Genomic DNA, 144179 nt, shown 5'->3' with positions numbered 1-144179 from the left:
AGAATCAGAGTTTTCTGTATTTTCTGCACTTTTAGCTGTATCTGCTACATTGTCTCCCAATGTTCTGACATCTTCTTCGACATCCTTCTTTCTAGCTGGAGTTAGATCATCAACAACCACATTGATGGATTCCATCACAGTTCTGGTTCTGGAATTGAATACTCTATATGCTCTGCTGTTTGTAGAGTATCCCAGGAATATTCCTGCATCACTCTTGGGATCCATCTTTCTCCTTTGCTCTCTATCTGCCAAAATGTAACATGGACTTCCAAAGATGTGGAAGTGCTTGACAGTTGGCTTCCTCCCTTTCCAGATTTCATACAGTGTGGTTGGAGTCCCTCTTCTCAGTGTGACTCTGTTGTGGATGTAGCATGCTGTGTTCATGGCTTCAGCCCAGAGATTATGGGGAAGTTCTTTGGCATGAAGCATGACCCTAGCAGCCTCTTGCAAAGTCCTGTTTTTCCTCTCAACTATGCCATTCTGTTGTGGTGTAATGGCTGCAGAGAACTCATGAGTGATGCCTTCAGATGTGCAGAATTCAGTAAACCTGCTGTTTTCAAACTCTCTGCCATGGTCACTCCTGATTCTCTTGATGACACAGTCTTTTTCTCTTTGAAGTCTTAGACTCACCTCCTTGAATACTTCAAAGGTGTCTGATTTCTCTCTGATAAAGTTGACCCAGGTAAATCTGGAGAAATCATCCACAACAACATAGGCATACCTCTTTCCTCCAAGGCTTTCAACTTGCATAGGCCCCATCAAGTCCATGTGAAGTAGTTCCAGCACCCTGGAAGTGGTCTGATGTTGAAGCTTCTGGTGGGACATCTTGACTTGCTTTCCAATCTGACATTCACCACAAATTCTGCCTTCTTCTATTTTCAGATTGGGAATGCCTCTAACAGCACCTTTGTCAATGATTTTCTTCATGCCTCTTAAGTGCAGATGTCCAAATCTTTGATGCCATATTCTGACTTCATCTTCTTTGGAGGATAGACATGTGGAGGAGTAACTGGTTTCTTGAGGTGTCCATAGGTAGCAGTTGTCCTTTGATCTGCTGCCCTTCATTAGAACTTCACTCTTCTCATTTGTCACCAAGCATTCTGACTTTGTGAAGTTTACATTGAATCCTTCATCACACAGCTGACTGATGCTGATCAAGTTTGCAGTCAGTCCCTTCACCAGCAGTACTTTGTCCAGACTAGGAAGTCCATCATGGACTAGCTTTCCCATTCCAGTGATCTTTCCTTTAGAGCCATCTCCAAATGTCACATAGCTAGTGGAGCAAGGTTCAATGTTCACCAGGAATTCTTTGACTCCTGTCATGTGTCTGGAACAGCCACTATCTAGGTACCAATCTTCCTTAGCTGATGCTCTAAGTGAAGTATGAACAACAAGACTAACAGTCTTGTGTTTTGGAACCCACATCATCTTCCTTCTGCTGTTGCTACTTTGAGTTCCATGATGTGGATGGCCATGTAGATGATAGCAAAAGGGCTTTATGTGACCATACTTGCCACAGTAGTGACACCTCCACTTCTTTCTTTTGCTCTTTTTCTGCTGCGTTCCAAGATGTCGAGACTGATGTTGTGACATCGTGGCTCCAGTGCTGTTTTTGGCAGGAACAAATCCTGTCATGGTTATTCTGCCAGCAGATTTATGATTAAACCCAAGTCCTCTCTGGTTTCCAACATTCTTCCCAAGCTGTAGCACCTCATCAAGCATATCTGAGCCTTTATTCAGCATCTTTATTGATTTGGTCATGTTTTCCAGTTTAGAGTTCAGAAAACCGACTTCTCCTTTAAGCTCAGAGATCTCCTCTTCATGCGCCTCCTTCTCAGCCTCCAGATCTGCAATGACCTTCTTCAGTTGTGCTTCTTGCTGAAGGATCTTCTCACTTTTGATGCATAGTTTTCTATAGGATATAGCAAGCTCATCAAAAGTGATTTCACTATCTGTATCACTTGAATCTTCATCAGATTCAAATATCCCAGTGAGTGCATTTACATCTCTGTCAGAATCACTTTCTTGTTCACTCTCTGTATCATCAGACCGACATACAGAAAGTCCTTTCCTCTGCTTCTTGAGATGAGTGGGACATTCAGCTATGATGTGTCCATAGCCTTCACACCCATGGCATTGAATTCCTTTGCTGTGACTGGGCTTTTCATCTGACCTTTTCTAGTATTTACTACCTTTCCTGATGTCGAAAGGGATGTTCTGGACATGTGGTTTCTGCCTCCTGTCCATTCTGTTCAGCACTTTGTTGAACTGCTTTCCAAGGAGCACAACTGCGTTAGTCAGACCTTCATCAGTATCCAGATCATACTCATCTTCTTCTCCTTCATCATTGGACATGAAAGCCAGATTCTTGCTCTTCTTTTCAGCCCTATCCGAGAGTCCTAGCTCAAAGGTTTGAAGGGAACCAATGAGTTCATCTACTCTCATGTTGCAAATGTCTTGGGCCTCCTCTATTGCAGTGACTTTCATGTCAAATCTCTTAGGCAAGGATCTGAGGATCTTTCTCACCAGCTTTTCATCTGTCATCCTCTCTCCCAAGGCAGTGCAAGCATTGGCAATTTCAAGAATGTTCATGTGGAAGTCATGAATACATTCTTCCTCCTTCATCTTCAGATTTTCGAATTTTGTGGCCAATAGTTGCAATCTGGACATCTTCACTTTGGAGGTTCCTTCATGAGTGGTTTTCAGGATCTCCCATGCATCCTTGGCCACTGTGCATGTGTTGATCAGTCTGAAGATATTCTTGTCAACTCCATTGAATAGAGCATTCAAAGCTTTGGAGTTTCCAAGTGCCAATTCGTCTTCTTCTTTAGTCCAGTCTTCTTCTGGCTTCAATTCCTCAGTGGGCTTTCCTTCTGTGTCCAGCATCTTGGGATGTTCCCAGCCTTTGATGACAGCTTTCCAGGTTCTGCTATCCAGTGATTTGAGGAAGGCCACCATCCTTGCTTTCCAGTATTCATAGTTGGTTCCATCCAGAATAGGTGGTCTGTTCACTGGTCCTCCTTCTTTCTCCATGTTCATCAGAATTTATCTCCCTAGATCTCACTCAGTGATTTCGAGTGCCTGCTCTGATACCAATTGAAATTCTGATACTGGGGACAGATGTCGTACAGGATGTCACGACATCACGCTTCAGAACATGCAGATTGTCTTTGACTATATGAACAGGTTAAACAAGTAAATAACACAAGAGAATTGTTAACCCAGTTCGGTGCAACCTCACCTACATCTGGGGGCTACCAAGCCAGGGAGGAAATCCACTAAAATAGTGTTAGTTCAAGGTCTAACAGCCACTGTTTACAACCTTCTCACCTAACCACTACCCGTGCGATCTCTACCTAAGAGCCACTCTTAGATATGAGAAACCCCGCTCACTCCCTCTCAAACACTCTCCCGTGTTTACAATTAAATCAAAGACACACCAGAGATCAACTCTGAACAAAAGAGATCAACTCTACACACTAGAGATCAACTCTACACACTAGAGATCAACTCTACACACTCAGGTCCAACACTTGATGTTAGAGTAACATCAAGGTGGCTCACAAAACACTCAAGTCCCAAAACTCACAAAATAACTCTTCAATCCCGGACTTGGTACAGAACTCGTGCAGCCTTCGTGTTTATATAGCAGTGAGCGTGTCTGGGCTGCAACTTCTTGTGCTGGATGAGATCTATCATTATCCTGAAAAAATCTGCAGTTAAAGAACTAAAAGATAACGTTTGATCTTTTAGTTTGAATCTTTAATCTTTAATCTTTAATCCCTGAACGAACTCTTCTAGTTTGTAATTCAAACTTTAATTATCTTTTAATTCGTTCCTAAAGATAGATCGTCTAATCTCTTGCTAACTGCACAATAATCTGTTAAAGATATAACAGATTTATATATCCAGTATTTTCGGGCAGGATGTCCTGGACATTGTATCCGACATCGTGACTCCTGCAGCTTCAATGCTTTTAGCAATTCCAGTATTTTCGAGCAGGATGTCCTGGACATTGTATCCGACATCGTGAATCCTGCAGCTTCAATTCTTCATTTGACATTTCATCTTGCCTTGTGCATTGTGCAGCCCGATCTTATCGTTGACATAACGTTGGACATCATGTGCAGCAATTCCAGCTTTCCTTCATTGTCTAAGTGCTTATGTTTTAACAAAATCTTAGCCAATCTTTTAAAACTCAGTAGAGCTAAGCACTAACACTTTTTAATACTTATCTTGATTGAGTCTTTTCTTCATTCTTGAATCTTGAGTCTTGAATCTTGATCTTGATTCTTGAGATCTTGAATCTTGAATCTTGATTGTAGACTTTCTTCTTGAGTCTTGAATTCTTCTTGATTCTTGAACTCTTGACTTGTTCTTGATTTACTTGAGTTGCTCTTTGATCTTTTGAGCTTTTTGTTCATCACCTTTGTCATCATCTTTTGTTGTCATCATTGTTATCATCAAAACACCTTTGAATCATTGTTGATTCATCATGAAGCTTTGCTTCCACAAAGGAGACAATTTCCCGGGCTCCCGTACTCATAAATTGCATCTGTGTCATATGCATTTCTTCATGCATTCATCCATTCCACCCATGATAGATGTTGGAGTTTTGATTCGCACCGATTTTTATTTCACTTTAGTAAACATGGGGACAAATCAAACTGGCAAAAGGTTTTATCAAGTCAAGATTAAGGGCCTAGATATCACCAGCATTAAGGAGTTGGGGCGGTTGATGGGACCTCTCCAAATGCAAGCTTTCCGCAAGGCGTACGAAAAGATCCTAGATTTGACCATAGCAGAGATATCCATAGAAGCCATTGCATCACTCACCCAATACTATGGCCAGCCCTTGAGATGCTTCACATTTGGGGACTTCCAATTAGTACCGACCATTGAAGAATTTGAGGAGATTCTAGGATGTCCTCTTGGGGGAAGGAAACCGTATCTTTTCTTTGGGTTTCTTCCCTCCTTGAGCAAAATTGCGATTGTGGTCAGGGATTCGGCGAGAGGATTGGACCGCGTAAAGCAAACTCAAAAAGGCATAGTGGGCCTACCACGGAAGTACTTAGAAGGCAAGGCGAGGGATATGGCGAATCAAGAGGAGTGGGTCCCGTTTATGGATGTATTAGCATTGTTAATCTTTGGGGTTGTCCTCTTTCCAAATGTAGATGGTTTGGTGAACCTAGCTGCAATCGATGCTTTCCTTGCATATCACCATAGCAAAGAGAGCCCGGTGGTAGTTGTCTTGGCAGACTTATTTGACACATTTAACCGAAGGTGCGAAAAGAGTAGCACACGGATCATCTGTTGTTTACCCGCTCTTTGTGTATGGTTGGTTTCGCACTTATTCCAACAAGACATAAGGCATCCATGTCCGCTCCGAAGCCATCGCTTGTGTGTCAAAAAAAGAAGAGTAGATTGGGACCAACACTTGGCTGGGATAGGAGGCAGAACAGTCAATTAGTTTCCACGATGGAAAGAAGGAAAGGAGGGAGTTCTCTTCTCATGAGGGGGCTACCCAAACATCCCGCTGATAGGAACGAGGGGTTGCATTAACTACAATCCCACACTTGCTATAAGATAGTTAGGGTACCCCATGAGGAGAGCACCGACGGAAGAAAGCCTGTCTCCTTTCCTTGTGAGAGATTTTGGTGCGCAAAGTTTCAAGGTTATACAAAGAGTCCATAAGGCGTGGGAAAGCTCGTTAAGGAAAGATAAAGAACTTAGGGGCATTCGTAATGGCATCATTGGTGGTTATCATGAATGGCTGAAAGTTCGTACACGAGGCTTAGATTGGCTCGCCAAGTTAAAGATTGTCAACGAAAAGAACTTCGAAGCTCATGAAGAGGATGAAGAAGTCCAAGCTCTGAAAGCCGAACTAGGAAAAGCGAGACTTGCCAAAGAAAAGTTCAAGTTGGTCGCTACAGACGTCCAGAAAGAGTGTGCCGGGTTACAAGAAGAAAATGCAGCTACCGCAAAAGCCCTTGAACAAGAAACCAAGAGGGCTCGCAAGGAAGAACATGGCCGTGACAAATTCCGTGGAGCGTTGTGGGGCAGTAACAGTGAGCTCAAGCTTCGAAGGGAAGAGAGAGACCGATCACGAGCACATAGCATGGTTTTAAAAGAAGAGTTAGCCGTTTGCTCAAGGTCCAAAAGAAACTTGTCTCAGCGTTTATGCGAGACAGAGACCAAGTTAGCTATCATCACCAAGTACCAAGAAGAACTAAGTCTAGCCACGGCCCACGAGCATAGGGTGGCGGACGAGTATGCCCAAGTGTACGCGGAAAAGGAGGCTAGAGGAAGGGTGATCGACTCGTTACACCAAGAGGCAACCATGTGGATGGACTGATTTGCCCTTACCTTGAACAAGAGTCAAGAACTTCCCCGATTGCTAGCCAAGGCCAAAGCAATGGCGGACACCTACTCCGCCCCCGAGGAGATCCACGGACTTCTCGACTATTGTCAGCATATGATAGATTTAATGGCCCATATAATTAGGAACCGCTAGGGAACTTGTATTGTCACTGAGATCTTGACTAGTTATAAACTTTTTGAATAAAATGATTTCATCCCATGTTTTTACTCCAAAAGTCATTGCGAATCAAATCACTCCTGCATTTTATCTCTAAACATGCATTCATTGTTTGGCCTACTCCTCACGTTTGGTTTTTTTAGGGAAAAACACCATAACTAAATGCGTCCCAAGGCATCCCTATTGCACCATATCCAAATCTAGAACGATGGGTGATCAAGAGGAGACACAGGAATAGATGAAAGCTGACATTTCGGCTCTGAAAGAACAAATGGCTTCCATGATGGAGGCCATGTTAGGAATGAGGCAACTCACGGAGAAAAATGTGGCCATCGCTGCCGCTGTTAGTTTGGCTGCCGAAGCAGACCCAACTCTCCTAGCTACCGCGTACCATCCTCCCCCAAATGTGGTAGGACGAGGAAGGAGCACACTGGGGCACAACAACAACCCCCATTTGGGATACAACCGGGCGGCTTACCCTTATGGATTGCCACCTAATTACACGCCGCCAATCATGCAAGATGATGCGGGTCATGTCTCTTCCCCCATCCTTGAAGGGGAGCCTCCTCGACAGCCCGACGAGGTCCACGAAGATCATCAAGAGTATGCCCAAGGGGATGTCGAGTTCTACCCCCCGATCCCCATCGAGGGGCCGACACCCAACACTTTGCCTCAGCCCAACCTCACAGCACAACCAATAATCTTGTCCACAGAAGGACCACCCCCGACGACCGAAGAAAGAAGGAAACTCGATCTCCTCGAGGAGAGATTGAGGGCTATTGAAGGCTTTGGAGACTATCCATTCGTGGACATGACTGATCTTTGCTTGGTACCAGATGTTGTTATCCCCCCCAAAATTCAAAATACCAGACTTCGACAAGTATAAAGGGACGACTTGTCCCAAGAACCATCTCAAGATGTATTGTCGCAAGATGGGTGTGCACTCTAGGGATGAGAAGCTATTAATACACTTTTTCCAAGATAGCTTGGCCGGGGCCGTGGTTGTTTGGTACACTAATCTGGAAGCTTCCCGCATCCGTACTTGGAAGGACCTGATTACTGCTTTCCTAAGGCAATATCAATATAATTCCGATATGGCTCCCGATCGCACTCAGCTACAAAATATGTTCAAGAAGGAAGGTGAGACCTTTAAAGAATACGCATAGCGGTGGAGAGACCTGGCAGCACAAGTGGCCCCTCCCATGGTCGAAAGGGAGATGATCACCATGATGGTAGACACCTTGCCAGTGTTTTACTATGAGAAGTTGGTAGGCTACATGTCGTCTAGCTTCGCGGACCTAGTATTCGCCAGGGAAAAAATCGAAGTAGGGTTGAAAAGAGGGAAGTTCGATTACGTTTCCTCCACAAGTGCCAATGCTAAAAGAATCGGAGCAACTAGGGCAAAAAGGAAGGAGGGAGATGCCCACGCCGTCACTTCGTCGCCCGCATGGGTCAAACCCCCGCAGACATCTCATGGTACACATCAGTACGCGCAACATCATCTGAGCTTCTCAGCTCACGCCGGGAACTCCTCTAATCAGCACCCGTGCAGCTTAAGGCACTCATCCAGAGGGAGGCCCCCCAAGTTCCAACTCCAACCACGACTCGCCCGGCCGGCAATTCCAATGCAATGAGGAACTTTCCCCCGAGGCCAATTCAAGAATTCACCCCACTCCCAATGACGTATGAAGACCTCTTGCCATCCCTCATCGCCAACCAACTGGCCGTAATAACTCCCGGGAAGATCTTCTAACCTCCTTTCCCAAAGTGGTATGATCCTAACGCAACTTGCAAGTACCATGGGAATACCCCGGGGCATTCCATCGAAAAATGCTTGGCCCTTAAATACAAGGTCCAACATTTGATAGATGTTGGATGGCTGACATTTGAAGAGGATCGGCCCAACGTGAAAACCAACCCGCTCGCCAATCATGGAGGGGGAGCGGTTAATGCCATTGAGTCAGATAGGCCGCGCAGGTCTAAACCTTTAAAGGACGTGGCAACCCCAAGGATGTTTATCTTTGAGGCCCTACAAAAGGGAGGTGTGATCCCCCACGGTGGGCATAAAGAGGATTCTTGTTTGTTGCATCCTGGCGAGCTACATAGCATGGAAACATGTTTGGCAGTAGAGGAATTGTTGCAGCGAATGATAGATCAAGGCCGACTAGAAGTCGGTGATGAGGGGAGGGAAGAGCAGTATATATGTTTGCAGTCCGTGGATGAGAAAAGTTTTGGAAGGCCTAAGCCTTTGGTGATATATTTCACCCAGGGCGCAGCTTCGCAAAAGCCCCGACACCCCTTGGCAGCTAAACCTATCCCTTTCCCATGCCAAAACAGCCACGCAGTCCCATGGAGGTACACGCCTCCGAACGAAAAAGAAGAAGAAGCCACCGACATCAGTTCGTTGTCGGCCAAAGTAACCAATATCACAGGGCTGAGCGGTGTGACCCGCAGCGGTCGCGTGTTTGCATCCCCCGACCTACCAATTCAGCCCACGAACATCAAGGGGAAGGCCAAGGTAGTGGAAGAACAAGATGATAAAATGCCCCTCACTCCGAATGAGGATACCCCGGTAAAAGGTCTTTCGGAGAAAAGTGATGGTTATGGCAAGAAGGAGGTGTCGCTAGAGGAAGCCAGCGAGTTTCTCCGCATAATTCAGCAGAGCGAGTTCAAGGTTATTGAGCAGCTCAACAAAACCCCGGCCAGGGTCTCACTGTTGGAATTACTCATGAGCTCAGAGCCTTATCGGGCTTTGCTAGTAAAGGTTTTGAACGAAGCCCATGTGGCCCAAGATATCTCTGTAGAAGGCTTTGGAGGGCTCATCAATAATATCACCGCCAACAACTATCTCGCCTTTGCCGAAGAAGAAATCCATGCCGAGGGAAGAGGGCATAACAAGGCTTTGCATGTATCAGTCAAGTGTATGGACCATGTTGTAGCCAAGGTGCTCATCGATAATGGTTTCAGTTTTAACGTGATGCCCAAAAGCACTTTGGAGAAATTACCATTTAATGCTTCCCATCTAAAGCCAAGTTCCATGGTAGTTCGTGCCTTCGACGACACCTGCCGAGAGGTAAGGGGAGAGATCGACCTCCCGATATAGATAGGCCCTCACACCTGTCAGGTTACCTTTCAAATAATGGATATTAACCCTCCTTATAGCTGCCTGTTGGGACGCCCGTGAATCCATTCGGTGGGAGTCATTCCCTCTACGCTCCACCAGAAATTGAAGTTCGTAGTGGAAGGGCATTTGGTTATCGTATCGGGCAAGGAAGACATCTTGGTGAGTTGGCCATCCTCTATGCCATATGTGGAGGCCGTGGAGGAGTCATTAGAAACCGCTTTCCAGTCTTTCGAGGTGGTAAGCGTTTCCTCCATGGATTCTTTCTCTGGGTAACCTTGCCTGTCAGATACGACAGTAATGGTGGCCCGGGTAATGTTGGGGAATGGTTATGAGCCCGGAATGGGTTTAGGCAAGGACAGCGGCGGCATAACTTGCCTGATAAGCGCCAAAGGAAATCGTGGGAAGTTTGGGTTAGGCTACAAACCCACACAGGCAGATATAAGGAAAAGCATTGCGGGAAGGAAAAGCGGAAGTCAAGGCTCGCGATTAAGACAAGAAGATGAAGGAAGCCCGCCCTGCCATATAAGTAGGAGCTTTATGAGCGCGGGTCTAGGGGACGAAGGCCAAGTCGTTGCAATATGTGAAGATGATGCTCCGAGTGGGTCGGATTTGGTACGACCATGCCCTCCTGATTTCCGACTAGGAAATTGGCGAGTGGAGGAGCGCCCCGACATTTACGCGACAAGCATAATGTAAACCTTTTTTTATGGCTTTAAAAGCTCTACAGTTGGGCCTAGGCTTTAGAGTTTCCTTTTGTTAAGGCTTTTTGTTTTTTGTTCCTGAATCTATAATATAAAGATCTTTCTTCATCTGTTCCTGCGTCTCTACCCATTTTCATCCATTTGCATGTTTACTTCTTTATGTTTAAAACACCAGATTCGATGACGAGTCCCTCGAAGGTACTAATACCTGGGACCTGCCCATCGACTTCGAGCAAGAAACGAATCAAACAGAAGATGAAGAGAACGAGGATGTGGGACTTCCCCCGGAGTTGGAAAGGATAGTCGCCCATGAGGACCAAGAAATGAGGCCTTACCAAGAAGAGACAGAGCTAGTAGACTTGGGAACTGGCAATGGAAAAAGGGAAGTAAAGATAGGCACAGGTATGACCGTGCCCATTCGTGAAGAATTAATAGCCCTGCTAAGAGACTACCAAGACATTTTTGCTTGGTCGTATCAAGATATGCCCGGTTTGAGTTCTGACATTGTACAGCACCGATTACCCCTAAATCCCGAGTGTCCCCCGGTAAAACAGAAACTGAGAAGGATGAAGCCCGAGACATCCTTGAAAGCATTCCAAGGAATTACGCCTCCAGGTGCAGCAAATGAAGGCTTCACGAACTTCCACCAATCCTCGGCTTCTCCTTGGAGCATGAACGTCGCATAGGGGACCTTATGCTCCTCGAAGCAACCCATCGCCTCGAAAATCTTCTCCGTCTCAGCTAACCACAACCTGGCACCTTCCGGATCATAGTCCCCACTGAACTTTGGCAGGTGGTTCTTACAGAAAGCCATGAGTCCCCGATACTCCGCTGGCTCCACATCACGTTCCTGCACTAGAGTTTCCAGCACAGCTGTGATGCGGTCGAGGACATCACGGTTCTGATCCCTACCACGTCTTGCCATACCTATCCTATAGGGAAACCATTAGTATCCAAGAAATCCTACTAAGAGAGTGTACCACACAGGCTATGACAGTTACAACAACATCCCTCTCCCTATACATACATATACACACAACAATCCTACTGAATTAATTGCAAATTCCTGTTTAAGACAAGAAAGTAGAAATACACACAATGTGTGACTTAACGTCACTCCCCGAAACCTACTCCCAAGTTTCAGAGATGCACAACATTCACACAGCAAGACCATAAACAGGTTCACTAGAATCCAACTTTTGCTCTGATACCACCAATTGTGGCGTCCCCAAAATAATGACTGGCTTAATAGTAATGATTTAAATAACAAAAACCATGGGAAAATTTTTTTTCTTTTTCTTTTTCTTTTCCATTTCTTTCTCTATTTCACAGTAATTAAGTTCAGAAGGAAAATCATCACCATGGAGTGCTGAATGCCCAGTTCACAACTCTATTCGGAGTCATTTCTTTCTGATCACGCATAACATCTAAAATATGTTGTTCTTTCAAAAATAAAAGTATACCAGCCATTACTTTAGGTCGTCACGTGTAAAATAATAAAATAAAATATAGTCGGTAAACTCTTTTGAAAATAAAGTTTGTTAACACATTCTTTCCAAATGACAAGATTAGACATAACTACATTCATAATTTAAAGCTGTCCAAAATATGGGAGTTTTGCAAAATACATAGTGTCATCCAGAGCAAAGGTATCCACTGTAGCGGCTTCAGCCGCATGTATACAATCATCAAATTCCTATACAATAGGTCTACCCATACAAAAACAAAAGAGTAAACCTAACAGTCAGTACTAGATACACCTACCCTCAAAAGTATATAAACCTAGTCTAATGAGCTGTCTACTATGATGAAGAGCCTCCACTAGTCGCCATCTCTCCAGGGCCGCTCTCCTCCGTAGAGTCTTCCTCAGATGCCGACATGGCGTCCTCGGGAGAATCCACCTCAGGGAGTGGGTCCTCATCACCCTCTAGAAAGTCAAGAGCATCCACAGCAGGCTTAGGAGGTAGCTCCTCTGGGTCTTCCTCAGGGTCTTCCTCAGATGACGTCACCTCGATCACTTGGACTGGCTCCACTAGACGATATGGTGTAGGCGTGGGTAATATCCACTCCACCGTGCGCTGAAGCGTGCGCGCGGGTTCCTCTGGATGCACCAATGAAGTAGTCGTAAATCGAATCGTGCCCCAAAATCGGCACCTCGCATTGCCTCCGAGGGTCTCCCAAGCTCCCTCTAGGCACTCCATCTCCACTCGATCATGGATTAGTTGCGCTGCCATCGCGATCTACAAGAAATAAAAGAAAGGGGTAGACTCTTTCACGAGAGATTTAACTACGATAGAACCACAATACGTCTCCTAACCACTACATGCAATTAAAAGGGGTATCTCAAGGCTTTTCATCTCTGGTAATCGATTACACCTCATTGGTAATCGATTACCAGAAGCCAAACTTGAATTACGCAGCCTCAAGGCATGAAAACCTGTAAAATGCACTGTGTAATCGATTACACATAACTGGTAATCGATTACTAGTGGCCTGATCCTCTGTGTAATCGATTACACAGCAGTGGTAATCGATTACCAGAGGTCCCTTCAACATTCCAGTCCCATTTCTAAGCCTGGTAATCGATTACACCCCTTTGGTAATCGATTACCAGAAGCCCTCTTAATTTCCTGACCTCGTTTTTAAGCCTGGTAATCGATTACACTCCCTTGGGAATCGATTACCAGAGGCCATCTTGGCTTCCTGTCTTCACTTTTAAGCCTTGTAATCGATTACCCACCCTTGGTAATCGATTACCAGAGGTCATATCCCAAATCTCACTCAAGATCCCTAGCTGGCCAGCCACCACACAAGACTCCTTGCTTTGTGGTCTTTGTTCTTTTATCGGTTGACTGCCAGGAGCTCGCCTGTTTAGGTACATCACAGGTTCTCACTGACTGACTATGCCCGGGTTGGGTCGGGATTGGTCAAGCTTGGTTTTGGGCAATAGCACCCCACCTGACGTCCCCAAGGTCTCCTGACCCCCGCAACATATCTCCAGGTACCACTCTGTGGTCAACGAATAAAAGTAGGAAGTCTCACCCTTCCACACTTCCTCATTTCAAGCTTGCAGGATTATGGGGTACCCATCACATGTGGTACTAGGTGGCGTTCGGACGATGGTGCAAGACAACTCTCCACATCCACAAATCACACATAAAGCCACCATCCCCAGCTGCCCACCTTCACTGAGCTCACATACTCCCACGTAGCCCTTATCCTCATTCCTCTCAACGCCGGGTCCCCATCAATCCTCCCAAGCTTCCAAAACATCCAAGTAATTCAAAATCCAAACATCATGAACTATCAAAGCCAAGAAAACAAGGCAGAGGCAGAAAACTCTGCACAAAACACAAACCAATATCATAGCTTTTCGCACTCAAATACCCCAGTATCATTCTCTTCGTTCCAATTCGTTAACCGTTGGATCGACTCGAAAATTTGACTGGAAGTCTCTAGTACATAAGTCTACATTTTGACCGTTGGGATCTGTGATTAAATGTCCAGAACCCAATATGTACTACCCTTTCCACAACCAGCCATACACAAGCATTTTCTGCACAATCACAAAATTCTGCTGCACATATTTGACAGCAAAATTCTGCAATAAGTGCAGATTTTCGAAACCACTCTTGCCTTCACCCAATTTTGCCCAAATTGAATCCTACAAGTCCTAATTCATGTATAAATCATGTCTAAACCAAGGACAAGCTTCAGACTAAAGCAACTCAAAATCTAGGTATCTAAAACCCCTCAATTTAATGGACTTTCAAGGTTTGAGAAGTGAAAATGAGAATGGGGTAAATTTGGAGCAAACTCTCACCTCAAACAAGTCTATATCATCAATCTAAACTCGCTCAAACTGGTTTTATGACGAAAACTCTACCGAATCAAAATTTGACTCCTTAACACCCAATTTTACCCTAGAAATGGCTCTTGTTTTCACTTTGGTCACTCATATTCCTCATTTGCACAGTCTACACTTTCTCATAAGTCCTAAATGGCATTTCAAACTAGGATTAACTCCCTTTAACCTCCAAATACCACTAAATCCAGATTTGGCCTTCCAACACTCAAAGCCTCACTCTTTTTCCACTCATAACACTACATTTTCACTTTCTAACCCTAGGTTAACTCTACCCTTCATCTCTAGCAGTTTTCCATAAGCAATTTCAGCACATAAACATCACAAGCATCATCATAAAAACCCTAAAACAGAATGGGTAAGCTTGACTCACACCAAACATGGCAAGTTCAACATGCTTTCAACAAATTCCTTCACAAATAATTACCACAATGCATAAACCTAGTAAAACTACCCATCATATCTCCCAAAGCCCCATACCCACGAAAATTTAGGTGAGAAGAAGTCTACCCAAACCTGAAATTTCGAAGTCCCACATGTAGAGATGCGCTTCACGACTCCGAAAATGCCTTCCTTTCACGATTTGGAGCAGAAATGGTGTGCAAAGGTTGGAGCTTTGTTGGGCAACAATGATGGGTGAGAAAAGAAGAAGAAGAAGAAGAAGAAGGCTACGTGAGAGAGGGAGAAAGCTTCTGAATTTTCTGAGTGAGGAGAGAGAGAACACAGCTTTTTGGTTTTAAAAAAAGGCTTTTCTCTTTTCCTATTATTTTATTTTCTAAAGCACTTGCCACTTGTTCCATTTTGAGCGGAACAAAAAGGGCCCACCTTTTTCTCTTGATGTGACTCATGCTCAGCCACATGAAGAGAAAAATCTGACCTTTTGAAACGCTAAAATCATGCCTCGGTTTGCGTGCCATTTCTCTGGTTCCAGTCCCTCACGTTTCTCTGTACCCGTCGGGGCCAGTTTTCGAAAGTAGGCAATATATACATCAAAACGCTCAGAATAAAACCCCGAGCGTGGTTCAGAGGTTGGTTTTGTTAAATTTTAAGGTTGGTTTTGTTAACCTATAACCATCCAGTTATGGATTTCTCTTCCTTAATTAGCCTAATCCACGTATCTTTCCCCCAAAATACCTACTCTTACCAGGAATATATACATACACTGAATAATACTTATATATATATATATATATATATATATATATAGCCATTCAAAATGCACCGTTTACAAAAATTCCAGGTAGAAATTTCCAGGATGTCACATTCGTCACCCTTTGGGGAACGTTCTATTACAAGGTGATGTCCTTTGGACTCAAGAATGTCGGGGCAACTTATCAACGGGCTATGGTGGCTTTGTTCCACGATATGATGCACCAAGAGATCGAGGTCTACGTGGACGACATAATTTCCAAATCTAAGACTGAGGAGGAACACCTTGTCAACCTGCAGAAATTTTTTGAAAGGCTTAGGAAGTATCAATTGAGGTTGAACCCCGCTAAGTGCACTTTTGGGGTCAAATCAGGGAAATAGTTAGGTTTCATTATAAGCCAGAAAGGGATAGAGGTGGACATTGAAAAGGTGAAGGCCATCCTTGAGATGCTGGAACCCCGTACTGAGAGTCAAGTCCGAGGTTTCCTAGGACGTTTGAATTATATTGCCAGATTCATATCACAGCTCACTGCTGTTTGTGAGCCGTTGTTCAAACTCTTACGTAAAAACCAAACCGACCGTTGGAATGAGGATTGTCAAGAGGCATTTAGGAGGATTAAAAAGTGTCTCATGAATCCTCTTGTGCTTACGCCACCGGTACCCGGAAGGCCTCTCATCTTGTATATGACAATTTTGGACGAGTCGATGGGATGTATGCTGGGGCGACATGACGAGTCCGGAAAGAAAGAGCGCGCTGTCTACTACTCGAGTAAGAAGTTCACGGCCTGTGAAATGAATTATTCCCTCCGCGAAAGAACGTGTTGTGTTTTAGTCTGGGTGTCCCATCGCCTAGGACAATACATGCTGAGCCATACCACCTGGTTGATATCCAAGATGGACCCGGTTAAGTACATCTTTGAAAAGCCAGCTCTTATGGGACGGATCGCCCGGTGGCAAGTTTTGCTATCCGAGTTTGATATAGTTTACGTCACCCAAAAGGCGATAAAAGGAAGCTCCTTAGCAGATTATTTGGCTCAGCAGCCTCTCAACGACTATCAGCCCATGCATCCTGAATTCCCGAATGAGGACATCATGGCCTTGTTTGAGGAAAAACTAGACAAGGACCAGGACAAATGGACCGTGTGGTTTGATGGAGCGTCAAACATTCTAGGCCATGGCATTGGAGCAGTGTTGGTCTCTTTAGACAATCAATGTATACCTTTCACAACCAGGCTGGGTTCGACTGCACCAACAATATAGCTGAGTATGAAGCATGTGCTCTGGCCGTCCAGGCAGCAATTGACTCCAATGTCAAGCTACTCAAGGTGTACGGGGACTCAGCGTTGGTGATCCATCAGCTAAGAGGGAAATGGGAAACTAGAGACCCCAAGCTCATACCCTACAAAGCCTATATCAAGGAGATGGCTAATTCCTTTGATGAGATCTCCTTCCATCATGTTCCCCGGGAGGAAAATCAAATGGCTGATGCGCTTGCCACTTTGGCGTCCATGTTCCAGCTAACGCCGCACGGGGATCTACCATACATTGAGTTCTGGTGTCATGGCAAACCCGCACATTGTTGCCAAGTGGAAGAGGAACGGGACGGTAAGTGATGTGCCATCATTTTCTTCTATTTTCTAAACCCTTTTTGCACCATTTTAATTACTGATTGGTCTTAATTGTCAATTAATTAGGCAGTTTTATTATTTGGTCTTATTTAGCTAATTTGATGTTTTTAATCTAATTTCAGGAATTAATGAAACATTGGGCTTAATCCGGATTTTGGTTGTGGACTTAAAGAGGGCAAATAAAGCAGCGCTTACCTTAGTTAATTTTTAATTAGGAAATTTCGCAATTTTATTTTATGTGGTTTAGTGTTTATTTCGTTTTGGGCCAGAGTATTGTAATAGGGCCCAATGACTTTGAGTGACTCTTTTTAAATAGCAGCCTTGGGATTTGTGCAAGGCATTCTGTTATGTCATTCATTATTCAGAGCTTTGTTTAGGGTTTTAAGTTCTTTTTGTTCTAATCCTACTGTTTTCGTTCTTAATGCAATTTCCCATTTCCTGCTTCTAATTACAATTTCGTTCTTGTTTCTTCTTCTACTTTCATTTACGTTTCTGTTTTCATTTTCGTTTCTGTCTCATTTACGTTTCTGTTATCTACATTTCTACTTCATGTTTCATTTACGTTTTCTGTTTGAATCTATGGAAGGCTAATTATTCTGGTGTTGTTTCCTTCTGAGGAAGAAGCCCAACTCTCTTTGAGGTTTCGTTTATAATGTGGTTCCCTGGCAGTTTTCCCTTCACCAGTTAACCCAAATTCGTGAACATTAATCAGTGCATGCTTCGTGTTCGATTAATTGCCTTTGAGCCTAACTTGCGTTCATGCTTAATGGACGAAGGGCTAACTGGTGTATGTGGTGCCTAATCACGTATTGACAACCCTAGGTTGATTTTCGCTTAGTAAATTGAAATAGGGTTGGATTAAGTGGTTACTGTTAGGGATGAATTCTCCATAACCCAGGATAAAAGAATGGCTTCTGAATCAGAGGAAACAACCCATTTTTAATATTATTAGTTTCGTATTCCAGTTTACTTGTTCTGCTCCTTAAATCACAAAACAAACAACCCCCCAATCGTTATTGTTACTGTAAGTATATTATGAACATTTGGTTTATCATTGCTCGTTGGGAAACGACCTAGGATCACTTCCTAGTTACTGCATTATCATGTTTATTTGATTCGGGTACGGCCTCGATCAGTAAGCCTTGGTATTTCGATATCAAGCAATATGTCGAAAGCAAAGAGTACCCACCGGAGGCTTCCGACAATGATAAAAGGACATTGAGGAGATTGGCGACCAGTTTCTTCATGAGCGGGAGCATACTATATAAAAGAAACCACGACATGACTCTCCTGCGATGCGTGGATACCAAAGAGGCGAACCACATGATCGAGGAAGTCCACGAGGGTTCGTTTGGAACGCACGCCAATGGGCATGCTATGGCCAGGAAGATCCTGAGGGTGGGTTATTACTGGCTCACCATGGAAGATGATTGTTGCGTCCATGTAAGGAAATGCCACAAGTGTCAAGCGTTCGCGGACAATGTCAATGCTCCGCCACATCCTCTGAATGTCATGTCCGCCCCTTGGCCTTTTTCCATGTGGGGAATAGATGTCATCGGGGCCATCGAGCCCAAGGCTTCGAACGATCATCGCTTCATTCTGGTGGCGATAGATTATTTCACCAAGTGGGTCGAGGCGGCTTCCTACACCAATGTCACGAGGGGTGTAGTGGTCAGATTCATAAAGAGGGAGCTGATTTGTCGGTATGGACTCCCTAGGAAGATCATTACTGACAATGGCACCAACCTGAATAACAAGATGATGCAGGAAATGTGTGCGGATTTCAAAATCCAGCATCACAACTTCACGCCCTACCGGCCAAAGATGAACGGAGCCGTGGAAGCAGCCAACAAGAATATTAAGAAAATTATTCAGAAAATGACGGTGCCATACAAAGATTGGCATGAGATGTTGCCTTTTGCCTTGCATGGATACCGAAATTCAGTACGAACTTCTACTGGGGCAACGGCGTATTCCTTGGTTTATGGAATGGAAGCGGTACTCCCATTTGAAGTAGAGATCCCTTCCCAGAGGATACTAGCAGAATCGGGCTTAGAAGAATCAGAATAGGCCTGAACACGCTATGACCAACTCAACCTTATTGAAGGTAAGCGCTTGACGGCCATGAGTCATGGGCGCCTGTATCAACAAAGAATGAAGAATGTGTTCGACAAGAAGGTACGCTTGCGCAAGTTCCATGAGGGAGACCTTGTGCTGAAAAAGATGTCCCACGCTGTTAAAGATAATCGAGGGAAGTGGGCCCCGAACTACGAAGGGCCTTCCATTGTGAAAAGGGATTTTTCGGGAGGAGCCCTGGTGCTTACCAACATGGATGGCGAGGAGCTACCTTTACCTGTGAAGTCTGATGTTGTCAAGCGATACTATGCTTAGAATCTGGGGCAATTAAGGATGTCGCTGCATGTTCCTTTATTTTTGTGTGTCTTCTTGGTTTCCCCCAGGGATTCCCGTCTACTGTATATCTCTCGTCACAGTCTTTTAAGAGAAGAGGACTTGGGTTTGAGGCTTCAGTCCTCACTTTGGTTTTAAACCATGTGTTAGTTTGTAATAACCTGAGCCCTTTCGCTCAGTTCATGGGGTGCCCCAAGCACTTAATCAAAACTGAACCTAACCAGCTTTCACTAATAGGATTATTGCATTTGAAAACATTCATGCATACGCATACGCATGCATATTTTTGTGATAACAGGGGCAGAATCGTCTTAGGCCACAGTCAGAGGTCGATACAAAGCTAAAAGTAGAAACCAATCAAGGTAAGACGATGACGCGGTCACGATTTGCCACGCATTGTTGTTTCCTACTTTCAGGTACTTAGGAACGGACACAAATAGAGGCTAGGGTCACGACCGACAGATCATCATCCCTTCCCGGCTTGGGACAAGCGGAAAACGCCGCTGCAAGGCAGCCTGGTATCCTTTAAATTCACAGTAATTATTACTATTGTTTGTTTAAAATAAATAATAAATGCATAATCTACCTTGAGTGGGTTCGAGTAAGCGAATGCCGAGGGCCATGCTTATGTTTCCCTAAAAAAAAGGCAGGTTAGCTCGCCTGGGCGAGCAACCCCTGCACCAAAATATAAAAAAACGAGGGAGGGGAACATTTTCTGCACTCAAAAACTCCCCCCCCCCCCCCTTCATTCAAAAAAGAGAGCTCACTGGAATTAAGGGGTTTTCACCCCTAGGCCACCATTTTTGCGATTTTGCTTCCATTCTTAGTGTTGTTACTCATTCCAACAAGTAAGTATCCCATCCTTGAGCTTTCTAGCTTTCCATTGGTGTATTTTGGTCTTCTTTTGGTGCTCTAAATTGTGGGAATGTGCTCAAATTTATGGGGCAATTTTGCTTTGTTTCATGCTTGATTGGTTTGAATTGAGGGGTTGTATGGGATGGCCCTAGGCCTATGTTGCATTCTGAAGCAATGGGGCATGCCACATTGCCCCCATTCTCTTGCTATTCATGCCAAAACATGCACCCACCAAGTGCTCGGTGAAATGTCTCAATGACATATGAGCATGGTTTTGTAAGCTTGGGATTGTGGGACTGTTTTATATATATAGGGACAGCATGAAGGATTTAAGATGAGTGCCCAAATGCAATTCTAGGCCTAGGAACCCAAGCTTTTAATTTCAATGCAAGGAAGCATGACTTATGCCTAGGAATCTTAATTTTGGTTTTGAATATAAAAAGGCATAATATTAGGACATGTTTGAGAGGTTTTTATTAGAATTTAAATTTGGCTGCCCCATGAGGAATACCTTGCACCTAGGTAGCATGGAAAATACCTTTCAACGGTATGTATATATGTGAATATATATGGCATAAAAGTACCTTGCAAAATGTGAATGAATAGCAAAAAATGCCTTTCAAAATATGTATATTTGTGGATAGGTAGTGTAAAAATGCCTTTCAAAATATGTATATTTGTGGATAGATAGCATAAGGAGCCTTTCAAAAAAATGTACCCATGTCAAAAATGGCATGAGAATGCTTCCCAAATGAATATATGATGTGGAATTGCCCCTCAAGTGTAGATAGATAGCATGAAAGTTCCTTTTCGAATGCAAGTGTGTGTGTGACGTGAGATTGGCTCTCCGATGTGCATATGTGTATAAATAATGTGGATGAAACAACAAAAATTTGTATGTTAATACTTCAAATGTGCGTAGGTAGTTTGTGGTAGCGAAATGCGTAGGATATGAACATTATTTTGAGCATGTGTATATGTATTCTTTTCAAAAAAATATATGTGTGGTAACTAGAATATTTTGAATATCCTTGTATGTTGGTATAAATGGTAGGACATTTTACGCATATGCACGTTCATAAATGTTTTACATTAAGGAAATGTGTGCACAAGTTTGTTCTAAATCAGAAAGATTAGCATGTCGTTTTTGCTTTAAAATAAGCATTTTCTTGTAAACTAACTTTCCAAATGTTTGTCCTCGCAGGAAATGGCTCCAAGAAAGCTTTCCGCAAAGAGATCCACGAAGGACGCCGCGGCTGAAGGGACCAGTGCCGCTCCCGAGTTTGACAGCCATCGTTTCAAGAGCGCTGAGCACCAGCAACGTTTCGAGGCCATTAAAGGATGGTCCTTCCACCGAGAGAGACGCGTCCAACTCAAGGACGATGAGTACACCGACTTCCAGGAAGAGATAGCTCACCGGCGGTGGATGTCGCTGGTCACCCCCATGGCTAAGTTTGACCCAGACATAGTCCTGGAATTTTATGCCAATGCTTGGCCCACGGAGGAGGGTGTGCGGGACATGCGGTCATGGGTGAGGGGCCAGTGGATTCCTTTTGATGCAGACGCCCTCAGCCAATTCCTGGGAGACCCGTTAGTGTTAGAGCAGGGCCAGGAGTTTAAGTATAGCCAGAGAAGGAACCAGGCCGATGGGTTTGACGAGGAGGCCATTTCCCAGTTGTTGTGCATACCGGGTCAGGATTTTGCCCGGACCGCTGCCAGGAGACGGGTGCGGATCATGTGCACCAGCATGACTACCTTGACCCAGACGAGGATGACGTTGCTGCTCAGTAACATCCTGCCCAGTGATCATAATTCCGACCTCCCTCTGCCGAAGTGTCAGCTGGTGTATGCCATCCTGACACAGATGAGCGTTCATATGGCTCAGTTGATCGCTGACGCCATTTATTTATTTGCAAGTATGCCACCTACCAGGCACCCTTTAGACCCAGATAAGTCTAACAGGGCCCTGGGTTTTCCAGCATTTATCATGGGTCTCTGCTAGTCGTTCGGGGTTCCCGTCACACCTAGTAAGGTGATTCGACCACCGATCACCTGGGCCTTCATAGAGAAGTATTGCACGCCTAGACAGGCGCAGGGTGGCGCACCACAGGCCCCAGACGCACCGCCGCCACCTCATCAGGCTGATCCAGCTGTGTCATTTGACATGGAGCGGTATTTACAGCATTTGGTTTGCCAGTAGGCGGCCAACCACAGGGGGCAGGTGCAGACCCATGAGTATCTCTACCAGCTCAGCCTCAATTTGCAGAGCCAGGGTTTCGCTTCTTTTGCGTGCCCTACTCCAGATCAGTTTAGGGCTGAGGTCGCATGGCCCGGAGATTGGCCTGAGGCCCATGCAAGGGAGGCGCCCGCAGAGGCTCCCGGCGATGGAGAGGAGGCCCGCATGGACGAGGAGATGACGGATTTGCTTGATTTCTTGGGAGGGAGTGGAGCCACGTCAATTAATCAGGCAGTTTTATTATTTGGGCTCATTTAGCTAATTTGATGTTTTTAATCTAATTTCAGGAATTCATGAAACATTGGGCTTAATCCGGATTTTGGTTATGGACTTGAAGAGGGCAAATTAAGGAGCGCTTACCTTAGTTAATTAGGAAATTTCGCAATTTTATTTTATGTTGTTCAGTGTTTATTTCGTTTTGGGCCAAAGTATTGTAATAGGGCCCAGTGACTTTGAGTGACTCTTTTTAAATAGCATCCTTGGGATTCGTGCAAGGCATTCTGTTATACTATTCATTATTCAGAGCTTTTGTTTTAGGGTTTTCGTTTTTCTGCTTTGATGTTTCTGAGTTCGTAATGCAATTTTACGTTTTCTGCTTCTAATTACAATTTCGTTCTTGCTTCTTCTTCTACTCTCATTTACGTTTCTGTTCCATTTTACATTTCTGTTCGTTTACGTTTCTGTTCATTTACGTTTCTACTTCATGTTTCAATTGCGTTTTCTGTTTGAATCCATGGAAGGCTAGATTTTCTGGTGTTGTTTCCTTTTGAGGATGAAGCCCAACTCTCTTTGAGGTTTCGCTTGTAATGTGGTTTCCTGGCAGTTCTCCCTTCACCAGTATCCCAAATTCGTGAATATTAATCAGTGCACGCTTCGTGTTTGATTAAATGCCTCTGATGCCTAACTTGCGTTCATGCTTAATGGACGAAGGGCTAACTGGTGTATGTGGTGCCTAATCACGTATTGAAAACCCTAAGTTGATTTTCGCTTAGTAAATTGAAATAGGGTTGGATTAAGTGGTTGATTGTTAGGGACGAATTCTCCATAACCCAGGATAAGAGAATGGCTTCTGAATCAGAGAAAACAACCCGTTTTTAATATTAGTAGTTTCGTATTCCAGTTTACTTGTTCTGCTCTTTAATCACAAAACAAACAACCCCCCCAATCGTTACTGTTACTGTTACTGCAAGTATATTATGAACATTTGGTTTGTTACTGCTCGTTGGGAAACGACCCTAGGATCACTCCCTAGTTACTGCATTTTCATGTTTATTTGATTCGGGTACGGCCTCGATCAAATTTGGCGCCGTTGCCGGGGAGCAGTGTCAAAAGGTTCATAATAGGTAGCTAGTGTTGTGTGTTTAATTCTTTCGTGTTTTATGTTTAAATTGTTAGTCTTGTGTTAGTATGTGTGTTAGTGTTGTTTAGTGTCCTGGTATTTCGTTTAATGTGTGTTCTGTTTCAGTTTTCCCATTAAGCGTTTCCCCTGTTTCAGTCTTGGGTGTTTTGCTGTGAAGATTGTGCTTGCGGCAAAACAGAGTAGTAGTAGAAATCAATTAGAGACGGATTTTAGCGACCACCCATGTTGAATTATTTGTGATTTTTTGTTTTAGTAGCTAGGGTTGTTATTTTTGGCTGAATTTTTTTGTGGTAACTTCTTTTAATCCATATTTTGTGGGAAAAATAGCTAGAGCCTTTAGTTTGGTCAGATTTGAAAGTTCCAAAAAACTAGCAAATTTTGTGTTTGTCAAAACTTCAAACGGCCATAACTTTTGCTCCGATTATCAGAATCGCAATTATTAAATATGCATTTGGGGTAGAAAAAAATTTCCTACGCCGTGGGAGCCGGCCATAGGCCGGCTGAGGTCTCCATCGTCCAAAAAAAAAAAAGAGATTCTGTCAAAAGTTTTTTATTTTTCAAGTTTTATTCACTTATTTTTCTTAACCCACCAATTTTAGCTTTCATAGTTAGACTTTGAATTTTTGTCTGAAATTGTTTGTGCTATCTTCTCATCATTTTATAAGGTTGCTCACAAAATTTCAAGTCATTTGGATATCATTTGAGGGTAGCTGTAGTTCAAACCTACACCTTTATTTACATGACAAGGCAACTAGTTGTGTGCATGCTGAATGTAGTGTATGACTAGAGGCAATCCATCTGACTTACAACCCTTTGATCCTGAGATAGATAGGACATTTCATAGATTAGTTAGGCATCATTTTATACCTTTTGATCATTCTGAGCATTCCATTACTGGTGAATCTGTGCATTCTGTTATTGGTGATTTTGAACATCCTGATCTTGAGCATTATAATTTTGAGCATTCTGATTCTGAGCATTCTGATTTTGCACATTCTGAGAACATGGCACAACCTCCACCCCGTGAGAGGACTCTAAGGGAAATGGCTGCACCTGATTTCACCTACGAAAGCTTGTGCATCCAATACCCTGATGAGGATGTCCCATATGTTCTTAAAACTGGACTGATTCATTTGCTTCCAAAGTTTCATGGCCTTGCAGGTGAAGACCCGCACAAACATTTGAAGGAATTTCATATTGTCTGCTCCACCATGAAACCCCCAGATGTCTAAGAGGATCACATATTTCTGAAGGCTTTTCCTCATTCATTAGAGGGAGTGGCAAAGGACTGGCTGTATTATCTTGCTCCAAGGTCCATCACGAGCTGGGATGACCTTAAGAGAGTATTCTTAGAAAAACTTTTCCCTACTTCCAGGACCACAACCATCAGGAAGGATATCTCGGGTATTAGACAACTTAGTGGAGAGAGCCTGTATGAGTACTGGGAGAGATTTAAGAAACTATGTGCCAGTTGCCCCCACCATCAGATTTCAGAGCAGCTTCTTCTCCAATATTTTTATGAAGGACTCAGCAATATGGAGAGAAGTATGATAGATGCTGCCAGTGGTGGAGCCCTTGGAGACATGACTCCTGTTGAAGCCAGAAATTTAATTGAGAAGATGGCTTCCAACTCCCAACAGTTTAGCGCCAGAAATGATGCCATAGTCATTAGAGGAGTGCATGAGGTAGCTACAAGCCCATCTGCATCATCTGAAACTAAGAAGCTTGAAGGCAAACTGGATGCATTGGTTAACTTAGTAACCCAGCTGGCCTTGAATCAGAAATATGTTCCTGTCGCAAGAGTTTGTGGTTTGTGCTCCTCTACTGACCACCATACAGACCTTTGCCCTTCCATGCAGCAACCTGGAGCAATTGAGCAGCCTGAAGCTTATGCTGCAAACATTTACAATAGACCTCCTCCACCTCAGCAGCAAAATCAACCACAGCAGAACAATTATGACCTCTCCAGCAACAGATACAACCCTGGATGGAGGAATCACAATAACCTCAGATGGTCCAGCCCTCAGCAACAACAATAGTAGCCTGCTCCTTCCTTCCAAAATTCTGCTGGCCCAAGTAGACCATACATTCCTCCACCAATCCAACAACAGCAACAACCCCAGAAATAGCCAACAGTTGAGGCCCCTCCACAACCTTCCCTCGAAGAACTTGTGAGGTAAATGACTATGCAGAACATGCAGTTTCAGCAAGAGACCAGAGCTTCCATTCAGAGCTTGACTAATCAGATGGGAGAATTAGCTACACAATTGAATCAACAACAGTCCTAGAATTCTGACAAGCTACCTTATCAAGCTGTCCAAAATCCCAAAAATGTCAGTGCCATTTCATTAAGGTCGGGAAAGCAGTGTCAAGGACCTCAACCCGTAGCACCTTCCTCATCTGCAAATGAACCTGCCAAACTTCACTCTACTCCAGGAAAAGGTGATGACAAAAATTTACTTAACAATTTCTGTGCAGGTGAATCTTCTTCCACAGGTAATTCTGATTTGCAGAAGCAGCACATTCCTCCTCTTCCATTCCCTCCAAGAGCAGTTTCCAACAAAAAAATGGAAGAGGCAGAGAAAGAGATCTTGGAAACGTTTAGAAAAGTAGAGGTAAACATACCTCTGTTGGATGCAATAAAGCAAATTCCAAGATATGCCAAATTCTTGAAGGAGTTGTGCCCTAATAAGCGGAAGCTTAAAGGAAGTGAACGGATTAGCATGGGCAGAAATGTCTCCGCATTGATTGGTAAATCTGTTCCTCAAATTCCTGAAAAATGCAAAGATCCAGGTACATTCAGCATACCTTGTATTATAGGGAATAGTAAGTTTGACAATTCCATGCTAGACTTAGGAGCTTCTGTTAGTGTTATGCCTCTGTCTATTTTTAATTCTCTATCTCTAGGTCCCTTACAGTCAACTGATGTGGTAATTCATTTAGCTAATAGAAGTGTTGCCTACCCTGTTGGTTTCATAGAAGATTTCTTAGTTAGAGTTGGTGAACTGATTTTCCCTGTTGAATTTTATATTTTGAATATGGAAGATGGATTTTCTCAAGGATCAGTTCCCATCATTCTAGGCAGACCCTTTATGAAAACTGCTAGAACTAAGATAGATGTTTATGCAGGCACACTATCCATGGAGTTTGGTGATATAACTGTTCATTTTAATATTCTGGATGCTATGAAATACCCATCTGAAGATCTTTTTGTATTTCATGCTGAAATAATTGACCATGTTGTTGATGAATACATGACTGATCTTTATTCTAATCTGCATGCCTCTCACTCTTCATGCATTGAGTCTGAAATTGTACTTGATCATATGTCTAAATTTGATGCTGAGAGTGAATCTGAGAGTGATATTGATTGCATGCCTGGTGGTGGTGTTTTACCTCTTGAGATTGATTTTATAGAGTCAGATAGGACTAACCATGTTTCAGGAAGTACACATACCTCTGACTTTCTTTATGAGGTAAAGGCTGAGAAACCATCTCCTTCTACCACTGTCCAGCCGACACACCAGAGTTGAAGCCTCTGCCATCAAATTTAAAATACGCTTACTTGAATGATAGCAAGAGTTTTCCAGTGATTATATCTGCCTCCCTTGCTGATGAGCAAGAGGAGAAGTTGTTGTCAGTTCTCAAGAAACATAAAAAGGCTATAGGCTGGACCTTGGCGGACATTCCTGGTATTAGCCCATCCACATGTATGCATCGAATAAATTTAGAGGATGGAGCTAAACCAGTAAGACAGCCACAGAGAAGACTCAACCCGGTGATTCTTGACGTAGTGAAGAAGGAGATAACCAAGCTTTTGCAAGCTGGAATCATTTATCCTATCTCCGACAGCCAATGGGTGAGTCCCGTCCAGGTAGTCCCGAAGAAGACCGGCCTCACAGTGATAAAAAATGAGTAGGAGGAGCTAATTCCTACTCGGGTGCAGAACAGTTGGAGAGTCTGCATTGACTATAGGAGGCTGAACCAGGTTACCAAAAAGGACCATTTTCCCCTGCCATTCATTGACCAGATGCTTGAACGCCTGGCAGGTAAATCCCACTACTGTTTCCTTGATGGTTTTTTTGGTTATATGCAAATTACTATTGCTCTTGAGGATCAGGAAAAGACCACATTCACCTGCCCCTTCGGCACTTTTGCTTATAGGAGGATGCCTTTCGGCCTGTGCAATGCCCCTGGTACCTTCCAGCGGTGCATGATTAGTATTTTCAATGATTTTTTAGAAAATTGCATAGAGGTGTTTATGGATGATTTCACTGTATATGGATCCTCTTTTGATGGTTGTTTGAATAGTTTGGAAAAAGTTTTGAATAGATGCATTGAAACTAACCTTGTTCTAAATTTTGAAAAATGTCATTTTATGGTTGAGCAAGGTATAGTTTTAGGCCACATTATTTCCAATAAGGGTATTGAAGTAGATCCTGCAAAAATTTCTGTTATTTCACAATTGCCTTACCCCTCTTGTGTGCGAGAGGTGCGATCTTTTCTTGGTCATGCAGGATTCTACAGGCGCTTTATAAGGGATTTTAGCAAAGTAGCCCTTCCACTGTCCAACTTGTTGCAAAAGGAGGTGGAGTTTGACTTTAATGACAGATGCAAAGAGGCTTTTGATTGCCTCAAAAGAGCGCTGACTACCACCCCCATCATCCAGGCACCCGATTGGACAGCCCCTTTTGAGCTTATGTGTGATGCATCAAATTATGCATTGGGGGCTGTCCTTGCTCAGAAAATTGATAAATTGCCCAGGGTGATATATTATGCTTCTAGGACTTTAGATGCTGCCCAAGCGAATTATACTACAACTGAGAAAGAGCTTCTAGCCATAGTTTTTGCTCTTGAAAAATTTCGATCTTATTTGCTTGGTACCCGCATTATTGTTTACACTGACCATGCAGCTCTAAAGTACTTGTTGAAGAAGGCTGATTCTAAGCCTAGGTTGATCCGATGGATGCTCTGGCTCCAAGAGTTTGACTTGGAGATCTGTGATAGGAGCGGAGCACAAAATCTAGTTGCTGATCATTTGAGTCTGATCGAACGTGTATCTGATGCAGATTCACCTATTCGGGATGATTTCCCGGATGATCATTTGTATATACTGTATAGTATTTCTGACTCTCTTTCTACTCCCTAGTTTGCTAACATTGTCAATTATTTAGTTGCTTCTGTTTTTTCTCCCTTAGCATCTAAGGCCCAAAAAGATAAAATTAAAAGTGATGCTAAGCATTTTATTTGGGATGACCCCTACTTGTGGAAATTGTGCAGTGATCAGGTCATTAGACGGTGCATTCCAGATCATGAGACTGACTCAGTCCTGCAGTTCTGTCATTCTTCCGCACCGGGAGGTCATCTGGGTGTTCAAAGGACAGCTCGTAAAGTGCTTGATTGTGGTTTTTATTGGCCCACCATCTTTAAAGATGCGTGGAAGATCTGCAGCACTTGTGAGCAGTGTCAGAGAGCAGGAAATACACTTACATGGCGACAACAAATGCCTCAGCAACCTATGCTATTTTGTGAGGTGTTTGATGTTTGGGGTATAGATTTCATGGGCCCTTTTCCTGTCTCTTTTGGTTATGTTTACATTCTCCTTGCAGTTGACTATGTTTCAAAATGGGTGGAAGCCAAACCCACTAGAACTAATGATGCTAAAGTTGTTGCAGATTTTGTCAGGTCTAATCTGTTCTGCAGGTTTGGAGTACCTAAAGCAATTGTTAGTGATCAAGGAACCCATTTTTGCAATAGAACAATGCATGCCCTGCTTAAAAAGTACGGGGTGGTACACAGGGTATCCACACCATACCATCCCCAGACAGATGGACAGGCAGAAATTTCTAACAGGGAAATCAAGAGAATTCTAGAGAAGATTGTGCAGCCAAGCAGGAAAGATTGGAGTACCAGGCTTGATGATGCTCTCTGGGCACATCGGACTGCCTACAAAGCACCCATAGGAATGTCTCCTTATCGGGTTGTCTTTGGAAAGGTATGTCATCTTCCAGTGGAAATTGAGCACAAATCATACTGGGCAGTGAAGACTTGCAACTTCTCTATGGATCAAGCTGGTGAGGAAAGGAAGTTGCAACTGAGTGAGTTAGATGAAATCCGCCTAGAAGCCTACGAGAATGCCAAGTTCTACAAAGAAAAGACCAAGAAGTTCCATGATAGCATGATAGTTAAAAAGGACTTCATGGTTGGGCAAAAAGTGTTATTGTATAATTCTAGGCTTGGACTCATGAGTGGTAAGTTGAGGTCTAAGTGGATTGGTCCTTTTGTTGTTACTAATGTTTTTCCTTATGGTACAGTTGAGATCAAAAGCGACTCCACAAACAAGAGCTTCAAGGTCAACGGACATCGACTTAAGCCATTCCTCACGAACCCTTCTTTAGTGGACGTAGTGGTGGAAGAGACTTCCTTACTCCACCCTACTCTTCCTCCACCATGACTTAGGGAGTTTTTCTTTTCCTATCTCCTTCTTTGCTTTCACTACACTTGTCCGATTCTATTTGATGATTTATTTGTTTTTAATCTTTTAATTGCGCTACATTGAGGACAATGTGTTGTTTAAGTATGGGGGGGAGTGTTATTTGGTTTTGCTAGTTTTGTTGGTTTTGTTAATTTGTTAATGTTGTTAGTTTCGTCGGATTGTTAGTTTAATATTTTGGGTTAATTTTGTGTGCATGAACGACTTTGCATGTTTTTCTTTGAATTATAGGATATGTTCAAGAAATGGGTAATTGTTTTGAAAATAAAAGTTCTTGACATTTTGTAACTTGAAATCCTTGATTCTTCTCTACATGTCATGATAGTTTTGAAAGCTCAATTTGAAAGTGATGAGTTTACCTTTGTGAGAATTTGAGCCATCCATCATCATAATCATTTGGTGTGTTTTGCCCCATTGATTTCTTGCACAATAGCCTTGGCTTGATTCTTGTTGATGCTTCCTAATTCACATGCATATTTGGAAATGATTGAGGCAATTTTGTTCTTATAAGCTTCTAGCCAAATGGACTTACCTTGAATTAATTCCTTTGATAGCCCTTTTGAGCCTTGTTTCCCTTTCCTTGTTTTGAAGCTCACTACAAGCCTTAAATGAAAAACCATGATATCACCATATCCTTAAGGAATTCTGGAGCTTTGGAATTGTTTTGGGAATAAGTGTGGGGGGTTTTTGTTTCATTGGATAACTTGTTTTGTTGGCTATGCTTCATGATGTATTTTGGGCCATACTTGATGCACATTGTATATTGGTTAAATGTTGGACATGCTGAATGAAATGTTGTTTCTCAAAGGCTATAGAGTAAAAAAAAAATTCGAAAATGAAAAAGAAAAGCAATAAAGTTGAGTGAATAAGATCTTAAATGGCAAAAGAATGATGAGACTCTTGGTTCTACTCTTTATGTTTAAATTTTATCTTTATTCTTTTTATTTTCTTATTTTTTCTTATTATGCACTTATTCCCCATTGCTCCTCTCTTCCTTTGGGATTTAGCCACTTATTCCATATTTTTCCATACCTTATCCTTGGCCCCATTACAACCTTAAAAGACCTTTTGATCCTCATGTGCTTGTGTTTATGGGTTGATTGTCAATTTTAGAATCTTGCCAAGTTTATGTGGTGTTTGTTTTCATGGGTGCTTTGAGGGTAAATAGTAGCCTAGACACTTGAGAGATAGAGTGTATATCTTGTGAGGCTTTATCACTTTTCATTCTTGAGCTGATTAACTATTTTGCCATGATTGGGTTGCTTGGATGATTTTCATGAATGTCTTGACTTTTCAGATCTCCTTATGTTAGATGTTACCCATTACTTTCATTCCTTGATGTTCATTGAGAAATATGTGAATGTTTTCATTTGTCTCTCTTTGATACCCTTGGATTTTGTTCTTTGTTTCATTTTGCCCAGGAGTGCAAAAGGCTAAGTATGGGGGGTTTTGATGTGCCATCATTTTCTTCTATTTTCTAAACCCTTTTTGCACTATTTTAATTACTGATTGGTCTTAATTGTCAATTAATCAGGCAGTTTTATTATTTGGGCTCATTTAGCTAATTTGATGTTTTTAATCTAATTTCAGGAATTAATGAAACATTGGGCTTAATCCGGATTTTGGTTATGGACTTGAAGAGGGCAAATTAAGCAGCGCTTACCTTAGTTAATTAGGAAATTTCGCAATTTTATTTTATGTTGTTCAGTGTTTATTTCATTTTGGGCCAGAGTATTGTAATAGGGCCCAGTGACTTTGAGTGACTCTTTTTAAATAGCAGCCTTGGGATTCGTGCAAGGCATTCTGTTATGCTATTCATTATTCAGAGCTTTTGTTTTAGGGTTTTCGTTTTTCTGCTTTGATGTTTCTGAGTTCGTAATGCAATTTTACGTTTTCTGCTTCTAATTACAATTTCGTTCTTGCTTCTTCTTCTACTCTCATTTACGTTTCTGTTCCATTTTACATTTCTGTTCATTTACGTTTCTGTTCATTTACGTTTCTGCTTCATGTTTCAATTGCGTTTTCTGTTTGAATCCATGGAAGGCTAGATTTTCTGGTGTTGTTTCCTTTTGAGGATGAAGCCCAACTCTCTTTGAGGTTTCGCTTGTAATGTGGTTTCCTGGCAGTTCTCCCTTCACCAGTATCCCAAATTCGTGAATATTAATCAGTGCACGCTTCGTGTTCGATTAATTGCCTCTGAGCCTAACTTGCGTTCATGCTTAATGGACGAAGGGCTAACTGGTGTATGTGGTGCCTAATCACGTATTGAAAACCCTAAGTTGATTTTCGCTTAGTAAATTGTAATAGGGTTGGATTAAGTGGTTGACTGTTAGGGATGAATTCTCCATAACCCAGGATAAGAGAATGACTTCTGAATCAGAGGAAACAACCCGTTTTTAATATTAGTAGTTTCGTATTCCAGTTTACTTGTTCTGCTCTTTAATCACAAAACAAACAAACCCCCCCCCCCCCAATCGTTACTGTTACTGTTACTGCAAATATATTATGAACATTTTGTTTGTTACTGCTCGTTGGGAAATGACCTAGGATCACTCCCTAGTTACTGCATTTTCATGTTTATTTGATTTGGGTACGGCCTCGATCACCAGGGTTTCGCTTCTTTTGCGTGCCCTACTCCAGATCAGTTTAGGGCTGAGGTCGCATGGCCCGGAGATTGGCCTGAGGCCCATGCAAGGGAGGTGCCCGCAGAGGCTCCCGGCGATGGAGAGGAGGCCCGCATGGATGAGGAGATGACGGATTTGCTCGATTTCTTGGGAGGGAGTGGAGCCACGTGACCGAGGTCACCACATCTTTTGACATATCTGTTTTTGTTTTGTTTTGTTTGCTATTAACGTTTTCTGTTATTGCCCATATTGCTATTGACATTACTATTTTCTGTTTTGTTCATATGGTTACTAACGTTACTATCATTATTGCTCGTTTTTGTTAGAAATTTTCGGCGTTATGGCTCTCAGTTAGTTTGTCACCGTTTTGCGACTTACCATTTTCATGCGTTTCTCGTTCACCTCGTGGTTAGACGTGAGTAGGTAGTGTGCGCCCTCGTCTGCATGACTTTTTCAGAGAGAAAAAGAGAAAAAAAAAGAAAGAAGAGGAAATGAACAAATGATAAATAACTAAAAAATAAAAAAGGGAGAAAAAGGAAAAGAGAGTAAGTAAGAAAAGAAAAAGAAGGAAGGAAAAAAGAAAATGATAAAAATAAAAAGTTGTCTGGCTAAAAAACACCATGCTTGTGAAAAGAGATAATTTCCAACTTTTCTTTGAAAGAATTCACTAATCATAACCAGTTTTTGAAAAAAATGTGTGTGTAATTTGAAGGGTAAATGCTGTGAAAATTTTTCCGAACACCCAAGATAGACTGAGATGAATGCACAAATTGATAAAAGAGTATATTTTTGGAAACACTGAGTTGACTAAAATAGAGGAAATGAATCCTGAGTCCTAGCATCACATGACCATAAAAGTTTGACACTTGAGTGTCCACATAGGTCCAAGCATGACTAGTTTTGCATAAAATTTCCAAATCATCATTATTGCATTTATGTCATGGAAATAATGTGGGACATCCCCTTTTTATCTTTGAACCAAACCAAACCCTGACATATATCATGTCCAGCCGTGCTACAAGCCTTGAGCCAAAATCCCAATTTACCATAAACCTTGCCCTTGAAAAAAAAAACAAAAAAAAGGGAAGCAAAAAGAGAAAATCCCCAATCAAAGAAAGGGGGAAAGCAAAAAGGAAAGAAAATCCCCGATCAAAGATCGGAAGAAAACAGAAGAAACATGCAGAAAGGTTTTTGGACCAATCAATATCTGAACAATACAGAATTGTCACCAAGAAAACATGAAAAGAAAAGAAACCACGACCTAAAGTGGTCCTCTCCCTTTGCTTACCAACCAAAATCCTGTGCGTCGGTGACTTGTTTGCCTCGCGCTAAACAAAAGCTGAAAAGAAAAGGCCAAAAACACTCAAAGCCAAATTTCCCACCAAAATGAACCCATTCCCAAGAAAAAGTCCTATTGATCCATGATCATGCATGTAGTTTTTCATTTGATAGGAAATGATTTGCAAAATCAAGTCATGACATACCTATGGTTCGGAATTAGGATGAAACACTTACCTGTGTGAGATTGATACACTTTGAGTGATTTTTTTCTATTTTTGTTGAACCCAGTGTTTCCTCTAAATGGTCATTTAGAAATGAAATGCTAACATCCAAAATCTCATTTGTGGTTATGAGAAGATTTCATCAGCATACTCCCCTTCCCCGGTAGACACATTGTTTTTCATCCCAAAAGCATATGTTGCTCTGATTAGTTGAAAGTTTTCTCTCTTTACTAAAGCATGTTCGTGTTTTTAGTGAAGAAAACACCGAGACTATTTTTAGTCTCACAAGTTATCCAGAACTACATAAGTCTGAGTTCCTCGTTGAGGATACGTAGGAGCAAGAGCCTCGCTTTTGTCGGCCGCCCCCACAATTTTCGTCATACTGACACTGGGGTCACTTGACATGCGGAGATACCCGAGTGGTTATCCGTTTAAACCTTCTTTTTCTATCTTTAAGAATCAAAGCATGATAGCACGCAGAGACTAACGTCGTCTTCTGCACCCTTTGTCAATCGCGACCAACAAGCCCGTTGACACGCGGAGATTTACGTCATCTTCCGCGCAGACAATTTTTGTCATACTGACACTGGAGTCACTTGACATGTGGAGATACCCGAGTGGTTATCCGTTTAAACTTTCTTTTGCTATCTCTAAGACTCAAAGCATGATAGCACGCAGAGACTAACATCGTCTTCTGCACCCTTTGTCAATCGCGGCCAACAAGCCCGTTGACACGCGGAGATTTACGTCATCTTCCGCGCAGACAATTTATGTCATACTGACACTAGAGTCACTTGACATGTGGAGATACCCGACTGGTTATCCGTTTAAACTTTCTTTTGCTATCTCTAAGACTCAAAGCATGATAGCACACAGAGACTCACGTCGTCTTCTGCAACCTTTGTCAATCGCGGCCGACAAGCCCGTTGACACGCAGAGATTTACATCATCTTCCATGCAGACAATTTCTGTCATACTGACACTGGAGTCACTTGACATGCGAAGATACCCGAGTGGTTATCCGTTTAAACTTTCTTTTGCTATCTATAAGACTCAAAGCATGATAGCAACCTGAGTAGGTAAACGCGCAGAGACAGATTATGTGCCCTTTATCATTCAGGAACAACAAGCTGAGTGGGTAAACGTGCAGAGACAGATTCTGCACTCTTTATCATTCAGGAACAACAAGCTAAGTGGGTCAACACGCAGAGACAGATTTTGTGCCCTTTATCATTCAGAAACAACAAGCTGAGTGGGTAAACGCGCAGAGACAGATTCTGCACCCTTTATCATTCAGGAACAACAAGATGAGTGGGTAAACACGCAGAGATAGATTCTGCGCCCTTTATCATTCAGGAGCAGCGAGGCGGCTGATAAATGCGCGGTGACGGATTTTGCGCCCTTTGTCATTCAGATTTCGCGAGTTGGGTGATAAACGCGCAGAGACAAATTCTGCGCCCTTTGTCATTCAAAAACGGGCGATCGTGTCCGGTGGCATGCAGAGACAAATTATGGTCATTCTGTATCTCGCTGGCCAGGCTCGATCATTCCAACAAAACGCAGAGACAAATTATGGTCATTCTGCGTCTTGTATCAACTGAGAGGAACAAATTCGACAGTATCAGGATGATGTGTCGGTACTGATCATTTTCAATTTTTTGCAGGTTCCGCTGGCAAGGAGGTTCACTGGCTGAATGTTGTTTCGCTCGAACGAAATTAGTGTCTTATCTTTACTTCCCTTTTATCTCCAATAAAAGACAAGTAAAGAGGGGCAACTGTCATACCCTAATTTTGTCCAGGGACCATCCGTTGTTGGGATACGACCCTCGTTTGACCACTTCGAGGTACTTGGCACCCATCGTTAGGCAATTCGCGAAGTTTCGTGACATGCCGGAAGTCAAAAGAAAGCATTGTAGCACAATTTGTGAAGTTCTGTGACATGCCGGGAATTAAGAGGAAGTGTTAGTGCGCAATCCGTAAAGTTTCGTAACATTCCGGAAGGCAAAAAAGGGATGATTACGTAATTCGTAAGGTTTCGTAACATTACGGAAAGAAAACAAGCATCGTTCCGAAATTTGTAAAGTTTCGTAACGTTACGAAAAAAAGAATCACCAAAAAAGAGCAAGGGGTGTATTTAGTAAAAATAGGGGTGCAAATAGCAACTAGGCCAACTTGGGCCTTCTAGAAAATTCCTCCAGAAGGCGGTTGCTTCTGGAGGAAGCAACCTAGCTTGCCTAGGCGAGCTGAGCTCGCGTGGGCGAGCTGGGTGGCAAGCTTCTCCCCATTTTCCTATAAATAGGGGGAGAAGTGAAGGGAAAAAATGTTCAGCCCTTCTGGTAATTCGAGAATCACTTGAAATTAGTGAAAAAAATTATTTTCGTGAAGAAAATCCAAGCTGAGGCGCTTCCGTAACATTTCCGTGGGTGATTTCGCGAAGATTTTCAGCCATTCTTCGACGTTATTTGTTCGTTCTTCATCGTTCTTCGGTCTTCAATCGGTAAGTTCCCGTAATCGAACTTTTCAATTCATTCTATGTACCCTTAGTGGTCCTCATTTGTTTTCACATGCTTTTATTTTCATTTAATTTACTTTCCGTACCCCCTTTTGACGTGCTTTAGTCATTTACTTAAGTTATTTTCTCGCCTAATCAAAAAATAAAATAAATTTCCACCGATCATTTGAATTGTAATATCCATTAATTTCTGTTAAAATGAAATCCGACCGTTCGGTCATGCCGTAACCACGTTGGAAACCAAAAAGAGGTAAAATAATAATATAATAATCAAAAATATCTTTTAGTAAAATAGAACAAAAAAATCAATCGGACGTTTTCGTTGGGATTTTTCTTTCTTAATCGAATCGATTAATAACCAAAGTGAAACTAAGGCTAAAATCAATTTACAAACCAAACTTTTGTTATCGCCTAAAAAGCCATTTTCAAAGGTCCAAACGCCTTGAAGTGGTCTTTTCCGCTTTTATTGGTTAAGGGTAGATTTCTAAAGGCCTAAAATCAACATGTAACTTTATTACCTCTTTCAAAAATAAAGAGATCGTTAAATGGTCCAATGCCTTAATGTCTTCTCTCTTTTCAAAAGAATCGAAAGATTGTTTAATGGTCCAACGCCTTAAATGACCTTTCATTCAATAAAAACACTTTTTTGCAAAAAGGATAAAAACAACTTAACCAAACACTTTGTTCACAAAGAACTACGTAGGTCTGATTTCCTTATCGCAATTAAGGAATACGTAGGAGCAAGGAAAACACCCTCGTCGACCGCAAAAAGATAAAAAATATAAAAAGAAATAAAGACGTAAAAGGGAACATAAAATTGAAGTCATGTTTGCACATTTAATTAAAGGCTGCCATCTCTTATGACGGACGCGTGGGGTGCTAATACCTTCCCCGTGCGTAAATACAACTCTCGAACCTTTCACTTAAAGTTCGTAGATCACGTCTTTTCTGGTTTTTCTGACGTTTTTCTCAAATAAAAGTTGGTGGCGACTTCGCGTGTATTCCTTTCTTGGAACACGCTCCCACGAGTCACGTGTCGCCCTCCCATCGAAGGGTAGGGTGCGACATCGCTATATTAGCCGACCTATATGACACCTTCGGCCGAAGATGTGAGAAGAGCAGTACGAGGATTGTTTGTTGTACTCCAGCTCTTTATGTATGGTTGGTTTCACACCTTTTTCACCAAGAGGTGAGGCATGCTTGCCCGCTAGAAGGTCACCATTCATGCATAGAGAAAGGAGGCGCAAATTGGGATCAACTCTTAGCAAACAAAGAAGGAGCGTCTATCAACCGGTTCCCTCGATGGAAAGAAGGAAGAACCGGAGTTCTTATTTTGTGCGGAGGATTTCCGAATGTTCCCTTGATGGGGACGAGGGGTTGCATCAGTTACAATCCCCTTCTTGCTATAAGACAACTTGGCTATCCTATGAGAGGGGCACCACTAGAGGAAGAGATCGCGCCCGTCATTTCACGAGGTTTCAATAAGACCAATGTGGAGATGCTTCAGAAGGTCCGCAAGGCATGGGAGGTGGTGCGAAAGAAGGACAAAGAACTCAGGGGCAGTAACAATGGGCCCATCGGTGGCTACTGTCAGTGGTTGAGAGCCCACGTGCAAGGTTTCGATTGGCTCTCGAGTTTGAGAACCGCATAAAGGGAGGAAGTTGAGGCACCGGAGGAAGACGAAGAGGTGCAGGCCCTTAGGACAGAACTCGAGCAAGCTCAAACAGTCAAAGAAAGGTTCAAATCAGCAGCTCTTAAAATCCGAAAGGAGAATGCCGAACTGAGAGATATAAATATAGCTAAAACCAAAGCCTTGGAACAAGAAACCAAGAGGGCTCGTAGGGAAGAGCACGGTCGGAACAAGTTCCGAGGGGCTCTGTGGGGCAACAATAGCGAGCTTAAACTCCGAAGAGAGGAAAAGGACCAATCACTAGTAGACAGTTTGATCTTGAAAGATGAGTTGAAGGTTTGCTCAAAGTCCAAAAGAAACCTGTCTCAGCGGTTATGCGAGACAGAGACCAACATGTTAGCTATCGTCAACAAGTACCAAGAAGAATTAAATCTAGCCATGGCCCACGAGCACAAAGTGGCAGACGAGTATGCCCGAGTGTACGCAGAAAAGGAGGCTAGAGGAAGGGTAATCGACTCGTTACGTCAAGAAGCAACAATATGGATGGACCGATTTGCTCTTACCTTGAACAGGAGTCAAGAACTTCCCCGATTGCTAGCCAAGGCTAAAGCAATGGCGGACACCTACTCCGCCCCCGAGGAGATCCACGGACTTCTCAGCTATTGTCAGCATATGATAGACTTAATGGCCCATATAATTAGAAACCGCTAGGAAGTTTGTATTGTCGCTTAGATCTTGACTAGTTATAAACTTTCTGAATAAAATGAGTTTATCCCGCGTTTTTACTCCAAAGATCAGTGCAAGTCAAATCACTCCCGCATTTTATCTCTACCATGCATTCATATCATGCATCGCATAAACATCTCTTCATGGCATCATAATGAACATATCGTTCCTGCAATTGTCCGTTATCATATTCCAGCCTCACATTTTGCATGAGTCATTGCATCATCATGCATATGCGTTCAACATACTTTTTGTTCTACAAATTGCATACCTTTTGTTTTCATGTTCGCTCATGCATGATCCGTGCATTTTCCTCTACAAAACAAAAACAAAAAGGGAAGCATGAAAATTCATGATGCCAACCATGTTGGGATCATAAACCCGTTTCACTTAAAAACAAAATGAGTGAACATGGTACCTAATGCATGGTTAACTAGGAAATGATGTTTCTTCAGGCATCTCAATTTCATAATTACATTTTCCATGCATAGCTTAAAGTATGCCTGAGTCATTCATCCATATGAAAGGTTGTTGAAGTATTGGCGATCAGAATTGCCATTCCTTGGATTATAGGGTTGAATTAAGCTCATGCTTTTTCGAAAAAAGTTCATCAAGTCAAGTTGAAGTATGGAAGTAACCATCTTGCAAAAATTGGGGCAAAAGATGAATCGAGTTACATCACTGCTTTGTCTACTGCCAAACATATTTAGGACTATTGATGTCCTTGTTACTTCCAGTTTCACCTTGACAAAGATGTCATGGACCATGTTGAAAATCTAAATTGATTCAACCCCATGTCATGCATAAAAATTCGCAATACTTCAACTGTGCATCATTCACATACATCCATGCTTTTCATTGGTTGCATAGTTCATTACATTCTTTCCTTGAAAAAAGAAAAACGAACTTAATCATTGTTATAAAAAAGAAAAGAACATGCTTTACGGTGCCCTTACCGAACCCGTGCTAGAGCTAGAGTAATGGGTAAAGTAGAGGAGGCGCAAGAGCAAATGAAGGCCGACATGGAGGCCATGAAAGAGCAAATGGCCACAATGATGGAGGCCATGATGAGCATGAAGAAGATAATGGAAGCCAATGGGGTTATGGTTGCCGCTACCAGCGCTATTGCTAAGGTGAACCCGATGCCCCCATCTGGCCTTAACCAAATGAATCATCCAACCTTAGATATGGTAGGCAAAGATTTGGGAAGTACGGGCGGCCCCCCATTATGCGCAAATTCAAAACAAGCATGCCTTCCCACCGTATGGCTTGCCTCCCAACTATACACCACCCAATGTGGCATACATTCCCAATGAGGATGTCAATAACTCCGCTCCCATACTCATTGAAAGCCGACAACCTCATCATGCACATGTCTCTTAAACCGTGGGGGAGACACATGAAATGCCCCACCACAATCTAGCTGACTTTGAGCCTTGCCTCGGATATGCCACTGAAGGGCAAGCAGTTGGTGGTATACCCATGCCAAACACTTTGAAGGGCCCTTAGTTTCGCCCACAACCACAACCCTTGCATTTTGTGATGGGAAGAGCCCCTCCTGCTATGGCTGAAAAGGGAAAGTTGGATCATATAGAGGAAAGGCTCAAGGGCATTGAAGGAGGCGAAGATTATGCCTTTGCTAACCTAGAAGAGTTGTTCCTAGTACCCGAACATGGTTATTCCCAAGTTCAAGGTGCCGGACTTTGACAAGTACAAGGGGACTACTTGCCCCAAGAACCATCTAAAGATGTATTGTCAGAAGATGGGGGCATACGCAAAAGATGAGGAACTACTGATACATTTCTTCCAAGAAAGTCTTACTGGGGTAGCTGTTACCTGGTACGCTAACTTGGAACCTTCCCGAGTCCATTCTTGGAGGGACCTAATGGTTGCCTTCGTTAAGCAGTATCAGTACAATTCTGATATGGCTTCGGATAGGATGCAACTATAGAACATGAGCAAAGAAGAGCATGAATCCTTCAAGGAATATGACCAGAGGTGGAGGGATCTGGCAGCTCAATTAGCGCCCCCAATAATAGAGAAAGAGATTATCACAATGATAGTAGACACATTACCGGTGTTCTACTATGAAAAATGGTGGGTTACACATCTTCAAGTTTTACAGATTTGGTCTTCGCCAGCGAAAGGATCGAAGTGGGTCTGAAAAGAGGCAAATTTAATCATCCTGCTTGGACGAATGAGAAAACTGGGGCAAATAAAGAGGGTGAGAATGAAGAACAAACCCATGCTGCGGCTGCCATTCCTATACGGCCAAGTTTCCCACCAACCCAACAATGTCATTACTCAGCCAATAAAAACCCTTCTCCTTACCTACCACCCAGTTATCCACAAAGACCATCCCTAAATCAACCACAAAACCCACCTACCACACAACCAATGCTAAACACCACCTTTAGCACAAACCAAAACACTAACCAAGAAATGAATTTTGCAGCGAAAAGCCTGTAGGATTCACCCCAAATTTCGGTGTCATATGCTAACTTGCTCCCATATCTACTTGATAATGCAATGGTAGCCATAACCCCTCCTAGGTTTCCTCAACCTCCATTTTTCTAAGGATACGACTCGAACGCAATGTGTGCTTATCATGGAGGAGCCCTAGGGCATTCCATTGAGCATTATATGACCCTGAAGCGTAAGGTGCAAAGTCTAATTGATGTGGGCTGGCTGAAATTTGAGAAGAATCGCGTATGGGTCCCGACATTGACAAGCGACACCACACATGGGGCAATATTGAAAGCTGTTGTTAGGTGTCTCTAATGACTCATCAGGATTTCCAAGTTTATGCCATTATTGTAAACCACAGTTACAATGCTAAAATGGATGAATTGGACATCCTTGTCTCTCTCATCCTCTCACAAACACATCTTTGCTTATTCAACTTCCACCGGAATGTGAGTGTAAGCCATTGGTTTGTTTGCTCAAAGCGACCTGCGCTCCTAAGTTTGGACTTCCAAGACCGTTCAATAAGAAATTACTCGTGCTACACATTTGGTGAGGGTGCCGTAAAACGACAAGTAAAGTAAAAATAAGTTTCAAAATAAAAATAAAAAAAGAATTTGATTGACTGTGTTTTCAAGTAAAAATATAGACGTTCATGTGACCTCATTTTATCATTCTGGAAAGTTTGTCTTTTTTAGAGAGAAGTGGGTTATCAAGAATAGGAGTCATTTGACTTAATCCATCAACTGAAAAAAAAATCCTTCAATTATTTCTCGAGAATCAATCTCTTCTTTCGTTCTTCCTTGCTATAAGGTTGTGAAAACAAGACAACAATTGATACCTCAAAGCCCTACACTGGGGCAATGAGGGGCATCGTGCATGAACCTCAAGTGAACCTAGGGTCAGATTAGAAGTTCCCACCCAATATGTTCCCTGCTACAAGGTCATGACGAAAGACAACGATTGGTACCTCAAAGCCTTACACTAGGGCAATAAAGGGCATCGTGCATGAGCCTCAAGTGAACATAGGGGCAGATCAAAAGTTCTCACCCGTCGATGTGTTTAAACAAAAAAAAGGGGGGGACAAACCCTGGAATTTCAATGGATTGATTAAACGTCAAACGGCTCCATTAGCGTCACTCCAAAATGGTCAAGTGACTAAATCAAACGGAACATATACTCTGAGGGAGTTCCCGGAAAGATTTGCAAAAGATAGGATAAGCTTGCATGAATTATCACCTCTTCCAAAAGGACAATCAATCTGTGTTTTCCAAAAAAAATTTAATTAAATCAAAATCAAAATCACAAAACAAGGAAAGAATGACATGAACATTGTACAACTTTCCATTACATTGCATTATTTCATATGAAGTCCGCATTTACCAAATTTCACAACAAAGGTTGCATGCATCTGCATCCCTAAAAATCATGTTAACTACATAGATTTGCTACATCTAATGTCCAATCTTGTGAATTTGGGATGACCGGCCCTCTCGATGAGTCGATCTCTTGCTTTCTCATAAGGGTGGACCCTTGGGTACTAGTACCTATCTTCTTCAGAGGACTACACGTTCTCACCTCCCTGATATTGGAGGGGGCCAACTGTGCGAATACAACCAGAGAGGGAGGCTATCACGTAGTTACTATGCATACCATGGCAAGATTTCACTCGTGCCACTGCAAAGAGACAAGTGCGGATCGTGCGTACCAACATGACCACTCTTACACAGATATGTATAACATTGCTACTTAGCAACATTCTTCCCAACGACCGTAATGCCGATCTCCCCCTGCGGAAGTATCAGTTGGTCTGTGTCGTCCCGACATATGTAGGTATGCATTATTTCCAAATGATTTCTATTGTCATCTACTATTTGCAGGGGTCGCGCCCACAAGACTCCCAGTGGACCCGAAGAAGTCCAACAGGGCCCTGGGTCTCCAGCTTTGGTTACGGGCCTCTATCAGTCCTACAGGGTGCCCGTACCCCTCGGCAAGGTCATGCCATTACGACATAGGTAAGTATGCATATGGTTCTAACTAATTTTTGATGTCATCCATTGTTTGCAGGGATCGCGCCCACAGGGCACCCAGTGGACCCAAAGAAGTCCAATAGGGTCCTGGGGTTTCCAGCTCTGATTACGGGCCTCTGTCAGTTCTACGGAGTGCCCATCATCCCCAACAAGGTCATCAGGCCTCCTACTAACCGAGCTTTCATCAAGAAGTATTGCGCCCCCAGACAGGCAGAGGGCGAGAGACCACAACAGCCTGGGATGGCCAGCAATAGGCAACAAATGCACCGCCGCCACCTCCAGAGCCCCTCAGCTCATCCACAAAAAGGTTAGAGTATTGCCTACGACACATGGCCGACCAATAGGCAACCAAGTCCAAAGTTAAAGGTAAGCAAAAGTACTAGGTCCAGCTCAAGACGTTAAAGAAGCGCTACTAGGAGGCAACCTAGTACCTTTTGAATCTATGCTTGTTATTTGATAAATTTTTGTAGTAGGACGCGCCTAGTTGCTCATGATCCTAGGAATTTAAATAACACAAGCACAAGCTCGGAAGGTAGTCATACCTCACAAAATATATATATGTATGTTTAGGTAGCAAGATACCTTAGATATGCATGTATGTAGCAAAAAGATACCTCACCAAAATATATATATATATATATATATATATATATATATATATATATATATATATATATATATATATATATATATATGTTTAGGTAGCAAGATACCTTGGATATGTATGTTTAGGTAGCAAAATACCTTGGATATGCATGTATATAGCAAAAATACCTCACAAAAATATAGACGTGTTTAGGTAGCAAAATACCTCATGAAAAAAAAAGGAAAAAACAAAAACAAACAAGAAAAAGAAATAAACAAATGATAAAAAAAAAGAAAATAATAAGAATAAAAAGTTGTCTAGCTAAAAAACAACATGCTCGTGAAAAGAGATAATTTCCAACTTTTATTTGAAGGACAAAATTCGCTGGTCATAGCTAGTTTTTAAAAAAAAAATGTGTGTACACATTTGAAGGGTAAATGCTGTGAAAGTTTTTTTGAACACCCAAAATAGACTCGGATGAATGCACAAATTGATAAAAGAACATATTTTGGAAACACTGGGTTGACTAAAGTAGAGAAAATGAATTATGAGCCCTAGCATCACATGACCAAAAAAATTTCGACACTTGAGTGTCCACAAAGGTGCATGCACGACAAGTTTTGCATAAAATTTCCAAATCATCATTGTTGCATTTGTGTCATGTGGGACATTCCCTTTTATCCCTGAACCAGACCAACACCCTGACTTATATCATGTCCATCCGTTCTACAAGCCTTGAGCCAAAGTCCCAACTCACCATAAACCTTGCCCTTAAAAGAAAATAAAAAAAAGAAAAAGAAAAGAAGAGAAAAGGAGAAAATTCCCGATCAAAAGAATCAGAAGAAAGCAAAAAGGGAAAATTCCCAATCAATCGAAGAGTGGGAGAAAGCAAAAAAAGGAAAGAGAATTCCCGATTAAGGATCGGAAGAAAACAAAAGAAATATGCAGAAAGGTCTTTGGACCAGACAATATCTGAACAATACAGAATTGTCACCAAAGTAAACATGAAAAGAAAGGAAACCACGACCTAAAGTGGTCCTCTCCCTTTGATTGCCAACCAAAATCCTATGCGTCGATGGCTTGTTCACCTCACACTAAACAAAAACAGAAAAGGAAAAGGCCAAGAACACTCAAAGCCAAAAATTCCCACAAAGAAACAAACCATTCCCAAGATAAAGTCCTATTGATCCATGATCACGCATGTAATCTTTGATTTGATAGGAAATGATTTTCAAAATCAAGTCATGGCATATCTATGGTTCGGAATTAGGATGAAACACTTACCTGTGTGAGATTGATACACTTTGAGTGATTTTCTTCTATTTTTGTTGAACCCAATGTTTCCTCTAAATGGTCATTTGGAAATGAAATGCTAACATCCAAAATCTCATTTATGGTTATGAGAGGATTTCATCAGCATACTCCCCTTCCCCGGTAGACACATTGTTTTTCATCCAAGAAGCATATGTTGTTCTGATTAGTTGGAAGTCTTGTCTCTTTACTAAAGCATGTTCGCATTTTAGTGAAGAAAACACCGAGACTATTTTTAGTCTCACAAGTTATCCAGAACTACATAGGTCTGAGTTCCTCATTGAGGATACGTATGAGCAAGAGCCTCGCTTTTGTCGGTCGCCCCACAATCTCTGTCATACTGACCTTGGAGTCATGCGACAAGCAGAAATACCCTAGCGGTTATCCGTATAAACTTTTAGCTATCTGTAAGACTCAAAGCATGATAGCACGCAGAGACTAACGTTATCTTCTGTGCCTTTTGTCATCCAGAGGCGGCGGGCCCGATGACATGCGAGAACCATTTGGTCCCGCACTTTCTTTTGCTATCTATAAGACTCAAAGCATGATAGCACACAGAGACTAACGTCGTCTTCTGCGCCTTTTGTCATCCAGAGGCGGCGGGCCCGATGACATGCGAGAACCATTTGGTCCCGCACTTTCTTTTGCTATCTATAAGATTCAAAGCATGATAGCACGCAAAGACTAACATCGTCTTCTGCGCCTTTTTTCATCCAGAGGCGGCGGGCCCGATGACATGCGGGAACCATTTGGTCCCGCACTTTTAAAATACTTTTGCTATCTATAAGACTCAAAGCATGATAGCACGCAGAGACTAACGTCGTCTTCTGTGCCTTTTGTCATCCAGAGGCGGCGGGCTCGATGACATGCGGTTATCTGCATGCTCGATGAGTGATAAACGCGCATAGACAAATTCTGCGCCCTTTGCCATTCAGATTTCGCAAATTGGGTTATAAACGCGCATAGACGAATTATGCGCCCTTTATCATTCAAGAGCAGCAAGCTGAGTGGATAAACGCGCATAGAAAAATTATGTGCCCTTTATCATTCAAGAACAACAAGTTAGGTGGTAAACGCGCAGAGACAGATTCTGCGCCCTTTATCATTCAGGAGCAGCGAGTCGAGAGGTAAACGCGCATAGATGAATTATGCGCCCTTTGCCATTCAGATTTCACAAATTGGGTGATAAACGCGCATAGACGAATTCTGCGCCCTTTATCATTCAAGAGCAGCAAGCTGAGTGGATAAACGCGCATAGACAAATTCTGCGCCCTTTATCATTCAGGAACAACAAGTTGGGTGGTAAACGCGCAGAGACAGATTCTACGCCCTTTGTCATTCGGGGACAGTAAGTCGAGAGGTGGGCAGAGACAAATTATGGTCATTCTGTGTCTCGCCGCCCAGGCTCGATCGTGTCCAACAAAACGCAGAGACAAATTATGGTCATTCTGCGTCTTGTATCAACCAAGAGGAACATATTCGACAGTATCAGGATGATGTGTCGGTACTGATCATTTTCAAATTTTTGCAGGTTCCGCTGGCAGAGAGGTTCATTGGCCGAATGGTGTTTCGCTCGAACGAAATTAGTGTCTTATCTTTACTTCCCTTTTATCTTCAATAAAAGAAAAGTAAAGAGGAGCAACTGTCATACCCTAATTTCATCCGGGGACCATCCGTTGTTGGGATGCGACCCTCGTTTGACCACTTCGAGGTATTTGGCACCCATCGTTAGGCAATTTGTGAAGTTTCGAGACATGCCGGAAGCCAAAAGAAAAGCGTTGTAGCACAATCCATGAAGTTCCGTGACATGCCGGAAATTAAAAGGAAGTGTTAGTGCGCAATCCGTAAATTTCCGTAACGTTCCGGAAGGCAAAAAAGGGATGATTAAGTAATCTGTAAGGTTCCGCAACATTACGGAAAGAAAACAAGTATCGTTACGAAATTCGTAAGTTTCCGTAACTTTACAGAAAAAGAATCACCAAAAAAAGGCAGGGGGTGTATTTAGTAAAAATGGGGGTTCAAATAGCAACCAGGCCCACTTGGGCCTTCCAGGATGTTCCTCCAGAAGGCGGTTGCTTCTGGAGGAAGCAACCTAGCTCGCCTTGGCGAGCTGGGTGGCAAGCATCTCCTTCCTTTTCCTATAAATAGGGGAAGGAGGGAAGAACAAAAAGGTTCAACCCTCCTGGTATCTAAGATTCACTTAAAATTAGTGAGAAAAATTGTTTCCATGAAGAAAATCCAAGCCAAGGCGCTTCCGTAACGTTTCCGTGGGTGATTTCGCGAAGATTTTCAACCGTTCTTCGACGTTCTTCGTCGTTCTTCGGTCATCAACCGGTAAGTTCCCGAAATCAAACTTTTCAATTCATTCTATGTACCCTTAGTGGTCCTCAGTTGTTTTCACGTGCTTTTATTTTCATTTCATTTACTTTCCGTACCCCCTTTTGACGTGCTTTAGTCATTTACTTAAGTCATTTTCTTCCCTAATCAAAAATAAAATAAATTCTCACCGATCATTTGAATTGTAACATCCGTTAATTTCTGTTAAAATGAAATCTGACCGTTCGGTCATGTCGTAACCCCGTTGGAAACCAAAAAGAAGTAAAATAATAATATAATAATCAAAAATATCTTTTAGTAAAATAAATCAAAAAAATCAATCGGACGTTTTTCTTTGGGATTTCTCTTTCTTAAATCGAATCGACTAATAACCAAAGTGAAACTAAGGCTAAAATCAATTCATAAACCAAACTTTTGTCATCGCCTAAAAAAGCCATTTTGAAAGGTCCAACGCCTTGAAATGGTCTTTTCCGCTTTTATTTGTTAAGTGTAGATTTCTAAAAAGCCTAAAATCAATATGTAACTTTGTTACCTCTTTCAAAAATAAAGAAATCATTAATGGTCCAATGCCTTAATGTTTTCTCACTTTTCAAAAGAATCGAAAGATTGTCTAATGGTCCAACGCCTTAAATGACCTTTCATTCAATAAAAACATATCTTGCAAAAAAGGATAAAAAATAACTTAACCAAAACGCTTTGTTCACAAAAGAACTACGTAGGTCTGATTTTCTCATCACAATTGAGGAATACGTAGGAGCAAAGGGAAACGCCCTTGTCGACCACAAAAAGATAAAAACATAAAAAAGACATTAGAACGTAAAAAGGGAAAAGAATATAAATTGAAGTCATATTTGCACATTTGATTAAAGGCTGTCGTCTCTTGTGACAGACGCGTAGGGTGCTAATACCTTCCCCATGCGTAAATACAACTCCCGAACTTTTCACTTAGGGTTCGTAGATCACATCTTTTCCGGTTTTTCCGACGTTTTTCTCAAATAAACGTTGGTGGCGACTCCGCGCATATTCCTTTCTTGGAACACGCTCCCGCGAGTCACGCGTCGCCCTCCCGCCGAAGGGTAGGTTGCGACACTATTAATCCATGCATGCTTAGTGCTTGATTAATTGTCTTTATGCTTAATTTATGTTCATGCTTAATGATCAGTTTCGTTCATGATTAATTGGTGTATGTGTTGCTTAATCACACAATGACAACCTTATTTGCTTAATTTAATTTAGGGTTGGATTAAGTGGTTGAACTAGTTAGGGATAAATCCCCGTAACCTAGGATAAGAGACTTGCTTGTGAATCAAGGGGGAACAACATGTTTTAATTCTGTTATTTTCTAATTAAAAATTTGCTTGCTGTTTAAATTACAAAAACAAACAACCCCCCCCCCCCCAATTTGTTATTGTTTTATCACTATCTATTATGAACGTTGGTTGATCATTGCTCGTTGGAAGACGACTTGGGTTCACTTCCTAGATACTATATTTTTAATGTTTATTTGATTCGGGTACAACCTCGATCAAATTTGGCGCCGTTGCCAGGGAGCAGTGGGCCAAAGGTTCATAATAGTATTTAGTTGTTTTGTTTTGTGTAGCGTTCTGTTTTGCATTTCAGTCGCGTCCCCTATTTAGCAACTATTTTTAGCAACTGTTTAGCAACTGATTCAGTTGGTGTTTTGCTGTGAACAGTGATTAGCGACTGGGAATTAGCGACTGATTTTGCAATTTAATTAGCGATTTCTGTTTTGATAGTTAGAGTTGTTATTTTTGGCTGATTTTTTGTGTGGTAGTTTCTTTTGATCCATATTTTGTGTGAAAAATACCAGGAGCACTTGGTGTGGTTGAATTTGAGAGAGACAAAAATTTTGGGAACTTGTTTTTAGCAAAACTTAAAACGGCCATAACTTTTGCTCTGGGTATCAGAATGACTTTTATTATACATGCATTTGGGGTAGAAAAAAAATTTCCTTGAGTGTGGCAACCCACTTTAGCCGGTTGGGGTCTCCCAAACTCTAAAAATCAGCTGTTTACTAAGTTTTTTTTATTTTTCAAGTATTATTGTCCTATTTTTCTAAACTTTGCTTAAGTAGTTTTCATAGTTAGACTTTGAATATTTGTATGAAATTTTTTATGCTATCTTTTCATGATTTTAGGGTGTTGCTCACAAAATTTCAGCTTATTTGGATATCATTTGACTATAGTTGTAGTTTTAACCCTCCCTTGGTGCTTGTTTGAAAACACATTAATTGCTACATATAGTGCATGACTAGGGGCAACCCAGGTGATTTACAACCCTTTGATCCTGAAATAGATAGAACCTTTCATAGATTAGTTAGGCATAGTGTGAATCCTGATCATTATGAGCATTTTGAGCATTCTGAGTATTCTATTGCTGGTGATTCTGAATATTCTGATTTTGAGCATTTGACTACTAATTTTCATACTGAGAACATGGCTCAACCTCCACCTCATGAGAGGACTCTTAGGGAGATGGTTGCACTTAATTTCACTTATGAAAGCTTGTGCATTCAATATCCAGATGAGGGTGTTCCATATGTTCTCAAGACTGGACTAATACATTTGCTGCCCAAGTTTCATGGTCTTGCAGGTGAAGATCCTTATAAGCATCTTAAGGAGTTCCATATTGTTTGTTCCACCATGAAGCCCCCTGATGTCCAAGAAGATCATATCTTTCTAAAGGATTTTCCTCATTCTCTGGAGGGGATGGCAAAAGATTGGCTCTACTACCTTGCTCTCAGGTCCATTTTCAGCTGGGATGACCTTAAGAGGGTGTTCTTGGAGAAATTCTTCCCTGCATCTAGGACCAATGCCATCAGAAAAGACATTTCAGGCATCAGGAAACTTAATGGAGAGAGCTTGTATGAGTACTGAGAAAGATTCAAGAAATTGTGTGCAAGTTGTCCTCACCACCAGATTTCTGAGCAACTCCTTCTTCAATATTTCTATGAGGGACTTAGCAACATGGAGAGGAGTGTGATTGATGCTGCCAGTGGTGGAGCTCTTGGTGATATGACTCCTGCTTAGGCTAGGAATTTGATTGAAAAGATGGTTTCGAACTCCCAACAATTCAGTGCAAGAAATGATGCTATTGTCCTTAGAGGAGTCCATGAGGTGGCCACAGATTCATCTTCATCTACTGAAAATAAAAAGCTCAAGGGAAAACTTGATGCCTTGGTCAACCTAGTAACTCAGCTTGACATGAATCAGAAATTTGCACCTGTTGCAAGAGTCTGTAGTCTATGTTCTTCTGCAGATCACCATACAGATCTCTGTCCTTCTTTGCAGCAATCTGGAGTCAATAAGCAACCTGAAGCTTATGCTGCAAACATTTATAATAGACCTCCTCAGCAGCAAAACCAACAAAAACAGAATAATTATGATCTTTCAAGCAACAGATACAATCCAGGTTGGAGAAATCATCCAAATCTTGGATGGGCAAGTCCTCCAGAACAACAACAGCCTGTCCCTCCTTTCCAGAATGCTCCTGGTCCAAGCAAGCCATATGTTCCTCCTCCAATACAACAGCAGCAGTCACAGCAAAGACAACAAGCAACTGAGGCTCCTCCTCAACCTTCCTTAGAAGAGTTAGTGAGGCAAATGACCATCCAGAATATGCAATTTCAGCAAGAGACAAGAGCCTCCATTCAGAGTCTAACAAATAAGATGGGGCAGATGGCTACTCAGTTGAACCAAGCTCAGTCCCAACATTATGACAAATTGCCTTCACAAACTGTGCAGAATCCAAAAAATGTGAGTGCCATCACCTTGAGGTCTGGCAACCAAATTCAAGTGCCTCCACCAGTAGCAGCACCTGCACCTGAACCTGTCAAGCTTCATTCTACACCTGAAAAAGAGGATGAGATAGTTGCACAAAAGAGAAAGCTTCCTAACAAAAATTTTCATGCAGGTGGACCTTCTTCTAGTAATTCTGACTTACCGCAGCCTCCTATCCCTCTTCCATTCCCACCTAGAGCAATTCCAAACAAAAAATGGAAGAAGCGGAAAAGGAGATCTTGGAGACCTTCAGGAAAGTAGAGGTGAACATACCTCTGCTAGATGCCATCAAGCAGATTCCAAGATATGCCAAGTTTCTAAAGGAGTTGTGCACCCACAAAAGGAAGCTCAAAGGCAATGAAAGGATTACATGGGCAGAAATGTGTCAGCATTGATAGGTAAATATGTTCCTCACATTCCTGAGAAATGTAAGGACCCAGGTACTTTCTGTATACCTTGCATTATTGGGAACAATGAATTTGAGAATGCCATGCTAGATCTAGGAGCATCAGTTAGTGTCATGTCTCTGTCCATTTTCAATTCTTTATCTCTTGGACCTTTGCAATCTACAGATGTGGTGATTCATTTGGCAAATAGAAGTGTTGCTTACCCCACAGGTTTCATAGAGGATGTGCTGGTTCTGGTTGGTGAACTTATTTTTCCTGTTGATTTTTATGTTCTTAATATAGAAGAGGGATTTTCCCATCGTTCAGTTCCAATTATTTTAGGCAGGCCATTTATGAAAACAGCTCGAACCAAGATAGATGTTTATGCTGGCAAATTGGCTATGGAATTTGGTGATATTGTTGTTCATTTTAACATTCTTGATGCCATGAAACATCCATCTGAGGATCATTCTGTTTTCCATGCTGAGATAATTGATCATATTGTTGATGATTATATGTTTGAATTTTGATTCTATTCTTCATGGTAGGAAGCATCCATTTTTATATGGTCTGCGTACTTGTCATTCCTTATGCATTGAATCTGAATCTAAGTTTGAATTTGATCCTGTATCTGACTTTTACGCTGAGAGTGAATTTGAATTTGAGTCTGGTTCTGATTTTCTGGGTGTTGTACCTCTTGATGTTGATTTTTTGGAGTCAAAAAGCACTAACCATGTTGCAAGAAGTACATACACTTCTAACTTGCTTTATGAGGTACAGGTTGAGGAACCTCCTTCTTCTCCTACCCTGGTTCCTCCCACTATTTAGCCACCACCCACACCAGAGTTGAAGCCCTTACCAGCAACCCTCAAGTACGCTTACTTGGAGGACAAGAAAAAATTTCCAGTGATCATCTCCGCCTTCCTTGATGTTGAGCAAAAGGAGAAGTTGTTGCTAGTGCTCAAGAAGCACAAGAAGACCATTGGATGGACTTTAGCAGACATTCCTGGTATTAGCCCATCTACCTGCATGCATAGGATTCTTTTTGAGGATGGAGCTAAGCCAGTGAGGCAGCCACAGCGGTGACTCAACCCCGTCATTCTAGATATGGTGAAAAAGGAAGTGACCAAGCTCTTACAAGCTGGAATCATCTACCCCATTTCTGACAGCCAGTGGGTGAGTCCAGTCCAAGTGGTTCCTAAGAAGACAAACCTCACAGTGATCAAGAATGAGAGGGATGAGCTTATCCCCATAAGAGTGCAGAACAGCTGGCGAGTCTGCATTGATTATAGGAGGCTGAACCAGGTAACCAGAAAAGATCATTTTCCCTTGCTATTCATTGATCAAATGCTTGAGCGCTTGACAGGTAAGTCTCATTACTGTTTTCTTGATGGTTTTTCTGGTTATTTACAAATTCATATTGCTCCTAAGGGTCAAGAAAAGACCATATTCACCTGTCCCTTTGGCACTTTTGCCTATAGGAGGATGCCCTTTGGCCTATGCAACGCCCCTGGTACCTTCCAGCGGTGTATGCTTAGCATTTTCAGTGATTTTTTAGAGAGTTGTATAAAGGTGTTTATGGATGATTTTACTGTTTATGGATCCTCTTTTGATACATGTTTGGATAGTCTGGATAGAGTTCTTAGTAGATGCATAGAAACTAACCTTGTGCTGAATTTTGAAAAATGTCACTTCATGGTAGAACAAGGTATAGTTTTAGGGCATATCATTTCCAGTAGGGGCATAGAGGTAGACCCTGCAAAAACAGATGTTATTTCACAATTGCTTTACCCCTCTTGCATGCGAGAGGTTCGTTCTTTTCTTGGTCATGCAGGGTTTATAGGCACTTTATCAAGGATTTTAGCAAAGTGGCCCTTCCACTATCCAATCTGCTGCAAAAGGAGGTGGAGTTTGATTTTGATGACCGGTGCAAAGAGGCTTTTGATTGCCTCAAGCGTGCGGTGACTACCACCCCTATCATTCAGGCACCTAATTGGACAGCCCTATTTGAGTTAATGTGTGATGCATCCAATTATGCATTGGGGGTTGTCCTTGATCAAAAGATTGATAAGCTACCTCGGGTGATCTACTACGCTTCTAGAACTTTGGATGCTGCTCATGCAAATTACACTACCACAGAGAAAGAGCTATTAGCGATAGTTTTTGCTTTTGAAAAATTTGGTTCATATTTGCTTGGTACTCATGTTATTGTTTATACTGACCATGCAGCTCTGAAGTACCTGTTGAAGAAGGCTGAATCAAAGCCTAGATTGATCAGATGGATGCTTTGGCTCCAAGAGTTTGATTTGGAGATCCGTGATCGGAGTGGTGCACAGAACCTCATGGCTGACCACCTGAGAAGGATTGAGCATGCATCTAAGGACTCACCCATTCGGGATGATTTTCTGGATGACCATTTGTACATTCTGTATAGTATTTTTGATTCCTTCCCCACTCCTTGGTTTGCTAATGTTCTGAATTATTTGGTTGCTTCTGTTTTTCCTCCCTTAGCATCTAAAGCTCAAAATGATAAAATTAAGAGAGATGCTAAGCATTATATTTGGGATGACTCCTATTTGTGGAAGTTGTGCAGTGACCAGGTTATTAGGAGATGCATTTCAGACCATGAGATTGACTCAATCTTGCAATTTTTTCATTCTTCCGCACCAGGTGGCCATCTTGGCATACAAAGGACAACTCGCAAGGTGCTTGACTGCGGTTTCTATTGGCCCACCATCTTCAAGGATGCGTGGAGAATCTGTAGCACTTGTGAGCCTTGTTAGAAAGCAGGCAGCTCACTTTCATGGAGACAGCAAATGCCTCAACAACCCATGTTATTCTGTGAGGTGTTTAATATCTGGGGTATAGATTTTATGGGGCCTTTCCCTGTCTCTTTTGGTTTTGTTTATATTCTCCTTGCTGTTGATTATGTTTCAAAATGGGTGGAAGCCAAACCCAGCAGAACTAACGATGCTAAGGTTGTTGTGGATTTTGTTAGATCTAATATGTTTTGTAGGTTTGGAGTCCCTAGAGCCATCGTTAGTGGTCAAGGCACCCATTTTTTGTAACAGATCCATGTATGCCTTGCTCAAAAAGTATGGGGTCATGCACAGAATTTCCACACCTTACCACCCCCAAACTAATGGGCAGGCTAAGATTTCAAACAGGGAGATAAAAAGGATCATGGAGAAGATTGTGTAGCCGAACAGAAAAGATTGGAGCATCAAGCTGGATGATGCTCTTTGGGCGCATAGGACTGCCTACAAAGCACCCATAGGAATGTCTCCTTATCGGGTTGTCTTTGGCAAGGCATGTCATCTTCTTATAGAGATAGAGCACAAATCCTACTGGGTTGTAAAGACCTGCAACTTCTCTATTGATCAGGCTGGAGAGGAAAGGAAGTTGCAACTAAGTGAGCTAGATGAGATCCATTTAGAAGCCTATGAGAATTCCAAATTCTACAAGGAGAAGACCAAGAAGTTCCATGACATCTTGATAGCTAATAAGGACTTCGTGGTTGGACAGAAAGTTTTATTGTATAACTCTAGGCTCGGACTCATGAGTGGTAAGTTGAGGTAAAAGTGGATTGGTCCTTTTGTGGTGACTAATGTTTTTCCTTATGGTATAGTTGAGATCAAAAGTGAATCCACAGATAAGAGCTTCAAGGTCAATGGAGACCGGCTGAAACCATTCCTCACAAATCCCTCCTTAGTGGATGTAGTGGTGGAGGAGACCAACTTACTTCACCCTACTTCTCTTATGCCATGACTTAGGGAGTTTTCTTTTTTTTTCTGTCTCCTTCTTTACTTTTATTGCACTTGTCCAATTTTATTGATTGTTTTGATTGCTCTTGATCTTGTGATTGTGCTACATTAAGGACAATGTGTTGTTTAAGTGTGGGGGGGGGGGGGAGATTGTTCTTTAATTTTGTTGATTTTGTTGGGTATTCTAGATTAAATTTGTTGGGTTTTCTAGTTTAATTTTTTTTAGGTTTTCTAGGTTTATTTTGTTATTTTGGTTTTATGTTTTATGTACAACATTGCATGTTTCTCTTTGAATTATAGGTTATGTACAGGTAATGGGTAATTATTTTTGAAATAGGAGTTTCTTGGCATTTTGTGAATTGAAATCCTTGTTTTTCTCTGCATGTCAAGTTAGTTTTGAAAGTTCGAATTAGAAGTGATAGATTTACCCTTGGTGAGAATTTGAGCCATCATCATCTATTTTATTCGGTGTGTTTTTCCCCATTGATTGCTTGCACAGTAGCCTTGGCTTGACTCTTGTTGATACTTCTTACTTCACACGCATGTTGGGAGATGATTTAGGCATTTTGTTCTTATAAGCCTTTAGCCAAATGAGCCTACCTTGAATTAATTCCTTTGATAGCCCCTTTGAGCCTATGTTCCCCTTTCTTTGTTTTGAAGCTCATTACAAGCCTTAAGTGAAAAACCATGATCTCACCCTACCCTTAAGGAATTTTAGAGCTTTGGAAATGTTTTGGGAATAAGTGTGGGGGGTATGTTTCATTGGATGATATGTTTTTGTTGGCCATGCTTGATGATGTATTTTGGCCATGCTTGATGTATATACATATATTGCCTAATTGTTGCTTTATTTTTCAATTGCTTTCAATTGCTATTGTTCACGTTCAAAAAAACGAAAAAAAAAAAGATGAAAAAAAAACAGAAAAAGAATGAAGTTGAATACATGAGGTTTTGATTTGAAGACTCGGATTGATTTGAGGACTTGGTTGACTTTGTTTTGGGTTTACTTTTTATGCTTAATTTTTAATTTTGGTTTTGGGGTTTACTACTTTTTCTTTGTTCTCACTAATTCCCCATTGCTCCTCTATTCCTTTGGGTTTTAGCTACTTATCCCATACTTTCCTCTACCTTGTCCTTGGTCCCATTACAACCTTAAAAGACCTTTTGATCCTTATATGCATGTGTTTGTGATGTGGTTGTCAATTTTAGAGTCTTGCCAAGTCTATGTGGTGTTTATTTTCATGGGTGCTTTGAGTGTAAACAGTAGCCTAGACACTTGAGAGATAAAGTGCATATCTTATGAGGCTTTATCACTTTTCATTCTTGAGCTGATTGACTATCTTGCCATGTTTGAGATGCTTGGATGATTTACATGACTGTCTTGATTCTTTAACTCTCTACATGTTGGATGTTGCCCATTCCTTTCATTCCTTGAGATTCATTGAGAAATATGTAATTGTTTTTGTGTTTGTTTGTTTCTCTTTAATGTCTCTGGATTTGTTCCTTGCTTTGCTTTTTGATTTTGCCCAGGAGTGCAAAAGGCTAAGTGTGGGGGGATTTGATGTGTCATTATTTTCTCCTATTTCTTAACCTTTTTTGTCACCATTTTAATTACTGATTAGCCTTAATTATCAAATTAATTATGCAGTTTTATCATTTGGGCCTACTTGACTAATTTTGTGTTTTTAATTTAATTTCAGGAGAATTATAAGCAATTGGGATTGAATCCGGAATTGGGCTTGGACTTGAAGAGAGCAAACAATTTTATTTTATCAAATCTTATCTTATCCAGATTTTATTTCATCTAGATTTTATTTCATCCAATCTAATCTTATTTTATCTAGATTTTATTTCATCTAATCTTATCTTATCTTGTCCAGATTTTATTTTATTTATGGACTTGGACTTAAAACAAATTTGTAAGCTTTGGGGCTGAGGACTTATATAACAGTACCAGAGTTTTAGTTTAGGAGTTTTTTTGAAGAGGAGAATAATTCTAGGGTTTTAGAATTCCAATTTTTACTGTTCATGTGCACTGTTCACGTAGAATAAAATTCGTTTTCTGCAATTTTGTTTCTGCTTCAATCTACAATTTCGTTTTCTACTGATTAATGGAAGGCTAAGTCTCCAGCATTGTTTTCTCTTGAGGATCAAGCACAGCTCTCTTTGAGATTTTGTTATTACTATTGAATTATGATAAGTTTTTCCTCTTCACCAATTACTTTGTATTTGTTGCTATTAATCCATGCATGCTTAGTGCTTGATTAATTGTCTCTGTGCTTAATTTACGTTCATGCTTAATGATCAGTTTCGTTCATGATTAATTGGTGTATGTGTTGCTTAATCACATAATGATAGCCTTATGTTAATTTTCGCTTAGTAATTTAATTTAGGGTTGGATTAAGTGGTTGAACTGGTTAGGGATAAATCCTCATAACCTAGGATAAGAGACTTGCTTTTGAATCAAGGGGAAACAACGTGTTCTAATTCTATTATTTTCTAATTAAAAATTTGCTTGCTGTTTAAATTACAAAAACAAACAACCCCCCCCCCCAATTCGTTACTGTTTTATCACTATCTATTATGAACGTTGGTTGACCATTGCTCGTTGGGAGACGACCTAGGATCACTTCCTAGATACTTCATTTTTAATGTTTATTTGATTCGGGTACGGCCTCGATCAGTCCCCTGTTTTGTTCTGCATCCTCTGAAGAAAAAAAAGCATACATCAAGTTGAATGATATATGCTATACATGTGATTACAAAAAATACACAACATCTTTCATATTAGCTTTCCCATCAGTCTCACCAACCGATGTTTCTACATGCAAGTGTCATCATTCCTATATGCAGATTTTCCCAGCTGTTAATGTTGAACTATAGTTCTAGGCCTTTAACTGTCCATTTCTCTTATTTTCATAATTTCTTGCATGCATTCTAGAGTTAGTTTACTTTTTCTTAGTTGATCTCAATCGCCATTTTCTCATTAATTTATAACTCGACCAAGTCAACAATTGCCATTAACACCATGGAAAAGTACCATTTCACGGACAAGTCTAATTCAGCAAAAGCCAGAATGAACAAAAAACGTATCATAGATAAAAAAAAACGACAACCTCAGGCTCAGGCCCCTCCATAGGCAATTATGGACTCTACTTCACAATGTAGGAATTATCATAGTAAGAAACTATATGAACCATCTTGCATGTAAAATATATTGCTTTCGATTAATTGATTCCATTTAACTTTGATTTGTCTCTATCTATAAGCAATTGAATCTGATTCATTAGAGGATCTAAGTTCTGAATCAACACAAGGTACCATGCAAAGAAACTCCTTTATTCAAGATTTTTTCATCCCTGAAATCTAATAGCCATATGTAATTGTAATTCTTGCAAGATCTGATTTAAATTTTTCCCCTGGAAATGAAGATTGTCAATCCTCTGCCAATGACCGTGCAATTAACATTGAAGATGAGAATTATAATTCTGAGTCATTGACAACCATATCAGTTGACATATTTTTTTATCCATGTTATCAATTGTTACCATCATCTTTCCTATGTCATTAAACAATTTCAGGCTATTCTGAACTTGGTGACCAGCTGATGCAGTGTAGACACTATAATGCAAAAATGTGGTATAATGAAAGAATATCAAAACATAAAAATAGTACAAGCCTGAGGTTCAACTTATGTTGTGGAGATGGCAAAGTTGAACTTCCATTGTTACAAAATCCACCCAAATATCTCCACCGACTTCTCTTTGATCATAATTCAGCTGATGGTAGAAATTATCAACAAAACATACACACATATAACATGATGTTTGCATTTACTTTTGCTGGTATTAAGCTAGACAAATCAATTAATCATTCGAGAGGACCTCCTACAATTAGAATTCAGGGTCAACCATGTCACCGGATAGGCAGTTTATTACCAATGTCTGGAAAAGAACCCAAATTTGCACAATTATATATCTTTGACACAGATAATGAAGTTCAAAATAGCATTAATGCCATCAGGTACTGATTCTTTCATTTCTATAATTATAAAAATCATACATTCATCACAGATTTTCTTTCAATTACATATCAGTTCTAATATTACTTTTTCTAGCCAGCATGATGGAATTCAACCGCAAATTGTTTCAAGTTTAGGTGAAATGTTGGATGAACACAATGCGCATGCTAAAAGTTTTAGGATGGCTAGAGATAGATTGGCAGATAGTGATGTGGATAATGTCAGATTAAGATTGATAGCTACTCGTGAAAAGGATGGTCGTACATACAATGTTCCAACTGTTTCAGAAGTTGCTGCACTTATTGTAGGTGATTTTAATCCCAACTCAAGAAGAGATATTTTTGTTGAGACTCAAAATGGACAGTTACAGAGAATACATGAATTGCACTCTAGCTATCTAGGCCTACAATTCCCTCTGTTTTTCCCTTATGGTGAAGATGGATATAGGTCTGACATACTTCACTATGCAACACCAGACAGCAAAAAAAGAAAGAGAAATCGTCTCACTATGAGAGAGTGGTTTGCTTATAGACTTCAGTCTAGACCAAATGAAGCTCAAACTTTATTGCATTCTAGAAGACTATTTCAACAATTCATTGCTGAAGCATATACGATGGTTGAATCGGAAAGACTTAACTACATCAGGAACAACCAAAAGAAACTCAGAGTTGACAAGTATTGTAGCTTACAAAATTCACTGGATGTTGGGACAAGCCAAGGTTTAAATAAAGGCAAGAGAGTAATTTTTCCTTCTACCTTTGTTGGGAGTCCGCACTACATGGATCAGCTATATTTTGATGGTATGGTGATATGCAGCCACGTTGGTTTCCCAAATCTTTTTATCACTTTAACATGTAATCCAAATTGGCCTGAAATCCATAGATTACTTGCACCATTGAATTTGAAAGCAGCAGATAGACCAGACATTATCTCACGAGTTTTCAAGTTGAAATATGAAGAAATGCTTTCAGACCTATCAAAGAATCACCTACTTGGAAAAGCAGTGGCATGTAAGTTGACAACAACTTTTTCTATTAAACATAGAATTCAATTTATTATTTTTTACTTTTGCTCATCCTATAACATAACTGTTAAATATTTATATGTTATTGTTTTCCTGCTAATACTATAATTTAACAATCACATATATGCATACAATAGAATTCCAAAAACGAGGACTTCCTCATGTCCATTTATTGTTGTTTTTGCACCCAGACAATAAATATCCAACTTCAGATGAAATTGATCAGATTATATCAGCAGAGATACATTCAAAGGAAGATGACCCAAAATTGTATACATTGGTGCAAAATCATATGGTTCATGGCCCATGTGGAATTATATGCTCTGAATCTCCATGTATGAAAGAAGGAAAGTGTAGCAGATTTTATCCTAAAATGTTCCAACCTCACACTCTTTTACATGCAAATGGTTATCCAGTATATCGTAGGAGAAATGATGGTCGTACAATTTCAAAGAATGGTGTTATCATTGATAATAGACACATCGTACCTTATAATCCAAAATTACTGAAAAAATACCAAGTGCATGTCAATATTGAATGGTGTAATCAAAGTACTTCAATCAAAAATTTATTCAAGTACATAAACAAAGGGTATGACAGAGTCACTGATGTTATGGTTTATGATGGCAATGATGAAATCCAGAATGCTACCAACCAAAAAGATGAGATTAAAGAATATATAGATTGCAGGTAGCATTAATTTAACATGTGTAATTAATGTGCCCATTATTGTTTTAATAAATAAATGTTTATGCCAGATACATTTCTCCCTGTGAAGCTGCTTGGAGAATTTTTGGTTTTCCAATACATGCTAGGAAGCCTGCTGTTGAAAGATTATATTTCCATCTTCCAGTCCAACACAATGTTCTTTATGAGGACCATGATGATATTGATGATGTCCTATCCAAGCCAAGCATTTCAGATTCCAAATTTTTAGCTTGGATGAACGCCAACTGTTTACGCCCCGGTGTTACTTGTTAATATGGATGCGTAAATCTAACTGGCAAGTGTACCGAGTCGTGCAAGTAATAATAAAATGGTAAGAACCAAGTATCGAACTCAGGGAACTTGTTTTATTTGGCAAAGCATCATTCAGTAGGCAGACATTTGTGAAAAGAATTGATTATCATGAATTAAAAACAAAAGTGATTTCTATTCTAATTGAAAACAGTAAATATGCGCAAGTGGATGCGAAAACAAATATGTAAAAGCGTTGGGTGCTCCTACTGAGATACTTGACTCAATTAAATGTATTTCTCTATTCAAAGTTATTTTCCATGTTCTATGTTGAGAGCTAAAATACCAAACACCGATGTCTCGTGAGTTTGGACTAATTCTAATTAAGCTTCGTTCTCAGATGTCTCTTGTTGAACTTAGCCTAATCGAACAGCATTATGTCTACAGCATTATGTCTCTTGTTATACGATAACCTAGCCCTGTTCTATCCAGTTCTAAGGATGCAATACATTTTCTAATGCTAAAGCTCCTAACAGCACATACAAATGGGTGATCAAGCCACAAGCATGCGATAATTAAGCATGGATAAAAACAACGAACACATAAAAACAACTTTAAATAGATATGATAAGTATTTACATCAAGTACTAAGCAGAATTTCCCAACAAAGGATTTTACCCCTCCATTACAAGGGAGCACCTTTCACAAGCAGGAGAAGGGTTTCAGGGAAAATACCAGATTACAAAGTAGTGGGGATGTCTCCTCTACCTCTAGGAACCTAGAAATTACTCCTAAACCTAAAATTCTCCTAAAAGCTAAGGTTTTTGCTTCCTTACTCTGCTTTTCCCTTTTGTTCTTCTGCCAAGCTCTCTGCCTATTCAGACCCCCTTTCTTTCTTTTCACTTCAGGCTTAAAAAGGGCTTTCTGTCCTTGAAGGTGCACTTAGCGCCACTTTCACGCTAAGCGCGAGTAAGTTAATTTTGGCTCAGCGAGCCAGGTACGCTTAGCGCAAGAAGAGGCAAAAATCTCGTTGGGTGAGCTGGTGACCCACTGAGCGCGTGCTGACGAGGCAGATTCTCTCCAAGATTCCTCTTACTCGCTAAGCGGGCTGGTGTCTCGCTTAGCGGATGAATCTCGCTAAGTGCATGGACCAGGCTTAGCGAGACAACAACTTCAGCACCTTCCAAAATTTCTCCTTTTTACCTGAAATTGAAGTGAAATTTACATTAGTTCCATGAGGAAGGTCTCTACTTAGCAAAAACAAAAACTAAACAAGAATTATTTACAATCCTACAAAAAGAACCATAAATTGGGGAAAATATATACATTTTGGAAAACATTTCTATACAAAAGTTAGTCGTAAAAGACGACTAACAAACTCCCCCAAATTTACAGTTTTGCTTGTCCTCAAGCAAAGAAAGAACAATTCACATGTCCTCAAGTGATAAAAACATAGTGGTTCTTCACAAAGTGTTTGTTCCAAAGGATTCAATCACATGACATAAGTTGCATACAATGTTTAATCAACAGCTTCTCAGAAAGCATGCAGATTTTCAAAAATATGAACATGATTATTAAGAAACACAACTGAAATAAGCTAGTGAATATGACAAATATCAAGGAAAGATCATCAACCAAAGCCTCATGATCACTGTTTCACTCAAGCGCAAGTGTTTAGGCTTATAATCAATCAACAACCAACACAAGTCTTAATCTTTGCAATTCATCTCATGCCATACAGTCATAAACACACAAACTAAATCCGAAGGACTTTTCTTGGCTTGTAATGAAGCTGGGCTACTAACAAATCATGGTTTTTCTAGGATGCAAAAGCTTATGTTCTAAGAGAGCATTCATCCATAGATCAACTCTTTCCATAATTATTTCTGATGTGCCATCATTTTCTTCTATTTTCTAAACCCTTTTTGCACCATTTTAATTATTGATTGGTCTTAATTGTCAATTAATTAGGCAGTTTTATTATTTGGGCTCATTTAGCTAATTTGATGTTTTTAATCTAATTTCAGGAATTAATGAAACATTGGGCTTAATCCGGATTTTAGTTGTGGACTTGAAGAGGGCAAATAAAGCAGCGCTTACCTTAGTTAATTTCTAATTAGGAAATTTCGCAATTTTATTTTATGTTGTTTAGTGTTTATTTCGTTTTGGGCCAGAGTATTGTAATAGGGCCCAGTGACTTTGAGTGACTCTTTTTAAATAGCTGCCTTGGGATTCGTGCAAGGCATTCTGTTATGCTATTTTCATTATTCAGAGCTTTGGTTTTAGGTTTTCACGTTTTTCTGTTCCCTTGTTACAGTTTTCGTTCTTAATGCAAATTTCCGTTTTCTGCTTCTAATTACGAGTTCATTCGTGCTTCTTCTTCTACTTTCATTTACGTTTCTGTTCATTTACGTTTCTGCTCATTTACGTCTCTGTTCATTTACGTTTCTGTTCATTTATGTTTCTGTTTCATGTTTCATTTGCGTTTTCTGTTTGAATCCATGGAAGGCTAGATTTTCTGGTGTTGTTTCCTTTTGAGGACGAAGCCCAACTCTCTTTGAGGTTTCGCTTGTAATGTGGTTTCCTGGCAGTTTTCCCTTCACCAGTTATCCCAATTTCGTGAATATTAATCAGTACACGCTTCGTGTTCGATTAATTGCCTCTGAGCCTAACTTGCGTTCATGCTTAATGGACGAAGGGCTAACTGGTGTATGTGACATCCTGGAAATTTCTACCCAGAATTTTTGAAAAACGATGTATTTTGAATGATTATATACATAAGTATTATTCAGTGTATATGCATATATGTTCTTGGTATAAATAGGAGTAGTGGGGGCAAGATATGCGGGTTAGGCTAATTAAGGAAGAGAAATCCATAACTGGGAGGTTATGGGTTAATTCTTAAGTAATTAGTCTAAAAATCATCGTTTTGCGTGCGACTTAAAATTTGACGAAACCAACCTCTGAACCACGCTCGGGGTTTTATTCTGAGCGTTTTGATATATATATTGCGTACTTTCGAAAACTAGCCCCGACGGACGCAGAGAAACGCGAGGAACTGGAACCAGAGAAACGGCACGCAAACCGAGGCATGATTTTAGCGTTTCAAAGGTCAGATTTTTCTCACTTTTTGTGGCTGAGTATGGGTCACAATCAAAAGGGAAAGTGGGCCCTTTTGGCTCCACTCAAATGGAGACATGTGGCATTGCTTAAATAAAATAATAGAAAAAAGAGAAAACCCTTTTATTTAAAACCAAAAAGCTTTTCTCTCTCCTCACTCAGCCAAAGCAGAAAAAATTCAGAAGCTCTCCCTCTCTCTCACGCAGCCTTCTTCTTCTCTTCTTCCTCCACCATTGTTGCCCAACAAAGCTCCAACCTTTGGCCATCATTTCTGCTCCAAATCGCGAAAGGAGGGCATTTTTGGAGTCGTGAAGTGCGTGTCTAAGAGTGGGACTTCGAAATTTCAGGTTTGGGTGGACTTCTTTCTCCTTTGATTTTCGTGGGTATGGGGTTTTGGGAGATATGATGGGTAGTTTTGTTAGTTTTCTGCTTCATGATGATTATTTGTGAAGGAATTTGTTGAAAGCTTGTTGAACTTGCCATGTTTGGATGAGTTAGACATACCCATTCTATTTTAGGGTTTTTGTGATGATGTTTGTGATGTTTATATGCTGAAATTGCTTGTGGAAAACTGTTAGAGATGAATGGTAGAATTAACCTAGGGTTAGAAAGTGAAAATGTGGTGTTATGAGTGGAAAAAGAATGAATTTTTGAGGGCTGGAAGGCCAAATCTGGAATTGGTAGTATTTAGAGGTTAGAGTGAGTTAATCTTAGCTTGAAATGCCATTTAGGACTTATGAGAAAGGTTAGGCTGTGCTAGAGGGAAAAACAAATGACCAAAGTGAACAAAGAGCCATTTTCTAGGGCAAATTTGGGTGTTGAAGAGTCAAATTTTGATTCGGTGAGATTTTAGGTGTAAATCCAGTTTGAGCAAGTTTAGATTGATGTTATAGACTTGTGTGAGGTGAGAGTTTGCCTCAAATCTACCTCATCCTCAATTTCACTTCTCAAACCTAGAAAACCCATTAAATTGAGGGGTTTTGGACACCTAGATTTTGTGTTGCTGTGGTTTGAAGCTTGGCTTTGGTTTAGACATGATTGATACATGATTTGGGACTTGTAGGATTTGATTTGGGAAAGATTGGATGAGGGGAAGTGTGGTTTTCGAAATCTGCACTTTGTGCAGATTTTTGCTGTGAAATTGTGCAGCAGAATTTTGCACAAGTGCAGAAAAATGCTTGTGTGTGATTGGCTGTGGAAAGAGTAGTTCAGAATGCGTTCAACGGTCACAATGTAGGTTTATGTGCTAGAGACTTCCAGTAAAATTTTCGAGTCGATCCAACGGTTAACAAACCGGAACGAAGGAATTGTTGCTGGGGTCTTTAAGTGAGAAAAGTTGTGTTTTAGTTGGTGTTTTGGGCAAAGTTTTCTGTCTTTGCCCTGTTTTGCTTGGCTGTGATAGCTTGTGCTGTTTGAATGTTGTATTACTTTGATGTTGTGGAAGCTTGGGAGGATTGATGGGGACCCAGTGTTGAGAGAAACGAGGATATGGGCTACGTGGGAGTACGTGAGCTCAGTTGGAGGTGGGCAACAGGGGATGGTGGGTTTATGCGCGCTTTGTGGATGTGGAAAACTTGTTGTGCACCATCGCCCGACCGCCACCTAGTACCACATGTGATGGGTACCCCATAATCCTACAAGCTTGAGATGAGGAAGTGTAGAAGGGTGAAACTTCCTGCTTTTATTCGTTGACCACAGAGTGGTACCTGGAGATATGTCGCGGGGGTCAGGAGACCTTGGGGACGTCAGGTGGGGTGCTATTGCCCAAAACCAAGCTTGACCAATCCCGACCCAACCCGGGCATAGTCGGTCAGTGAGAACCTGTGATGTACCTAAACAGGCGAGCTCCTGGCAGTCAACAGATAAAAGGAACAAAGACCACAAAGCAAGGAGGCTTGTGGTGGCTGGCCAGCTGTGAAACTTGATTGATATGTGAGATATGGTCTTTGGTAATCAATTACCAAGGGTGGGTAATCGATGACAAGGCTTAAAAATGAAGACAGGGGGCTAAGATGGTCTCTGGTAATCGATTACCAAGGGGTGTAATCGATTACCAGGCTTGAAAACGAAGTCAGGAAACTAAGGGAGCCTCTGGTAATCGATTACCAGTCTGTGTAATCGATTACACAGAGGGATGGGTCACTGGTAATCGATTACCAGGTATGTGTAATCGATTACACAGTGCATTTTTGCATATTTCATGTCCTGAGGCTGTGTAATTTGAGTTTAGCCTCTGGTAATCGATTACCAAGGCTGTGTAATCGATTACCAGAGATGAAAAGCCTAAAGATACCCCTATTACATGCATGTAATGGTTATGAGAAGCATTGTGTTGCGGCATAGTTAGATTCTTGTGAAAGAGTCTACCCCTTTCTTTTCTTTCTTGTAGATCGTGATGGCGGCGCAGCTAATCTGTGATCGAGTAGAGATGGAGTGCCTAGAGGGAGCTTAGGAGACCCTCGAAGGCAACACGAGGTGCCGATTTCGGGGCACCATTCGATTCACGGCTACTTCTTTGGTGCATCCAGATGAGCCCGCACGGACGCTTCAGCGCACGGTGGAGTGGATACTACCCACGCCCACACCATATCATCTAGTGGAGCCAGTCCAAGTGATCGAGGTGACGTCATCCGAGGAAGACCCTGAGGAGGATCTGGAGGAGCTACCTCCTGAGCTTGCTGTGGAGACCCTTGACTTTCTAGAGGGTGATGAGGATCCACTTCTTGAGGTGGATTCTCCCGAGGAAGTCATGTCGGTATCTGAGGCAGACTCTACGGAGGATAGTGGCCCGGGGTTGATGGCGATCAGCGGAGGCTCTTCATCCTAGTGGACAACTCTTTGGATTAGTTTTGTATACTTTTGAGGGTGGGTGTATCTAGGACTGACTGTTAGGTTTACTCTTTTGTTTTTGTATGGGTAGACCTGATGTATAGGAATTTGATGATTGTATACATGTGGCTGAAGCCACCACTGTGGACACCTTTGCTCTGGATGACACTATATATATATTTTGTAAAACTCCCATATTTTGGACAACTTTAAATGATGAATGCATTTATGATCAATCTTGTTATTTGAAAAGAAAGCATTAGCAACTTTATTTGTAAAAGAGTTTATCGACTGTATTTTATCCTTTTATTTTCACGTGACGACCAAAAGTAATGGCTGGTATATTCTTCCTTTTGAAACAGCAAAATAATTTAGAGAATTATGAGCGGTAAGAAAGAAATGACTCTGAATAGAGTTGTGAACTGGCCATTCAGGACTTTATAGTGAGGATTTTCCTTCTACACCTAGTTATTGTGAAAAAGAGAAAGATATGAAAAGGGAAAAGAAGAAAAAAAAAATCTACCATGGTTTTTGTTATTTAAATCATTACCACCAAACCAGTCATTAATTTAGGGACGCCACAGTGTATGTGGTGCCTAATGACGTATTGAAAACTCTAAGTTGATTTTCGCTTAGTAAATTGAAATAGGGTTGGATTAAGTGGTTGACTGTTAGGGACGAATTCTCCATAACCCAGGATAAGAGAATGGCTTCTGAATCAGAGGAAATAACCCGTTTTTAATATTAGTAGTTTCGTATTCCAGTTTACTTGTTCTGCTCTTTAATTACCAAACAACCAACCCCCCCCCCCCCAATCGTTACTGTTATTGCAAGTATATTATGAACATTTGGTTTGTCACTGCTCGTTGGGAAACGACCTAGGATCACTTCCTAGTTACTGCATTTTCATGTTTATTTGATTCGGGTACGGCCTCGATCAAATTTGGCACCGTTGCCGGGGAGCAGTGTCCAAAGGTTCATAATAGCTAGCTAGTGTTGTGTGTTTAATCCTTTCGTGTTTTATGTTTAAATTGTTAGTATTGTGTTAGTATGTGTGTTAGTGTTGTTTAGTGTCGTGGTATTTTGTTTAATGTGTGTTCTGTTTCAGTTTTCCCATTAATCGTTTCCCCTGTTTCAGTCTTGGGTGTTTTGCTGTGAAGATTGTGCTTGCGGCAAAAACAGAGTAGTAGTAGAAATCAATTAGAGACGGATTTTAGCGACCACTCATGCTGAATTATTTGAGATTTTTTGTTTTAGTAGCTAGGGTTGTTATTTTTGGCTGAATTTTTTTGTGGTAACTTCTTTTAATCCATATTTTTTGGGAAAAATAGCTAGAGCCTTTAGTTTGGTCAGATTTGAAAGTTCCAAAAAACTAGCAAATTTTGTGTTTGTCAAAACTTCAAACGGCCATAACTTTTGCTCCGGTTATCAGAATCGCAATTATTATATATGCATTTGGGGTAGAAAAAAATTTCCTACGCCGTGGCAGCCTGCCATAGGCCGGCTGAGGTCTCCATCGTCCAAAAAAAGCGATTCTGTCAAAAGTTTTTTATTTTTCAAGTTTTATTCACTTATTTTTCTTAACCTACCATTTTTAGCTTTCATAGTTAGACTTTGAATTTTTGTCTGAAATTTTTTGTGCTATCTTCTCATCATTTTTTAGGGTTGCTCACAAAATTTCAAGTCATTTGGATATCATTTGAGGGTAGCTGTAGTTCAAACCTACACCTTTATTTACATGACAAGGCAACTAGTTGTGTGCATGCTGAATGTAGTGTATGACTAGAGGCAATCCATCTGACTTACAACCCTTTGATCCTGAGATAGATAGGACATTTCATAGATTAGTTAGGCATCATTTTATACCTTTTGATCATTCTGAGCATTCCATAACTGGTGAATCTGTGCATTCTGTTATTGGTGATTTTGAACATCCTGATCTTGAGCATTATAATTTTGAGCATTCTGATTCTGAGCATTCTGATTTTGCACATTCTGAGAACATGGAACAACCTCCACCTCGTGAGAGGACTCTAAGGGAAATGGCTGCACCTGATTTCACCTACGAAAGCTTGTGCATCCAATACCCTGATGAGGATGTCCCATATGTTCCTAAAACTGGACTGATTCATTTGCTTTCAAAGTTTCATGGCCTTGCAGGTGAAGACCCGCACAAACATTTGAAAGAATTTCACATTGTCTGCTCCACCATGAAACCCCCAGATGTCCAAGAGGATCACATATTTCTGAAGGCTTTTCCTCATTCATTAGAGGGAGTGGCAAAGGACTGGCTGTATTACCTTGCTCCAAGGTCCATCACGAGCTGGGATGACCTTAAGAGAGTATTCTTAGAAAAAAATTTCCCTGCTTCCAGGACCACAACCATCAGGAAGGATATCTCAGGTATTAGACAACTCAGTGGAGAGAGCCTGTATGAGTACTGGGAGAGATTTAAGAAACTATGTGCCAGTTGTCCCCACCATCAGATTTCAGAACAGCTTCTTCTCCAATATTTTTATGAAGGACTCAGTAATATGGAGAGAAGTATGATAGATGCTGCCAGTGGTGGAGCCCTTGGAGACATGACTCCTGCTGAAGCCAGAAATTTAATTGAGAAGATGGCCTCCAACTCCTAGTAGTTTAGCGCCAGAAATGATGCCATAGTCATTAGAGGAGTGCATGAGGTAGCTACAAACCCATCTGCATCATCTGAAACTAAGAAGCTTGAAGGCAAACTGGATGCATTGGTTAACTTGGTAACCCAGCTGGCCTTGAATCAGAAATCTGTACCTGTCGCAAGGGTTTGTGGTTTGTGCTCCTCTACTGACCACCATACAGACCTTTGCCCTTCCATGCAGCAACCTGGAGCAATTGAGCAGCCTGAAGCTTATGCTGCAAATATTTACAATAGACCTCCTCAACCTCAGCAGCAAAATCAACCACAGCAGAGCAATTATGACCTCTCCAGCAACAGATACAACCCTGGATGGAGGAATCACCCTAACCTCAGATGGTCCAGCCCTCAGCAACAACAATAGCAGCCTGCTCCTTCCTTCCAAAATGCTGCTGGCCCAAGCAGACCATACATTCCTCCACCAATCCAACAACAGCAACAACCCAAGAAACAGCCAACAGTTGAGGCCCCTCCACAACCTTCCCTCGAAGAACTTGTGAGGCAAATGACTATGCAGAACATGCAGTTTCAGCAAGAGACCAGAGCCTCCATTCAGAGCTTAACCAATCAGATGGGAAAATTGGCTACCCAATTGAATCAACAACAGTCCCAGAATTCTGACAAGCTGCCTTCTTCAGTTGTCCAAAATCCCAAAAATGTCAGTGCCATTTCATTGAGGTCGGGAAAGCAATGTCAAGGACCTCAACCCGTAGCACCTTCCTCATCTACAAATGAACCTGCCAAACTTCACTCTATTCCAGAAAAAGGTGATGACAAAAATTTACCTAACAATTTTTGTGCAGGTGAGTCTTCTTCCACAGGTAATTCTGATTAGCAGAAGCAGCACATTCCCCCTCTTCCATTCCCTCCAAGAGCAGTTTCCAACAAAAAAATGGAAGAGGCAGAGAAAGAGATCTTGGAAACATTTAGAAAGGTAGAGGTAAACATACCTCTGTTGGATGCAATAAAGCAAATTCCAAGATATGCCAAATTCTTGAAGGAGCTGTGCAGTAATAAGCGGAAGCTTAAAGGAAGTGAACGAATTAGCATGGGCAGAAATGTCTCCGCATTGATTGGTAAATCTGTTCCTCAAATTCCTGAAAAATGCAAAGATCCAGGTACATTCAGCATACCTTGTATTATAGGGAATAGTAAGTTTGACAATGCCATGCTAGATTTAGGAGCCTCTGTTAGTGTTATGCCTCTGTCGATTTTTAATTCTCTATCTCTAGGTCCCTTGCAGTCAACTGATGTGGTAATTCATTTAGCTAATAGAAGTGTTGCCTATCCTGTTGGTTTCATAGAAGATGTCTTAGTTAGAGTTGGTGAACTAATTTTCCCTGTTGATTTTTATATCTTGAATATGGAAGATGGATTTTCTCAAGGATCAGTTCCCATCATTCTAGGCAAACCCTTTATGAAAACTGCTAGAACTAAGATAGATGTTTATGCAGGCACACTGTCTATGGAATTTGGTGACATAACTGTTCATTTTAATATTCTGGATGCTATGAAATACCCATCTGAAGATCTTTCTGTATTTCGTGCTGAAATAATTGACCATGTTGTTGATGAATACATGACTGATCTTTATTCTAATCTGCATGCCTCTCACTCTTCATGCATTGAGTCTGAAATTGTACTTGATCATATGTCTGAATTTGATGCTGAGAGTGAATCTGAGAGTGATATTGATTGCATGTCTGGTGGTGGTGTTTTACCTCTCAAGATTGATTTTATAGAGTCAGATAGGACTAACCATGTTTCAGGAAGTACACATACCTCTAACTTTCTTTATGAGGTAAAGGCTGAGAAACCATCTCCTTCTACCACTGTCCAGCCGACCAATCCAGAATTGAAGCCTCTGCCATCAAATTTAAAATACGCTTACTTGGATGATAGCAAGAGTTTTCCAGTGATTATATCTGCCTCCCTTGCTGATGAGCAAGAGGAGAAGTTGTTGTCAGTTCTCAAGAAGCATAAGAAGGCTATAGGCTGGACCCTGGCGGACATTCCTGGTATTAGCCCATCCACATGTATGCATCGAATAAATTTAGAGGATGGAGCTAAACCAGTAAGACAACCACAGAGAAGACTCAACCCGGTGATTCTTGATGTAGTGAAGAAGGAGATAACCAAGCTTTTGCAAGCTGGAATCATTTATCCTATCTCCGATAGCCAATGGGTGAGTCCTGTCCAGGTAGTCCCGAAGAAGACTGGCCTCACAGTGATCAGAAATGAGAAGGAGGAGCTGATTCCTACTCGGGTGCAGAACAGTTGGAGAGTCTGCATTGACTATAGGAGGCTGAACCAGGTTTCCAAAAAGGACCATTTTCCCCTGCCATTCATTGACCAGATGCTTGAACGCCTGGCAGGTAAATCCCACTACTGTTTCCTTAATGGTTTTTCTGGTTATATGCAAATTACTATTGCTCCTGAGGATCAGGAAAAGACCACATTCACCTGCCCCTTCGGCACTTTTGCTTATAGGAGGATACCTTTCGGCCTGTGCAATGCCCCTGGTACCTTCCAGCGGTGCATGATTAGTATTTTCAGTGATTTTTTAGAAAATTGCATAGAGGTGTTTATGGATGATTTCACTGTATATGGATCCTCTTTTGATGGTTGTTTGAATAGTTTGGAAAAAGTTTTGAATAGATGCATTGAAACTAACCTTGTTCTAAATTTTGAAAAATGTCATTTTATGGTTGAGCAAGGTATAGTTTTAGGCCACATTATTTCCAATAAGGGTATTGAAGTAGATCCTGCAAAAATTTCTGTTATTTCACAATTGCCTTACCCCTCTTGTGTGCGAGAGGTGCGATCTTTTCTTGGTCATGCAGGATTCTACAGGCGCTTTATAAGGGATTTTAGCAAAGTAGCCCTTCCACTGTCCAACTTGCTGCAAAAGGAGGTGGAGTTTGACTTTAATGACAAATGCAAAGAGGCCTTTGATAGCCTCGAAAGAGCGTTGACTACCACCCCCATCATCCAAGCACCCGATTGGACAGCCCCTTTTGAGCTTATGTGTGATGCATCAAATTATGCATTGGGGGCTGTCCTTGCTCAGAAAATTGATAAATTGCCCAGGGTGATATATTATGCTTCTAGGACTTTAGATGCTGCCCAAGCAAATTATACTACTACTGAGAAAGAGCTTCTAGCCATAGTTTTTGCTCTTGAAAAGTTTCGATCTTATTTGCTTGGTACTCGCATTATTGTTTATACTGACCATGCAGCTCTAAAGTACTTGTTGAAGAAGGCTGATTCTAAGCCTAGGTTGATCCGATGGATGCTCTGGCTCCAAGAGTTTGACTTGGAGATCCGTGATAGGAGCGGAGCACAAAATCTAGTTGCTGATCATTTGAGTCGGATCGAACGTGTCTCTGATGCAGATTCACCTATTCGGGATGATTTCCCGGATGATCATTTGTATATATTGTATAGTATTTCTGACTCTCTTTCTACTCCCTGGTTTGCTAACATTGTCAATTATTTAGTTTCCTCTGTTTTTCCTCCCTTAGCATCTAAGGCCCAAAAAGATAAAATTAAAAGTGATGCTAAGCATTTTATTTGGGATGACCCCTACTTGTGGAAATTGTGCAGTGATCAGGTCATTAGACGGTGCATTCTAGATCATGAGACTGACTCAGTCCTGCAGTTCTGTCATTCTTCCGCACCGGGAGGTCATCTGGGTGTTCAAAGGACAGCTCGCAAAGTGCTTAATTGTGATTTTTATTGGCCCACCATCTTTAAAGATGCGTGGAAGATCTGCAGCACTTGTGAGCAGTGTCAGAGAGCAGGAAATACACTTACATGGCGACAACAAATGCCTCAGCAACCTATGCTATTCTGTGAGGTGTTTGATGTCTGGGGTATAGATTTCATGGGTCCTTTTCCTGTCTCTTTTGGTTATGTTTACATTCTCCTTGCAGTTGACTATGTTTCAAAATGGGTGGAAGCCAAGCCCACTAGAACTAATGATGTTAAAGTTGTCGCAGACTTTGTCAGGTCTAATCTGTTTTGCAGGTTTGGAGTACCTAAAGCAATTGTTAGTGATCAAGGAACCCATTTTTGCAACAGGACAATGCATGCCCTGCTTAAAAAGTACGGGGTGGTACACAGGGTATCCACACCATACCACCCCCAGACCAATGGACAGGCAGAAATTTCTAACCGAGAAATCAAGCGAATTTTAGAGAAGATTGTGCAGCCAAGCAGGAAAGATTGGAGTACCAGGCTTGATGATGCTCTCTGGGCACATCGGACTGCCTACAAAGCACCCATCGGAATGTCTCCTTATCGGGTTGTCTTTGGAAAGGCATGTCATCTTCCAGTGGAAATTGAGCACAAAGCTTACTGGGCAGTGAAGACTTGCAACTTCTCTATGGATCAAGCTGGTGAGGAAAGAAAGTTGCAACTGAGTGAGTTAGATGAAATCCTCCTAGAAGCCTACGAGAATGCCAAGTTCTACAAAGAAAAGACCAAGAAGTTCCATGATAGCATGATAGTTAAAAAAGACTTCGTGGTTGGGCAAAAAGTGTTATTGTATAATTCTAGGCTTGGACTCATGAGTGGTAAGTTGAGGTCTAAGTGGATTGGTCCTTTTGTTGTTACTAATGTTTTTCCTTATGGTACAGTTGAGATCAAAAGCGACTCCACAAACAAGAGATTCAAGGTCAACGGACATCGACTTAAGCCATTCCTCATGAACCCTTCTTTAGTGGACGTAGTGGTGGAAGAGACTTCCTTACTCCACCCTACTCTTCCTCCACCATGACTTAGGGAGTTTTTCTTTTCCTATCTCCTTCTTTGCTTTTATTACACTTGTCCGATTCTCTTTGATGATTTAATTGTTTTTAATCTTTTAATTGTGCTACATTGAGGACAATGTGTTGTTTAAGTATGGGGGGAGTGTTCTTTGGTTTTTCTAGTTTTGTTGGTTTTGTTAATTTGTTAGTTGTGTTAATTTGTTAATGTTGTTAGTTTCGTCGGATTTTTAGTTTAATATTTTGGGTCAATTTTGTGTGCACGTACGACTTTGCATGTTTTTCTTTGAATTATAGGATATGTTCAAGAAATGGGTTATTGTTTTGAAAATAAAAGTTCTTGACATTTTGTGTTTTGAAATCCTTGATTCTTCTCTACATGTCATGATAGTTTTGAAAGCTCAATTTGAAAGTGATGATTTTACCTTTGTGAGAATTTGAGCCATCCATCATCATAATCATTTGGTGTGTTTTTCCCCATTGATTGCTTGCACAATAGCCTTGGCTTGATTCTTGTTGATGCGTCCTAATTCACATGCATATTTGGAAATGATTGAGGCAATTTTGTTCTTATAAGCTTCTAGCCAAATGGACTTACCTTGAATTAATTCCTTTGATAGCCCTTTTGAGCCTTGTTTCCCTTTCCTTGTTTTGAAGCTCACTACAAGCCTTAAGTGAAAAACCATGATATCACCATATCCTTAAGGAATTTTGGAGCTTTGGAATTGTTTTGGGAATAAGTGTGGGGGGTTTTTGTTTCATTGGACAACTTGTTTTGTTGGCTATGCTTCATGATGTATTTTGGGCCATACTTGATGTACATTGTATATTGGTTAAATGTTGGACATGCTGAATGAAATGTTGTTTCTCAAAGGCTATAGAGTAAAAAAAAAAACAAAAAAAAATCGAAAAAAAAAATTCAAAAAAAAAAAAGAAAAGCAATAAAGTTGAGTGAATAAGATCTTAAATGGCACAAGAATGATGAAACTCTTGGTTCTACTCTTCATGTTTAAATTTTATCTTTACTTCTTTTTATTTTCTTATTTTTTTCTTAATATGCACTTATTCCCCTTTGCTCCTCTATTCCTTTGGGATTTAGCCACTTATTCCATATTTCTCCATACCTTGTCCTTGGCCCTATTACAACCTTAAAAGACCTTTTGATCCTCATGTGCTTGTGTTTGTGGGTTGATTGTCAATTTTAGAATCTTGTCAAGTCTATGTGGTATTTGCTTTCATGGGTGCTTTGAGGGTAAATAGTAGCCTAGACACTTGAGAGATAGAGTGTATATCTTGTGAGGCTTTATCACTTTTCATTCTTGAGCTGATTAACTATTTTGCCATGATTGGGTTGCTTGGATGATTTTCATGAATGTCTTGACTTTTTGGATCTCCTTATGTTAGATGTTACCCATTCCTTTCATTCCTTGATGTTCATTGAGAAATATATGAATGTGTTTGTTTGTCTCTCTTTGATATCCTAGGATTTTGTTCTTTGTTTCATTTTGCCCAGGAGTGCAAAAGGCTAAGTATGGGGGGTTTTGATGTGCCATCATTTTCTTCTATTTTCTAAACCCTTTTTGCACCATTTTAATTATTGATTGGTCTTAATTGTCAATTAATTAGGCAGTTTTATTATTTGGGCTCATTTAGCTAATTTGATGTTTTTAATCTAATTTCAGGAATTAATGAAACATTGGGCTTAATCCGGATTTTAGTTGTGGACTTGAAGAGGGCAAATAAAGCAGCGCTTACCTTAGTTAATTTCTAATTAGGAAATTTCGCAATTTTATTTTAGGTTGTTTAGTGTTTATTTCGTTTTGGGCCAGAGTATTGTAATAGGGCCCAGTGACTTTGAGTGACTCTTTTTAAATAGCTGCCTTGGGATTCGTGCAAGGCATTCTGTTATGCTATTTTCATTATTCAGAACTTTGGTTTTAGGTTTTCACATTTTTCTGTTCCCTTGTTACAGTTTTCGTTCTTAATGCAAATTTCCGTTTTCTGCTTCTAATTACGAGTTCATTCGTGCTTCTTCTTCTACTTTCATTTACGTTTCTGTTCATTTACGTTTCTGCTCATTTACGTCTCTGCTCATTTACGTTTCTGTTCCTTTATGTTTCTGTTTCATGTTTCATTTGCGTTTTCTGTTTGAATCCATGGAAGGCTAGATTTTTTGGTGTTGTTTCCTTTTGAGGACGAAGCCCAACTCTCTTTGAGGTTTCGCTTGTAATGTGGTTTCCTGGCAGTTTTCCCTTCACCAGTTATCCCAATTTCGTGAATATTAATCAGTGCACGCTTCGTGTTCGATTAATTACCTCTGAGCCTAACTTGCGTTCATGCTTAATGGACGAAGGGCTAACTGGTGTATGTGGTGCCTAATCACGTATTGAAAACCCTAAGTTGATTTTCGCTTAGTAAATTGAAATAGGGTTGGATTAAGTGGTTGACTGTTAGGGACGAATTCTCCATAACCCAGGATAAGAGAATGGCTTCTGAATCAGAGGAAACAACCCGTTTTTAATATTAGTAGTTTCGTATTCCAGTTTACTTGTTCTGCTCTTTAATTACCAAACAACCAAACCCCCTCCCCCCAATCGTTACTGTTACTGCAAGTATATTATGAACATTTGGTTTGTCACTGCTCGTTGGGAAACGACCTAGGATCACTTCCTAGTTACTGCATTTTCATGTTTATTTGATTCGGGTACGGCCTCGATCAATTTCCAACTTCGATTACTTGCCTTTCCACACTTAGCTTTTTTTTTTTTTTTGATACAGCAGCTCTTTACTTGCTGCTTATTGGTTTACTGTTTGTGTTGTTATCTTCTTACCATTAGAAGTTGTCACCCAATAAACTCCCCCAAATTTGGAACAAATTTGCTTTGAACCACAATATTTTTATGAATGATGCTCTCCTACAACCTAAGACATGGTAGAAGGAGATATAATTTACAAGCTCGAGGTTCAAGTAATCAATTTCAGCTCAATATGGGTGCAAAGGATAAATCATTTCATTCGCAAGGTAAGCTTTTTGGCTAAGTGGCTAATTCACACAACCATGGCCTTCATCATCTTCGAATTCATGCATTCATTCCATAATCAGAGATTCATGCAAAAATCATTACTTAATGCTAGTCGTTCTCTCAAAATTCAAGATCACATACTCACCAGGTTGTGGTTAATGAGTACCTTCACAATCAATCTGTCAACTAACTAACATTTTCAGTCATAGTCCTAATCCATGTTCTTTCTCTTCTAATCACTGCATGCTCATTCAAAGCATATGATGTGTGCATTACACTTCACTCAAATCATGAAATTGATCATTTCAAACCATCAAGCACTAAATTTTTCAAAATCAAACATCAACCACTTAATAATATAAATGCAAATGTTCAATCAAGCTTAAAACAAGCTATCATGCAAACTAAAAACTAAAATAAAACTATAACTGAAATTTAAAAACTGAAACATAATTATGAAACCAAATTATAACGTGTACTAAAAATAGAATGATAATAAAAGTGTTCAAAAGACAGGAAAGTAGAAATCTTGTCACTGGTCCTGTGGTGGGTCCTGATCCATGGCATCCTCCTCATCAGTCAGATTCAGCACAAGCGTGCCTACTGGTGATCCTTGCAGGGTGTTCAAGAAAAAATTATGAAAAAAGAACCAATCGATTTGGATTAAAGTAAAAAATAAGAAAAATCACACAAGTTGGAAGAAAAATCAGTGTCCAGGAAAAGAAAAAAAACAGTGAAAGGGAAGTGTGCTTGTTGTTTTGGCTAAAAATTTGTTCTATAATTGGTGACTATTTTATACCAATCCTAGTTCTGAAATTTCTATTGAAAATTATTGTGAAGACAAGTGCCAAAACTAGAGGTTTCTTGAGTCTTCTTTTTTTTTGTTTTTCTACTCTACTCTAGATCCATTCTAGGTTTCTCTTTGAGTCCTAGCTTGCTTTTGTGTGCTTTTCATTTCTTTAATTGTTGAATAATCCTTGAAAATTTATCTTGTTAAAACTCTATTGGTTTAGCTTTCATTTCATTTTTTTTTTGTCTTTGGTTATTGCTTGTCTCTTTGTTTCCTTGCTTGTGAGTTGCCATATAGGGAATTGGAAAGGAGGATTGGTGCCATACCTTGAAGAATTTGAGTCAAGAAGCAAGGGGCCAACCACCTTAAGAGCTATTGGACTAAGAAGCACTCCAAATTGAGTGAAACACCAAAGATAGAATAGCCACCACAATTGAGGACTTTTTTTTGTAATTTTGTAATTAGCAATTTTCTTTGCTTTCAAACTTTGTAACAAAAAGGCCTTTCATTGGAAGTAAGTTGGGAGCCTTCAATAGGTCACCCTACTTCCATTTATGTGTAATAATTTTAGGCAATTTTCCCTTAGGATAGTGAGTGTTTTGTTGGGAACCTTAAATGAGGTCATCCTAACACTCTTAGGATCCGCCTAGTTTGCCTTTCTTGCACTTTAATTTCTTGCTTACTTTCATAGCTTATTTCCTTTACCTTCCATTGTCAAACCGCCTAGATAGCTTGCTTTTTACCAATTAGTTTTTACCTTATCTTTCACACCTCTTTTAGTGTTTATTTTGGCTAGTTTCAACCATAGTTTCTTTTACCTTTTGTTTTCAAATCCCCAACAAGAAAGAACCATAACTTAGGAACCAACATGAGTCTTCATTCTTAATCTAGTGTTAATGGTGAGGGTTCTGCTCCTAAGGACCCCTTGTATAAGATATTAGATGAGTTGATATCCCTTAAGTTGTGGAAAGAAAAACAAGAGAGAAAAGAAAAAGGAAAAAAAAGAGTGGAAGAAATAAGTCAAGATAAAAGAGAGAAAATAAGAGAGGAAGAAAGAAGAAAAATAATGAAAGAAATGAAAAGAGAAAAGGATAGAAGGCCTCAAGAGGTTAACATTAGCCTCCCATATTTCCATGGAAAAGATCATGTTGAGGCCTACCTAGATTGGGAAATGAAGGTTGAACAACTCTTTGCTTGCCATCATATTAGCGAAGAGAGAAAAGTTCCATTGGCTACCCTTAGCTTTCAAGGGTACGCCCTCTATTGGTGGACTTCCCTTGTTAGGGAACCAAGGATTCATGGGGATCATCCAGTAGAGTATTTGAATGATCTTAAGAGTGCCCTTAGGAAGAGGCACATTCCCTCCTACTATGAAAGGGAGCTTATGGACAAAATCCAAAGGCTTAGACAAGGGAGTATGAGTGTTGAAGAATATAGACAACAAATGGAACTACTCATTTTAAGAGCTGGACTTAGGGAGGAGGAAAGAACAAGCATAGCTAGGTTCCTTAGTGAGCTTAATATGGAAGTGAGGGAATGGGTTGAACTCCTTCCATATAGGGACCTAGATGAGCTAGTCCAACTTTGTATAAGAGTGGAGCAACAACTTAAAAGAAAGTCTTCTTCAAAATCTTATGGCTCTCACTCTTATCCAAGGAAGGACCAAGCCCATGGAATTTTACGGGCTGCACCTTCAAAACCCAAGGAAGATAAGGATAAGACCATAGAGAAATACACCCCCAAGACTTGTTCCCAAGAAAGGACTAGCAACATTAAATGCTTCAAATGTCTTGGGAGAGGTCACATTGCCTCTCAATGCCCCACAAAGAAAACCATGATCATGAGGGGTCAAGACATTTATAGTAGTCAAGAGGAGACTACTTCTTGCCCTTCCTTTAGTGGAAGTGAAGATGAAGTAAGGGGTGAAGAGTCTAGTGAGGAAGTCTACCCCCATGAAGAAGGTGACCTCTTAATGGTCAGAAGGCTCCTTGGAGGTCAATCTTGTGATCTATCTCAATCCCAAAGAGAGAACATCTTTCATACAAGATGCAAAATTTTAGATAAAACTTGTTCTCTCATTAGGGATAGTGGATATTGTTGCAATTGTTGTAGCACAAGATTAGTTTCCAAGTTGAACCTCACTATCATTCGCCACCCAAAACCTTATAAACTTCAATGGCTCAATGAGCAAGGGGAAATGATAGTTAACCAACAAGTGAAGGTACCTTTCTCCATTAGGACATATAAGGATGAAGTTAATTGTGATATAGTTTCCATGGAGGCAGGACATATTCTTTTAGGAAGACCGTGGAAATTTGATAGGAAGATCATTTACAATGGCCTAACTAATGAGATTACCCTCACCCGTCTTAGCACTAAATTTGTGTTGCATCCTCAAACACCTTCACAGGTGGCCAAAGATCAACTAACTATGAAAGATAAGAGGGATGAGGAAGAAAAACAAAAGAAAAAAAAGGATAGTAAGGCCTTGTCTTCAAAGGCCAAGGGGAAGGAAAAAGAGGAAAAGGATTCCTCCAAAAAGATTGTTGAGAAGGAAAATCATTTTGCAACAAAAAGTGATATTAAAAGAGCACTCCTTCTTAAACAATCTTTCTACCTTCTCCTATCAAGGGAAACATCCCTTAGCATTGCCACAATTCCTACATTTGAGACCTTACCCCTAAAGGTCCAAGAACTCTTACATGAATTTGGTGATATATTTCCCAAAAAGATACCCCCTGGGTTACCTCCTTTAAGGGGAATAGAACACCAAATAGATTTAGTCCCAGGAGCAAGCCTTCCTAATAGGCCAGCCTATAGGACTAGCCCTCAGGAGACTAAGGAGATAGAGTCTCAGGTTAAAGAATTGTTGGAGAAGGGTTGGGTCCAAGAGAGCCTAAGCCCATGTGTTGTGCCGGTGTTGTTGGTGCCCAAAAAGGATGGTACGTGGAGAATGTGTACAGATTGCAGGGCCATCAACAACATCACTGTAAAGTATAGGAACCCCATTCCTAGACTTGATGATTTGCTTGATGAGTTGCATGGTGCCAATATCTTTTCAAAAATTGATCTTAAAAGTGGTTATCACCAAATCAGGATGAAAAAGGGTGATGAGTGGAAAACCGCTTTCAAGGCCAAGTTTGGTTTGTATGAATGGTTAGTGATGCCTTTTGGGCTCACTAATGCACCAAGCACCTTTATGAGGCTTATGCATCATGTCTTAAGGGATTTCATAGGTAGATTTGTAGTTGTTTATTTTGATGATATTTTAGTGTACAGTAGGAGCCTAGATGATCACTTAGGACATCTCAGGCAAGTTTTTTCAGTCCTTAGGAAAAACACCATCTATGCAAATATAGAGAAGTGTACCTTTTGTGTAGATAATATAGTTTTCTTAGGTTTTGTAGTTGGTAGAAATGGGGTCCATGTGGACCCTGAGAAAATCAAGGCCATCCAAGAATGGCCCACCCCAAAAAGTGTGGGAGATATTAGGAGCTTCCATGTGTTAGCAAGCTTCTATAGAAGGTTCGTTCCTAATTTCTCTACAATTGCATCACCTCTCAATGAGTTGGTGAAGAAGAATGTGGCATTTACCTGGGGTGAAAAACAAGAGCAAGCCTCTGCTTTGCTTAAAGAAAAGCTTACTAAGGCACCTGTTCTAGCTCTTCCTGACTTTTCTAAAACTTTTGAGCTAGAATGTGATGCCTCTAGAGTGGGAGTTGGAGCTATATTGTTACAAGGTGGGCACCCTATTGCTTATTTTAGTGAAAAACTTCATAGTGCCACTCTCAACTACCCCACTTATGATAAAGAGCTTTATGCCTTAATAAGAGCCCTCCAAACTTGGGAACATTACCTTGTTTCCATGGAATTTGTCATTCATAGTGATCATCAATCACTTAAGTACATTAGAGGACAAAGCAAGTTAAATAAGAGGTATGAAAAATGGGTAGAGTACCTAGAGCAATTTCCATATGTTATCAAATACAAAAAGGGAAGAACAAATGTGGTAGCTGATGCCTTCTCTAGGAGACACACATTGTTTTGCTCCCTAGGAGCTCAAATTTTAGGATTTGATAATATTAGGGACTTGTATGCTTTAGATGAAAATTTCTCTCCCATTTACAAGAGTTGTGGGAAAAAGGCCCAAGATGGATTCTATTTTGCTGAGGGGTATTTGTTCAAAGAGGGAAAGCTTTGCATACCCCAAGGATCCATTAGGAAATTACTTGTGAAAGAGAGCCATGAAGGTGGGCTCATGGGCCACTTTGGGATAGACAAGACGCTTGTCTTACTCAAAGAAAAGTTTTATTGGCCCCATATGAAGAAAGATGTCCATAAGCATTGCACTAGGTGTGTGGCTTGTTTACAAGCCAAGTCTAGGGTGATGCCTCATGGGCTATACACACCCTTACCCATCCCCTCTGCACCTTGGGTAGACATTAGTATGGACTTTGTCCTTGGGCTTCCTAGAACCCAAAGAGGTGTAGACTCTATCTTTGTGGTGGTGGATAGTTTTAGCAAGATGGCACACTTTATAACATGCCACAAGGTGGATGATGCTTCCCACATCTCAAAACTCTTTTTCAGGGAAGTTGTGAGACTCCATGGTTTGCCTAGGACCATTGTGTCAGATAGAGATGCTAAGTTCCTTAGCCACTTCTGGAAAACCTTATGGGCTAAGCTAGGAACTAAACTTCTTTTCTCTACCACTTGTCATCCACAAACTAATGGGAAAACAAAGGTAGTGAATAGGTCTTTATCCACCCTTTTAAGGGCTCTTCTGAAAGGCAACCATAAGTCTTGGGATGAGTATCTTTCTCATGTAGAATTTGCCTACAACAGGGGGGTTCATAGAACCACCAAGTAGTCCCCTTTTGAGGTTGTCTATGGGTTCAATCCCCTAACACCGTTAGACCTTATTCCTCTCCCACTGGACACTTCTTTTATACATAAAGAAGGGGAATCTAGGTCAGAGTTTATAAAGAAGTTGCATGAGAGGGTTAAGAACCAAATAGAGAACCAAACAAAGGTGTATTCAACTAAAGGCAATAGAGGAAGAAAAGAGCTAGTTCTTAATGAGGGTGACTGGGTTTGGCTCCATCTTAGGAAGGATAGATTCCCTACTAAAAGGAAATCCAAGCTTAGCCCTAGAGGGGATGGACCTTTTCAGGTTTTGGAGAGGATCAATAACAATGCCTATAGGTTGGACCTCCCAAAAGAGTATGGAGTCAGCACCACTTTTAACATTTCGGATTTAATTCCTTTTGCAGGTGGAGCTGATATTGAGGAGGATGAACTAACAGATTTGAGGTCAAATCCTCTTCAAGGGGAAGTGGACATGATGTAAGCTCCATTGGAGCTTGTAGGCCTAGGATCTTCTTCATCAATGGATTCCTTTGCTTCTTGGAAGATGAATGGCAGCGGAATGGAGAAGGAAGAGAGAGAGGAGATGCAACTTCAAGGAGAAGATGAGTCTAGAAGAAGCTCACCACCATAGGAGGCCATGGATAAGAGCTTGGAGGAAGAAGGAGATGAATGAAGGGAGAGGGAGAGAAGAGCACGAAATTTTGTGCTCTAAAAAAGCTCTGAAATCTGAAGTTTAATATTTAAATGATCAAAGTTGAAAAAATGCACACACATGACCTCTATTTATAGCCTAAGTGTCACACAAAATTGGAGGGAAATTTGAATTTCAATTCAAATTTCACTTGAATTTGAAATTGAATTTGTGGAGCCAAACTTTGGAGCCAAAATTTCACTAATTATGATTAGTGAATTTTAGTTATGGTTCAGCCCACTAATCCAAGATCAATTCCAAGATTCTCCACTAAGTGTGCTTAGGTGTCATGAGTAGGGGTGGGAATAGGCCAGGCCAGGCCAGGCCAGGCTTTAAAAGGCCTGAGCCTAGCCTACGATTAATTTTTGAGGCCTGAGCCTGGCCTATAGCCTATCAAAGGCTTTTATTTTGGCTCGGCCTGGCCTTTTTAAAAGCCTAGCCTGGCCTGGTAGCCTATTTAAAAGCCTATTTAAAAATCTTCTTCACATTAAATCTTTAATATTCCTAGTTGTTTTTACCAAAAAAAAAATAAAATAACTCACCTTCTATAATAGGCTAAACAAGGCCTTAATATATAATTTGCCTTAATTTTTAATCTAACATTAATTTAGTTGGTGGTCCTAAAAATATATTAATAATATAAACAGAAATCACCAAATGATATAAAATAATCTAAAACAAAAGAAAACCTCATACTTGAGGTAGTATCATCCAAGTCTATCAAACCAACATATTAATTATTACAATAAAAAAATAAAGCCTACATCTCCATTCTATTTGAACAGAACCGGTGCATAAAATATCTACCAATAAAATTAATAGTAACGTCATTTCATCATTAGCTCCTCCATATCCACTATAAGATAAGATATGATTTTTGTATAGAAACGTAATAGGATACGATAGGATATGATTTTTGTATAGGAACATAATAGGATATGATAGGATATGATTTTTGTATAAGAATGTAGGATATGATTTTTAGTTGCTCTAGAATAAAGGAAACCTAATAGGAATAGAAAAAGGAACTGTTAACAGAAATAAGAAAACTAATAAAAATAATGAGAAATATAAAGAAACTCACACCTTGTAATTAAAATTTTACTTAATTATAGGAATGAAATCTGCTAGTTTTTTAAAAAATAATATTAATTGTACCCAAAAAATAATATATATATATATATATATATATATATATATATATATATATATAGGCCGGCCTATCAGGCTTATAAGGCTTTTTAATAAGCCTAAGCCTGGCCTATTTAATTTAATAGGCTTTTAAAAAAGCCTGAGCCTAGCCTTTTAATTAAATAGGTCAGGCCAGGCCAGACTTTATGTAGGCCAGGTCGTAGGCTCCTGTAGACCGGCCTAGCCTATTCCCACCCCTAGTCATGAGGCATGTAAAGCATGAAGGACATGCACAAAGTGTGACTATATGATGTGGCAATGGGGTGTAGTAAGCAAATGCTCACCTCCCCCTCTAAAATTTAATTGGATTGGGCTTCAACCAATTCAATTAAATTTATTTCCAACTACACACATCAAATATTCACTTAGTGCATGTGAAATTACAAAACTACCTCTAATACAAAAACTAGTCTAGGTGTCCTAAAATACAAGGGCTGAAAAATCCTATATTTCTAGGGTACCCTACCTATATTATAGAGCCCTAAATACAAGGACCAAATATAATGACATCCTAGTCTAATATGTACAAAGATAATTGGACCCAACATTGGCCCATGTGCTCAGAAATCTACCCTGAGGTTTATGAGAACCCTAGGGCCTTCTTTAGCAACTCTAGCCCAATCCTCTTGGAGCCTCTTGCTCATGGCTCTAGTGACTGGTCCCTTCCTAGGGAGGATTGCATCAGTAGAGTCCTGGGGAGCAGATGAAGATGGACCCTCAGATCCTCTGGCCCGGGCCTTGCAGGTCCCTGGGAAGCTGACCGAAGGATCATCCAGGTTCCAGCAATTCTTCTTGATGTACGCCAAATTATTGGCTAGGCTGAGAGTCTCGAAAGTCAACGAGTCTGAGGTGACTCCTCTGTCCATGCATAGAGCAGTGATAATAGCTGGAAATCCTAGCCGAGAGGAGTTGGACTGAGCTATCAAAGATATTTGTCTAGAAATAAGATCTCCAACATCCATATCCATTTCATGACAAGTCCATACACCAACCTTGCCCTATCCAGATTCAAATCATATGTATGTGATGTAGGGGCAAGGTTGAAGTAGGACAGGACACTCCAGGTTTGTACCAGAGTAGAGAGGTCCTTCCTCAGAAGCTTCAATGGCAAGCCCTCTGCATTCAGAACAAATCCCCTGTCAGGGATACATAGTCGGGCAGCCAACTCCTGAGGACCTGGCTATAGTTTGCAGAACCTGTAATATGTGGGAAGGCTCTCCCCTGGCTCTAGAACCACCGGAGTCTCCAGGAAGGTGTTGAGGGAATCAACATCAAATTTTATCAAGTGACCTCTAACCCTAACCTATTTTGGAGATTTATCCTCCGGGTCATATATATTAGCATAAAATTCTTTCACTAAAGCCACATCCATGCTCCCCTCGGTCAAGTTAGTCAGCTACATGTGCTAGTTTCTGCTCTCAATTTCTCTTCTAAATTCATCGTATTCAGTCACAAACAACTTGAAATTTCTTTCCGAAAGAATATTCTGACCAAGAACATTATCTGCATAATGATTCCAAGCAGCTTCGGATGTAAATCTGGTTGTGCCATAATTGGCCTGAGGCCTGGAAGCTTTAGCCTTTCGTTTCTTGGAAGCCATCTACATCAAAAGAATCAAAGACACAAAATTAGACAGGTATTTATTCAAATTAGAAAGCAAAAAAAATCTGAAATTTAAACTAGGCGCTTAGCGAGATGGATTCGCTTAGCACAACTTATGAAAATTAACTCATACACTTAGCGCGATCGAGGTGCGTTTAGCGAGTTAACACAGAAAACTACTCTACTGCATAATTGGCTCGCTAAGCCCAATTCCAAAACAGAAAACAATTTGCGCTTAGCGCATACGGTGCCCTTAGCGCGACAACAATACTAGAGAATAATTGGCTTAGCGAGCAGGCTCGATAAGCCCAATTCCAAAAATTACAAAACAGGAAAGAAATTGCGCTTAGCGCGGTAAGGCGTGCTTAGCGCATGACAAAACATTCAGAAAACACAATTGCCTTGGGCTTAGTGAGACATGCTCGCTTAGCCTAGGCTTATTCAGCCAACTGGGCTGAATGGCTTAGCGAGAGGACTCGCTTGGCCACCAACAGCAAAACAAAAAATTTTCTAAGTGTCTGAAAACACATCAACTAGCTTAGTGCGGAATGTCAGCTAAGCAAGTTCATACATAACATTCATCATCAGAGAAGATGAACTCGCTTAGCGCATAATGAACGGCTTAGCGAATTCATCTGGAAATCCAGATATTCAACAAAAACTTATGAACTCGCTTAGCGCACAGGCGCGCTTAGCGAGATCATCGAGATTTCCAAAAAAACTTGGGGCTTTTTAGCCCCTCAACATAGGCCTCTATTGGGCCATCAAATACTAACCAAAACATGTCAAAATGACGTACATTGTATGCGAATCAAAACCCCTAACACTGTTCTAACTAACAACTAACCTATCATCATGTAATCACAACAAAAATCGAAGCTTTAAATAGTAAACTAAGTTAACTAACCTAAAGTTTAAAACTTTGAAACTAAAAGCAAGTTAAAAGGCTTACTTGGATTGCTGAAGATGAAAGCAAAAAGGGAGCAAGGATACAAGCAATGAGGAAGTTGAGAGCACAGCGCAGAGAAAATGGCAATGAATGGGAGAAGAAATGCACTTAAAGGCATAAAATGTAACTTCCTAGGGCAGTTACGCCTTATTGCTTTTTGGCAGTTTGGACTGCCTCGCTTAGCATGTCAACTCGCTAAGCGAGCATGCAATGACATTTGAGTTTCCAAACTCATGCACTAAGCGGGCATGCTCACTTAGCCCAATTCAAAAATTTCAAAATTTTAAATTCCAGAGAAGTTTTTGGGCTTAGCGCGAAGCTACGCGCTTAGCGAGTTCTGCAGCCCTGATTGGCCTACAACTCACGCTTAGCGGGCCATAGGCCGCACTTAGCAAATAACATACTCCTTAAATGCAGTGAGTGGGTCTCGCTTAGCGGGGTGCCTCGCTTAGCGCAATACTCATAAATGAAATTCCAGAGAAGTATTTGCACTTAGCGAGCAGTTGCGCTTAGCCCAATTCAAAAAATTAAAATTCAGAGAAGTTTTTGGGCTTAGCGAGACCCTTTCAGCCAAAAACAGGGGTCGCAGCGCTTAGCAAAAGCAACAGCTCGCTTAGCGCATGAAGACAAATTCGCTTAGCGCGAGTAATGCGCTTAGCGAGTGGACTACTGAAAAATTTTCTAAGTTATTTTTCATCCACTGCTTAATAAAAACTTGTCAACCCCTTTTTCAATGCAAAACATGCTGATGAATGTTTCATGCAACCACAAACAGCAAGCTATAACTAAATGCAATGAAAAACAGCAATGAAATACAAAGGGTTGGGTTGCCTCCCAGAAAGCGCTCTTTTAATGTCACTAGCTTGATGCATCGGTCTTCAAGGGTCTGGATCAAACTTGGTTCCCTCCTTCAGAATCTCTTCTCCATACTCCTTCACCTTCAAGCAGACATTCTGGTCTAGAAGTTGTTTCTCTTCATCAAATAGATCAAAGCTTATCTTTTGATCTTCAATTCCCATCTCCAACTTCTTCTTCCCCTTGTCTACTACACAGCTAGCAGTTGACATGAATGGACGCCCCAAGATAAGAGGGATCTCAACGTCCTCCTCAATGTCAATCACAACAAATCAGCAAGGAAGGTAAAGTGTATGACTTGGACAAGAACATCTTCAATAACTCCATACGGTCTGGTGATGGAGTGGTCTGCTAATTGCAGAGTCATTCATGTAGGCATTATCTCCAGCTCTCCTATCCTCCGACACATCGAGAGTGGCATCAAATTAATACTTGCTCCTAACTCAATAAGAGCTTTTCCCACTGAAACTGTACCGTACAAATAATGCCTCCAAATCTTTAAAGCAAAGACCACTGCTGCTAGTTCCAAGTCATGGGTCGGATAGTTAACTTCATGAGGACGTAATTGACGTGAAGCATAAGCCACTACTCTTCCCTCTTGCATCAACACACACCCCAAGCCTTGCCCGCTTGCATCGCAATACACTTCAAATGTCCTCTTAGGGTCGGGCAAAATTAACACTGGAGCTGTCGTCAACCGCCTCTTCAACTCTTGGAAACTTTGATCACACTTCTCATTCTAGACAAACTTCTCATTCTTACAAGTCAACTTAGTTAGGGGCAATGCCAATTTAGAAAATCCCTCAATGAATTTTCTATAATAGCCAACCAACCCCAAGAAGCTTCGAACCTCCGTTGGAGTTGTCGGTTGTTGCCACTCCATAACCGACTCCACCTTGTTCGGATCCACCGCAACCCCGTCCTTAGAAATCACGTGTCCTAAGAACTGCACTTTCTCCAACCAAAAGTCACATTTCGACAGTTTGGCGAACAACTTCCTATCCCTCAGGATATGCAACACAATCCTCAAGTGCTTCTCATGCTCCTCCTTATTCCTCGAATACACTAGGATATCATCAATAAACACAACCACAAACTGGTCTAAGTAATCATGGAATATACGATTCATATAGTCCATGAAGATGGCAGGAGCATTAGTCACTCCAAATGGCATGACTAAATACTCATAGTGCCTATACCGAGTCCGAAACGCAGTCTTTGGGATATCTTCCTTCTTAACTCGAATTTGATGATACCCCGATCGCAGATCGATCTTTGAAAATACTGTTGCTCCCCTCAATTGGTCAATCAAATCATCTATCCTTGGTAGAGGATATTTGTTCTTGATAGTGACCTTGTTTAACTGCCGGTAGTCTACACACATCCTCATACTTCCATCCTTCTTTTTAACCAACAAGACCGGCGCTCCCCACGGTGATGCGCTTGGATGAACAAATTGTTTGCTCAAAAGATCCTGTACTTGTGCCTTCACCTCTGCTAGTTCTACCGGAGACATTCTATAAGGCGCGATCGACACTGGATTCGCCCCAGGCACCAAGTCAATAATGAATTCCACTTCTCTCTCAGGTGGTAATTCACAAATATCATCAGGAAAAACTTCTGGAAATTCTGCCACCACCGGTATACTACTAACTTCAGCGTCCTCTTCCACATACATAGAGAACAACACCATGTAAGTTCGAACATCCTCCGTTCCTTCGTTGGCCGCATCCCCTTTCAATGATTCACTTGGAACTACATCTCCACCAAACACTAGCATCTTCTCCTTGCAGTCTAGAAAGATATGGTTAGTAGATAACCAATCCATCCCCAAGATCACATCTAGATGAGCTAAAGGTAGGAAAATCAAGTCCGCCATAAAAGATCGACCCTCAACAATTATAGGACACTTCAAACACATCCGGGAGGTGGTTACAGGCTCGCTCGTCGGAGTAGACACCACCATATCATATGGTAACTCCGTCGCACATAACCCCAACCTCTCCACACATGCATGAGATATGAAAGAATGCGTGGCACCTGAATCATAAAGTACATCTAGTAGTTTATCAGCAATCAAACACTTACCCCGTATCAAATCGTCGGAGGCAGCTGCTTCTGAACCACTCATAGCAAATACCCGAGAGGGTACTTTTGGTCTTCCACCACTAGTGTTGTTGTTGCTAACATTACCGCTCCTTGTGGAATTAGTGGGTCCACGATTGACGGTGTTGGAATTGGCTGTCACTGTCGGCCTTCCGGTCACCCTACATTCTCGAGCATAATGGCCCACCTTGCCACAAACATAACAAAGGTTCTCCTATGTCTGCTGGAGCTGTGGGCAATTCCTCTTAAGGTGCGGTCCTCCACACTGAAAGCATTGTACCCCAGTCCCCCTTGACTGGCTCATGTTGGAGGTAGCCATAGGTTGCTTCCCCTTGTTGCTAGCATACGGCTTCATCCTCTTGTTACCATTCCCCCTAAAAGGATGGTTTCTCTGAGGTCCTCCAACGCCTCTAGCTTGCCTCTCCTTCATCTTATCTTCAAAAATCCTGCACTTTGTCACCAGCTGATTAAAATCCGTGATCTGCATGTAGCTAACCGCCTGTTGGATCTCCAACCGAAGCCCATTCTCAAACTGAGCACATAAATCTTCCTCATTCCGAGCATCTTGGTATTGAGGCCAATACTGCAGAAGCTCATTAAACTTAGTCGTGTACTCCCCAACAGACATGTTTCCTTGCTTCAAATCTAGAAATTCCCTCGCCTTCCGCTTCCTGAGATCTCGCGGAAAGTAATTCTCCAGGAACTTGTCCTTGAAGGCATTCCAAGGAATCACGCCTCCAGGTGCAACAAATGAAGGCTTCACGAACTTCCACCAATTCTCGGCCTCCTCTTGGAGCATAAATGTCGCATAAAGGACCTTATGCTCCTCAAGGCAACCCATCGCCTCAAAAATCTTTTCCGTCTCAACTAACCACAACCTAGCACCTTCCGGATCATAGTCTCCACTGAACTTTGGCGGGTGGTTCTTACGGAAAGCCATGAGTCCCCGATACTCCGCCGGCTCCACATCACGTTCCTGTACTAGAGTTTCCAGCACAGCTGTGATGCGGTCGAGGACATCACGGTTCTGATCCCTACCACGTCCTGCCATACCTATCCTGTAGGGAAACTATTAGCACCCAAGAAATCCTAAAGAGAGAGTGTACCACACAGGCTATGACAGTTATAACAACATCCTTCTCTTTATACATACTTATACACACAACAATCCTATGAATCAGTCACACATCCATGCTCAAGACAAGAAGGCAGAAATACACACAATGTGTGACTTAACGTCACTCCCCGAAACCTACTTCCAAGTTTCAGAGATACACAGCATTCACACAGCAAGACCATAACAGGTTCACTAGAATCCAACTTTTGCTCTGTTACCACCATTTGTGGCGTCCCTAAATTAATGACTGGTTTGGTGGTAATGATTTAAATAACAAAAACCATGGTAGATTTTTTTTTCTTCTTTTCCCTTTTCAAATCTTTCTCTTTTTCACAATAACTAGGTGTAGAAGGAAAATCCTCACTATAAAGTCTTGAATGGCCAGTTCACAACTCTACTCGGAGTCATTTCTTTCTTACCGCTCATAATTCTCTAAATTATTTTGCTGTTTCAAAAGGAAGAATATACCAGCCATTACTTTAGGTCGTCACGTGAAAATAAAAGGATAAAATACAGTCGATAAACTCTTTTACAAATAAAGTTGCTAATACTTTCTTTTCAAATAACAAGATTGATCATAAATGCATTCATCATTTAAAGCTGTCCAAAATATGGGAGTTTTACAAAATATATATAGTGTCATCCAGAGCAAAGGTGTTCATAGTGGTGGCTTCAGCCACATGTATACAATCATCAAATTCCTATACATCAGGTCTACCCATACAAAAACAAAAGAGTAAACCTAATAGTCAGTCCTAGATACACCCACCCTCAAAAGTATACAAAACTAAACCAGAGAGCTGTCCACTAGGATGAAGAGCCTCCGCTGATCGCCATCTCCCCCGGACCACCATCTTCCGTAGAATCTGCCTCAGATGCCAACCTGACTTCCTCGGGAGAATCCACCTCAGGAAGTGGGTCCTCATCGCCCTCTAGAAAGTCAAGAGCATCCACAGCAGGCTCAGGAGGTAGCTCCTCGGGATCCTCTTCAGGGTCTTCCTCGGATGACGTTACCTCGATCACTTGGACAGGCTCCACTAGACGATATGGTGTAGGCGTGGGTAGTATCCACTCCACAGTGCGCTGAAGCGTCCGTGCAGGTTCATCTGGATGCACCAAAGAAGTAGCCGTGAATCGAATGGTGCCCCGAAATCGGCACCTCGTGTTGCCTTCGAGGGTCTCCCAAGCTCCCTCTAGGCACTCCATCTCTACTCGATCACGGATTAGCTGCGCCGCCATCACGATCTACAAGAAAGAAAAAAAAGGGGTAGACTCTTTCACAAGAATCTAACTATGTCGCCGCACAATGCGTCTCATAACCACTACATGCAATTAAAAGGAGTATCTTAAGGCTTTTCATCTCTGGTAATCGATTACACAGACTTGGTAATCGATTACCAGAGGCTAAACTCGAATTACACAGCCTCAGGACATGAAATATGCAAAAATGCATTGTGTAATCGATTACACATACCTGGTAATCGATTACCAGTGCCCCATCCCTCTGTGTAATCGATTACACAGGCTGGTAATCGATTACCAGAGGCCTCCACAATGTTCCAGTCCCCTTTCTAAGCCTGGTAATCGATTACACCCCCTTGGTAATCGATTACCAGAAGCCCTCATGGCTTCCTGACCTCGTTTTCAAGCCTGGTAATCGATTACACCCCGTGGTAATCGATTACCAGAGACCATCTTAGCCTCCTGTCTTCATTTTTAAGCCTTGTAATCGATTACCCACCCTTGGTAATCGATTACCAGAGGCCATAACCCACATATCAATCAAAGTTCACAGCTGGCCAGCCACCACAAGCCTCCTTGCTTTGTGGTCTTTGTTCCTTTTATCTGTTGACTGCCAGGAGCTCGCCTGTTTAGGTACATCACAGGTTCTCACTGACCGACTATGCCCGGGTTGGGTCGGGATTGGTCAAGCTTGGTTTTGGGCAATAGCACCCCACCTGACGTCCCCAAGGTCTCCAGACCCCCGCGACATATCTCCAGGTACCACTCTGTGGTCAACAATAAAAGCAGGAAGTTTCACCCTTCTACACTTCCTCATCTCAAGCTTGTAGGATTATGGGGTACCCATCACATGTGGTACTAGGTGGCGGTCGGGCGATGGTGCACAACAAATTTTCCACATCCACAAAGCGCGCATAAACCCACCATCCCCTGTTGCCCACCTCCATCTGAGCTCACGTACTCCCACGTAGCCTATATCCTCGTTTCTCTCAACACCGGGTCCCCATCAATCCTCCCAAGCTTCCACAACATCCAAGCAAAACAACATTCAAACAGCACAAGCTATCACAGCCAAGCAAAACAGGGCAAAGGCAGAAAACTCTGCCAAAACACCAACCAAATCACAGCTTTTCTCACTTAAAGACCCCAGTAACAATTCCTTCGTTCCGGTTCATTAACCGTTGGATCGACTCGAAAATTTTACTGGAAGTCTCTAATACTTAAGCCTACATTGTGACCGTTGGGATCTACTAGCAAACATCCAGAACTCATTCTGTACTACTCTTTCCACAGCCAACCACACATAAGCATTTTTCTGCACAAAGCCAAAATTCTGCTGCACCTATTTTGACAGCAAAATTCTGCATAAGTGCAGATTTCAAAAATCACACTTCCCCTCATCCAATCTTGCCCAAATCAAATCCTACAAGTCCCAAATCATGTATCAATCATGTCTAAACCAAAACCAAGCTTTAAAGCACAGCAACACAGAATCTAGGTGTCCAACACCCCTCAATTCAATGGGTTTTCTAGGTTTGAGAAGTGAAATTGAGAATGAGGTAAATTTGAAGCAAACTCTCACCTCACACAAGTCCATAACATCAATCTAAACTTGCTCAAACTGAATTTACACCTAAAATTTCACCGAATCAAAATTTGACTCCTCAACACCCAATTTTGCCCTATAAATGGCTCTTGGTTCACTTTGGTCATTTGTTTTTCTCTCTAGCACAGCCTAACCTTTCTCATAAGTCCTAAATGGCATTTCAAGCTAAGATTAACTCACTCTAACCTCTAAATACTACCAATTCCAGATTTGACCTTCCAGCCCTCAAAAATTCACTCTTTTTCCACTCCTAACACCACATTCTCACTTTCTAACCCTAGGTTAGTTCTACCCTTCATTTCTAACAGTTTTCCATAAGCAATTTCAGCACATGAACATCACAAGCATCATCATAAAAACCCTAAAACAGAATGGGTATGTTTAACACATCCAAACATGGCAATTTCAACAAGCTTTCAACAAGAGTCTTCACAAATAACTATCATGAAGCAGAAAACTAACAAAACTACCCATCATATCTCCCAAAACCCCATACCCACGAAAATCAAAGGAGAAAGAAGTCCACCCAAACCTGAAATTTCGAAGTCCCACTCGTAGACACACACTTCACGACCCCGAAAATGCTCTCCTTTCACGATTTGGGGCAGAAATGATGGCCAAAGGTTGAAGCTTTGTGTGGAGCTTCAATGGTGAATGAAGAAGAAGAAAGCTACGTGAGAGAGGGAGAGAAAAAGCTTCTGAATTTCTTTCTTTTGGCTGAGTGAGGAGAGAGAAAAGCTTTTTGGTTTTAAATAAAAGGGTTTTCTCTTTTTTTCTATTATTTTATTTAAGCAATGCCACATGTCTCCATTTGAGTGGAGCAAAAAGGGCCCACTTTCCCTTTTGACTGTGACACATACTCAGCCACAAAAGTGAGGAAAATCTGACCTTTGAAACGCTAAAATTCTGCCTCGGTTTGTGTGTCGTTTCTCTAGTTCCAGTTCCTCGCGTTTCTCTGCGTCCGTCGGGGCCAGTTTTTCGAAAGTAAGCAATATATATATCAAAACGCTCAGAATAAAACCCCGAGTGTGGTTCAGAGGTTGGTTTCGTTAAATTTTAAGTCGCACGCAAAACAATGATTTTTAAACTAATTAATTAAGAATTAACCCACAACCTCCCAGTTATGGATTTCTCTTCCTTAATTAGCCTAACCCGCGTATCTTGCCCCCACTACTCCTATTTCTACCAAGAACATATATGCATATACACTGAATAATACTTATATATATATAATCATTCAAAATACATCTTTTTCGAAAATTCCGGGTAGAAATTTCCAGGATGTCACAGATTCCCTTGTTGATGGAGAATTTGAAGATGATGGCTCAGAAGATTGAGCCTCTTCAAGGATGAAAGCTATTGTCCTGTCCTATAAAAGTTTTCTCCTCCTCTCTGCGTTGTTTCTTCGGCAAGCTGCTTCAATTTCCAAATCTAATGGGACCAATTCACCTGTAGAGGATCTACGAATACAAAACACTAACAGAAACAGTAGTTAACCAATCCAAGAGAAAACAAATGTTGAAAAGCTAACTAAATATTCACACTAACAAACAATCAAAGAATAAAGAATCAATGCATACCAATTAAACTAAACTTTCCAAATAGAAAGAAGTTCCCTGGCAACGACACCAAAAACGTGTTTACACCCCGGTGTTACTTGTTAATATGGATACGTAAATCTCACCGGCAAGTGTACCGAGTCGTGCAAGTAATAATAAAACGGTAAGAACCGAGTATCGAACTCAGGGAACTTGTTTTATTTGGCAAAGCATCATTCAATAGGCAGACATTTGTGCAAAGAATTGATTATCATGAATTAAAAACAAAAGTGATTTCTCTATTCAAATTTATTTTTTGTGTTGTTTGCTGAGAGCTAAAATACCAAACACCGATGTCTCGTGAGTTTGGACTAATTCTAATTAAGCTTCATTCTCAGATGTCTCTTGTTGAACTTAGCCTAACCGAACAGTGTTACGACTACAGCATAATAAAAATTAAATTACCACACTCCGTGTCCAGATTATACGATAACCTAGCCCTGTTCTATCCAGTTCTAAGGATGCAATACATTTTCCAATGCTAAAGCTCCTAACAGCACATACAAATGGGTGATCAAGCCACAAGCATGCGATAATTAAGCATGGATAAAAACAACGAACACATAAAAACAACTTCAAATAGATATGATAAGTATTTACATCAAGTACTTAGCAGAATTTCCCAACAAAGAATTTTACGCCTCCATTACAAGGGAGCACCTTTCACAAGCAGGAGAAGGGTTTCAGAGAAAATATCAGATTACAAAGTAGTGGGGATTTCTCCTCTACCTCTAGAAACCTAGAAATTACTCCTAAACCTAAAATTCTCCTAAAAGCTAAGGTTTTTGCTTCCTTACTCTGCTTTTCACTTTTGTTCTTCTGCCAAGCTCTCAGTCTATTCAGACCCCCTTTCTTTTTCTTCACTTCAGGCTTAAAAAGGGTTTTATGTCCTCGAAGGTGCGCTTAGCTCCACTTTCATGCTTAGCGTGAGTATGTAAATTTTGGCTCAGTGAGCCTGGCGCGCTTAGCACAAGAAGAGACAAAAATATCGTTGGGCGACTTGGTGACGCGCTGAGCACATGCTGACGAGGCAAATTCTCTCCAAGATTCCTCTTACTCGCTAAGCGGGCTGATGTCCCACTTAGCGGATGAATCTCGCTAAGCGCATGGACCAGGCTTAGCGAGACAGGAACTTTAGCACTTTCCAAAATTTCTCTTTTTTACCTAAAATTGAAGTGAAATTTACATTAATTCCATGAGGAAGGTCTCTACTTAGCAAAAATAAAAACTAAACAAGAATTATTTACAATCCTACAAAAAGAACCATAAATTGGGGAAAATATATACATTTTGGAAAACTTTTCTATACAAAAGTTAGTTGTAAAAAACGACTAACACCAACAAATGTTTTTCAGAAGGAAGAACTCTGACTTATTCAGAATTCGTTTCAAAGTTTGTATATAATCAAAAGACTAGATCATGGCACCTTAGAAAGAAAGGATACACTATTGGAAGGCTTATATGGGTCCCACCAACGACAAGAGAATTTTTTTTATTTGAGGATGATGCTTACTGCCTGCAAGGAAACAACTTCATTTGAGGATATTAGAACTGTTACAAATATTCAATACCCTACATATAGAGAAGCATGCTTTGCCATGGGGTTTTTACAAGATGACAGAGAATTCGTTGAAGCAACCAAAGAGGAAAATGACTGGGGCACAACTAATTATTTGAGGAAATTATTTGTGTTGATGCTTTTAACAGGTGCCATCAATAATCCTGAAGAAGTTTGGAACCAAACTTGGCATTGGTTAGCTGATGGCATTGAATATCATTATAGCAAATCAACAATAAATACAAGTTCGTTTTGTTTGATTAATGTTTACATTAGATGGCATCAACCATAATCATAATTTGACTAATAACGTCTAATGTGTTAGAATTACATATCGATGACAATCATCTGAGTAATTTGGCATTGCTCGAGATTGAACACCTGCTGCATGTAAACCAAAAATCACTTAAAGACTATCCTTTAATGCCATATCCTGAGGATGCTTACTTCACGTCCTATCTAGACAATAGCCTGATATTAGCATAGCTAAATTACAACAATGATGAGACTAGATCAAAATTTCTGCAACTTTTTTCATCCATAATAGGTGCTATACCTTTCCAATTTGAATTTGAATTGTTCTTCTTTTGTGTCTTACATAAGCTAATACATATTTATAGATGAACAAACATCAATTTATAACCAAATCATTGAAGTCGTCAACAAAAATCAAGGTGGCATGTTTTTCCTATATGGATTTGGAGGTACAAGAAAAACCTTCATATGGAGAACATTGGAAACTTCATTGAGAGCAAACAATCAAATTGTTATTATAGTTGCTTCCAACGGCATAGCTTCTCTATTGTTGCCAGGCAGCAGGACTGCACATTCAAAATTCAAAATACCTGTACCCATTTTTAAAGACTCAACATGCAACATTCATCAAGGAAGTGAATTAACTGAATTGCTAAATCAAACAAGCCTAATTATTTGGGATGAAGCACCAATGGCTCACAAATTTTGTTTTGAAGCGCTTGACCAATGTTTAAGAGATATAAGTAAAACTAAACCCAGTTCAAATCAAATATTTGGAGGTAAAGTCATGGTATTTGGTGGGGACTTCCGACAAATATTGTCAGTCATTCCAAGGGGAAGTCGCTCAATCAATTCCTCTTATTTATGGGATTGTTGTCAGGTCTTAAGATTGACAAAAAACATGTGTTTGCAGAACAATGTACAATCACCAGATGAACAAGAAACTGTCGCATTTGCTAAGTGGATCCTAGACATTGGAGATAGAATTATTGGACATGAAAATGATGGCTATTCCACAATTGAAATCCCTGAGGACCTGTTGATAATTGAATATGATGATCCAATCCATGCCATAGTTAACTCAACGTTCCCAGATTTATCTCAGCATCACAATGATCCTCAATTCTTCAACAGTAGGGCAATATTAGCTTCAACCAACGAAACAGTTGAACAGGTCAATGATTATATACTATCATTAATCCCAGGTAATCATAGAATCACTAATGTAATTGGTATTACATCTATCTAAATTAGCCCTGCTTAATTACCAATTTTTAAATATTATTATCTATTTAATGTTTCTGCTATTTTGGAGAGATCTTTAACTTTACAACTGTCATACTAATTACAAAAATTATCATAGGTGAACACATGGAATACCTAAGGTTTGACTCTATAGACAAATAAAAAACCATTGAAAGCTGTCATTTTCAAACAATAACTACTTAATTCCTTAATTCATTGATGACATCTGGCCTGCCAAATCATTGTATCAAGCTTAAAATAGTAACTCCTATAATGCTTTTAAGGAACTTAGACCAAACTCAAGGCTTGTGTAATGGCACTAGATTAATAATTACAAGATTGGCAAAGCATGTAATTGCGGCTGAAATCATTTCTGGCAAAAATTCAGGCCATATGGTTTACATTCCAAGAATGTCCATGTCCCCTCCACAATCACCATGGCCTTTTAAACTTTTAAGAAGACAATTTCCAATCATGTTGTCTTATGCAATGACAATTAACAAATCTCAAGGACAATCACTGTCCACAGTTGGACTTTATTTTCCAAAACCAGTTTTTAGCCATGGTCAATTATATGTTGCATTATCAAGGGTCAAAACAAAGAAAGGCTTAAAAATTTTGATCCATGATAAAGACCAAACAAATATGACTTCTACCACCAATGTAGTTTTCAAAGAGGTCTTCAATAATCTAACAAGGTTAATATAATTTTTGCCCTAACACAATTGTTAGTTTGTATTCCTAATAATACTTTATTTAACAATTACTCAAAAATGCTCTAATATGCAGCTAGATACAGGATCATATGAGCCACTGTCAAATGTTATATTATGAGGTACATAATATCATCTTCTACATTAAAATCTTTCTATTGCAATTTATACTACTGGATTCAACTTATGAATTGCATCTATTTTGCTTGATTTTAAAGATACATAGTGGACCACTTATAAATTCTTAAACTTTGCTCAAATCAACTACTTTATATTCATATATGTATTGCCTCTAATCCATAAAATTAATGACAAATAATTTCTTTTTTATCCCCACATAAATTATTAAGCACAACAAACATTAATCTTGCACTACCAAACGTGCAACGTTGATTAATGCCCATCGTTAAAAAATCTTATTACTTGTAATACTAATTCGTTCATTTTAAGTAACACTAATTAGTTTTTTGTTTTGCCACTAACATGCATTGATAAAAAAAATATTATAATCAACGGCAGCTCACACGAATATTTTAAAACATTGATATACATACATACATACATACATACATACATATATATATATATATATGTATGTATATATATATATATATATATATGTATATATAGTTAAACAATCAACTAATTTTGTAAAAAAAAATTGATTATTCATGAAAAAAATTTCTTCTGAAATTATATATTTAGAATATGTATAATTGCTTTGCTGAGACCATTAATGTTGAATATATGTTCTGCCAAATACATAATTATGATGATTTTTTGTGATACATTTTTCCCTGCATTTTTATAAATATCAATATTGGTTGTGACATTCAACAACAAAAAAAAAACACTTCAACTGCCTGCAACACCAGAGATACATTCATGATGATTCAAATCACTCTCTACGTCCAGTCTTCTGAGCCAGCATTCAATGCTCTATAATTCCCAAATTCATTCATATGCCACCAGCTACACGTTTTCACCAACCACTGCATCAGTCCGACACTTCTTCTCCAAACAGCGTTTCTTCTCCGGCCATCTACTCCTCCTTCGTTTTCGAAAAAAACAATACTCAGACGACTGCCAGCATGAGTCCAGACTCATCATCCAGTTCAAGTGAGACAACCATGAGTTCAAACTCATCATCTGTTTTAAGCAAGGCAAGTCTAAAATTATTTAGAATATATATTCAAATTCCGTTAACTATATTTTACTTTGTTTTGTTAAAATTTTAAGTGTAAATATGGTACTGTGATGAAACTCATCATCCGGATTCCCAAAGTTATGTGTTTCTTTTGTCAATACATACTTAGGTTTTCTTTCTCTCCTACTATTTTGTTCTATACATCAAACCAAAACTTCTTCATTAGTTAATTTTTTCAATGCATGCACGGATACATTTTGACTGATTGATATTATTAACTTTGACTTTAGAATTAAACAACGAACAACATATGAATAAGCACTGAAAATTTAGTTTTGTTATCCTTTGACTGCCATACAAAAAATAGGGAATTATTTTTTGTTTCTTCTGTTTATTGATATTAATCTGCAATATAGTACTATAAAATCGGTTCTAATTTGCAATATGCCACTGATGGATAGAAATTAGATAAAATATACACCTACTAGAATCCCCAACATTAAATCCACATTGCATTATTTTTTTACAATTTATTAATAACTGATATTGAAGAACTGATATAGCCATATATAAATTAATTAGAGTTCCCTTTCGTTTAGGGCAAAAATGAATTTAATTTATCTAAACTATAAATTTGAGACTAATCAATTTATGTTTTTTATCACCGAATAAAACGGCTATATTGACCAAAGGGAACAAAATTGAGTTCAGAACTGCTTCATCCTAGGTATTGTTTTTTAGGGATTTGTCCTATTAGGTGTAGCTTATGATTTTGACAATCATGTTGCTTGACTTCCACATTTGGATCTATATTGATTTGTCATCTTAATAAATAATTGCACATTGTAATTCTAGACCAAAACTTTTTACTTGCAGCACAAATCATATGTGATAGAAGTATGACAAAACTTGATATATTGACTCGACTGAAGTTCCTGCTTCATACCTATAATATACAGAATAGGAATAACGAGAGTTTTAGGAGAATCAAAAATGGCAGTGTGCAAAAGTTTATACAATAGTTCATCACTCTATGAATAACAGGATAGTAGAAATATTGGTTGGACTGAAGTTCCTACTTCACAATACCAGCATAAAAAACTACTCTCAAACCAATCACTAACTTAATTTAACCATTAACTGATCTACGAAGTATTAGTTGTCTGGGATGGCTTCTGTTAGAAAAGAAAATAATTGTTCCTACTCTATTTTATCATATGAGAAATCTAACATGTAACCAAACCAAAAAACAGACATAGGGCAGCAAATTTTAAGATTGTTGCTTTGTCCCAAACCAAAACAATCCCAAAACTTTGCCATAGCTTTTTTGTTTTGATTCTTAAACCTGCATTCCAACTGAATGCCACTTCATCCCAACAGCCTGTGTACATCTCAATCTTTATTTGCAGAATACTCTTTATAAAACCTGCAAACTTAACCATGACTATCACTCTCAACATTAATTGCAGAATACACTTCATGGCATGATACATTCATTGATTTTATTATGTTGTTGTCATTGTCCATATATTTTAAAATATTATCTTTCAGTACCATATTTTATCTTATTTTTTCCATTCTATCTCACTGCAGATTCAATATCTGGTTAACAAAAAACCATTAATCATGCAGTTCACAACACCATTCCACAACAATTGGGTAATCTTATATGCCCACTCTTTGGTTTTTTTTGTTTTTTCATTCGTGCAGTTTCATTTTCTTTTTATTATTATGTTTTTTTGCAGGACACCATAGTGGTGCCTTCTTTTTACCACCAACAATGGGCACCAGAATACCCTGACTTTGTCCATTTCAGTTATGATGGAACATCATACCAAATTAGACTAAGACAGCATCGGCAAAAAGTATACTTTGCTGAGGGACTAAACCAGTTCAGAAAAGATTTAGCAATTTATGAATCTATCACCATTCACTTCTTGGTGCACTAGACTTGCAGAAGACCACGAATGATCTCAAGAGAGCACCAGACCTGCAGAAGACCACGAATGATCTCAAGAGAGCATATTTGGACAATTGAAATCACCCAGTCGATGCTTGCTGCACCCCAACCGCTGGTAACCATCAAAAGTTGTTTTTTGTTCCTTATACAAATTCCTGTTTATATATAAGACTATTTTTTTTTCATTGCAGAGACTTCCAAATTGTGTCATTACACATGTTAATGCCTGCGGCCAACACATGACGATCCTTAGAAAATTTGGACCTCCACTGCAGTGGAATGTTGTGCTCCTTGACATTGGAATTGGTCACAGATATGTTATACAACCATGGTATCAATTCCTTGCCGACAGTGATTTCTCCCACGACGATGAGGTTTCCTTCTATTACAGACATGATAAAATATGAAAAATTATCATCCGCCGCCGCAGGAAAGACTGGGATGACAATGACAATGAATAAATTTGGAATGTTAAACTGGTACTTCTTGATAATAGTGTTTATCTTTCTTGCTTTTCTGAACAATTTATCTACTATGTAAATATATTATCAATGTTTAATCTATTTTAATTTGCACATAAATTTTCATTTTATTTTTACTTTACAAAACAAATAAATATATATGCAAAAAAATTTACAAACGATGCACGGATTACAAACTAATTTCATTAAATGCTAATGCAGATTTTGTGAAGTAAAACTCCAATTATGATGAAAAATACCACCAACACCACCTGCGAAACTGTATCCCAACTGTCCTTAATAAAAATGTTAAAAAGTATATTATTCTCATTTGTCTGTCATAATTTATGTACCCCACTTTAATTTTTCTGATGTACTAAACCGAGGGCAAACTGAAACCTGTTCCTCATGCAAAGCCCCTACTCACCATGTATCATGTACGTGTCATCACCCAACAACTCCACTTTTGCTATATAACAACACCCCCGTCACACTCTCCCTCTCTAACACACACCCCACTAACAATTCCTTCACTTGCAGCACTGTTGCATCATCATCTTCATTGCAAAACCCTAAACTTCACCTTCAACCATGACCACACAAGTACCACCACACAGTGTCCAAGTCCACACAACAACACACCGCTACGAAGCTGGCGTCGTCCCACCCGGAGCCCGTTTCGAACCGCCGCGTTATGAAGCCGGCGTCAAAGCGCCCTCCATTTACCATTCCGAGAGAGGTCCAACGACTTCCCAGGTCCTCGCCGTCCTCGCCGGCCTCCCGGTCGGTGGCATCCTGCTCCTCCTGGCGGGATTGACCCTGGCAGGAACCCTCACCGGACTGGCAGTTGCCACGCCGCTCTTCGTCCTCTTCAGCCCGGTGCTGGTTCCAGCCACGGTCGCCATCGGCCTGGCCGTGGCCGGGTTCCTGACGTCGGGGGCCTTCGGGCTCACGGCGCTGTCTTCCTTCTCCTGGATCCTGAACTACATCCGGGAGACCCAGCCAGCCTCGGAGAACCTCGCCGCCGCCGCGAAGCATCACCTCGCCGAGGCGGCGGAGTACGTGGGGCAGAAGACGAAGGAAGTGGGGCAGAAGACCAAGGAGGTTGGGCAGGATATTCAGAGCAAGGCACAGGATACAAGGGAGGCAGCTGCAAGGGATGCAAGGGAGGCAGCTGCAAGGGATGCAAGGGAAGCTGCTGCAAGGGATGCAAAGGTGGAGGCAAGGGATGTAAAGAGAACAACAGTGACAGCAACAACCGCAACCGCATGATGAGTAATTCTGATATTAGAGGGAGCATTAATGTGTTGTTGTGATGTGGTTTATATGGGGAAATTAAATAAATGATGTATGTACCTCTTGCCTATGTAGGTTTGTGTGTTTTGTTTTGTTGTCTAGCTTTGGTTATTAAGTAGTAGGGACGTTCGTTCGTGTCTCAAAAAAAGGGGTACTACCACTCTGTAGTGTATATGGATGCTGGAAATCAATGTGTTTTGTATTTGTTCACTTCCATTGTTGAATTCAATGTCAAATGTGTTTTGCGTTGGTTATGTGTAAAATTACTATCTTTCTCGTCCGATGATCAAAGTTTTAAGCAACAAAACCAAGGGTGAAATTTAAACTGTGCTTTGTTGAAGATTCTTTTATCATATTGAAAATCAAATTACTAGCAGCAGATTTTACCTAGCATGAAATTTTATCAACAGTACAGCACTCACTAACCAAGTTCCAAACTAAGATGCGCCATTAACATCAGCCAATAGCATTTTTCAGCAAAAGGAAGCTTTGAGCTGCAAAAAATCTAATAGGAAAGATTTGCTTCGTTTGTTCTTCAATGACAACAGTTAATATATAGGGTCTGATTAGGGTAAATTTTTCTAGAAGAACTAAGAAAAAGAAATAAAATGATTTTTTTTCGTAATTTGAACTTATGCACAAACTAAGTTCTAATTTTTTTTTTTTCATCTTTTAGAGAAATTATTATACAAGAGCTTTTACAATAAGTAAAAATATGAAAATTTTCTTATGAAAAATTCATTTCATTTTTAATTATTCCTAGAAATCCTTCTGGAAAGAAACCCATAGTCAAAACTCAAAAAGGCCTTTGACGCAAGATACCTCCGCTGTGTGGGTTAAAATAGTTTAAAATTTGTTTAACTCTCCCGTTAGTAAAAAAGCGACACTATCTGACAAAATGTGGACGTGAGCTTGTTAAAACGTCTTTAACATGTGTAAGACCCTAGTATTACTAGCGGGGAAAAATATTGTCTAACCAATAAAGAACATTCTCAATGTAGCTAAAACTTTAAAATAAATTGCATTTGGTGATGGGATTTACAATTGACAACATCCTTGGAGCATCATCAAAATTTTCATGAAATGTATCAAAACTATGTATAGCTTACCAAATTCACAACGCGTTAGTTAGTTTCTTGATACAACAACAAAACAAAATTGTAGATGGGCTGGGAGAGGAACAGCATATTCAGTTATAATGGAGAAGTGGTTAGGGTTAAGGTCCAGCTTCAGCATCTGTGCCACCATACTGGGTTTCCAGCTTTGAATCATTATTGGGTATCCAAAATGTGAGAACACTTGAAGCAGCAGCGAACATGGCCCTGCGAGGGGCCCACTTCAAGCACGAAGGCACACCAATATGGCTGGTCCAACATGCCACCTGCAGAGATGAAAACCAGAGGCTCATATAAAATATGGCTTTTTTGTTTTAATCTTTTATTAAAATTTTATTTATTTTTAGGTCTTCAAATTATAAGTTAGGTACTTTTAATTCTTGACGAGTGACACCATATTTTTGTTAAATGTAGAGATTAAAACAGCATTTTTTATATAATTAAAACTAAAAACCATCATATTTTCCGTGACCAAAACCATCTTTAAGCCTAAAATATATATCAATAAATAAATACATAAAACCTTTTTCAGCAGCCATCATCTACGGTTTCAAAGTTTTATTCATGTCTTTATGCTCATGCCATATTATTTATGCTCCCTCCGGATCCTCTACCCAAGTTAAAAGTAAAAAGTGGTGTTTGATCCTTTTTATAAGAATTATTTTTTACAGAAATACTCTTAATAAAAATCATGGCAGTGAAAGGTTATATTGACAAACAATTAGATCAGTATCCATTAATGTTTTTATTCGTTTCATTAATATTAAGAGTAATTTTGAAAGAAAAAAAAAAAGATAAATTAACTTTTTAGTCCCTACACTTTTTAAAATTTATGTTTTTAGTCCCTAATTTTCTTTTATATTTAGTCCCTTAACTTTTTAGTTTTTTAACTTTTTTCTATCCTTACTTTTAGTCCTCTCAAGGGATTAAAAGTAAAAAAAACAAAAGTTAAGGACTACAAGCAGATAAAATAAATTTAGGGATTAAAAACAAAAATTTTTTTAAAAGTTTAAGGACTAAAAAGATAGTATATCCCAAAAAATATAAATATTAAACATATTTAATGTTATCCTTAATTCTTAATTCTTATAAATTAGTTAAATGGATCTTATAAAAAAGATTAAAGGGAATATACGTTTTGAATGTATAAGGATTCGGGACATAAATTCACAAGCACAACAATTCATATACAACCAAAAAATTATAAATTGCGGATGGCAGTCCATGGCGAAAAGCCAAAAATCCACAATATGAATTAAAAAGAATATATAACATGTAGAAAAATTCAAAAGAATAATAAATAATATAAACTAATAAAACAAATATAAAAAAATTAAAAATATATTCCATGAAATAATACACATGGAAATCTCATAACAGCTCTAAAAAAAAAGATAAATATAACCTAAAAATGTCCTAGAAGTGAGAAAGAGAAGAAAAAAGAATCAAGAAAACGAGAAAAACAGAAAAAGGGAAAAAATGATAAAAACTGAATTAAAAGAACAGAAGAAAACAAGAAAAGGAGGAAAAAACAAGATGGTGAAAAAATTGAATAAAAGAAAAAGAAGAAAAAATCAAGAAAAACAGTATAGATGGTGACAAAAATTGAATAAAAATAAAACGGAGAAGGGGGAGGGGGGAATGAAAAATAGAGAAGAGATGATGAGAATGTGAAGGGAAAAAGAACAAATGAAAAAGAGATGAAAAAACAAGGAAAAAAAAAGGAAAGAAATGATTAAACTCAGATGATGGGAGCTGGAATCGGAATCCCTGGCCAATGGTGACTGGAGTGAGAAGATTGGATGAGTGGCAATCAGCACAGGAACGAGTAGGAGAAGATAACATGCAGAAGTGCAAGAAAGGTTTTAAAAACCCTATTTGAAACTCTTAATTAAAAAGAAATCCACATCCGCCATGGCAATGGTAGAAAGCACCACAAAGTGGGTAGCGAATTGCAGCGGGCATCTAATATAAACTGCCCTGCTACTCTTTAATAGCAGCACCATAACTACAAAGTTAATAAAAAGGCTGATAATCTAACTTAACAGTATTAAAATTTAACTACTGCAAGCCTGCAATAATTAACCAAAGATGGCAACATGTTGTTATCCTGCCCAACTCATATCTATCTTCAGTGATCCACTGCTAATTCTGATGTTTTTAAAATAGTTTTCTAAATCTTATTATTTTTTTTCGCGTAATTTTTAATTTCTTTGTTTTCTACTGCTAAATCATACATGTCTTCTGCAATATATTCAGCATATTTTACAAAATGGTCAAAACCATCCTTAGAACCTTACTAAATGTGCAGCAAATCACTCCATTCATTAGATATTCACTGTGCTAACAAAATGTCCCATGTACTTCACTTGAAACCACTAGTTTATGGTAAGTCAAGTGATAACCAAAAGTAAGACAACAATAATAGCCAAATAAGTGAGATCAACTACATGAATCACATAATCCATTAATGATTAAACTCCATTAAAAACCAAATTCTCAGGGGTATCCCTTTTAATAATTTCCTCCAATGTCCTTAGTCTCCCTCTACCCTTTTCCACAGGATTAAAAACAATGCAATCTACTCTTCATTGATACCTCTGATGGCCTTTTTTGCATGTGTTCAAACCACCTTAACTTATTTTTTGTCATATTTTCCATGATAGAGTATCACACCAATATCACCTCGTATACAATCATTTGCATTTTGTCTTTTCTTATGTGATCACACATCCATCTAAACATACTCATTTTTGCTACTTCCATTTTTTCTCTTTGTTCTTTTAAAACCCAGCTTAAACTATCAGATTATATTTGGTCATTTAGCAAACTCATTTTTTTTGTCATTTAAACACATTTCTGATTACAGAAAGTACACACTGACAATTTTCAGTAAATAGAGTAGATGTTTCATGAGCAGAGGAAGTCTTTCACACTCACACATCAAGTTCAAATGATTTTATTTGCCCATCTAGTAAGCAGGTTTTTACCAATTTGGAAATTCTGAAGGTAGATTACACAGAAACTGAAGTATAAGGGGTATTTTATGTATATTTTTACCTGTTTTAAATTTATACATGCATATTTTATCACTATCTAGAATGAAGTCATGCATCAAGCTGGTCCTAAAACACTGTTGGTTTAACAACAGACTAAAGTAATAGGAGAAATTGCAGAGCTTGAATTATTCCAGTAATACATCAATAAACATGTCCACATCTATGAACTACAGATGCTGGTTTAAACATTTGCCTCATCTTAAAGTATCCTATTAGAATTTTTTTAAAAAAAATAGCAGAATCATATTATAGTAGAAAATAGAGAATACCTCATTTTTGGTCTCAATACTCCAAACTTGCATGGTTCCGCTTCCAGATCCTTAGACATCAAAATTAAGAAAATTTTATACTCATTACACGTAGCTTACGGAAAATGTTAATGGTAGAATAAAAGTAACTAGCATCCACAATCTAATGTATCTATACTCAGAGAATATAATTTCATTTGAAGAACCATGTATGATATACTACAGACCTCATTTCATTGTGGACAGTACTCTTGAACTCAGCAAATACAATAAGCAATTACAGAAAGGAAATGAAGCTTGAAAATAAAATGTCATTTTCTCAGTTTCAGGTCTAACAAGTCCTACAGCTTGGCCAGTCATCTGCCTGAGTATAATTATCCAATTGGTAATTTCTCTTATCAATAGCATATTATAGCCCATGGTGGAAAGACCAAAATCAGCTATGCCACATGGCAGAAAGTGTTAAAGGCAAATAGGGGAAACACAACATTCAAAATCAGTATTGTCAAACAAGTTATGGTGGAGCAGATTTGGGTGTAACTGTAAATATATTTCACCATCAATGGCTTTGTGGTTTTCACGATTGAGCTGTTCATGGCCAAAACCAACATAACACCATGGCAAATGACAGCAGTCTATGCTTTCTCAGACATTTCAAGGGCCTTTTCTTTAGGGGAGACAATAATATTTTTTTGGGTTTTAGATTATGCATATAAATCCCAAAACCCTGTTTAAGAAATTTGACCATCTTTATATAATTATACACATTTGCTCAAACTCTAAGACAATGCACAATCACTGTTTTTCTACTTGTCTCCCGCGCAACCTACACTGTCAGTTGCAAAATATGACATCATACATTGAGCCCTCTCTTACTTCAGGAAGCACAGCCACCCCCAGTTATTTCAATTTTATTGTAATATTATTTCAGTTTCAATTTTGTATGTCTGACACTGTTTCTCATACTTCTCCCAGTTCTCTGTTTGTCTTCTATTTCAATTTTGTTTCTAGGTTTCTCTTACTTATCTCTATTTTTTATTCAAACAATGTCTTTTTTTTCATGTGATTGCCTTGTTTTGTTTCAATTTCATGTATTTCAATTCTATTAAATACTCAATTTTAGTCCACACCTCCCATTTCAGACTTCAATAATCCTTCCCTTTATTACTTTAATATTTTGATACGGAATGTAAATTTTTTACCTTATTTTATATTATACAGCACAAGTTACAGTGTTACAAGTATCAAAAGTAGTAGTGGGGAAGATTTGAAAGCTCTATCATGTTTAATGCATGGTTGGGTAGAAAATAGAGATCCTTAACTTCTTGATGAACTTTTTATTAAGGACAACGATGATTAAATCTATTTATGCATTAGACATTGTGTAAACTAGAAAGAAAATACTTAGTTGCATAGACTCCATTGTGGATGAGATGGGGAAGAAAAGATTGTGAAAGTTATACTGGACAAAGGAAGCAACTATGTTTTTGTCTAGTAAATTACTAGAAGAAAAAAACCACATTTATGTTGAGCTCTTAGTGCAACCCCACTGCATACAATTGATGTTCAGAGAGAAGAAAGTTCCCTCTAATGAGAACAGTTCAAAGGGTAATATCTCTTGTTGCCTTCATCTATAGACATTCCAGATTTTAAGTATCTTGAGTTTGTAGAAGTACTTTCTTAACAAAAGGGAAATGGTGAGACATGTAGACACCTGATTTGAAACATCCGTCCTCACATTGAAAAAGGTTAAAAAAGAAAAGGAAAATATATCAAATGATTAGACAAATTATCGAAGGAGGTTAGAAGTAATAAATATTGTACATATTTCAACTATCCAGAACAATAATAAAAGTAAATATACATAAGTTTTCGAAAATACTAACATTAGGTGGATTTGGACTTTAGAGGATTCTTATATTTGCCTTCATTGTTCCCAAATGATTGAATAATAGCTTCACTTATATGTATGTGTGTGTGTGAGTGTTACGGATAGCAATCTGGGACTGCAGACAGCAAGGCCCAAAATGCAAGACAGCAAGGTCTCATGCAAGCATGCACCGTAAGTAAGGAGAAGCGCAACCAATATGCTAGTATCGTGTCTTCTAGAAGATGCTTAGGAATAAAGGAATATTTGCCGCTAGGATATTTTCTGATTTCGTATATCTTTTCCGTTTTGGTTGTGGGGTCCTTGTCCCCTCTATAGCTGCTATATATGTATGTAATTTGCGCTTCCAGAATGCAAGAAGAAATCCCAGAATTTCCTTTTCTCTCTCTCGGCTCTTAGGAGGCAGCTTGGTCCTCGAATTCCAAGCTCTATCTCTTCTCTTCCTCTTGTTCTGGAGGCACTGGTAACCTCGAAACCAGCTACCATTTCCGCTGCACGTAACAGTGAGTGTGTGTGTGTATAGGGAGGGGATCCACTTAGAGTTGCTCTTCATCCTCATCATCCATTTTTTTAAGATCTAATGGTTGAAATAAGTAACTAATCTTAACCATTAGATCTCAAGAAAATGAATGATGAGGATGAGAAGTAACTCTAAAAGAATTACTCTTGGAGTAAATGGATCCCTCCTCATATATATATATTAGCTCAGAAAAGCTGACAATAAGGCTAAGATATTTATGAAATGACAAAGATTGTAATCATTATAATGACATTAATCCTGATGATTGATGAATAGGAGGATAATTAGTTTTGGACTCAGTTATTTATATGTTATAGGTTGATAAGGTTCTTTTGCATTTATTAGCTCAGATAAGAGCTGACAATAATGCTGTTATTGACTACATGAATTATGATTTGATTTTGCCAAGGATACGGTTGTTATGAAGACAATTCCTAGTTTAAATTTAAAATCATTACATTGAGAATTTTGAGTATGGTACACAACTTTATATTCATACAATATATATAAAAAATGGTGAATTGATAATTATCCTAATTTATACAGAAAAATTAGAGTAAATTACACTAACCACCTCTAAAGCTTCATGGTAATAATAATAGGAGAAATTAGAAGGGTAACAGTTTTTGTGCATATCAGCTGGTAAATATAACCAGGAAGCAAGATGCATTGAAAATAAAAGTTTTAAAAGGCTAAATTGTAAAGAGATGAAACGTCATACCTGCCACCATGTACTTCCCATCTGGGGTAAATGTAGCCTCTATTGGGGTACCAGGAGATGGTTCCAAACTAAATCCACAACGCTGCACAAGTTAGAAAACTATCAATTTCCGCATATTTTGAACAAATACATTACTGCATATGGAAAATGTAATGCAAAGGATTCAATTATCAAAGAAATTTACCTTCTCTCCTCCATATGCATCAAGAACATAAATATTGTTATTAGTAGTAGTCAGAAGCATTGATTTGCCGTCATTACTGAATTTGATATCACAAACTTCGGCTGTGTCACCACCAACTAGAAAGGTGTCAAAGGGACCCTACACCAATATGGGCAATGTCAGTGTTGTGAAGTTATGAAAAGCATAGCAAAGGCTAGAGAAAGGTTACAAATACAAACCTTGTCATAAGAACGAGAATCAAATAATTTAATAGCTCCCCCTTCCATTGCTACAGCAAAGACCAGGCCTTGTTGGTCATACGCAACAGCGGGTCTACCACGTAGATGTAAGATGCCCTGAAAACTATATCAGTGAGCAAAATCATAATTGTTTCTCCTATAATTTTTCCTTGATGCACTGCAAATATTAATCTTTTGAAGCTTGACCATGGATTTTAAATTTTAATTGCGATTGCAGTCATGGTTGCATTGTGGTTGTTGAAGGCCAACTATGATCAATTCAATTTTGCAATCACAGCCTAATGCAGTTAGCAATGGCCGCCAGCATCATGTGATGCCTTCCACAGCTTTAAACCTTGAGCTCAACTATAACAAATTGTTATCATGTTAAGTGAGTGAGTTTTGAAAAGTGTGGAAAAAGTCGCCTGTCTTGTATATATATTTACTTTGTAATTCTTGTACTACACAGTACTATATAGTATCTTCACCAATATAACTAAGCATCTATACTTCTTTTTTTTTACCTTCAAAAGTCACATAAACTACATTAAATCCCCCCCCCCCCCTCCAAAGAAATGAAAAAAATGAAAACTACCAACCTGGCAAGCATTTACCCGAAGATCCCATATCCTAACACTGTGGTCTAGAGAACCAGACATGAAGCTATCATTGATTGGAGACATGCAGAGAGAAACAACTCTGCAAAGCAAGACATATAAAAAAAAAATCAGCAATACGATCATGTATAACAAAGGAACTGACATACTCAGAATCATTGACCTAATAGGGTTCAAGAAAAGGTGAGGCTGAGGAAAGCTTTACATTCATACATCAATTTAACATAGAGCAGAAGTTATAAACAGGAAAGTTAAAAAGATTAAACAAATAAAATAAAATAACTATCCACCAAAAATTGAAAATAAGACTATTTCTATTTCACTTTTATGTAGGGTAAAAAACAATAATAATCTTAGCAGCCAGAAATACTTCCCACCAAGTGAACTTATACAGTAACGATTACTTGTAGATTGTGATCTCAGTCCTACAATCAGAGGCCACAGATGTCCCAAAACAAAAAGGAAATGATACAACAATAAGAAATAAGAATTATTTTTTGCCTAAGGCAAATAGCAACTAGGAAAAAGCACCTAGTTTTCCTTCCGCAGGGAAAAAAATTCATATATGAAAAAAATGCATCCAAATCTAACCTCTGTTTATGCCCTTTGAAGTATCGTAAGCAGCGATTATCATACATTGATAAATACCGCAATGATTCTGGCACACAAGGAATAAGAAGTGAATAATTGCAATCATAATATGTAGCCAGTAACCACTGATTAGCTGTAAAATAAAATTGTCATATAAAGAAGTCAACCTCCAGTAGACTCCAAAGTGTACTTTGAAGAGCATATAACAGAGCTTGGATGATGAGTAAAACATATACGATCAGTACCATGTTTCTTATGATAAGTGCTCTTCAATAACCTGGAATTGAGGGTAAAGTTATTCATGTATTAAGCAGTAAGTAAATCATAAAAACTTTATCATTTATTAGACAAATTATTTTCCCGAGGGAAAAAGAAGACTTAATTGGTAGAATTAATGGTGGGCAAAAATTTATTACATTAGCAATTTAAGCTTCTGCAATAAAGCAAATTTCTTTTCTGGATATAAATAATGAAACAAACTTAAAAACTGAAATGAGTGTTTAGTATTCAGAGTTTGTAAGTTGAGTTAGTAGCATATTTTAATTTTTAAATCCCAAGTAGTGGGACACTGGGGCATAGCAGCCAGACCCAAAAACACTATAGTTCGTTAGCAGCTATTTTGAAATTTGTATGTAGCTTGTTTATATTAGGGTTTTAAATAGGCTCTGCAGTAGTGGCGTGTCAGTGCGGAGAGGCGACTGCCCACTACAGGGGTTGCCATAGCAAAGCGGTTTAATGTAGTGGCCACAGTGGCATTATGTGTTGATTCGAAAAAAGACCAATGAACAAAGAAATTAGGGCTTTTTTGGGGGACATTTTTTGGGATTTCAATTTCCAAAGATGACATCTACAGATGTAATAATAGTGAAAATTTTAAAGAAGGCCACTTGGATTTAGAAGATGGTGATTGGTGATTCCTATAATCTAGGAAACTTGTATTTGACTTTTGTTGGTATTTACTTGTATGTTTTGTTTTAGAGCAGAGATTTGCTTCTTTCTCATAAAAGTAAACTCACTTAGCATTAGCAATGTCATAAAGTCGCACCGAATCATCCTCACTAGCTGTGACAAGTAAATCATCCTTTCGATGGAAATCAATCGAATGTATCATCCCACCCTGAAAATGCAAAGATCAGTAAACCCTACAGAAAAGACACAATTGCAATGAAGCTACCATTTCAATGCCAAGAACAAGATCAAAGGCATAACCAAATTAGAAGAAACAGATTTAAAGGGACGAAGTGATTGTTCCTCAACAATATTTGACTTGGCAATATTCCAATTTCAAAATCGCTTACACTTTAAAATAATGAAAAATAACATAATCTTTTCTAAAATTAAAAGATTAATAATCTCAATAATTTGCTCAAAAAGAATAACATCAATAAGTTTAAACAAAATCTTCTCTGCCAGTAACGCTGCATTCAGAACGAGAAGTGATCGAAAAGATAGATATTTGAACAAAAAGGTTCGCTAGTAGATTAATGGACAAACCTAACAGAATTTTTTTTTTCCTTCACAACAAGAAACGCCTAAAACTGTTCAAATGTGTGAGAGAGGGCACTGAAATAAAAAGTGAAGAGAATCAAATTGAAAGGGAAAAGAAGGGTTACGAAGTCGGAGAAAACGGCTCCTATGGCCATGCTTCGAACCAAATCGTCGTCAAGCTCCGTGAGCGACGCCGTCATGTTGGCGGAGCAAAGTAGCAAGAGAGTGGAAACAAAGCAGAAGAATCCGTCGTCGCTTTTTCACTGTTGTTTTACTTTTACTAAGTAGTAGTGGGGCAGGTTGGGATATTCGGCTATTTATTAGGTGTGTTGTGAAAACCGATCCGGCCCGGCCGATCGGGCTAGTTCGGTCAGGAACCGGACGGTACGGGGGAGCTATCGGATTCGAAATGCATATGATCCGGTTTGGCCCGATGTGAACCAGCCGGTTTTGGACAAAATCGATGACCGGTCTAGTTGCACACTTTTTTTATTAAAAAAAATCGCAAAACAACGCTATTTTTGTGGAACGCTGCGTTTTGTCATTTTGATAAATGATGATTTTCCCTCATTTCCCTCTTCCCTGAGTTCTTTCCCAAAGACTCAAACACGGCCTCGACAAAACCTAGCAACACCTTTCTCAATCTCGAGGCCAGCCTCGCACCCAAACGGCTTCTTTCCCTCCTCGTTCCACACTGTTGTCGCTGACCTGCATCGTTGACAAAGCCTCCGTAGTGCAAGGCTTCTGCGACACATGAGAGTGAGGTTGCTGAGTTTGAATCTGCGTTTACCTTGCACCTTGCAGATAGGAAACAGATGAGAGTGAGGTTGCTATGAGCGGTTGCAATGTCTCAAGCTCAAGGTTATTGAAAATTTAGGGTTGGAGAATTTACACACTGGTCTATTAAGATTTTATTTAACAATCTTCTAAAACAAGATTCTATTTAACAATTAATATATAATTGAAGATCTATCATTTAATTTCAATTTGCTTTGATTTGGTGCATTGTTTGAATTTGATAAATATTAAACTTTGTAGTAATGGATTGAATGATTAAATTATGTTATATATATATAAAGAGAGGGAGATTGGATTAATTATTAATGAATTGGTTCAATTAGTTACCTAATATTTCAAGATTTAATAATATTGATTTCAAGAATAACATGGGTTCATATAAAAATCAACCTAGGAGTCTGTAACCCATAATAATAATAATAATAATAATAATAATAATAATTATTATTATTATTATTATTATTATTATGTCTTGAGTTAGATACCATGGTGTTTCATAACTCATTGAATCAAAAATTAATTCATTTGCACTGCATGTTTGTCATTAATTGAAGAAAAATTTTACACATAGTGAAAATTGAACATGAGTTTTCCTGTTAGATAGATCGTTCTCTCATGTGAATGCAGTAAAAGACTTGCATTATTGCACCAACCCTTTGGGTTATTTATTTATTATTCTATTATTATTATTATTATTATTATTATTATTATTATTATTATAAAGCTAATTGGATATGTAGTACTAATTTTCAAGACTAGTACATTATTGCACAAATTCTCCTCATATTTTGAATGAGACTATTGGTTAATGGTGAACAAAGAACGAAAGGGACCAAAATTTAGGAGATATGATATCATTGAAGGAAAATGAGGAGTATCGGGCTCTAAAGGAGATTTAGGTACACGAAATCAATTTAGTAATATGGATGGTAATGAGGGAATGATGAGGACAAAAATAAGGGAGTTAGTTATGAGGGGGAAATACGTAGATCCAAGTGGGTTTTGATCAAGGGGACCCACAACCAAACGTTTTAGAAAAGATAATAAAAAAAAGATATCGGCATAAAAGGAAGCCAAAGATATTAAAGTGCCCAAGAATATAATGAACAAAGTTGTTTAGTTGCCCTCAAAGGATAACATGGTCCAAGATCCTAACGGTATGATTGTGAGTGCATATGATGGGGACACGACAAATAATGAGTGGTGTCCAACTAGGTCTACATCAAATATTGTTGTTGGGGTAGTTAGTTCAGGAAGTCTTCTCTTTAATAAAGAGCTCCCTAACCCTAGGGGAAGTATGCTTGGGCCTTAGATGAATGTGGGCTTGATGGATGGGGTGTGTTTGAGTATGGTTGGAGGGAGAATGTACGTAAATGTTAAGCCCCAAGTGGATGCCATAATTGAGGAAATACTTAACCTAACACACTTATGAAGGAGTTGGGGGGATGATTTACCTTATAAGGTTTATGATGATTTTTAAAAATCTAAATATTCTTGCTTGGAATGTGTGTGGTGTAGCGGGTAAGGAAAATAAACTACACATGAAGGAAATGATGAAGAAGTGGAAACCTAGCTTGCTTTTCCTCTTTGAAGTTCATACGTAATTCTCCAATACCACTAGGTTTTGGGAATGGTTAGGGTGTGAAATTGCTTCGATCTAAGAAGCAATGGGCATGCAAGGGGTGTTTGGGCCTTAAAAAAGAAGGACTATGAGTTTAGTTTTACCATTCATGATGTTGGGCCCCAAGTCTTTTCTGTGAATGTGTCCTTTAAAGGACATGTTTGGTTGTGAACGTGTCCTTTAAAGGACATGGCCCTAATGCCTCTCATTTATTATAACATTCCATTTTTCGTAAAATAAATTAAAAAGAGGGATCTGAGGACGAAGATTGGATTGATTCAGTCTAACTAGGGATCGAGGTTTAGTAATTTAGGCTACAGCATAGAACACAAAAACATGATTGATTAGAGAAACATCTTTTTATACATCAGCTGGTCTGTTAGAAAGACCCAACATCTTTACCTACCGCTGTCAATTTTACTTACTTGCATTTTTACTGTTTTTAGCCTAGAATTAGTTTAATTCTGTTCCAAATCATCAATTATCAATGTTTCTTTCAATAGTGCCTTATTTTTTAATTTAACCCTATCTAAGACTAGTTCCCTGAGTTTGATACTCGGATTCATCTGCTTTAATTTTAAATACTTGAAGATCCGGTGTACTTTCCAGCAAACTGGATTTCCCTTGAACATATTTGTATAAAGAAAAAGTGGATCAAAAAGTAACTGCAGGGGAAATCCAACACCCTTCTTTCTTTATTTGTGGGAGAAGAAGTTGAGATTTATTGAGCTGTCACATATGCACAACATGTAACATCATTATCCATTCCCTTGTCCTTTAAGTCACAAAAAATATATACTAAAAAAATACAAAACTGGATGGCAAAGAATATTCAATAAAGCTCAAATTGGGCAACTAGGGGAAGATGTATCAATATTTTGATTTTAAAAAAAATGCCTACACAAGCCTCAACATTTCAAAAAAGTCAAAAGTCATCCAAGAATATGCATTTCAGTACAAAAAATAGAATAATGTCTTTGAATGAATTAATTTGTACACACTGAAAGAATTATTTGACCAAAACTCACATATTTTTGGCTAAGCTCAAAGAAAAACACATATATATTATGCTAATGTTCCTCTGTCAAGAAAAATTCATTGACCAAATACACATATTATGCAAATGTTCCTCTGTAAAGAAAATCTATTTTTTTGTTGGGGTTTTTGAAAACAAAATTTCACAACTAAGGGAATTCACAAATAACATCACAATGAATCAAAATGATGCAAAATGTCACATCACAATAACTCAAAGTTAGGGAAGCATAGTGTACCCCTCCCCACACTTATATAGTGTAGTGTTCTTAATGCATCCAAATTAAAAATGAAAAATGCATGAAAAGGAAAAATGTACTAAAAATAGATAATGTACTAAAATAGAGTAGGAAAATAAAAGACTAGAATAGGTGATGTTCCATTATTGCATTAATCCTGAGAAGCGCTTGTTTAATGACCCGTCCCTGACAGATGAAAGGGAAGTAAATTAATCACCCTCGAATAGGTGATGTTCCAGTATTGCATTAATCCTTCAGCTTCATCACCTACCCTATAGCTAGGAGTTTGAATTATGGTGTCATCTCTTTTTCTCTTACCCCTCATATCCCTTCCAGGGTCTTTTAGAATAGTTTTATCTTTCAAAGGGTCTTCCTTCCCCACACTTGGATAAGGCCTAGCCTATAGTTTCAAAGCAAACAATTTTATGGGACAAGAACTATGAACATCTCAAGTTCGTTCAAGAGTCCTTACTTTTGAGATCTAGTTAGCATATGCTATCAACACAGGAAGAAGGATTAAAACGCAACTAGTAAATGAAAGTAAAAAAAAAATTAAAAATAAACAACTTTTTTAGAAAAAAATTGACAATAAAAAGAAATAAAAAAATTAAGAAAAAAAGTGCTCAATTTACACAAAACCAATTATCCAGGAACTGTGTGACTAGTCCCTCGCCACGACGCTAGAAACTTGATGCATAAAAATATGTTTGCACAAGAGCAAGGGTACCCTATGTAGTAGTAACAATAGACTAAAAGTCTAGATATCAAACCTAAATGAGCAGTTGTGTTCCAAAACAATTAATTTTGTAAACCTAAGTAATTAAGGGTTTAAATAAAAAAAATGGATAGTTGTGGTCAATTGCTCAATTTAGTAAATATGAATCAAAGATAGAAGTTGAACATCCCAATTTTCTAGATTGGGAAGTTCAAAGTAAAAATAGCTTTTGTTTGTTTTGATATGTAGTATAGTAGCATTAGCTAATTTATATAAGAGATATGACCGTCATAGGATAGTCAAGTGACCTAGATTTTAAGTACTAAATTTAGGAAAAAGTGGTTTAGATGTAGAAAACCCTTGGTCAAACCTTCATCAACAAAAGTCAACTGCAGTTTAGAAAGTTAAAGTAAGGGAATTCCTCATTAATGGTAGTTTTGTAAACAAATATTTTTTAGGCTAAAATGAGAGATTTAGACTAATTAATGAAAGTTTAAGGTGTTGACATGTCTAGGCATAAAAAAACATTAGTTTTATTAATAAGGAGAGAAGAGAATTAATTTCTCACTCACTCAATTTTTTTAAGTTGGGCCTAATTGAGGAAATTAATAAATGAATTAACCACTCTAGGATCAACTTAGAAGTCATTAAGAGTGGTTAGAAATATTTTTTTTTCCTTCTTTGTGTTAACCAAGAGATAAGGGAGGAGTACTTGATCACTTAGAACCTATGTTTTGTTTTTGAGGAGTAGATCTTCATTTATGTTCAACTTTTTGGGTGTGAATATGTGAAATTCGAATTCTGTACAATGACCCTTCTTTGATGTGTGTTGTATTTGTGATTTTGGGTTCAAAAACAAGTTCCTTGACACCAAATATCTAGGAAAACATATATGATATGCCTCATTTGAAGTTGTATAGCATTTGGAAATAAAATGTTAAGGCAAGTTATGTATGCATATTCCTCTATTTTTGAAAATTTTGAAGTTGTTACAAGAATATGTGGTTATGGACCTCTAAATTGAACCCACTAGGTCCAAAAACCTAGGGTTAGACATAAAACACATTCCATTTGAGTTAGTATAGCTCTTGGAATCACAATTTAAAGTTTTGCTCTTTTCGATAAAAATCTACTTTGTTTTGCACAGACTACACCTATGGACTTGGTTTCTGTATATTTTGATCATGTAAATGAATTAATTGTGTTTGAAAACATAGGATTTAATATAAAGTTTGCATAAAAAGGATTTCTAACACTCTTGGAAATTAGAAAACAAGTTTTGTGAAATTTTATTACTAGGTGCAAGGTAATTTGATATTAGGGCCAAATGGGATTGATTTTAGGAAATTTTGAGTCTAAAATCGAGACCCTTGCATTTGAAAACTTTGAGATGCATATGTGGTTTGTCCTAAATGGATTTCTACGCCAACAAGAAAATAGATGTTAAAATGGACAATGATGTATAATTCCAAAATAAGAATGGGTCTTAAATGTGTAGGAATTGTATGGAATAAATGATGTGAATTGTAGAACATATTGTTTACTTTGATTGAGACTTTATAATGTGAAATTATGGGAATTGCTATGTTATATGTTGTAAGACCAAGTGAGTGTGACCACTTGGTAAAACATGTTGCATGTTATGAATGTAATATTATCAATAATGTTGATTATGAACTGTCACGCTTTGGGATTGGGTCCGGGGGTGTTTGACCCTTGGCAAAATTTACTTTGAATGTCATTTGATGTTTTAGTAATTTGATATGTGGTGGTTTGTGGTTTTGTGAATTGGACTATTCCACTTGAAAGACCATATTAATTGTGACCTTAGAGAGGGAAAAGGGTTAAATTCCTTCCTCTCTTGATATGTTTGTGTGTGTGTGTCTGTGCACAATGAAGGGTACTTGTGATCGGAAGCTTCATGAGGATCGACACATATTACAAGGAAGGAACGGGCGAACAAGTTAGCAAGATTGTAGTAGACTTGTAGAGATAGTTGTGTCGGGAGTTGGGGGCATGACCTTATACTCAATGGGAAACAGTCTCTAACATCTATTCACATTGATAAACGTCAAATTTACTGGATTTTCAAATGTATCTTGTGACATTTATTTGGCATTTTAGTTAACTTTAGGCCTTGTTTTGAATCAAATTAGCTTTAAATTCAGTTTTTACTTTGTATTAGGTAGAATTTTATGTTTTAGTTATTTTTAATGAATTTTTTATAGTTTTTCAACAAAAACAGGTCACTATAATTCTATAAATAGAAGGATAGACATTTATTGTAACATGTGGAAGTCCCGAGCTATTCTTGGAATTATATTTTAGACTTCCACCTACTAAGCATCTCCATTATTCCATTAGAAACTCTAGGTTTCATTGTATTATTTTTATGAGTGCAATTCCTTCCACCTAGGAGAGGAAATGATGAACCTTGTTTCACTTTAATTCTATGAATTTAATACTTCATCTTGAGTTTTTTATTTGTTTCCATACTTAATTCTTTTATTTGTTTGGACATCTTATTGATGAATTCAAGAATTGGCTTGCGATTTGGTGAGCCTTTTTGAGACTCAAACATGAATTAAGTACTTAATTGAGATTATCTTTATGCATAGAATAATCTTGGTTAAGCCTCGCTAATTCTCGACCATTAGTGTTGATTGCTTGTGTTGATATGTCAAAGGGATTGGGTATCAGATAAGTAGTTTAGAATGTATGACCATGCGGGAGTTGGGGTAGAATACATTAGTGAATTGGGGATAACCAGGAAAGATGAGTAGAGAATTGTGAAGTTACAGTGGATCGAGTGAATTCCAAGTCTAAACCTAGACATCCATTCATCAAGATTGACATCACCATCCAAGTCTAGTATTTTTATCTTTACTTAATTATTTTATTGTCATTTAATTTTTATTGCAATTTATTTTTTATTATTTATTTCGTGACAACCATAAAACAAAAATACAAAAAAAAAAACCTAGTTCTTAGTCAAATAATTACATGAAGTCCCTCCTTTATTCCTTTGGGAGACAACCTGGACTATAATTCAATTACTACATCATGATTAGATTATATTGGGTTACACTTGACCTATAAGTTCAATCTAACATGCAATAAAACCCTAACAAACATGTACCGACATGACATCTTTTGAGGATCGATGCTTCTCATCATGAAGGATGAGTGAGGATTCATTAAGAGAGGGTGGATGACACACAATAGCTACATTGGGGGACAATTTGAATGGTTTAAAGGAACCTAGGATGATGTTGAGTGGTGATAACCCGGGTAAGGGCATTTTTGGTTAGTTCGGGGGACTCGCGGGCCTCAGTTGGCATTCTTGGCTAGAGTCGAGCCATATCCATGGTTGGTGAGAGTGCCATATCCTGTACCGGCATATGATGTGTCCTCCTTGTAGACAAAGCATCAAGCTGAATGTTTTGATGATGCCAAAGGATTACATGAATCATATGCTTCTCAAAGATTTACTCAAGACAAAGTAATTAGAGATATTCAAGATGGATGATCAAGACAGTCTATAGAGTCTTAGAAAGGATATTAAATAGGAAGGGAATTCCAATTGAAATCACAAAAGGTTTGGCCAAGAATTTTAAGTTAAAAAAGTCTTTTTCAACAAATTTACTCTCTGGTAATCGATTACCAGAGGATGTAATCGATTACCAGTGGCCAAAACTGATTTACAACAGCTATTAAAATTTGAATTCAAAATTTGCACTGTGTAATCGATTACACATATATGGTAATCGATTACCAGCAGTTTCTGAACGTTTTAATTCAAATTTTAAAGAGTGTAATCGATTACACACTTATTGTAATCGATTACCAGAAGAGTTTTTCAGAAAATATTGTCAACAGTCACATCTTTTATGTGGTTATTAAATGGCTATCATAGGCCTATATATATGTGACTTGAGACACAATTTTGACAGAGTTTTTCAGAACAACAAGTGTTTATCCTCTCAAAAAGCAAAATCGTTTTATCCCCTTAAGAATTCCTTGGCCAATTCAATTGCAATTCATTAAGGAATTATTTGAGTGCTCAATCTGTAAAATCTATCTCTTTCTAGAGAGATTCATTCTTCTTCTTCTTCTCATTCTCTAAGGGATTAAGAGACCGTGGGTCTCTTGTTGTAAAGGAATTCTAAACACAAAGGAAGGATTGTCCTTGTGTGTTTAGAACTTGTAAAAGGAATTTACAAGATAGTGGAACTCTCAAGCGGGTTGCTTGGGGACTGGACGTAGGCACAAGGGTGTGGCCGAACCAGTATAAATCTGAGTTTGCACTTTCTCTTCCCTTAATCTCCTTTGTTTATTATTGCTTTATATTCATATTCAAATTGTTTTATTTGAATTAATATTTAATAAGTTCATTGTTAAGGGAATTTATAACTTGAAAAGAAAGTGAAATAGATTTTAATTGGGGAAGTAGTTTGGAATATCTTAATTCAACCCCCCCTTCTTAAGATATCTGAGGCCACTTGTCTAACAAGTGGTATCAGAGCTTCATTCTTGTATAAAGTTTAGAAGCTTCAAGAAAAAGATGGCCTCAGCAAACTCCTTATTTCCAGAAGGGAATTCTATCAATAGACCTCCAATCTTTAATGGAGAGGGTTACCATTACTGGAAAACCCGAATGCAAATTTTTATTGAGGCAATATACCTAAATATTTGGGAAGCCATAGAAATAGGGCCTTATATACCCACCACAGTAGAAAGAATTACAATAGATGGCAGTTCATCAAGTGAAAGTATAACTATAGAAAAACCTAGAGATAGATGGTCTGAAGAGGATAGAAAACAAGTACAATACAATTTAAAAGCCAAAAACATAATAACATCTGCCTTGGGAATGGATGAATATTTCAGGGTTTCAAATTGTAAGAGTGCTAAGGAAATGTGGGACACTCTTCGATTAACACATGAAGGAACTACAGATGTTAAAAGATCTAGGATAAATGCACTAACTCATGAGTATGAATTATTTTGAATGAATGCAAATGAAAATATTCAAAGCATGCAAAAGAGATTTACACATATAGTAAATCATCTAGCAGCCTTAGGTAAAGAATTTCAAAATGAGGATCTCATAAACAAGGTGTTAAGATGTTTAAGTAGAGAATGGCAACCCAAAGTAACGGCCATTACTGAATCAAGAGATTTGTCTAACATGTCTCTTGCCACTTTATTTGGAAAGTTGCAGGAACACAAGATGGAATTATTGAGATTACACCAACATGAAGAAAATGACAAGAAAAAGAAAGGAATTGCTCTTAAAGCATCATCCTCAATTCAAGAAGAAAGTGATCAGGAAAATAATCCAGATGATGATGATGATCTAAGTCTTTTTGTAAAAAGATTCAACAAGTTTCTTAAAGTAAGAGGAAATCAGAGGCGATCCAATTTTAAATCAAAAAGAAGGACAGAAACTTCATCCTCTACTTTAAAATGCTTTGAATGTAATCAACCTGGACATCTGAGGGTTGATTGTCCCATCTTCAAGAAAAAGATGGAGAAATCTGAAAAGAAAAATCTTAGTGAAAAGAAATTGAAGAAAGCATACATCACATGGGATGAAAATGATATGGAATCTTCTGAAGATTCAGAAAATGAAGAGATAAATCTCTGCCTTATGGCTAAAAGTTACAAAAGTGATGAAGAGGTAACATCTTCAAATAACGTATCTATTTCTTTTGATGAATTGCAAGAAGCATTTGCTTATCAGCATAAAGAATCAATTAAACTTGCAAAATTAGTTTCATCTTCAAAGAAAACAATTTCAAATTTAGAAAATGAAATCTCAAAATTAAACAAAGAATTAGATCATCTTAGAAATGAAGTCTCAATTTCTAAAACAAATGAAAAAGTTAATATCTCCACTATTTCTGATAAGAAACTATTAGATCCTTGTAGTTGTTGTGAAAAATATGAAAAATAAATTAAAGAATGGACTAGGGTATAAATCTGAAAAACAACAAAAGTTTTATAAAAAATTTTCTACTTCCACACAAAAATGTAATTATATAACTTGTTTTTACTGTGGAAGAAGAGGACATGGCATATCAACTTGCTACTTCAAGAAAAATTACTGCAACATTAAAATGATATGGGTCCCAAAAGGATCCTCAGTTTATACTAACATGCAAGGACCCAATAAAGTTTGGGTACCTAAGTCAAAAATTTGATATGTAGGTGTCTTTGAGGAAGAAGTGGTACATAGATAGCGGATGCTCAAAACATATGACTGGAGATGCATCAAATTTTACACATATGTCTCCAAAGAAAAGTGGGCACGTAACATATGGTGATAACAACAAAGGTAGAATCCTTGGAGTTGGTAAAATAGGTACAAATTCTTCAAACTCCATTGAAAATGTTCTACTTGTTGAAGGCCTTAAGCACAGCCTGCTTAGCGTTAGTCAATTATGCGACAAAGGCTATCTAGTATCATTTGATTCTCAAAAATGTCTTATAGAACATAAGCATGACATTAATATAAAGCATGTAGGACATAGAGTCAATAATGTTTACATGATAGACTTAAGCATAAAACTATAAAACAATCATTGCTTTCTTAGCAAAGATGATGATCCATGGTTATGGCATAAAAGAATTGCTCACATAAACATGGATCACTTAAATAAATTAATTTCAAAAGATTTAGTAGTTGGTTTGCCTAAGTTGAAATTTGAAAAAGATAAATTATGTGATGCATGTCAAAAGGGCAAACAAACAAGAGTCTCATTCAAACCTAAAAATGTTGTTTCAACCACTCAACCCTTACAATTATTGCATATGGATTTATTTGGTCCATCTAGAACCATGAGTTTTGGAGGAAGTTACTATGCTCTAGTTATAGTTGATGATTTCTCTTGATATACTTGGACATTATTTATTACACATAAAAGTGATTCATTCCAAGCATTTAGAAAACTTGCTAAAGTCATACAAAACAAGAAAAATCTCAAGATTGCATCCATTAGAAGTGATCATGGGGGTGAATTTGAAAATAAAGATTTTGAATTATTCTGTGATGAACATGGTATTGAACACAATTTTTCTGCACCTAGAACCCCTCAACAAAATGGAGTTGTTGAGAGGAAAAATAGGTCATTGGAGGAAAATGCAAAAACTTTATTAAATGATACTTCTCTTCCAAAGTATTTTTGGGCTGAAGCTGTCAATACTGCATGTTACATCATGAATAGGGCCTTAATAAGACCCATTTTAAAGAAAACCCCATATGAGTTATATAATGGTAGAAAACCAAATATTTCTCATCTACATGTTTTTGGTTGCAAGTGCTTTGTGCTTAATAATGGTAAAGATAATCTAGGAAAATTCGATGCAAAATCTGATGAAGGTATATTTCTTGGATATTCATCACAAAGCAAAGCATATAGGATATATAATAAAAGAACTATGAATATCGAGGAATCCATTCATGTTACCTTTGACGAATCTAATGCTATCTTGTCAAGAAAGAATATGCTAGATGATATTGCAGATTCTTTAGAACATATGAATATTCATGAACAAGATTCCAAAGGAAATGATAAAGGAAACAATGAAGATCCTCCAGAAGAAGTCAAATCCAATGATGAACTTCCAAGAGAATGGAAAGCTTCAAGAGATCATCCCCTCGACAACATTATTGGTGATATCTCAAAAGGGGTAACAACTAGACATTCTCTTAAAGATTTATGCAATAATATGGCTTTTGTATCTATGATTGAACCTAAAAATATAAAAGAAGCCATAATAGATGATAACTGGATCATTGCCATGCAAGAAGAACTGAATCAATTTGAAAGAAATAATGTGTGGAAACTAGTAGAAAAACCTGAAAATTATCTTGTCATAGGAACAAAATGGGTTTTTAGAAATAAATTAGATGAACATGGCATAATTATTAGAAATAAGGCTAGGTTAGTAGCAAAATGGTATAATCAAGAAGAGGGAATAGACTATGAAGAAACATATGCTCCAGTTGCAAGATTAGAAGCCATTAGAATGCTCTTAGCATATGCATCCATAACGAATTTTAAACTCTATCAAATGGATGTTAAAAGTGCTTTTCTAAATGGTTTAATTCAAGAAGAAGTATATGTTGAACAACCCCCAGGCTTTGAAATCCCAGATAAACCAAATCATGTTTATAAATTGCAAAAGGCTCTTTATGGTTTGAAACAAGCCCCTAGGGCTTGGTATGAACGCTTAAGTAATTTTCTTCTAGAAAAAGAATTCTCTAGAGGTAAAGTGGATACCACATTATTCATAAAGAGAAAACATAATGATATTTTGTTAGTTCAAATATATGTTGATGATATAATTTTTGGATCCACTAATGATTCATTGTGCAAGGAGTTTTCCCTTGATATGAAAAGTGAATTTGAAATGTCAATGATGGGAGAACTAAAGTACTTCCTGGGATTACAAATCAAGCAAACTCAAGAAGGTATATTCATCAATCAAGCCAAGTACTGCAAAGAATTAATAAAAAGATTTGGGATGGAAAATGCAAAACACATGGCTACACCGATGTGCACTAGCTGTTACTTAGATAAAGATGAATCTGGTCAATCTATAGACATGAAACAATATCGAGGTATGATCGGATCTCTTCTCTATTTATCTGCTAGTAGGCCTGATATTATGTTTAGTGTATGCATGTGTGCTAGGTTTCAATCCAACCCCAAACAATCACATTTGAGTGCAGTTAAGAGAATCATGAGATATCTATTAGGTACAATAAATTTAGGATTATGGTATCCTAAGAACTCAACATGTAACTTAATAGGATATTCTGATTCTGACTTTGCCGGATCTAAAACTGATAGAAAAAGCACAAGTGGAACTTGTCAATTCATTGGATCCGCTCTTGTCTCATGGCATAGTAAGAAACAAAATAGTGTTGCTTTGTCCACTGCTGAAGCGGAATATATTTCTGCCGGCAGTTGTTGTGCACAGATTTTATGGATGAAGCAACAATTATCTGACTATGGTATCCTTCTTGATTGTATACCTATTAGGTGTGATAATACTAGTGCCATAAATCTATCCAAAAACCCTGTTCAACACTCTAGAACCAAACATATAGAAATTAGGCACCATTTTCTTAGAGATCATGTCCTAAAGGGAGATTGTATATTAGAGTTTGTTGATACAAAGAATTAGCTTGCTGATATCTTTACAAAACCTCTCCCAAAAGAAATATTCTTTTCAATAAGAAGAGAATTAGGGCTTTTAGACCTTAGTGATTTGAATAGGTAATTTTTTTTATGAATGATTGATTGTGTTTTTGATGAAGTATGATGCTTGTTTTGTTTAATTTAGTTTACTTTTCTTGTTAGTATAATTAACTCTTTAAATAACATAAGTTTTTAGACTTAAGAAATAAGTTTTCCTTTAGGAAAAGGCTATTTTTTGTTCTGGTAATCGATTACATGAATACTGTAATTGATTACACCAGAACAGATGGCCTGTAATTGATTACAGTATTCATGTAATCGATTACCAGTAGGCTGCCTCCTCTTGTAATCGATTACCATTACTTGTAATCGATTACCACGCGTCCTGCTCTATAAATATCACGTTTTCAGAATCTCCTGCGCAGCCCCTTCCTCCTTGCGCCGTACCTCCATTCCCAAACCTCCAAACCTTCCCATCTCACTCATTTCTTCATCAAATCCACTCCCGTAAATTGCAATCTTCTTCTTTTTCATTTTTCTTTTGATTTCACCGATTAAAATCTGCAAAAACTCCCTCAAATGGCAGAATCGTCAAAGAAACGAAAGGGTTCTTCCGCCTCCGCTTCGGCTTCAAGAGCTCATCGTTCTGGAGCCACTAGCGCATCCACAGCACAAATTCCACCCTCATTGTCCTCTTCCCCAGTGTTTTCTTCCGACGAACAGCAGAAACGGTACTCCAATCTTTTCTCATCTCGTTCCATTATCGACCCTAAGTTTATTGATATGGAATTTTTTTCTGCTGAAACCTTTGATTGCATTCAAGCCTTTCAGAACTTAGGTCTTCTACCTTTTATGTCATTACAATTGCCTATTTATCCTGAATTGGTTAAAGCTTTTTATTGTAATCTTGAAATTCAGGACATCACTCTGATTTCTGAAATTTTTGGGATAAAAATGGTCATTGACCAGTCCCTTTTCCATGACTTAACCAAATTACCCAGTGACGGTGTACCATTTGAAGGTACACTGAATGACGACTGGAAATTTGATTTCTCTGCCCATGATGCCCGCCAGTTGGTTTGCACCAACAATGCGGATATGACCGGACGTCTTCTTGCCGGGTCATTGGCTTTTGAAAGCCGCATCCTTCACTATTTAATTGTGCGTATTTTGCTTCCACGGTCTTCCAACCTTGCCCAGGTTTCTGAGGAAGATCTAATTATCATGTGGGCCTTTCATACAGGGCGTCAACTTGACTGGGCACACTTAGTCAGATATCGCATGCATAAGGCATTGTGATTAAATGCTCCACTACCATATCCACAGCTTGTCACTCTCTTTTTCCGCCATTTTCAAATTCCTCTTGATTCTGAACCTTATGTTCCAATCAAGCGATCCTTTTTAATTGGTGCTGATGTGATTGCTTCTTTTGGTTACCGCAAAGAGCGTGATGGCTCTTGGGTCAAAAAGGGTGTTCCACCTGCTGATGATGAAGGCCACATACCAGTTGAAGATAATTCCACTCTTCTTCAAAGGCTTATGGACAAGTTTGATGGACTTCAGACTTTTGTTGGTGACAAGTTTGATGCCATGGAATTGCAAGTTGACATGTGGTTCGATGCTATAGAATCAAGGATCACTAGGGTTGAAGAAGATGTCTCCTTCATTCGAACTTGCTTTGATCCACCACCATCACCTCCTTCATCCTCTTAGATTATATGTTATTATTCTAACTTAGTTTAATTAGTAGTCAAATATTATTAGTACTTTGCTTTATCGCCATGTATTTGGCCTTTTGTTCTAGTCTTGCACTATTATTATAATTCTCGCTTTTGTTTTGGATAATTATGACGCTATATGGATTTATTTCGTTTTAATGGTTGGCTTTGTTTGGATATTTATTGTGTTAATGTTTGGATATTGATTGTTTTGATCTAGTTCTTTTTGATGTTGCCAAAGGAGGAGAGAACTTGGGAGAACACATATGGGTTAGAAATCAATTAGGCATACATGCAAAAAGATAGGGGGAGTAAGGGTTGTGTGAACGTGCTATCATCTTGTATATAGCTTGTCTTGATTTCAGGTATTGTCATCATCAAAAAGGGGGAGATTATAGACAAAGGATCAAGCTGAATGTTTTGATGATGCCAAAGGATTACATGAATCATATGCTTCTCAAAGATTTACTCAAGACAAAGTAATTAGAGATATTCAAGATGGATGATCAAGACAGTCTATAGAGTCTTAGAAAGGATATTAAATAGGAAGGGAATTCCAATTGAAATCACAAAAGGTTTGGCCAAGAATTTTAAGTTAAAAAAGTCTTTTTCAACAAATTTACTCTCTGGTAATCGATTACCAGAGGATGTAATCGATTACCAGTGGCCAAAACTGATTTACAACAGCTATTAAAATTTGAATTCAAAATTTGCACTGTGTAATCGATTACACATATATGGTAATCGATTACCAGCAGTTTCTGAACGTTTTAATTCAAATTTTAAAGAGTGTAATCGATTACACACTTATTGTAATCGATTACCAGAAGAGTTTTTCAGAAAACATTCTCAACAGTCACATCTTTTTATGTGGTTATTAAATGGCTATCATAGGCCTATATATATGTGACTTGAGACACGATTTTGACAGAGTTTTTCAGAACAACAAGTGTTTATCCTCTCAAAAAGCAAAATCGTTTTATCCTCTTAAGAATTCCTTGGCCAATTCAATTGCAATTCATTAAGGAATTATTTGAGTGCTCAATCTGTAAAATCTATCTCTTTCTAGAGAGATTCATTCTTCTTCTTCTTCTTATTCTCTAAGGGATTAAGAGACTATGGGTCTCTTGTTGTAAGGGAATTCTAAACACAAAGGAAGGATTGTCCTTGTGTGTTTAGAACTTGTAAAAGGAATTTACAAGATAGTGAACTCTCAAGCGGGTTGCTTGGGGACTGGACGTAGGAACAAGGGTGTGGTCGAACCAGTATAAATCTGAGTTTGCACTTTCTCTTCCCTTAATCTCCTTTGTTTATTATTGCTTTATATTCATATTCAAATTGTTTTATTTGAATTAATATTTAATAAGTTCATTGTTAAGGGAATTCATAACTTGAAAAGAAAGTGAAATAGATTTTAATTGGGGAAGTAGTTTGGAATATCTTAATTCAACCTCCCCTTCTTAAGATATCTGAGGCCACTTGTCTAACACTCCTAATCATCATCCATATGTTGTGTGAGACCAAGAAGGCCTATGAGGCTTAGTAGTAGTGTTGGGCCCAAGACAAGAACTGTGTGAGAGTAGAATTTTGGAATAGGATGACATGAGTGATGTATGCTGTAATACCCTGAAATATTACTAATTATAAATCGATGTTTACTTGTATTTATTGTGTTATTTGACTATATGGTTGAATTGAATGAGTTGAGATATGACTTGAATTAGTCATGTGTGAATTTCTTGATGTGGATGTTGAGTTATGTGGAGTTTTGTTGAGCAAGTTAAAATTATGAGATTTCAAATTTTACATAAACCTACTTCAGTAAAATCGCTATCTCGGTTTCTTTAACCATTGGATCATCTTCAAATTTTGTCTGGAGGTTACTAAGACAACTGTCCACAGTCTTACCGTTGGGATTTGCAATGTAACATCTTGAGTATGAGATATGAATTTTTTACCAAAGCAGAAAAATTTGAGCTAGATCAGCTCGCCCAAGCGAGCCAAACTCGCCTAGGCGAGTGTTGCAGGCTACAAATACATAAAGCAGCATAAAAGAGTCATCTTATTCCTCCTTCTCTTCACCTAAACCCTCCCCCAACACCCCCAAGGTCCTCTTCCACCACCACTGACCACCAGTGACTCCCACGAGTCGCCTTTGCTTGCCGTCGGATCACCTCACGGAGAAGAATAGTTTAATTGGAATGGAATCTTCAAAACTCAACTCGAGGATTCGGTAGAGAATGAAGCCTACAATCCTTCCTTCACGGTTTCTTCGAGGTAATTGTGATTCTAAGCCTTCTCCTTGTTAGTTTGAGCCTATCTTTGCATCTCTTCTGACTTGGGAACCATTGTTGGATGCTTTTACACTTCCTTTGAAAAACCCTTGAAAAAGAGACATTGTAAAAGTTGCCTTTTTATAAAATAGACTTTGTTTTTGTAACATTTGTTGAACCCTAGTCATAGTGGCGTGATCAGAATTTCAAAATGACCTCTCTTTGATATGAATCTCAAAACACCCCTTTAGCCCCTTTTTGAGTTGAATGGGTATTTGACCCCAAAAGTTAATATTAACCCTGTCTCTGAAATCTATATTGAATTATCTTTGATTTGGTATATAGAGCTTTATGTTTGGATGAACGGATGTGAACCTAAGAGATCTTAGAACAACGCCGCAAGGAACTAAGAGAGAGATATAGATAGGTGAGGGGAGTTTATTATCATTTATAGTTTTTAATACCATAGTTGGGGGTTAGGGAACCTAACTATGGGGATGAATTCCTATCCCTGTTGCATGTTGGTTTTCAAGAAAATAATGTTTTTTGACTAATGGGATACGATATATCTATTATTGATGAATAACATCATTGTTTCTATTAAACTTGTGTTGTCTAAAGACCTGGGGAGTGTGAATCTCAGGCATGAACTGTATATGTATATGCAGAGTGTGACTTACTGATGATATTTCTATTGATGACATTAATTGATATGAGGTGATGTTGATGTTTATGATGATATTGATATGAGATGATGTTGTTATTGATGATTATGTCAATATGAGTTGATGTTGTTATTGATGATTATGTTAATATGAGATGATGCTGTTGTTGTTGATAATGTCATTGAGATGAGATGATGTTGATGTTGAGAATGATATTGAGATGAAATGTTGATGATGTTGAAAATGCATTGTGATGATGTTATGTTGTGTATGTACATGGGGGGTGCAATGACCTTGTTGGATATCCTTGGTGGGGGAAATAGAGTTGTTAAAGAGTTTTAAGCATCTCCAAAGGGGGATGGTGTCATACCCTAATTTCGTCCGGGGATTATTACTTGATGACATGCAACCTTTGGTTAGCCGCTTTGAGATACTTGGCGTCCTTTGTTGCACAATAAATGAAGTCCCGAGACGTCTCAGAAATCAAAAGGAAGCAGGCTTGCGCGATCCGTGAAATTCCGTAATATGGCGGAAGTCGAAAAGAGGTATTTTTGCGCAATCCGTGAGTTTCCATAACTTCTTCGAAAGCTAAAAAAGAGTAAATACATAATCCGTAAGGATTCCTAACCTTGCGGAAGGAAAATAAGTATCGTTACGAAATTCGTAAAGTTTCGTAACGTTACGGAAAAAGAATTACCAAAAAAATAGAAGGGGGGTGCATTTAGTAAAAATGGGGTGTAAATAGCAATCTGGCCCACTTGGGCCCTCCAGAAGATTCCTCCAGAAGGCTGTTGCTTCTGGAGGAAGCAACCTTACTCGCCTGGGCGAGCTGGGCGGCAAGCTTCTCCCCTATTTTGCTATAAATAGGGGGAGAAGTGAAGAAGAAAAGGGTTCAGCCCCTTAGGCACTTCTCTCTCTCTCGAAATTTCTGAGGAAAATTAGTTTCGTGAAGAAAATCCAAGCCGAGGCGCTTCCGTAACGTTTCCGTGAGTAATTACGCGAAGATTCTCGATCGTTTTTCAAGATTCATCGTTCGTTCTTCGTTTTCTTCAGTCTTCAACGGGTAAGTACCTCAAACCAAGCTTTTCAATTCATTCTATGTACTCATGGTGGTCCACATTTTGTTTCATGTATTTTTTATTCTCGTTTTCATTTACTTTTTATACCCCCTTTTGACGTGCTTAAGCCATTTATTTAAGTCATTTCTCGCTTAATCTAAAAATAAAATAAATTTCCACCGATCGTTTGAATTGTATCATCCGTTAATTTTGGTTAAAATGAATTCCGACCGTTCGGTCGTGCCATAACCACGTTGGAAATAAAAAAAAGAGGTAAAATAATAATATAATAATCAAAAAATATCTTTTAGTAAAATAAAAGTGTAAAATCAATCGGACGTTTTTCTCTTTGGGAATTCTCATTCTTAATTGAATTGACTAATAACTAAAGTGAAACTAAGGCTAAAATCAACTCGCCTAGTCAAGCTCGTCCACAAAAATAAGATTTCAGAAGTTTATCATTTCTGTTTCTTACCAAGTAAAATGGATCATTTTTAAGGTCCACCGCCTTAAAATGATCATTTTTTCAAGTAAAAAGAACCACTTGATTCACGCATAAGAAAGAACTACGTAGGTCTGATTTCCTCTCCAAAGGAGGGTACGTAGGAGCAAAAGCCCCGCTTTTGTCGACCTCAAAAAATAAAAAGAAATAAAAGTTAAGATAACACAATTCCACAATTCTAAAAAAATAGGCTGTTGTCCGTTGAGACAAACGTGAGAGGTGCTAATACCTTCCTCAAGCGTAAATACAACTCCCGAACTTAGAATTTTTATTTTGACCGGTTTCCTTCGGTTTTTCCGACGTTTTCCACAAATAAACGTTGGTGGCGACTCCGCGCATCTTTCCTCCTTTGGAAAGCGCACCCGTGAGCCTCGCCCTCGCTCGCCCGCGAAGGGCACGTTGCGACAGTTGGCGACACCACTGGGGACTATTTTTGTGAGTTAGGCCTATTTTAAGGAATTGTGGAATTGTGAAACCTTGTGTGTGCATTTATTAAATTGTGTAAAATGTAAATAACTGTTGTCTATTTCGCATTCTTTACACTGCATTCTAAGCACCCACGGGTTTGAGTAAAAAAGGGGCCCTATACCCGGGTTCATGGGAATTTAAAGAGTGGAGGTGAATCTATCATCATGCTAGGTCTCCGACTTGCTTGATAATAGTGAAACCTTGTCTAGAGCTTTCTCTCTTTATAATGTGTTGTCGCTGGTATTCCATACCGCCATAATATTATTATCTTGAGTGATGATACCTCTAGAAAACAGCCGTGTGAGTTATGAATTGTTGGGGAGTAGTTATTAGAGACCCCTAGATATTGTCCTATAGGTTCCCAAATAGGGGCACAGAGCAAACACGCTGCGTGCCATTTTAAACACTGCCATGCATGTAGTCCTAAATGTCATGTATGCCTTTACTTGTAATTATTTGTGGATATTGCCATGTTGTGTAAATCCCCCTGTTGCGCTTTTGCGCATCTGCATCATGCTGTCACACGGGTGTTGTATGTGGGTCTCGTCATTTGTCGTAGGAAGTAGAAAGATCCATATCGTCTTCTTAACTGCAGACATGGGGCGCCGCGCCCCCAAATGCGCATGTAAGGAGAGATGATTTTCCGGGCTCTTGTGTCCGTAAATGCATTCATATCATGCACCACATAAACATCTCTTCAGCATCATAATGAACATATCGTTCCTGCATTTGTCCGTTATCACATCATATTTTGCATGAGTCATTGCATCATCATGCATATGCGCTCAACAAACTTTTTTTTGATCTACAAATTGCATACTAATTGTTTGCATGTTTGCTCATGCGTGACCCTTGCGTTTTCCCCTACGGGACAAAAACAAAAAAGAAAGCGCAAAAATTCACGCTGCATTCTTAGTTGCATATATTCGGTACCATGAGCCAAACCATGTTGGGATCATAAACCCATTTCACTTAAAAACAAAATGATTGAACATGGTACCTAATGCATGGTTAACTAAAGAAAGGATGTTTCTTCGGGCATCTCAATCTCATAATTACATTTTCCATGCATAGCATGCATATTCCCGAGTCTTTCATCCCTATGAATTGTTGATGAAGTATTGGCGATCAAAATTGCCATTCCCTGGGTTATGGGGTTGAACCAAGCTCGTGCTTTTACGAAAAGGTTCATCGAGTCAAGTTGAAGTATGGAAGTAACCATCTTGCAAAAAATTGGGGCAAAAGATGGATCGTGTTACATCGCTCCTTCGTCTATTGCCAAACACATTTAGGGCTGTCGATGTCCCTGTTACTTCCAGTTTCACCTTGACAAAGATGTCATGGACCAAGTTGAAAATCTAAATTGATTCAACCCCATGTCCTGTGTAAAAATTCGCAATACATCAACTATGCATCATTCGCATACATCCATGCTGTTCATTGGTTGCATTGCTCATTGCATTCTTTCCTTAAAAAAAAAAAGAACTTAATCATTGTTATAAAAAAGAAAAAAAAACATGCTTTACGGTGCCCTCACCGAACTTGTGCTAGAGCTAGAGTAATGGGTGAAGTAGAGGAGATACAAGAGAAGATGAAGGCCGACATGGAGGCCATTAAAGAGAAAATGGCCACAATGATGGAGGCCATGATGAGCGTGAAGAAGATAATGGAAGCCAATACGGTTGCAATTTCCGCTACCAGCGTTGTTGCTAAGGTGAACCCGACGTCCCCATCCGGCATCAATGAATCATCCAACCTCAGATATGGTAGGCAAAGATTTGGGAAGTATGGGCGGCCCCCATGATGTGAAAATTCAAAACGAGCATGCCTTCCCGCCATATGGCTTGCCTCTTAACTATACGCCACCCAATGTGGCGTACACTCCCAATAAGAATGTCAATAACTCCACTCCTATACCCATTGAGAGCCAGCAAACCCAAACTGATCATGCACATGTCTCTCAACCCGTGGGGGAGACATATGAAATTCCCCATCACAATCTAGCCGACTTCGAGCCTTGGCTCGGATATGCCACTGAAGGGCAAGCAGTTGGTGGTATACCCCTTGAAAACACTTCGGAGGGTCCTCAGTATCACCCACAACTACACCTCTTGCATTCCACGACAAGTAAAAACCCTCATGCTATGGCAGAAATGGGAAAGCTGGATCATCTAGAGGAAAGGCTCATGGTCATTGAAGGAGGTGAAGATTATGCTTTTGCTAACCTAGAAGAGTTGTTCCTAGTACCCAATATCATCACCCCTCTCAAGTTCAAGGTGCTGGACTTTGACAAGTACAAGGGGATTACTTGCCCCAAGAACCATCTAAAGATGTATTGTCGGAAGATGGGGGCATACGCAAAAGATGAGGAATTGTTGATACATTCCTTCCAAGAAAGTCTTACTGGGGTAGTTGTTACCTGGTACACTAACTTGGAACCTTCCCGAGTCCATTCCTGGGAGGACCTAATGGTTGCCTTCGTTAGGCAGGGTCGGTATAATGGCTTCGGATAAGATGCAACTACAAAACATGTGCAAAAAAGGGGGCACGGATCTTTCAAAAAATACGCCCAAAGGTGGAGAACCTGGCAGCTCAAGTGGCACCTCAATGACGAAAAAACGATGACAATGATAGTAGACACATTACCAGTATTCTACTATGGAAAATGGTGGGCTATGCACCTTCAAAGCTTTGCGGATTTGGTCTTTGCCAGTGAAAGGATCAATGTGGGTATGAAAAAAAGGCAAATTTAGTCATCCTGCTTGGACGAATGAGAAAACTGGGGCAAATGAAGAGGGTGAGGATGAAGGAGAAGCCCGTGCTGTGACTGCCATTCCAATACAGCCAAGTTTCCAAACAACCCAACAATGTCATTACTCAGCCAATAACAAACCTTCTCCTAACCCACCGCCCAGTTATCCACAAAGGCCATCCCTAAAATCAACCACAAAGCCTACCTACTGCACTTCCAATGACAAACACCACCTTTAGCGTAAACCAAAACACCAACCAAGAAATGAATTTGGCAGCGAGAAAGCCTTAGAATTCACCCTAATTCTAGTGTCCTATGCTTGATAATTCAATGGTAGCCATAACCCTAACCAAGGTTCATCAACCTCCATTTCTCCGAGAATACGACTCGAACGCAACGTGTGCTTGTCATGGAGAAGCCCCGGGGCATTCCATTGAGCATTGTAGGGGCCTGAAGCGTAAGGTGCAAGGTCTAATTGATGCGGGCTGGCTGAAAATTGAGGAGAATCGTGTGTAAATCCTGACATTAACAAGAGATGCCACACATGGGGCAATTTTGAAAGCTGTTGTTAGATGTCTCTAATGATTCATCAGGATTTTCAAGTTTGTACCATTATTGTAAACCATAGTTACAATGTTAAATAAAATGGATAAAGTTGATATCTTTGTCCCTCGTCCTCTCACAAACGCATCTTTGCTTATTCAACTTTCACCGGAATGTGGGTGCAAGCCATTGGTCTGTTTGCTCAAGCGACCTGTGCTCCTGAGTTTGGACTTCCAAGACCGTTCAATCAGAGATTACTCGTCTTGCACGTTGGTGGGGCTGCCGTAAAACAACAAGTAAAGTTCAAAACCAATAAGCTTCAAAATAAAAAAATATATAAAAAAAAGAGTGTTCAAAAAGAAAAAAAAAGAGAAGCATTTGATTGACTGTGTTTTCAAGACGTCCATGTGACCTCATTTTATCATTCCGGAAAGTTTGTCTTTTTAGAGAAAAGTGAGTTATCAAGAATAGGATGTTGGACAAATGGCCTCAGTTATCTTAAGAAGGAGGGGGGGGGGGGTTAAATTAAGATACAAAGACTATTCCCCAATTAAACTTTCACTCTCTCTTTTTGGATTAACAATGCACACAGGGACAACCTTTTCCTTGTGTTCAAGAATCCCCTACAACAAGAGACCCACAGTCTCTTAATCCCTTTTCAGAAATAAGAAGAAGAGAAGAAGAGGTCTCTCTTAAAAGAGATGGATTGTACAATGAAGATCAATCAAAATTCTTTATTGAATATGCAAGTGGTTGACCAAGGAATCTTTTTGAGAGGATAAGACATTTCAGTTCAGAAAAACTCTTGATCTTTCGAGAGGATAAAACTGTTTGGGCAATGAAAACTCTCTTTAAAACATTTGAATGGCCATTCATAAAACATTTGAATAGATATGTCTCTTGGAAATTATTTTCTGAAAATCCCCTCTGGTAATCAATTACAAGACTTATGTAATCGATTACAGGTTTTAAAAATTTGAATTAAAACATTTTCAACTGCTAGTAATCGATTACCAGAGAGCAAATCTCAATTTGAAATGATAGAATTCTTTGGTCAAACCTTTTGTTTGTTTTCAATTTGGAAACTTCTTCCTAAAGATTCTAGAGATCAACTTGATCATATATCTTGATTTTATTGGATTCTTGTCTTGAATAAAACTTAGAAGCACTTGATCCTTTAGCATCATCAAGACATCAAAACATCTTGCTTCTACATAGGAGTCATTTGACTTAATCCATCAACTGAAAGATCCTTCAACTATTTCTCGTCCTTGGAAAATTCTTTTTGCAAGAATCAACTGCATCTTTCATTCTTCCTCACTGCGAGGTTGTGAAAACAAGACAACAATTGGTACCTCTAAGCCCTACACTGGGGCAATGAAAGGCCCCATGCATAAACCTCAAACGAACCTAGGGTCAGATTAGAAGTTCTCACCCAATAGGTTCCTTGCTACAAGGTCATGACGAAAGACAATTGATCGAGGCCGTACCCGAATCAAATAAACATGAAAATGCAGTAACTAGGAAGTGATCCTAGGTCGTTTCCCAACGAGTAGTGACAAGCCAAATGTTCATAATATACTTGCAGTAACAGTAACGATGGGGGGGGGGGGGTGTTTGGTTGTTTGGTAATTAAAGAGCAGAACAAATAAAATGGAATACGAAACTACTAATATTAAAAACGGGTTGTTTCCTCTGATTCAGAAGCCACTCTCTTATCCTGGGTTATGGAGAATTCGTCCCTAACAGTCAACCACTTAATCCAACCCTATTTCAATTTACTAAGCGAAAATCAACTTAGGGTTTTCAATACGTGATTAGGCACCACATACACCAGTTAGCCCTTCGTCCATTAAGCATGAACGCAAGTTAGGCTCAGAGGCAATTAATCGAACACGAAGCGTGCACTGATTAATATTCACGAAATTGAGATAACTGGTGAAGGGAAAACTGCCAGGAAACCACATTACAAACGAAACCTCAAAGAGAGTTGGGCTTCGTCCTCAAAAGGAAACAACACCAGAAAATCTAGCCTTCCATGGATTCAAACAGAAAATGCAAATGAAGCATGAACAAGAACGTAAATGAACAGAAATGTAAAATGGAACAGAAACGTAAATGAGAGTAGAAGAAGAAGCAAGAACGAAATTGTAATTAGAAGCAGAAAACGTAAAATTGCATTACGAACTCAGAAGCATCAAAACAGAAAAACGAAAACCCTAAAACAAAGCTCTGAATAATGAATAGCATAACAAAATAGAATGCCCTGCACGAATCCCAAGGCAGCTATTTAAAAAGAGTCACTCAAAGTCACTGGGCCCTATTACAATACTCTGGCCCAAAACGAAATAAACACTGAACAACATAAAATAAAATTGCGAAATTTCCTAATTAGAAATTAACTAAGGTAAGCGCTGCTTTATTTGCCCTCTTCAAGTCCACAACCAAAATCCGGATTAAGCCCAATGTTTCATTAATTCCTGAAATTAGATTAAAAACATCAAATTAGCTAAATGAGCCCAAATAATAAAACTGCCTAATTAATTGACAATTAAGACCAATCAATAATTAAAATGGTGCAAAAAGGGTTTAGAAAATAGAAGAAAATGATGGCACATCAAAACCCCCCATACTTAGCCTTTTGCACTCCTGGGCAAAATGAAACAAAGAACAAAATCCAAGGATATCAGAGGGAGACAAACAAAAACATTCACATATTTCTCAATGAACATCAAGGAATGAAAGGAATGGGTAACATCTAACATAAGGAGATCCAAAAAGTCAAGACATTCATGAAAATCATCCAAGCAACCCAATCATGGCAAAATAGTTAATCAGCTCAAGAATGAAAAGTGATAAAGCCTCACAAGATATACACTCTATCTCTCAAGTGTCTAGGCTACTATTTACCCTCAAAGCACCCATGAAAGCAAACACCACATAAACTTGGCAAGATTCTAAAATTGACAATCAACCCATAAACACAAGCACATGAGGATCAAAAGGTCTTTTAAGGTTGTAATGGGGCCAAGGACAAGGTATGGAGAAATATGGAATAAGTGGCTAAATCCCAAAGGAATAGAGGAGCAAAGGGGAATAAGTGCATATTAAGAAAAAAAAAATAAGAAAATAAAAAGAAGTAAAGATAAAAATTAAACATGAAGAGTAGAACCAAGAGTTTCATCATTCTTGTGCCATTTAAGATCTTATTCACTCAACTTTATTGCTTTTCTTTTTCTTTTTTCGAATTTTTTTTTTGAATTTTTTTTTTTTTTTAGCCTTTGAGAAACAACATTTCATTCAGCATGTCCAACATTTAACCAATATACAATGTACATCAAGTATGGCCCAAAATACATCATGAAGCATAGCCAACAAAACAAGTTGTCCAATGAAACAAAAACCCCCCACACTTATTCCCAAAACAATTCCAAAGCTCCAAAATTCCTTAAGGATATGGTTATATCATGGTTTTTCACTTAAGGCTTGTAGTGAGCTTCAAAACAAGGAAAGGGAAACAAGGCTCAAAAGGGCTATCAAAGGAATTAATTCAAGGTAAGTCCATTTGGCTAGAAGCTTATAAGAACAAAATTGCCTTAATCATTTCCAAATATGCATGTGAATTAGGACGCATCAACAAGAATCAAGCCAAGGCTATTGTGCAAGCAATCAATGGGGCAAAACACACCAAATGATTATAATGATGGATGGCTCAAATTCTCACAAAGGTAAAATCATCACTTTCAAATTGAGCTTTCAAAACTATCATGACATGTAGAGAAGAATCAAGGATTTCAAGTCACAAAATGTCAAGAACTTTTATTTTCAAAACAATTACCCATTTCTTGAACATATCCTATAATTCAAAGAAAAACATGCAAAGTCGTACGTGCACACAAAATTGACCGAAAATATTAAACTAAAAATCCGACGAAACTAACAACATTAACAAATTAACACAACTAACAAATTAATAAAACCAACAAAACTAGCAAAACCAAAGAACACTCCCCCCCATACTTAAACAACACATTGTCCTCAATGTAGCACAATTAAAAGATTAAAAACAATTAAATCATCAAAGAGAATCGGACAAGTGTAATAAAAGCAAAGAAGAAGATAGGAAAAGAAAAACTCCCTAAGTCATGGTGGAGGAAGAGTAGGGTGGAGTAAGGAAGTCTCTTCCACCACTACGTCCACTAAAGAAGGGTTCGTGAGGAATGGCTTAAGTCGA

The 144179-nt window shown here is 39.1% G+C and overlaps 2 protein-coding genes, 2 non-coding genes and 1 pseudogene across 5 annotated transcripts; 2 read left to right on the top strand and 3 right to left on the bottom strand.

Moving 5' to 3' along the window:
• Positions 1-25247: 25247 nt before the first annotated feature.
• Positions 25248-25354, bottom strand: LOC114400995. Its single transcript, XR_003664112.1, has one exon. It is a non-coding gene; the product is annotated as a small nucleolar RNA R71 (small nucleolar RNA).
• Positions 25355-59057: 33703 nt separating this feature from the next.
• Positions 59058-100828, top strand: LOC114398621 (annotated as a pseudogene).
• Positions 70362-70468, bottom strand: LOC114401016. Its single transcript, XR_003664132.1, has one exon. It is a non-coding gene; the product is annotated as a small nucleolar RNA R71 (small nucleolar RNA).
• Positions 100829-104884: 4056 nt separating the features above from the next.
• On the top strand, positions 104885-105960 carry LOC114398384 (P24 oleosin). The gene has a single exon (XM_028360571.1). The coding sequence runs from the start codon at positions 104993-104995 to the stop codon at positions 105671-105673; it is 681 nt and encodes a 226-aa protein (XP_028216372.1). The 5' UTR covers positions 104885-104992; the 3' UTR covers positions 105674-105960.
• Positions 105961-106693: 733 nt separating this feature from the next.
• On the bottom strand, positions 106694-117166 carry LOC114398002 (protein ANTHESIS POMOTING FACTOR 1). 2 transcript variants are annotated; one of them, XM_028360105.1, is made up of 10 exons: positions 116472-117166; positions 115875-115975; positions 115026-115135; positions 114859-114925; positions 114250-114349; positions 113651-113767; positions 113433-113570; positions 113249-113330; positions 110141-110190; positions 106694-107078 (listed from the first exon to the last, which is right to left on the bottom strand). In XM_028360105.1, exons 1-10 carry the CDS (start codon positions 116544-116546, stop codon positions 106914-106916), a joined length of 1005 nt encoding a protein of 334 aa, XP_028215906.1. In that variant the 5' UTR covers positions 116547-117166; the 3' UTR covers positions 106694-106913. The 2 variants fall into 2 exon arrangements, with proteins under 2 accessions (XP_028215906.1, XP_028215907.1); XM_028360106.1 differs by lacking the exon at positions 116472-117166 and adding an exon at positions 116353-116457.
• Between the last annotated feature and the right edge of the window lie 27013 nt (positions 117167-144179).

This window comes from Glycine soja, chromosome 19, assembly GCF_004193775.1.
Source record: "Glycine soja cultivar W05 chromosome 19, ASM419377v2, whole genome shotgun sequence".
In the NCBI taxonomy this organism is placed as follows: Eukaryota; Viridiplantae; Streptophyta; class Magnoliopsida; order Fabales; family Fabaceae; genus Glycine; species Glycine soja.
Note: the sequence above shows the minus strand (reverse complement) of the source record. Positions and strands in the feature narration are given on the sequence as shown.

Bases quoted from the DNA above. Each gene is read 5' to 3' on its own strand.
- LOC114398002 (XM_028360105.1), bottom strand. From the start codon at position 116,546: ATGACGGCGTCGCTCACGGAGCTTGACGACGATTTGGTTCGAAGCATG. The intron at 115,136-115,874 runs GTGAGTTTACTT...CCTCAATTCCAG, and splicing joins TATGACATTGCTAATGCTAA to GTTATTGAAGAGCACTTATC. The intron at 114,926-115,025 runs GTTGACTTCTTT...CTTGTGTGCCAG, and splicing joins CACTTTGGAGTCTACTGGAG to AATCATTGCGGTATTTATCA.
- LOC114398384 (XM_028360571.1), top strand. From the start codon at position 104,993: ATGACCACACAAGTACCACCACACAGTGTCCAAGTCCACACAACAACA.